The sequence below is a fragment of the Taurulus bubalis genome (genome assembly GCF_910589615.1).
Source record: "Taurulus bubalis genome assembly, chromosome: 20".
NCBI classification, from domain to species: domain Eukaryota; kingdom Metazoa; phylum Chordata; class Actinopteri; order Perciformes; family Cottidae; genus Taurulus; species Taurulus bubalis.
In genome coordinates, this window is record NC_136608.1 from 10,268,763 (window position 1) to 10,390,658 (window position 121,896).

At 40.4% G+C, this 121,896-nt stretch overlaps 7 protein-coding genes across 9 annotated transcripts in view; 2 read left to right on the top strand and 5 right to left on the bottom strand.

The window, feature by feature from the left end:
• The window catches only part of LOC306752521 (proline-rich protein 5-like), a 9,743-nt gene extending 5,433 nt beyond the window's left edge, over nt 1-4,310 (top strand). Inside the window, exons 5-9 of the mRNA XM_079236287.1 lie at nt 59-150; nt 290-430; nt 2,448-2,592; nt 2,787-3,080; nt 3,541-4,310. Of these exons, the coding sequence (XP_079092413.1) occupies nt 59-150; nt 290-430; nt 2,448-2,592; nt 2,787-3,080; nt 3,541-3,911 (1,043 nt within the window). The 3' untranslated portion in view covers nt 3,912-4,310. The remainder of the gene's footprint in view (nt 1-58; nt 151-289; nt 431-2,447; nt 2,593-2,786; nt 3,081-3,540) is intronic.
• A 2,150-nt stretch (nt 4,311-6,460) lies between these two features.
• napepld (N-acyl phosphatidylethanolamine phospholipase D) lies at nt 6,461-11,946 on the bottom strand (the record flags this gene model as incomplete). The annotated part of the gene is made up of 9 exons (XM_079236288.1): nt 6,461-7,654; nt 8,700-8,814; nt 9,043-9,191; nt 9,331-9,496; nt 9,881-9,984; nt 10,130-10,354; nt 11,258-11,398; nt 11,631-11,744; nt 11,887-11,946. 9 exons carry the CDS (start codon nt 11,944-11,946, stop codon nt 7,523-7,525), a joined length of 1,206 nt encoding a protein of 401 aa, XP_079092414.1. The 3' UTR covers nt 6,461-7,522.
• A 3,685-nt stretch (nt 11,947-15,631) lies between these two features.
• Nucleotides 15,632-17,886, bottom strand: yeats4 (YEATS domain containing 4). Its single transcript, XM_079236289.1, has 7 exons — nt 17,740-17,886; nt 17,382-17,501; nt 17,214-17,280; nt 16,927-17,021; nt 16,723-16,812; nt 16,510-16,597; nt 15,632-16,358 (listed from the first exon to the last, which is right to left on the bottom strand). The coding sequence occupies exons 1-7, from the start codon at nt 17,788-17,790 to the stop codon at nt 16,189-16,191; spliced, it is 681 nt and encodes a 226-aa protein (XP_079092415.1). The 5' UTR covers nt 17,791-17,886; the 3' UTR covers nt 15,632-16,188.
• A 3,869-nt stretch (nt 17,887-21,755) lies between these two features.
• On the bottom strand, nt 21,756-35,090 carry cpsf6 (cleavage and polyadenylation specific factor 6). 3 transcript variants are annotated; one of them, XM_079236285.1, is made up of 11 exons: nt 35,021-35,090; nt 33,039-33,248; nt 32,752-32,855; nt 32,347-32,486; nt 31,809-31,982; nt 30,404-30,511; nt 29,095-29,590; nt 28,752-28,867; nt 28,500-28,653; nt 28,042-28,264; nt 21,756-22,428 (listed from the first exon to the last, which is right to left on the bottom strand). In XM_079236285.1, the coding sequence occupies exons 1-10, from the start codon at nt 35,078-35,080 to the stop codon at nt 28,054-28,056; spliced, it is 1,773 nt and encodes a 590-aa protein (XP_079092411.1). In that variant the 5' UTR covers nt 35,081-35,090; the 3' UTR covers nt 21,756-22,428; nt 28,042-28,053. The 3 variants fall into 3 exon arrangements, with proteins under 3 accessions (XP_079092411.1, XP_079092412.1, XP_079092410.1); XM_079236286.1 differs by having other exon boundaries at nt 28,042-28,240; nt 32,341-32,486; XM_079236284.1 differs by having other exon boundaries at nt 32,341-32,486.
• A 2,880-nt stretch (nt 35,091-37,970) lies between these two features.
• On the bottom strand, nt 37,971-111,939 carry cacna2d4a (calcium channel, voltage-dependent, alpha 2/delta subunit 4a; the record flags this gene model as incomplete). The annotated part of the gene is made up of 39 exons (XM_079236069.1): nt 37,971-38,063; nt 38,199-38,284; nt 38,683-38,795; nt 39,574-39,694; nt 40,219-40,239; nt 40,715-40,770; nt 41,469-41,521; nt 41,612-41,687; nt 42,727-42,797; nt 44,089-44,151; nt 44,369-44,413; nt 44,875-44,889; nt 49,041-49,102; nt 91,286-91,354; nt 93,454-93,581; nt 93,933-94,025; nt 94,163-94,256; nt 94,692-94,789; nt 94,906-94,951; nt 95,028-95,095; nt 95,308-95,369; nt 95,599-95,670; nt 95,812-95,898; nt 96,059-96,133; nt 96,282-96,362; nt 96,458-96,535; nt 97,889-98,022; nt 99,036-99,114; nt 99,288-99,401; nt 99,550-99,639; nt 101,172-101,246; nt 102,067-102,217; nt 103,423-103,483; nt 103,887-104,018; nt 104,150-104,312; nt 104,899-104,958; nt 105,492-105,608; nt 107,880-107,961; nt 111,764-111,939. The coding sequence occupies 39 exons, from the start codon at nt 111,937-111,939 to the stop codon at nt 37,971-37,973; spliced, it is 3,360 nt and encodes a 1,119-aa protein (XP_079092195.1).
• On the top strand, nt 70,899-85,234 carry lrtm2a (leucine-rich repeats and transmembrane domains 2a; the record flags this gene model as incomplete). Its single annotated transcript, XM_079236070.1, has 6 exons — nt 70,899-70,977; nt 81,392-81,615; nt 82,300-82,425; nt 82,886-82,974; nt 83,316-83,473; nt 84,702-85,234. 6 exons carry the CDS (start codon nt 70,899-70,901, stop codon nt 85,232-85,234), a joined length of 1,209 nt encoding a protein of 402 aa, XP_079092196.1.
• Nucleotides 111,940-119,346: 7,407 nt separating the features above from the next.
• On the bottom strand, nt 119,347-121,455 carry LOC306752346 (mRNA-decapping enzyme 1B-like; the record flags this gene model as incomplete). Its single annotated transcript, XM_079236097.1, has 4 exons — nt 119,347-119,438; nt 119,551-119,763; nt 119,890-120,119; nt 120,621-121,455. The coding sequence occupies 4 exons, from the start codon at nt 121,453-121,455 to the stop codon at nt 119,361-119,363; spliced, it is 1,356 nt and encodes a 451-aa protein (XP_079092223.1). The 3' UTR covers nt 119,347-119,360.
• Nucleotides 121,456-121,896: the final 441 nt, after the last annotated feature.

Genomic DNA, 121,896 nt, shown 5'->3' on the forward strand with positions numbered 1-121,896 from the left:
TTATATCTTTGACTTTGTGCTGATTGGTTGTTCGTCTTCATGCTTGTGTGTGTTTAAGGTCAGAAGTTGCTGGACTCTCTGGCCGACACATGGGACTTCTTTTTCTGTGATGTTCTGTCCATGGTGCAGGCCATCTTCTATCCTGTACAGGTACACACACACACACACACGCACACACACACACACACACACACACACACACACACACACACACCCACCCACCCACACACACACAACTATACTCACACTCACATGCTTATCTTTCCATTACAAAATGGTGTGTCCTCAGGGAAAGGAGCCATCAGTGCGTCAGTTGGCTCTCCTCCACTTCAGGAACATCATCACCCTCAACCTGAAACTGGACGAGGCTCTGTGTCGACCCCGAGCCAGAGTTCCCCCTTCTATCATACAGATGCTGCTAATACTACAGGTACACACACACACGCACATACACGGCATACACACGGCACACACAGACAAACCTCCTTGGCTTCTGTAGGCTGAGGGAAGAGGGTAAGTGACAACAGATGGAGGATCACAGGGTACAGAGAGTGGCTGACTTTTTTTTCTTGCAAAGGGATCTCACAGGAAGTAATCTCAGATGAGATACAGAGCGCAGTCATCTTCCCATGACCACTCCGTCCCCTCTGCACCCAGCCTGTGTCTGTTTGTGTCACTGTTTTCCTGTGTGAATTAACCATGTTTACATGGTCCTTTAAGACCCTTTTGTTCTCACAAAAACAGGAAAATCAGCAACTCAATCGTCAAAAGAATCAATTAGGATTACTGACCTAATAGTCCATTAACTTCGCTCCCCGTGGGAACAGGAAGAGAGTTGTTGTTGTCTTGTTATCTTGTTATTTAACTGCGATGTTGCTGTACTCTTCATGCAGACAACACGTCATGCATTTTCAAGTTCAGGCTGCTGGTTTCACATGATCCACACCAGTTTTCTTCATCTTCTGCGTCTTCAGTCATTGTCAGTCACATCCATATTTTGTCTTTGAAGGATGCATTCAACATTTTGCCTTTTCTCCTCATCAAGGCAATGTTTTCCAACCTAGAGGCCAAAACCTGCACCTGGGGTTGCAGCATGATTTACAGAGGCAGAAAGGAAGGGGAAAAAAGAAACAAAATTCTGTATTTCTAAAAAAATCTTTTTCTAGTGTATGATATTCACAATATTATTCATAGTTATGTAGATTTAGTTTGAGTAAAACCACCGTAGGGACATTCGACCTGATGTTGTTCAGCGAGTTATTGCAAGTGTTCTCGAGTTTGTCTGGGAGTATGAAGTGTGTGTCTGTTTCTGTGTGGGTCACTTTGGACATCACTGTGGTGACTCATTGACCCAAATCTGCTGCTTCCACGCTCAGAGTGGAGTGTGTGGAAAGGAATACAAGAATAGACAACTGGACATATTTATTTGTCCAGTTTGTGTGGCGCCCACAATGAATATCACTGCACCAGGTAGAGTTGAGGATATAAAAGCAGACAGGAAAGCAGAGCAGCTAAGACAAGTGGTTGGGGTGAAAAAGAGACACTATTGTCTGAATGTTTGCTGTTTTGGAACTTCTGCTTTCATCTGTTTGTAATTTCCTTTTCGTTTCTGTGACGCCAATTCGCCGAAGTCTGGTCTATTGATGTGGTTTGTCTCTGCGCTGTGGTTTAGATGCATGTGCTCAATGATTCAGAGTACTCGCACAGGATTGATGTCTCTGTTGTGATTTGAAGACTCTGGAATGATAATGTCTCTGGGCCCACATGTATCACACCCCTCAGCGGGAAGATTTGATCCCAAGTTTAACAAAATTGTGAAGGCGACTCCAACTATTATGCAAACAAAGAGCCTGAACCTTTCAAATGGAAACGTTGTCATGTATTTTTCTTCATGGCTCTGAGTAGTAGAACAGCACCATATTGATTTCCATTCATTATGAGGGTGATTTATTTGCTACTGATTTACTAAAAGCACGCTGACATCAAGTGCACACTGGGTTTGAGCCTTGCAGCAAAGCTGTAATGCCCGTTTCCTGCCGAGAGTGAAGAAACAAGTTGGGCCCCACATGAAGCCCGTTCATGCTGTTCCAATCAATATCTTTATAACCACAACAAATTAGATGGTAGCGTATTGTGAAAGAAGTCCATCGTAAAGACAAATCCACTCAGAATGATTTTTGCAGTGAGTTACATTATTTAATTTGACATCTGTTGTTCACTGTCCTCGCGTACAATCTGTCTATATTAAACCAGATAGATGAGTTTGTTTTATCTGTCGAAATGAGCAATGCTGTTTATTGTTTTCTTATCCTAGTACGTTTACACATGTTTATACACTCTATATTTTTTTAACAGCTTTTAAAGTTTCCGTTACCACCTGCCAACAAGCAGCAAACTGCCTAACGCAAACTGGTGTGTGTGTGTGTGTCTTTCTCTCTCTGACGCAGGGAGTCCATGAATCTAAAGGTGTAACAGACGACTACCTTCGCCTGGAGTCTCTCATCCAGAAGGTGGTCTCTCCTTACCTCGGCACTCATGGGTTATATTCCAGAGATGGATCTTCCAATTTGCACTGCTCCTCCTGCCTTTTAGGTATGTACATGTGAGTGTGAATGTGTTTACAGACGACGAACACCAGAAGCACTTTTAAAGGTCACCTGTGTGTTCATGCGTTCTCATGCCCTTGCGCTCTGTGGTGTTTTTACGTGTTTTCAATGATAAAGAAATCAAATTTAGAAAATAATCTTTCTTATTTTCTCTCTCGTTCTCTCTTTCTCCCTCTCCAGAAAAGCGTTTGCAGCGCTCCTGTCCCTCCAAACCAGGACACTCCTCCATCGCCAAGAACCCGGTGGTACGCTCTAAGAGCTACAACGTCCCCATGCTGACCCCTGTGGTGGAGCATGACACCGACTCGTCCTCGGGAGGCGGCACAGGTATCAGACGGCACTCCGTCTCTGAGATGACTTCCTGCTTGGAGGAGAGCAGCTCTCTGGCTGAATCCACAACAAACACCAGCAACACTAGCACATCCAGCCTCACCAACCACTCTCCGGCTTTCACGGCCTCCACTGCACTTTCAGGTACGACTATGAACAACCTAACAAATCATTGGCTTCAGCCAATTTCAAGATGGCAAAACGCTATTATTGCTAGAGTGATCCATATTTCAGATTAATATTTAATTAAACAGTTGGTGCTGAATCTCAGACCTTTACATTCAACTTTTTATGACTGTCCAACATTGCACAACCTCATATTTTTAGTCTTAAAATGCCTGTAATCATTTAAATAGTCTCAAAAAGCAGTAAAAACTGTATGGATTGAGGCAAAAACATTTAGAAAAACACAAAATATTTGGAAATTTAGTATGAAAGTATTAAAATCTACCACAAAAATATCTGCCCTGAAGTTACTCCACTGGCCACAGTAACGACTAACAGCAGGCAGCTGATCAATAAGAGACCCAGAGAGTTGTGATCCCATTTAACACACTGATCCTTATTTTGCTTAACTCTAAAACCTTGGTTGGTCTCTGTACAGACACTGTGAGGTCCAGTCGGGACCCGCTCCCCAGAGACGCTGACAGTCCTGCAGGTCCCCACCCTCTCCAGCCTCAGAATCACTCCCCCTGCATCCTCCCGGAGCCCTCCCCGGGCGAGGACACACACTGCACTGGCTCGCTGGTGTCGGACTCCTCCGCATCCTCCAGAGCGCTGGCTCAGGACACGAGCTCCGGTCCCAGTCCTTCGTCCAGTCTGGAGATCATGATGGACCACGCCCCGGAGTCTTTGGACTCGGAGCCGGAGCACGACGGCATCTTTCTGGACTTCTCGCGCCGTTGCTCTGGAGGGTCAAACGCACAGCAGATACCCGCTGATGTAGAGACGTGTGCAAACAACGCGGAGCCATGACGACATTCCTGACACCCAGTGATACTTGGTGCTGTTTTATGAAGACTAGATCATTAGGGATCGAAAATAAATTATTTTTTTAGAAGATGTGGTCACCCATCCAGAAACAAGTCTAACCTTATGCTGATTGGTAAAAATATGAATTTGGCTTCTTTTTTTTTGGTGTGTGTGTGTGTGTGCTCTCAGCTGGAAACATCAACACTGGCTTCTTTGAGAAGAGAGATCTTTTCCCTGTTTTTTCTTTTAAATGATAGTGATGGCAACACATCCCAGGGGAGAGTGCACATGCTGAAGAAATGTTTTATAATTGTCAATTATCTCTGCAATTGGAGGGCTATTGAACAACTGTCAAATTCTACCTTTTTTTTAACACTTTGAATGTAAAATAAACTATGTTGGTTGAAACTCAACTTATTTTATTAATGGATGATAAAAATATGAATTTTAACTCTCGCACTATGTTTACACCTAAACCTGTATCTCTGGTATATTGAGAGAGATGTACATTCAAGAGAAGAAGGCACTAGACATGGTTTCACTGTGTCTCAAATCGTCTGCTTCAAGGCCCCGTCCACAGAAGACCAGAGACAGACTTCACTTTGTTTGGTACATTTACTCGGTACCGTCAAAATAAAAGCTGGTCCCAGTGCTTAGTTTACAGTAACTTCTAAAAACAGCTTTAGACAGGTGGCAGATGTTATCATAGTTGTCTCCAGCGACAGTTTTGGTTTGAATCATCATAAGGTATTTTCTTGAAGCTATTTTTGAAAAGCAAACCCTGTAAATTATGATGAATTTAGTCTTTGCAGCTTGCCAAGCAGTAAACATCCTTCTTCCGAACATTGTTTTAGATGCATTTTAAAAAATGTAAACCTCTCCCTGCCACGCAATGTTTTTAGTCAAACCTAACTGAACTGGTTGTGTTGACAAATGTCTCAGCGAGAAACCAAGGGTCAGCAATAATTTGGACATTTAAAATATATTCCGCCTTTCCCACCACTGATTCTTAGACTCAAGGTATGTTTTAACCAGAGACTAAGATCTTATCTCAGATCCTTTCCACCATGTGTATTGTCTCTGTCATGCAACTACAATATGTCATGGAGCCAATTTAAGGCTTCTAAATAATGAGATCAACGTGGTTTAGCAAATACTCAAATGTGCCATGTCATTCTAAAAATATCATATCGCTGATGATTTTGATTTTCTTTCCTAGATATTAGGATCTATTAAACATTTTAGAAGAACACACTAATAACTGATGTTGCTCAGCATAAGAACATTGTTTGTTTGAAAACAAAAATCCTCAAGTCCATATTTTTATGAGAACTCACTGTCATCTTTTGTCCTTCTCTTTCACAGTGCAAATTGTGTTATGCATGTTATGTTTTATCTTGCATCTAAAAATAGATACCACAGAGATACATTGTAGCAAAAAAGTAAAATGTCAGAATAGTCATTTAAAACCTTGGTGGGAGTTACGAGAGACACCTCTGCGCGCAGGGAGGAAGCGCACATAAACGTAGTACAGAGGAGAAAAGAAATGAGAGCGTATTAAAGAAAATATGTATTCTAAAGAAAAGAACAGGACTGTTGGATCTTCTGGACTTCCTGGACCACATGCTGGGTGAACGTCGATCACCTGAGCAGGTATGTATGAACCCATGAATAACCACTTACTCAGTGTTGATCAGACTGGTGATACGACACACCTGCCTTCATGCATTATGCACACCACGCAATACTATTTAAACACTCGGGCCAAAACAAATGCAGAAGCAAAACAGTGGAACAGTGATCTCATGTAAACCACCACTTAACTGGTAAATATGCTGTTTACCAGTGTGTCCTTTTGTATTCTGCCACTAGGGGGCGCCAAAGCTGGAAGCTGCTGTCTATAATATCATTGCTTTTGAGTTCATTTAATGTTCACCAGTCATATTCAGGAGGTTTTTTTTTAAAAGGGAAAGAAACCATTAAATGCATCAGTAATGAAAACAACCTGTAGTATTTGTATACTGTTCCAATACTGTTAAAATAGTATGTTAACAGTATTTTGTATCCGTTTAAAAAAGTTGCTCTCATGTTATTAGAAGACAAAAAAGTCAGTAAACTGCATTAAAATATATCATGAATTTACATTTAGTTAAAACCTTTAACCAACTTCTGTCCTGACTATAGCTTCCAAATATTGATTCATTATCATAACTTTGTGTGTTTACATCGTATCATTGATGATTAGCAATATTATGTTATACCTTTCTTATGGGAAACTCCACCTTGCTACCTTTGAGGACAACAATGTCCCCTTCCTAAAACTGCTACAAAAGCAAATACCGTGACACAAACCTTCAGTGTAAGAGAGTATTGTGGAACACTTCAATTCCATGGCATATTTAATACTATAATCATTGAAGTCCATCTAACTATGATAAGCCAAAATGTTCTGTCTGTTAGACACGGCCCACAAAACGCTGCTATATTAGAATTTTTTCAGGACTTTTTGACATGCTTATTACTGTTAATAACAAGAAAGAAACACATTTTAAATGCAAGATATATTTAATGGGAGAACCGGTGACATGGATCAAGTCCAAGCCACAGTGTGGCCACAAAGTTAACATAACATTGTGCTGTCAAATGTTCATGTATTCAGCGTTAAGGATAAAACATAAACCAAAAAAAAGTACTAGAAATTATTCTAATTTTGCTCTGTGGAGCAAATACATCCGTTGTCTTACATTCTAAGAAGTGAAAATGATCACACTAAAAAGCAAAGAAAGGAAAAAAGCACTACATTTTCAAGACGTGAAGGTGAACCCAGCTCAACTTCAGTCTGCACCTTACAGCTCTTCAGCAGAACTTTTTATTAAAATACAGTGGGTTGGGAATTCCTTTCAGACAATAGATGACACCTCTGCATCTCATTTAGTTTGGGTTGGCCAGTGTACATTCAGAAAAACAATACCTTTTGTATCGTGGCATCGGCTGGCACCAATCTAAATAACTTTGTGATTGTTGGTTTCCCCTGTTTTATTACACAGCTCGCAGCAGCTTCAAAGACCAGCTGTATGTGTGGACATGAAGCTGCATCTTTTTCCAGTCCAGTTTTATACTGAAGGTTAGTGGTTCAATTCCACATTGTTCCCTGCACCAGTTACTCCATGTGAGTTTCATTTATTCTTGATGCAGAACAGTTTTTTCAGTGGCTGAACACACGTCTCTGTTCTGGTCTGAAAGCTTCCTGAAGCAGTGTGCAGGTCACACAAATCTCTTTTGACATTTTAAGCACACCAAAATTCAAGTTCACTCCATGGAAACAATATTTAGCTGCAGAACAGTCTAAATATGAGATATGTGATATTGGTAGTTAAAACAAAAATTGTGCTCTTTCTGTTACACAGATACAAATCGTATTTGTGACTTGATCTTGTTAAAATGTTTCTCATGAGGAAAGAATTACACATTATTTTTCTTTTATGGTTGAAATACAGCATTGTAGAACATTTTAATTTTCTATTTTCAGTTGAAATAGGTTGCTTCTGAAGGCCGTCAAATATGATAAACAACATGTTCTGCACTTTATTACAGAACATGGAACGCAGAGAGGATCAGTCAAAGACGTCTCCTTCCTGTGATGCGATGAGACGAGACTCCCCGTGATGCAAAGTGAAGAAGGATTCTCGCTTCAGTCCTTTCTGTTCCATGGCCTCTCTGAGACGGACCGGTGGCTCCAGGTAGTACTGGACGAAGAAGGGACAAAAACGTGAAGAGAAAAGGTGAGTGTTTTTGACTGGCTTTTGTCATCTCTAGCTTTTAAACTGTGGCAGCGAACAATATAGTGTCAGAGCGTCTGTTGGGCTGCTGTGATTTATAATAATAATATAATCTGTGGTTATTAAAACCACTTGCTTCAGCTCTATTCTCATCTCTGTTAACATTGTTGGACAGTGAATTAATGTATTAGGATTCTGATCATTTTGGGCTCTTAGGTTTATTTTCTGTGCTTTCATTTTAGATGTGAGTGGGTACGTTTGCTCAAAAGAGTTGTGCTTTGTCTCATTGCCGCTTTTAAAAATCACCACGGTCTATGAACATATGAAGCATACTGGTTTTAAACTGTCGTGGGAAGAATTAATATTTAAGATGTCCATTCTTGGTTAAAAGCTCTGGTCTTGCTGACCACATTCCTCTTTTTGGAGAACACCGTGTGAAATAACTTCTCCGACTGTCGGCTCCATTTCTCACGGGTGTTTATCTCGCTCGAGTCAAGGCCGATACTGATCAGAATACATACATTTCATTGAATGAGTAGCATCACGTGAGATGACTTACAACGCCTGCAATTGGTTGCAGTGTTTCCTGGACCGAGTGCCATAAAAGCCTGAAAAGCGGCGCCTGTTATAAAATAGCGGTGCTCCGTCAAAATGTAATAATTCTCAATTATCTATCAATATTCAGTCGGCCCAGTGTTCGGGTCAGGACCCGGACCGCGGCCCGCCTATTAGTGACCCCTGTTGTAGAATGTCCCAAAAGCGAGCCGATGACTTTAGCTTGAACTGGACATGGCTTCGTCCCAAGGTATCAAATTCCATCATCACCTCTAATTTGTTTAATGAAACTGTTGTTCACAGGCTAGCTGTGTCCTGTGCTAAGCATCTGTTCACACAGGGCTTCCTTAGAAAATCCTCACCTAACGCTTGATACCATTTTTATGTCTTCATTGCACAGTAAGGAGTGGTGTCAAACTATTAATATGAACCTCAACTAATTAGCTGCATATCATACCTCATAGGCAAGAGCAAAGGTTCCCCAGTGAATGGCCAGGGACTGTTTGGCCTGAAGGTCTTGGTGAATCCGAACGGCCTCTTCTGGATCTACATGCTGCCCCTGCATCATATTCCTGAAACAAATGATATATTTCTTTACATTTGTCCATTTAAAATGTATTTTAGTGTATTAATCTATTTCAATCTTTGCCATAGTCTACCTTTACAAAAAGGGTGTCGGGCTTAGATTTTGTTCACATTGTCACAAACATGTAACTTCAATATTACTGAGGTCATATTTAGGTAGAGTTAAACTCGATATAATGGAAGCCAGTACAGCGTGTGTATATTATGTGCAAAACCTGGGCAGGTAAGCGCCAATGGGGATTGCTGCGAGGTCGAATGGTCCGAAGCGCCGTCCAATCTCCTGGAAGGAAGTGCAGTAGCCGGTATCACCAGCAAAGAAAAAACGATGATCCGGACCCAAAATAGACCAGCTGCCCCATAGAGACTGAGAGAAAGAGCATACAATAGAAAGAGTTACGTTTATGTACTTTATATGCTTTCAATTAAAAAAGGTGTCTGGTTACGTCTAATTCGCCTGTGCTTTCATAGCGATTGATTTAGTACAGAACTTAATGAATAACTACCTTGTTATCGTCCAGTGCCGTGCGTTTGCTCCAGTGTTGGGAGGGTGTGCAGACGAAGGTTACGTCATCATGACCCGGGACACAGTTCTCCTCCCACCAGTCCAGCTCCATCACATTCTCACAGCCCATCTTTGCCAGCCAGTCCATCAAACCCAGGGGCACGAACCTGTGGAACGTGCACATTTTATTGGATACAAAATCCCTTTTCATATTTACTATACTATGACTATTTTATGTTTTAATGGCATACTACTATGACTTCTTTAGAGCCAAAACATGATGACTTTTCAGCAAACTATGATGACAATTGAATAATATCTAAACACTATTTCTTGTCAGATTTACAATTGAACTGGATGAATTATAAATACATACTTTTATGTTTTCTTACGATATGCTATACGCTGCGTTTACTTTCTTTATAGCATTCTATACACTGACTTCATACATCTTTATGGCCTATTATACTACAACACTGTTAATTAGGTTGAGAGTGCAAGCTGACTGGATCTCAAAACATTATTGTTGAGAATAGTTGCACATCACTTACCAGCGTAGCTCCCCTCCAAAGCGTGCATTGAGGCTGGCCACGGAGCCAACGTCCAGATGGTCATAATGAGAATGACTGATGACAACAGCATCGATCCTGGGCAGCTGTTGGCAGGAGGGTAAAACTTGAAACCATGGTAATGATGGTAATGATGGCAGCGGCCAAAGAAACAAGGCCGAAGAGAAATATACTATGATCGAGGACTTTAATTAATTATCATAATATGGAAAAAATAAAAAAGTACTACACCTGTTCCACAGTGCAGGGGGGTCCCCTGTACCTTTTGGGCCCCATGAACTGGAACGGTGACGCCCTCTGACTGAATATTGGGTCTGTCAGAATATTCAGCCCGTCCATTTCAACCAGAACTGTGGCGTGACCCAGCCAGGTGACTCTCAGACCCGGGCCAGAGTCAGAGAGGTCCGGGCTCTGGACGAAGTATGGCTCCATCACTGGGAGCTCACTGTCCAGCGCCTCCACGGGAAGAAGAGGAGGAAGGATGGAGGAAAGACAGGAAGAGGAATAGAAAAAACAAACAATCATATTGATTATGAGCAACACAATGTTTCAGTCTTCTGACTTCATCTGATCATACTTTTTAAATAAACTGTAATCCTAGTCACCCTTATAATGTACTCACTGTTCTACGCTATGCAAATGTTAGTGCTGCACTGTTTGCTCTTCTCTAAACACAGGAATTAACATGCTTTGTTGCTGCTTGCAGGATTTGTTTGCAAAATATAAAAAATAGCTCGGTTCAACTTTCTTTTGCGTACCTTAAAGTTTCATCTTATAGTATTTATGGATAGGAAACATCCCAACACACAATATATTACAAAATGTTGCGACCTTACTTTTCATGATTAAACATTTGATCTATGACCTATGGTTGTTCATTTGTACACCCATTCACAGGGGGAAAAATTGTGCAATTAAGGGGTTAAACATGTTTCTGTTGCTGTGTGAGAGCAGTCGCTGAAGCCTGTAAAGCTCTTACTGAGCTCAGCAAGGTTTCAACGAGGAGCTATAAATACTATGTAGGTTTTGAGAGTTGACAAAGGGCAATAATCCTGCTAAGAGAGGTGGGAAACACCGTATATGAACTCTAATACTCATCACTGGAAGCATAATTCAAGTAAAGCCACATATTGGCATGACCACATTTGACACATGGCTTTTATACAGAAAGTATGATTTAAAAAAAAAATGTGAATGGGTAGGTTTACCTCCATATCATCCACTATATACTGTATTAAATTGGTTCAATTTAAATAATCCTCTATTACTGACCCGACAGGGACTTGGATTACTGACATTATGGAACACAGACAAAATTGTAGTAAATGGCTTCAAAAGTTGACTCTTATAATAACACACCTCTTTACTAGTTGGTACATTACTGTGATTTTTATCCAATAAAAAGAATCTGAGCAGGGTGGTGTAGGAAGGGAACCGCCATGTGGGCCAGGGGTTGGTCCAGCGGCCATGTTTGTCCCGACAGGACTTTGTTACTTCCTCCTGGAATCAAAGTAAACCGGGACATTTTAGCCATTTATTTTAGGCTTAAAGACAATGTCAGGTTAAAACACAACACACAGGAAACAGTTAGAGAACTGGGGAGATGGCATGTTGAGGGAAATGGTTTATAGAAATGATGATGATTGGAGGTGAAGGCAGGCAACTTGATGTGTGTGTTTCAAGTACAAGAGGTTTTTGGGGGTCAGGGGAATTGTGGGAAGTGAGGTTTTACCTCCAGCCGGTAGTCCAAGCGGAAACTCTTGCGGGAGGAGCGAGAAGAGCTGCTCTTCCTCGGGGTCTGAGCATCCACGTCTCCACCCTCGGCACCTCTCAGTATCCCAACATCCTTGAGTAAAAGAAACCCATATTAGTATTCAAGTTAGTTTAGAAACATGCATTTCCTTTCACTATAAAATATTATAGTTTACCATATTGTAGAAGTTGGAATATACCACATATTGTTGTGAGTTGACGTGTAGGCTGCTTACCTCCACCAGGGCGTTTCTCTCCTCCAGAGCTGCTCTGCCTGAAGGTGGTGGCTTCTCCATGGGCTCACCAGCACACCTAGCACACACACACAGACACAGACACACAGACACACACACACACACACACACACACACACACACACACACACACACACACACACACGCACAGTAAAATCACAGTTTCTGACGGACTGTTTCTGAATGTCATTTCCCATGCCTTGCTTAAAAGGTGCACCAAAAGCAGCTGAGGAGGGCAGCTTTACAGTCATACAGCAGACATGGCACATTTAACAGCTGAGAGTGAAATCATAGTAGTTTGCATACGAGAAAAAACTGAGATATTCAGACACAATCGACTGTATTCAAATGACACTTCTATTAGGAGGTGAAATAGTGCTGCCACAGAGCACCAAATACGAACACTGAGTCTCAGTATTAACTTTGATCTCATCTTTTAATATCTTGTTGGCAGGAACAACTATGACACAAGTTGCCTAGAGGGTGACATACAAAAACACAAAGAGCTGTTTTTACTCTTGTGTAATACAGATGTAACTGATGATAATGAAGGCCATCCACATGAAAGAAAAGCCAGATTAACTACTATATAAAGTGATTATGCCAGACTGAGATCCAACTGTGCTCCTTAAAATCATATTGATACTTCATTACAGGCCCAGTGCAACAGGCAAAGCTGCTTTAATTCATTTTTTCTTGGGAAATCACTACCTCAAACATGGTGGTGCAACATTAAACGGTGTAGTTTTTAGTTACAGGTCTGGTTTCAGCTGAGCCGACCCAGGACTGGACTGACCGTGACTAAAGGAAATAACCACTGTTAAGATAAGATAAGATAATCCTTTATTAGTCCCGCAGTGGGGAAATAACAGGGAAAGTTGCAAAAAATATGAGTGAATTTGACATTTTGGGAGAAACAACACCTATATTTGCTCAGCACAAACATTGATGGCAGACTGCAAAGCCAACAAGTCTAATCACAGCCCTTCCTTATCCTGCCATTATCCACAGCTATCACAGTGCAGCGCACACCCTCACTAACTACTATCCACTTGTGAATGATTCCTGTGTGCACTTTATAGAGAATGCACCCATGAGGAAAAAACACTCGAGGGTGGCCTTCTCTGCTATCCCATACTGATGGAAGATAATTGCAAGATACAGTTCCTCCGTAGCACGATATTGTTGAGAGGCTAATAGATGGATCCTCGTCTAAGCCCCACAATGCACTGCTCCTCTTTGGGGGAATTCCACACATTAAAAGCTATGGCGTGCTGATGATGCACTCAGCATCGTGAATAGACTTTAAATGCACAGAAACAGACTCGCTGGGACAACAATGGCACTCTGACAACCAAACAAAGATCTATGGAGCCAGCCAGCGTGCCTGATGGGGTCATAGAGCAACACATCCAGCCTGGACGTGAGAGTTTCTCTTCCTGTCTGGAGTCAGGTTAAATTATATCGTTCTATCAAGTTATCAGACGTGGTTACCTCCCAGATATTTGAAGAAAAGCTACAGGATGTAGCCTACACCGTTTGTGCACAACTGATAACCACAGTTGGGTTGGTGTCACTGACACCGAGCACACACATTTATATCATTGCTATTATGATGATCATGCACAATGAACATGAATGAGTCTAGCTGTGAAAATGACTGCCAAACCATTTGATGAGCAGCCTCAACATATTCAGATACCTCCCGTTCAAAATGTGTGACCAGGCATTGACACAGACAGGAAACACAGCAGCAGCAGCAGCAGCAACAACAACAACACTGGCTGCATTATTAACTTCTACCAAATACGAGGAGACAATGAGTGATGCTGCTGCTGAGCCAGATTTTAACAGAAAGCCCAGCAAAATGTGTCCCTTAGGGAGACTAGTTATGGTATGAAGCGGATTAAAATGCGGGCCACCATACACTCACTGTCGAGCAACACGACCATCGTTCCGGAAACAAAAACATCCCAGTTCTTACTATTTTCAGCCAACTTACCTGGAAACTTGAACGCAGCAGAAGAATACCACGGGTTGTTGTCTTTAGCGGGGAGACATATTGTTGCATTCACGTTCGCCACACACAACGTTAATGCGAGCTGGGCAACATTATTAAGAGCTGCACGGTTCCCTGCGCGTTAATAATTCAGTTTGCATTAGTGCGGTGGTTTCTTTTAGTCACCAGCGAGAGGAAACTCAAAGACAACAGGAAACGCTGTTGGCAACGATGTCTTTCAAGAAGGTAAGTCGGAGAGTTTACATGCAGGAGGACGGTGTGAGGAGCATTATAGTCGGCACCAGCTCGGCTTCTCTGACGTAGGAGCAAAACCCTCTGATCACGTGACTGCAGGCTGTTTTATAAATAACTAAAAACGTACTTAAAATAGAAACAAGGAGGGAATTGCTATTTTTAAGAAAATAAATAAATAAAAGTCTTGCTTACAAAATATATCTAAGAAACTAGTGCAGGTAAGTTTACTATTATGCCTGTTATATTATAGTATGCTTATAAACATTTATTGTAAATAATTACCAATATACAATCATTCTAATAATAATAATACATAGAATACCCATATCTATTTAGGCAATAATATCAATTTTCCTTTTAACATATTGATCAGTCAATTATTGTATTGTTTATTATTATACTTTCAACCCAACTAACTAGCTAGATACATGCACATAAATAAAATGTCGTGCCCGTGCTAGCAGCTGTATATTTAACATTTAAAATGTTAAAACTAGATGAAATTGCGATCCCTTTTAATTGAATGCAAGGCAGTTGATTACTTTTGGACCACCAATCATCATCTTCATTGATTTACCTGGAAAAGCCTGGTGCTCAATGTAATAATAATTATATGGCCCATGTTACATTCATTTACTTTTTGTTGTTGCTACAAGTGGACTAATACACACTCTCTGGCACACATTTCTACGAGTAACACGTGGAGACGTCGGCTTACCTTGACTTTCTTCTAATAATCAAGAACACCTGGGGCCAGTTGGACACGCGCACACACACGGCTTTCAGTCGCTCGTTGTATTTACTAAACTTACACCCACGCGCCAGAAACAAATGTAACTGCCTGCACAACGCGGTCTCCATGTTGGCCCCTTGTATTGGACCATATTTGCTTTGGAGTTTTACTAAAGACCAGTCAGAGAACACAAAGCAGGCTTTGTGTTCAGCCGAGGAAAAGTTGATCAGCGTCCGGATAACTAAAGTTTGAGCTTCCTGCACGATGCGTTCAAGGACTCTCGGAAATCTTAAACTTCATGTCGAGGCTTTAATAAAACTCGTCCCTTAACTTTTAGACGCAAACACATTTAGATGGGTTCCTCTTTCTTTTTTTTAAATCATAACGCTTCTTCTCAAATCTGGAAATGTTTAAAACAGTTTTTATACATTTATTCTGGAGGTAGTCAATAGAATAGGCACCCATGTAATATGTATTTGAGCCTAAGTTTATGGTGATGCTTTAACAGTCTTTGCACAGAGAAACATTTTAAATAAATTTCACCAAATCTTGCGTAGTACTGGCAATACAGTAAATCTCCGTATGGATTATAGGAGTTACTTAAATCTTCATTAGTGTGGGTGCAAACTGCATGACTATAAAACAACTGGTTGCATTGCAACGCCTGTATTACATCGTGTTTTATGAATCAACCTTTATCAAACCCGAATGGTTACAACAGAAGAGACATTTACAGGCAATCCTGAAAACATGTTAACTTTATATAGAAAACTGAAAAATCAGTCAAAAATAAAAAACACAACAAATGAGCTATTCTTATTCAAAACAGTTCACACAAATGTGGATTTCTCATCAGGTTGGTGTGAATACCTTCGGGATACTTAGTGGCGTTGGCTGATTGACCTCACAGTGATGCATGGAAACAACTTCAAAACAGGATCAATTACATAGAGATGACTGGATAGGGTTAATGTTGGAAAACATTTAACAAAATTACATATATTTTGACATTCTTTACCGACAGGTTAAAAAAGGTGAAAGGTGAATAACGTCCTTGTGTCAGCCACAAGCAAGCCTGACAACACAGTTCTGTTTTTTCAGTATTGCAGTTAAAACATGTGATGGTAAATTGTGGGGGAAATCATACTTATGTCTTCTCTGGGCTTTGTGATATAGAGTGCTTGTGTAAAAGTTTTAAAAAAAGAAATAAAAACAAAAGTGTAATCATAAAGTATGTCACAACAATTGCTTTTTTGTTGTTGATTTTTTTTTTTACTTGTGTGCGTTTGTCCATGTCTCAGTGCTCCTTGTGGTCTCCGTCCTCCTCCAGTTTCCTGATCTCTCCCTTAAGGCTGTTGATGTTTTCTCTGCTGGCTTTTAGTTTGTCTTTCAGCTCTGTGATCTCCTGGCTGGTTCTCTTCTTTGCTGCCTCCATTTTCTCCTTGGTCCTCTGTTCCAGCTCAATGACTGCAAAGACATGATGACAATAACTCAAACTATGTCAATGCGGCTCTTCTGTACAGATACATACAATATTTTTCCCCTTATGCAGAGCACAAGGTTAATGTAAAACAAAAGTGGGGTATACTAGTCTGTATATGTGTTTCTGTGTACATACATTCTGTCTCATGCTTGTATGCACCCAGGGTGAGTTGTCTTGAAGTCGTCAGTAACTGCTGCATCATGGCCGTAGGGTCCTGGAAGATCTGAAACATTATAAAGAAAACTGAGTCAGGTGCATCACTCAAAGTTCCACATGTACAGCCAAACCTCCCTGACTTATTTAATCAAAATACTGATGCGATATGACCATGTCAGTTTGTCAGTTTACCATTTCATCATAGAATTCAGAGACAACCGTCTTCTTCGGCATTGCACTGGAGTCTGACTGGAACAGCTTCAACAGATGGTACAGAGTCACCTGAAACACACACAAATATAAGCATACTTACATGGAGGTACAGTGCCCACTAAATACTAATTATCATTATGTGTTGAGTATTTAGTATAAATAAAATATCAGTTAGGCTCTCACAGGTCTCTCATTGGGGTCAATGAAGAAGATCTTGATGATGATCTCAAACTCCCCCCAACCCGTCTCTGTAATCTCATATGGAGGCTTGGTCACCACTGGAAGGAAGAGAAACACAGTGAGCCACTACATGCTTATATGAAGTACCACTGTATCAATCCCCATCAACAAATTACTCTTGTTAAACATCACATTTCCCTTTGAACATAAATAAATACAATCCACAGGAGGCAATGCATCCCGACAACAAAACGGACCCATGCAGATTCCTTGTCCCGTAGTCTACTCACCTCTCAGAGGGTTCCCATAGCTCTCATGAAGCTTGAACTGGATCTTCTTCACGTAAGCAGACATATCCTGGGAGAACAATATTACGTATTTATGTATACAATGAAGAAGAATAAATGGCAGTATTTCATATGCTTTGCAAAAGCCTTGATGCGTCTTGGAAGGCTGACCTCATTTCTGTAAGGCTTCACATAGACAGACCACTGATGTGTGTGTCCATCCTCCTCTCTCTTCTTCCCAAAGTAACGGGCAACGTTACCAAACACAATGGGCTTCACGATGGTTATTCCCTGCAGATTAAAGGGAAAGCATACGTATCACATGACCGTGCTCCTGTTCAAATACTCTCAATTACAAAATAATAGAAAACAACAGGACAGAGAAGCGGTGTAGGTATCGTTACATCAAGTATAACTAGTGATATTATTCACTGACACGAACATTTTCGTTGCTTAATTAATAAACTACTGCAGTATTACAATGAGCGGATATTTTCAACAACACAACACTGCTCCAGTGTAACGTTACCTTAACTCGCCCCCCGGAATCTGGACCAAATTCAGTCATCTTTTTAAACATAGTACGGTCGAGAGAGTGAAGTTGATCCCGTCGCACACTCTAAAGGACTCTTCCGGTTCCACAGCATGTATCCTCGTGGAATAAACCTGCCATTCAAGCATTAAAAGTATGCTTTATACAGCCAGCCTTCTCATTTCAAACATACAGCCAAACAACAGCCGGAAGTGATTAGTGTAACGTCGTAAAATGCACGGAGTGAAACACGGACACGTTAAAGGTGCCGGCGTATCTAACGCGCAACTAACAAGAAGAGTAGAATGATGTAATACGTTTGTGTAATAATTTGTATAATAATTTCACACTGAAACCGCCTTATTCGCTTTTCTTAAGTATGTCAACATTGCAAAATAAATGACTGTACTGATCCCGCGTATGCAATAGTTAATTGTACTTTTAGATGAGATATTCCTTTATTAGTCCCGCAGTGGGGAAATTTCAGGATTACAGCAGCAAACAGGATAAAGAGCACACAAGACACATAGTAAAAAATCAAAACAAGTGATATAAATAATAAACGGTCGAAAACAGTAAAATCTACAATACTGAATTATATACACTAGCGTTCAAAAGTGTGGGGTCACCCAGACACATTTTCAGTTTCTTCGCAATTTCTCGCATGGACAAGAATAGACTGGCGAGTTTCACATGAAAGTTCTCTTTTTCTGGCCATTTTGAGAGTATAATTAGGGTGAGCAGACGTCCCCTTTTTCCCGGACATGTCCTCTTTTCGAGACCGAAAAAAAGCGTCCGGCAGGAATTCCAAAAACGTCCGGGATTTTGCTACGTCCGGGAAACTAGTTATTACCTATGTAGATATTTAATTAAAAACCAGACGTTTCCACCACCTAGAATAGTCATTTACCACATTAACAATGTATAGTGTATTTCTGATTAATTGAATGTTATCTTCATTGATAAAAAACAGTGCTTTTCTTTGAAAAATAAGGACATTTCTGAGTGACCCCAAACTTTTGAACGGTAGTGTATATACACACAGAATAAAATGTAACCATTATTACTTAAGATCCCCGTTTAGATCAATCATGTGTTTACAACAATGCTTGAAAACACCAGTTCAACCCTACTGTCTTTTTAATGATCAGTTGAGGTTGAAACACAGCTTTCCTTGTTCAATTTGAGCCATACGTGACTGTACTAGACGTGTCCCTAGTAATTAATTAGATTTATACTTAATATACACTGTTATATCATAATAAATGTAGTCCCAATAATGTAGTCATTTAATGACATGACCCATAAACAGGTAAGACTGCTGATTTTCTTTTTTTTTTAACTAGACTAAAACATCCGTTTGCTTGTTTGTTTTTGCACCTTCATTAAACCTAAACATAAATACATAAACATTAGCGTGAATACATTTTAAAAGTATTCTACTTGGATAATAAAAGATAATTTGTCAACCAAATCTCTTTGACATTAGTAGGCTTGAAGTAATTGATAAAGTCCATCTTTAGCTGATGCTCCCTCCAGACTAATTACATGCATCATGTACAAAGTAAAACCACAAAACAAAACTCAATTTAGAAATGTTTTATTTATTTTTGTAGGTGCATTGACCACTTGATGACTTTTAGCTTCCATGGGCCTTCCCCTGACAGGGAGTGTGTAGTAAAAATAAAACATTGCTGGCAGTAGTACAGGATGACAACAGTCCCCACTGTAAATAATCTAGAGGTGACTTTTAATCTAGAAACCCAGGTTACATTATTAATAGGAACTACATTTTCTATGTAGCTCTGCTCTTCCCTGGGCAAGTCTGAAAAACTACTCTGATCAATTACATTTACTGGCAGAATGCCTCAATTGTAACTGGTTATACAATACAGTTATGTTTTTCCGTCATGTTACACCTTTGGTGGGTTTCAGTTTGGGTCAAACACAGATGAATTTCTTCAAACATTTACATTATCTGTTACAATGAAAAAGTAGCTGAAGCTCAGGTAGTAAAAATATATAAATATAGTGAAAATATATCCTACCATTCCATTTTTCAAGTAAAATACTGAAGAAAAAAATATATACTTTCCTCTTGTGAAAGGTAAAGTCCTGGTCTGTCTTGATGCAGCAGAATCGGCCAGACTTTAACTGGACTGGACCGTTTGGTCTTCTGCAGTGACGGAGACCTGAAAACACTTACCCCCAGCGCTGTGGACAGAAGTCAGCACAGGGCAAGAATACAAAAAGACGCCGGGGCATTGTTGCATTGTTACTGAAAGCCCGGCACAGACATGTTCTTATCCTCGCTGATTAGACCTCAGATTAGGAAGACATTGAGTGGCACTGTGCTGGCAGTTTGTTCAGATCACAAAAGTCAATGTACCTCAAAGACTCAAAGTGCTACGGCATGAAGCCTTTAAAGATGCAACTGAAGAGGCAAAGAGGTGTCACTCTGGCATGTTTTGAACACATTTAACACAGTCAAAAAATCCCATCCCTTTCATAAGTGCAAAATGTTCCATCTTTTCACAGTTTTTTGTACAAAAACCCAATTTACAATGCTTCATTACTCTTTTACAGAGCTTACAAAGTTATGGGAGCAACTGGATTAATATCCTTGAATATATAACACTATACGTTTAAAATAACACACAACAGGAGCATCTGTAGGGTTTTAAAAATTGTTTGGATACCTTCAGTCTGATTAACATCTTTTCAAAGTTCAGAGCGATTTCTGGAGCCATTACGGCGACTGGATGGCGGATAGCAATCTTTACAAACACACTTTTGAACAGGTCATATTTTAGAAGATGGTTATGGATTTTGAACGAGGTGATGAAAAAAAGAAAAAGAAAACCAATCCACTTACATGTAAACAAATAACCTCCAATAAAATCACAAGAGGAACTTGGACAATGAAGAGTTAATGTGGCCCATATAAACACGAGTCGTGTTTGCTAACCTGTTATTATCAGTGATCAACAATGTTAATTTGAATTTCATTTGTTCCATATTCAAACACCAATATCAAAGCGCTTTAAAAAACACTTTCACGTATTTACGGAGATTTAATCATTGGTCTGGCCTTATGATCAAAGGTCAAATATTAGGACATTTAATGTATTTTGTAATAGAAAATATCAATCAGAGATTGTAATAAACAGACATGTAAGTGCTTATTTACCAAAACGATCATATGAAATACTCAAAACTAAAAGCTCTGTATCCCAAAGTGTTGAAAATCAGTCTGTTAAAAAAAAAGAAAAAAGCAGCAAGACATGAACATGACAGTCGGTGGAATAAAAGACTTAAACTTAAAAGCCTTGCATATGATGACAAAGCTAATGTTATGGTGCACATCACATATTAAACAAATTGCATATGAAGAACCAGTTTCACTGAATTTGTTCCGTATGTTGTGTTGAAATATTGTATCTATGGTGGACAGAATAAAAGTGTTTAACACGAACATACAGAAACAGGTTAGGTGCGGCACACAGGAGCAAAAAATAAAAAAGTCAATAATTTTCTTTAAATGGCAAATTACCAAACGGGATGAATTTAAAATATAAATGATGACCAATTCCATGCAAGTTTGAACTACAATGGCTCCTTGAATTAACATGAATGACGAAATATAAGAATGAATAGATTTCACATTAACAAAACAAAGACAAACACTTTGGATTGGAAGGGTTCTTGGTCATAGCTATTCAGTGCGTTACACACAAGAGAAACCTCTCTGAACAGTATTGTGGATTCTTTTGGCTTTTCTATAAAGCAACTCAAAATATCTGCATGTACATGTTGACCTTCAACCTGTTCAAGGTTGACATATCCTTTCATCAATGCACATTGCAAAAAAGTACATTCCATTAAATTGTCTTACCGTGTAAACGTTTGATCCATTTGAATAAAACACAAAATAACAAAAATACTATTTTTTTTAACCATAAAGCTGCTCGCTGATACAGCAAACAAATAAACAAACTCTTAATGCACACAAATTCGATATGAAAAACAATCTAAAATACACATTTAATATAAATGAGCCAAACGTAGAGGAATTCACCAAATGCATCGAGTACCTCAGTAAACATTTTTTATTACAACACCATCTAGTTTTTAATCAAAAGCAGAGACATTTACAAACATTCTAACAAAAGGAAGAAATGAGAATGAGGGGCGGGGAGAACACATCAAACATGTACCCTATAAAAACTGATCTCTAAACTGAATGTACACAGTACAGCGAGCCAAGGAAAAATAAAAAACAAATAGGATGTAATGTTTGTGTCTTCCAATTAGGGAGTGTGTGGGCCATTTTATTGTTTCTTTGCAAAAAAAAAAAAAAAGCATCACACGTAGTCATCGTCATGTCAAATAAAACATCATAAAAATAAAAGAACTGCTTGGAAAGTTTCTTTTCTTTCATCTTTAGTTACCATGAGTATAGATGTTGGGATAACATAGCCTTACACAGGTCACGGTCTTCCATCCACTGCTCTTATTTCAGGCAGACAGGATGAACAGACAGAGAGAAGGATGGGTGGAGACCAAGAAAGGAGAGGAGAGATGGAGGAAGAGGTGGTGATCCTGTCCGGTCATGCAGGGTGGGGAGGTGGTGGCACACTGAAAGTCTTCCTCCCTTTTCTTCCATCCATCCTTGATCCTCGTTAGCTGAAAGGTGTCAAAACGAAGGGTGGAGTTTGGTTTGGAGGCAGTGAACACTCTCTCCCCTCCCTCATCATTAAACCTCTAGACTACAGACACAGTGCACACCAGGGCCGGGCTCAATTCACCATCACTTTGAGTCACAGGGACGGAGTTCTTCCAAAATCCACTTACTGAACATTTTAGGGGGTCTGTGGTCAGGAAGACTTAAAAAAGTTGCAGAAAATGTGGCATCTAAATGGCAGAATAATATCCTGTGAGGACTTCAGTTTCTCTGAATGCTCAGGTGACTGAATTGCACCCAACCCTGGCACAGACACGCACATCGTCATGCAAACTTGAACAGGAAATATCCAAGAAGCAAATGTATCGGCATGTACACACACACACACAACAGAAAAATAATACAATATGCAGTTGAATATTTGCCAAAATGCACTTTACTGTTTTTAAAACATGGATTTGAAATAGTTTAAATGTGTGGAGAAATTCTTGCATCGATGCTTGCACGTTACACAAGCTTTTGAACGACAATAATTGACATCCATGTAAAGATATATAAAATATAGTTTATCTAAAGACTTGGGACAGTGAATTTTGACCTTTTTGTGACACGGTTGTCACAGAACAGTGTATGCTAAATTTAAAATTGAGGGATGGACATGAGAAAGATTGTATTCAAATCGTATGGGTAAAGATATTCTGGGAATCTTCTAAATGTGTAAAACTGACTTGAGCCTCAAACAGTGTGCACCTGGCTTTGGATCAGTTCTGCACAATGTAGTATATTTTTTGTTTTGTGTAGTTTGCAATAAATTTCTTGGTAAATTGATCATTTATTTCCCAATGACCAGTGTTTTTTTTTTTTCCTTCTTAAAATATTTGCTTCCTCCACTTTGATAAAAATCTACAATCCACTATATATTTATAGTTCATTGATAGTGTTATTTTAATCGCTGGACTAAAAATAAATTAATAAATGATGAAATTGTTTACTTTTATTTTTTACATTTTCTTTACAACCAACTAGTAATGGTAAGCTTTAGGTACAGACATAAAAACTAAACACTGTGACATGTTACATAGAAACAGTGCATACTTGGTTGGGACACAACCAGTTTTTCAGGAAATTCAGCAATATAGGAGTTAAAGACAAAGGACAAAAAAGCCATAGATCAAAATATGAAACTACAAAGAGGCATCTGATTCAGTTTGCTACAACTGCCCAGTTATATATGTTTTAATATAATATTAGTTTTATCCATTTAACAGGAAATAACTGTCAATGTAATGTAGTACATCTCTTTATGGACTAGTAAACATTATGCCAGCAATTAAGCTGCACTATTTTGAATTTAGAAAGACAAAGTCCAGCATGCAAGGGACGGGAAACTGGAGGCAGCTTGTTTATCTTTACTATAAATGACAGCAGCAGTGAACAATAAGACTGTCAACAATGGCCCACTAACCGGATTACATTTTACCCAAATTAAAGCACCTCTTAACAGAAGCATTACATTTATCAGATGAAACAACAGTTCTGATACAGAAAGTCATTTCAAATTGGCTAGGTATTCTAATTATTCAAAATCTGACTAATTAAGCCTTGGTGATGCAAGGTTTTGATTTACAGGGTGAATTACATCTGGTATCTGCACCAAAAAGGCCTCACTTACAGGCATGTCAAATGAGTACAGATGATTTCACACGACTCAGAGATTCAAATGCATATTAAACTTGATACGTTTTTGCTCTAGAAAGGTTTTGACATGGAGCAAGGCTACAGACAAAAACAGTTAAACCGACAATAACAATATTGTATACAACACAGTAGTCAAACTCAAGGGTACTCCTAGTCACACTATCATTTATAAGGGACTTTAACATCCAGTACAAGTAGGTAGGGGCAGAGCTGAACTTTTGTCAGTGAAATTACAGATCAAATATCAGACTAACAAATCATTTGCCATAATACAAAATATGCTTTTGAACCTATGTTCATTATAGAATATCCTAGTTTATAGAAAATATTAAAATATGTAGCAGCGTCTCTGCTATTACAGTCAACCAGGGTCAACCAGTCCATGAACCCTCAGACCTTTAACTTAGTTATCGGTTACAAAACACTCCAAACAGCCTAAAATGTGATATTTACCATTTAAATATTCAGATTTTACAGATTACATTCTGATTACATGTACAGAAAAATGTATAGATGGCTTCTGGTATTTTTAAAAAGCAGACTTGCTGAATAATAACCTAAGAACTAAACACAACTAAAGCGTTCCAATGGCCAAATTAAGAGAGTAAATTGTAATTTTTGTATTTTATACAAACGTAGCCCAATCTCAAAATCATGTGTATTCAGGTATAATTTATATATCCTCCATGTCATTTAAATTGGCATGAATGCTTTTTAACATGCACATACAACTGTTTGACCCTGGTTCAACATGAGCCTGTTTGAAAAGGACCCGTGACCCTGAGCATGCACCTACAGACAGACTGAAGAGATAGCATAAAAAGTCATTTCAGCCCGTTGCAAACAGTGTACATTTCCCCCATGGCAAGATGAACAGATAAGAGCTTTAAAGCATGTCTGTGGACACAACAAGTAGCCATACTACCATCAGGATTATAAGCATTAATTCTCTTTCCCCCCCTAATGATCATGCTCCAAAGTATCAGATTGAATGCAAACATTTAGTTGAAAATATACTCAACAAATGCATTTTTGGCATTTACAAATTACCAAAAGTTATAAGGCCCTGTGCCCACTGGGGATCTCTTATCGAACAGAAAACAACATGTAATGCGTTCAATGTGATAATTGCAGTGATTGCTGTTGCAATGCTACTATTGCAAAATATTTTTACATTTAACTGTTGCTACTGAAAATGTACATATGCTATGATTTAAGTTGACACAATTTGGGAAAATATATACTCTCTTTAATTAAAAGAGTAATGTTTCGGTAAGAGTTTCCCAGTGGACATAAAGTCTTACTTCAGTAAAAACTGGTTGTAATATGGACAATTAGGTGTAACATATCAATTCTTTTGGTCTGCGTTTTGCCTTTTTTCACCCCCACAAGCAAACCACCCCAGTTAATATTTCTAAATGTGAGAGAAATGTATGAAATAGTGCATTTATAAAATATGTGTGTATAGTCTTTATATTTAGACAACATGGTCTCAAGAGTGAATGTAGGTCATGTTTGAAAGCCAATGTCAAATTATGGGAAATATTATTTGGGGTGATGCCCAACTGTACAAGGATGCTTCAGGTCCATGTAACCTAGACTGCTCTAGAAGAACTGGTTTATACACAACCCCACAAACAGCTTAGGTGCTTTGGCAGTGAAGGACATGAGAACGACACAAAAATTCGATCAAACCAGATATTTCAACTGCAGTTCCAAGACTTTACACAAGTTATGTTTAACACGCGAGTAACGCATGGAACCCTAACACCACGCCGGACAATTAGCCTCACAAGATATTTACCTCAAACCATTTGCAATATGGTATTGATATTTGTTGTGCACAAGCTGGTGTTATATAGTTTCAACTACAACTCATCCATAACATGACTCAAGCCAGCAAAAAACATAACACGCTATGAGCCAAAAATATTTTCATGATCTCCTGCCAACCTATGATGACATATATCATCAAAATCAAGACTGCAGCCTAAGTGGGAATCATCTGTACATACAAGTCACATAAAAAAGATATAAATGTATACTATGTATCAGTCAATGTCAAATAACATTTAGCAGTCATGAATTTGCAAAAAGATTGTTGTAAACCTTCAATATTATTTTCAAGTTCTTACAAATACAATTCAGATTTTCTTCAGTTTAACTGAATCAGGTAACTCAACTAGAGAAACTGTAATAATGGCGACAGCCAAAAAACTTGGGCTCTGAAAACATCTTTCTGGTTCGAGCTTTTCATTTATTATTCAATGTGTACATGTAAATTACTCTTGCCAAGCATATCTTTAAGATACTGCAATTAATAATGCACTGATCCTGGATGTAAACCAATTCTGACAATCAGCATATTACAAATAATTTCAATGATCAATTCAAGCAGAACATCAAATTTGTTTTTCCTTCATAACATTATGTGTATTAAGGGCATTACGATCTTTGTTGTCAGAACAAAAAAGGTATTAATGTTTGTTTTTTTCCTACTTCACCTCAACCTATTAAATTGAGGTACAATGGTTCAAAAGTGAGTAATACTCGGCTACAAAACATTCAATTTGACAAAAATAAAATGTCAGGCAAAATACTGTCACGCAAATATGGCACAATAACATTGTCAAGATACGTGTCCAAAAATCAGCAGTTATAAACACTGTTTGATGAATCAATGTTCATCTCCTCATGACAATTATATTTATATATATATATATTCAATGTTTCAACTGAATTGGTAATACGTATACAACATGACTGAATGGAACATTTACAAAAGTGTAGATTAATCTATCGACAAGTTGAACACTGTCATTTTAGTTTTTTTCTAAAAATACAATCCAATTTGAAAAGACCACACAAAATGCTCTCTGTTATTTAGAATTGTAAAAAATTATTGGGGAATACTTTGACTATTATTACAAGCACACTGACAAACCAAGCCACAATACACTTCAATTAAACTCACATATAATGAAATGGCAATTAAGTATTGAATCTTCATATTCAAGGCAGGAAAAACAATTTTTGGTCCACTTACCATAGCTGGTGGTAAAAAACAAAATGTTGATAAATGTCACTTTTTATGAGCCAAACCGATGTTTAGATTAGCAAAAGCTCATCGAATGAGTCTCTGAACAGCAAGCGATAGGGTTTTCTAGCCATGGCAGCTGTAACTGAATTAATAATGATTTTCTTATTTTATTTGGCAGAATACAAAAAGTGACTGACACATTTTGCACATTGCCAGCCTCAGAGGCATGTAGACCAAAAAGTTAACAATACATCCACATAATCAATTGCCAGTAATTATCAGTGTAACCACAGCATTGATACAACTCTTACAAAGCCCTTTGTGCAATGTAGCACAGTAAATACAGCAAGGGTGTTACACATATTGTCTGGAAGACCAGACACAACTGTGGTGACTAATTATGTCGTTTTAAGAAAAGCAGACTTACCTTATACCTACCTGAAACCAAAGGACTGAATTTCAGAATGTTTTCCATTGCTTACCTCGTCTCTCTTGGTCTACTTCCTCATATATTCATAGAGGAGTATTTAAGTTCATTCTCGACTGTAAATTATTATTTCAAGTTTTTAAAATGTTCAAACGCCTTTTATGGCCTTGGACTGACTGCATTTATGAGGACAATGGCACCATTTCCTTAATAATTTGGTACCCTGGGAGTTTACACATGATACCTTCTGTAGATTACTTTTTGGCCAAATAGGTTATTGACACAGCAAATCCTAAACTAAAGTGAAGCCTTTGATCCAATGAAGAGAGGAGGTGAGCACTCAAAGCAAACGCATCTTCTGCCTCGATCCAGGTCTAAAAGGTGTCGTGATGAAGAAGACAGAAGAGAGCTTATGGTAGAAGTAAATAACACCGGAAATGTGGTACCCACCTCCCTTCTCGCCTAGCGATGTCGGTACTCCCTTTCCCTCTCTCTCTCACGGTCTCGGTCCCGGTCCCGCTCACGATGGCGGTCCCGCTCGCGGCTGCGTTCTCGGTAATAGTCCTCATGCCTGTCACGACTGCGGGACTTGTGACGTCGGCTCTTTTCTCTGGAGCGACTGTGGTCCCGTTCCCTGGAACGTTCTCGCCTGGCATGGACAAGCATCATTGGACTGTGTACAAGGGGTTCAAAGTTTCAAATACCAAATGTTCCAGGGCCAATTCCCAATTGGAAGAAATTAATACAGTCAGAATTACAGTACATACAGCACAATAGTCCACACCTCAAATCTGGCTAATGCTACATCAAAAATATTCTCAAGATAAGCAATCTGACAAGTAGTTCTAGTGTCTTTAAAAAAAAAAACATGTCACATTAAATGGCTACGGCACAAAATTGATTCTTACCTGGAAGCGGAACCGTAGCTTTTTGATTCAATGCCGTGGAGACAGTCCTGCAGGGAACTGATGAGGACCTTACAGCGGTCATCGGCTGACACTTTGGACTGCTTAATCAGACTGATAGCTGTCACCAAGGTCTCTATAGCACTGCCATAGTCAGCTAAAGGGAACACAGGGTTGCATTACGTTTTAACAGGCTCTCAGTGTTTGTCTTGTTGGCATTAAATGTGTGCACACCAACATTCTGATGTGAGTTACCTGCACTGGCATCAGACACTGCTCTAGATATGGCGCTGGAGGAGATGGCTCTGTTCCTGTTCATGATCTCCTCAAACTCTGCCTCGCTCAGAGGGGTCCGTGACGCCTCCATCTCACTAGAAATACACACAAACATTAAAAAGGTCAACCCATGTGTTAAATTACAAAAGACACTTATCTTTGCAAACAATGTAAATGAGCTTTAGCAACAAAAGTTGAAGTGTAAATCAGCAATTTACTTTGCAAGACTAGAATTTATGCAAATGAGCAACCCTTTGTGCAAATTCCATTATATGAATTACTATGTTCAATTTTTTTTCCCCCCTACACCACCCATTCTTACCGGCCTCCAGGACCGTAGTCTCTTTCATATGGCGGTGGGCGTCCGTATGGGTCGTTTGGTCCAGGGGGGCCTCGGTTGTCATTGGGTGGCATGTTGTTGTTGCCAGGCGGGGGGAAGAATGCAGGATTGACATGGGGTGCTGGTGGTGGTCCACCTGGCGGGGGACCTGGCATGTGTGGAGGTGGAGCCAAAGCCATGGGGGGCCCAATGGGGCCTGGGGGACGTAGTGGGAAGGGCCCCGGGGGTGGCGGGCCCTGCTGAGGGGGTGGGGGACCAGGAGGAGGGCCGTAACCTGGAGGAGGGGGGCCTGGGGGCAGGGGTCCCATTGGAGGCTGGCCAAACTGACCAGGGAATAGAACAGGGGGAGGAGGCCTATCGCCTCGATTTGGAGGACCAGAAAGGGGAGGGGGGAGGCCCTGGCCAGGAAGTGGAGGTCCTGGTGGACCCGGGGGACCAGGTGGACCAAGAGGGGGACGTGGAGGACCCTGCATTCCACCTAAAAGAAAACACAAGGGACAAAACAGAAGAGCATGAGACAAAGTAAGATCTAGTGAACACTTTATCTTTTGTTTCTGTTATAGCAGGTAGAGTTCTCCCCAACAGTAACCCAAACCCTGCCTTTTATACTGGTACTACTGGTTTAAAACTTGAAAAATGCATATTTCTAATTGTAATATCCTGTAGTAGACAGTATTTTACATGATTTTCTTCAAAAAAGACAGTTCAAAGCAAGGACAATAACACAGACAGAAAAGGAGCAAGCCATGGCTATAGGGAACAACAAATGTCAAAAGGGGCACAGAATTAAAAAAAATGCTGCTAATGAAACCAGGAGGTAACAAAACAGATGATACACTCGAAGCAAATTGTTTCAAGCTAGCTTTTTTAAACCAGAGGCTCTGCATTCAATGTTCTTTTCCCTAAACACTTAATTGAGAGAGAGTGTTCCTATAAACCCCTCCCAAGACTTGTTTGCTCTCTAATGCAGGATGACCGTCGAAAACTTGTTTTTGTAGTTTATGGTGATGCTTTTTAAAACCAATTGTGATTTTTTGATCTGAAGTAACTGAGCTCAAAAGAACAAAGCACATAACTACGAAAGGTTTGCATCTCTAAAATAGTGTAGTTTGTACACCGTTATCCCGGCCCTATGTACAGCTATTAGTATTTTGTGGAAACTGTATATTAAGGGATTAAGAGAGTAAGCAATTCAGCTGTTTTAATGGTATAACTCCCACCAATAAACAGCCGAGGGTTTAGGATAAAAAGGTGATCGATAAATTCAATCAGATCAATCGAGGCGTTTCACCTCTGCCACGCCAGTTCCCGTTCCTGCCCCCCGGCGGGAAGGGATTGAAATTCATATCCATCAGAGGGCCATCTTGGTGCCTAATCAGATCTGGTCTCATGCCCGGGCCTAATGGGGAAGAAAGCAAACCAATCACAACTCTTCCCTTCATATACGCCCCCCCTACTAACTGAAGGCCTGTCACAGCTCAGCAGCACGGGGCATCAGCCACTAAATGGAAAGAGGTGTGAAGAAAAAAAAAATGGGATGGAGAAGAAAAGATGGGAAAAAATGGGAAAGAAAAAAGAGAAGAGCTAGCAGCTGTGTGTGAGGCGGCCAATCCAAGATTTGCAAGGAATTTAAGGTTGGTAGCTTGCCACGTGAAGCTTTGAGTAAACTGCTTCTCAAGCAATAGTGTTCGAGATTGTCAGTAAGTAGAAAACTGTAGCCAGGAAAGGATTATTTGTTCAACTGCAGGTCAAGATGGCCAAGGAAAGAACAAACCAAATGGGGAGGGAGACATGCAAAGAAAAAGCCCTGCCAAGGGAGATTTAATGGTTGAAAGATTGCCGACAAGAAACACACATTACAAGGACTAGTCTCGGTTCCATGCGGTTGGGAGTAGGAGCAAAGCCTGGACTGCGCTTACAGAGCAGCACTGCCAGACAGCAGATTTTTACTTCATCTCATTCTCGTTATGTTTTAATTTGTCACACTATGGTGATTATTTCAATCTGTTGCCATGTTATATTGTAAAAAAAAAACCTTTTAAAATCACCATATGAATGACAAACGCTTGAAAAGTAAAATTAATAAAATATGAATTATCTTTTAACAGCACCAGGTCTAAATCAAGAATCAATGCACTGACCCAACCATGCTCTACAGGTGATAGAGCACAACCACCGCTAGCAGTTATTCCCAAAAAACTGATCCATACACATCACAGATCTGTGACTCATGATGTGTATATATTTCCAATACATCTATCCATGAATTTACTTCAACTGGAAATTAATTGTATCCGTTTTAACGAGAGTTCAGCAGGTTCTCCTGTAGGCGTGATCACGACACAATTATCTTTTCTACCACGAACTCACCGTGTTTGCTATCCGAAGACCAAAGTAACATTTGAAATGTTAGGTAAAAATAATTGTTGAAATACCTTATTTTGTTGACAGCTAGCGATTTGGTCTAATAACATATACCTCCAACAACTACAAATCATTAAAGTAAAGTCAAAAAGGGTTTGGTATTCTTTAGATATGTATAGTTTAAAATTAGACCTGCTATAGCATAAACTGTTCTTAATTACTTACAAGCACCAACCCTTTCATTTGATTTCTGCAGTATTTAAATATTATCTTTCAACAGAGAGTGGCTTTATCCCAACCATAGTGGCATAAACACTTGTTCCCAAACTAACCAGGGAAGTGTGGTGGAGGTCCTCCAGGCCCAACGGGACCGGGGAAGCGGTCTCCACCGGGAACGGGTGGGCCAGGGAACCTGCCTCTACCTCGACCCATGGGGAAACCCCCACGAAGACCAGCACCAGGTGGACCAGCTTTACCTTCCCCAGACATCTGCCCTGACTGGGTACCTGAGAAGTATAAAAAGACTAAATAATTTGTAACTCAGTTTTCAATTTCATACACAATAGAAAATATATTTGCACATTTAAACACGATGGGATCAATAATTGAATATGTGTGATAAGTGTATATAGATACATATATATCTATATATACACATATATATACACTTGTCACACATATCTATCTAAGTCTATATCTATATATACAGTATATGTACTATGCACATGAATTTTATTTATTTTAGCATTTACAAATATGTTTTACATTACCTTTTGCAACTAGCAAGGTAACAAGCATGCAAGCTAAATTAATTGAATGCTTGTAAAAATTTACTGATCCCAAACGTGTATCTATCCTACTTACTCTTACGTGACTGCATCTCGAACTGGCTGAGGGACTGCTTGTTGCACGGCGTGACGATGGGATTCTGACCATGGAGCTCCCTCTTCGACAGCAGCTCCATTAATTTCCTCGATGATGCTTCGGAGCCCACACACACCAGCGCAAACCTGTAAGATGAATGCAGAGAATAAACACAATCAGATTCATGCAAATAATAATAATATAAATTCTTGTGACAAATCAGTACTGCACTGCAGCCGATCCAAAAAGACCTGTATCAACAGTGATACTGTCTAAAACAACATTTTAAATGGAAATACACAATTCAATTCAACTCACTATTTTCAATATATACCAAGGAGTAATCATCTTTATCTATAACAGGCTACAATTTAGTTTAATCATGTCAAAAACAGGTAACAATGACCTCACCCTTTTGACTGGCCATTGGCTCTGTTTTCAAAGAACTTGATCTCCAGCACATCTGTGATGCCTACCGAACGGATAGCTTCCGTCAGGTCCTCGTCTGTCGTCCACTGCGTAACAGGAGAAGGCATCGTCAGTATATTTGCATCGTACCTTTGGCACCAGAATACCTTGTTTAGAGGACCGTCTTAAATGTCATTACTTTGAAGAAAATGGTGCTACTATTGATTCATGCTCTTAAACGTTTTCCTTTATGTGCCTAAATATCCTGAGCAAAATGATCAGGTACCCACCCATGTGAGGTTTCCTATGTACAGGGCAATCCTTTTGCCTGTGTAGGTGTAGACCACGTTGGGTGGGGCACTCTTTCCTCCCTCTGAGCCACCTGCTGTAGGCAGCGTGTCCAGGTAGTCGCGGTCTTCTGGAGCATCACCATTGTTTGCTGATGGGGATATTACATCATCGTACAGGTCGATCTGGTCGTGGACTGGGTAGTCAGATTCCTGTTGAGCATGACAGTAACAGTTCAGTCAATCATGAGGGACACTTTCAGAACCCTGCATATATAATCAGCACGTATAAAATGTAATAGTTTGTCCCTGGAGCTGCTAAATACACTCAAAGCCAATACATTCGTCTGCCTGCTTCATAAGAAATTTGAATGAATTTCCCAAGTCTGCTGCCATAGATTTTGCTACGTGTACTGTAAAAACAAAGAAAACATGATGATACTTGTACTATTTTGACTACTGTTGTCTTTAATTGTCCTTTTTATATGTATCTTGTTTCATGTATATGCATATACGCATGAAGAGCAACATGCAACCAGAGTCAAATTCCATGCATGTGTAAACACACATGGCCAATAAAGCTGATTCTGAACACTGATTTTTTTCAGTACATCCATTACAGTGTACGGATATATTTTTGACTTTTAGTTTTATTATTTTATTTTATTGCAGGTGACAGGAAATCCTGATGATGACTTGTCTTATGTGCAATAAATGCCTATGTGTACAGCTTATAGAAATAAAGGCAATCATTGTTTCTTACCAATACAAGTATTGGTGTATGTGAAGTTTACTGTTCATACAAAAAAAATCTTAAATGATCGACTTTGTCAAAAGTACTTGTTTACATTGTGTACAGCGTTAATCCCCATAAACTGGTAGGAACCTCCTACTGCTAAACTGTTCGGTAAACCTGTTTTTAAAGATATTATTCTGATTAACTTAAATCATGGCAAGCTAAATCTGTGTCAGTGTAACTATTTAAAAAGGCACCAAAGAGCTCTTAAGTGCTTCAACAAGCGAATACCTCCGTCATATTGTTTGTGCATGTTACCAGACATGCAAACAAAAATTTGCATGTGATTGACGTCAACTGAATAGTCATCAAACAGGTTATTGGAGAAACGAGAGATTGTGTAAATGTATTTATAGTAATGCTGAAGCTGATGATTGCTTAGGTCATGTCAGGGCATACGCTGCTTATAGGTAGGCGCATGTTTTATAGACCCTTTTCTGTCCATAAACAGACGTCCTACTACACTTTGGGGAGACTATGTTGGTGCAGATAACGTAGCCTCGTAATGGTTATTATTATGGTCAAATTATCTGCGTCACAGAGCTGTATAATTGGGGAAAGGGGCGTGTGTGAAGAAAGAAAACATCTACTCGCAACGTTACACGCGAACGTCACATTAAGCTAACAGTCAGAAGCTAACAATCCATATCGATACATTTATTAAAACACGTTTCTAATTCATACAATAAAACGTTTCCTACATAATTATAATCAATTTAGGGACACGTAAGAGTTTGCTTAAATTAACTGAAAACACAAGAGACTTCAACATAAACTTAGTAAACATAATTGTCTTAAAGCAGCTACCGCGAGCTAGCTAGCGAAACTACGTTTGTTATGCTCGATAACCCGCCACAGGCCTCAAACGGTGAGCGCTGAACAATACAAGCTGTTGCTTTTTGCTTTCACCTACACACACGTTTCAATGTGCACCATGCAGGGCCATTGCTGCTTGCATCATGCGCAGTCTTAAATGTCGACAAAACCGCTAACGCAACATTTTGAGCCGAATAATAGCCCCGAGGATGCGGGTTTGCATCATGGTGAACGGGGGCCTGCGCGCGAGGGAAACTCATCGGCCCAGTAAAACACACCGTTCTCCGAAAAAATACGAACAGTGGTGAACGTAAAGATACAGGGAAATAACACCATTCGTCGAAGTGCGGTGAATTAATAGCGGATTTATTACCTGGTTGAATTCCTCCTCTACGTCGGCGTAGATATCGATGTGATCCACACCGTCCGCCATTTCCTCTGACCCGTCGCTGTCTCCGCCCGGCGGTGCAGAGCGACGCTGAGCCGCAAAACAATGAGACAGAGAGGGGCAACTAGCGCCTCTGCTGGTCAACTTCAGTCATTACCTCCTGTAGACCATACGATACAAGTCCAACAAGCGCTGGTGTTTATTGTAGAGGAATTAACAGGCAATTTTGCCAAGAAAAAAAGAAAATATAGGATAAAATATAATTTACTTTCTAGTGTTTTTTAAATACAAAGTTAAACATGGGATTTATCTCAAATATGACCGAATGAGTAGACCTGACATGTCAACATGTTGACTCTGTTTCTCATATCTTAGACATAACACGTTATGACATTTTCACTTGACCATGAAAGTGTTTTTCTTTTCCTAACATACATATGTTTGTCTATTGTTTACATGCATTGTGCTGACATCCTGTCAAGGAGCCAAGATGAAGGAAGCGTCCCTGAATACATACATCTGAGCATCTAAGCTGTAGTTTCTATACTGGATGATGCTCCCGATGAGTTATTTGTCTTTTATAGTGTACAGCGGCATCCGCAAAGGAAATAAAATAACTTGATGTTTGAGTGCAATCCGAGTGCATTGTTGTTCACAATTTCAGTGGAAGGAAATAAAATCAAGGCATGAAGTAATACTGGATTCAGATTGTATGACACAAGTTCAGATGAATAACTTATAATTAATTCATCACCAATTCATAATCATTATTAATAATAAGTTAAGATGAATAACCACACTACATACAGCTTTTCTGTGAAGCATAACACAGCAACAGTGTATCATGATGATATTTTGCAGTTGCAAAGATTTCAAACCTTTGCATTATTCCTGTTATTGGTGCCATAAACATAAATTCAAGCACTTTATGTTGCACAGAAATTCAATTATCAATTGAATTCTAATTAGAATAAATTATTGAAAAATTGAGGGTTTGAGGGTTTATTGTTAATTGCCAGATGTTATTGGGCTTTAATCCACTTCTTTAATAAATTCAAGATCAAAGATTCAAGGAAATCAGAAATTAGATCACCTTGATTTATGATACATTTATAATATACATCTCTTTGTGAGTGTTAGTAATTCCTTAACTAGCCTATTTTGTTGTTAGTATATTTTTGTGTGCAATTAAATGAATCACTGACAAACAAAACAGAACACTCACTGACAACAAATACAGTACAAAAACCATATGGATAATTTAATTCAGTTGCTCAAATCATGGCTTCAGTCAGTCAACATACAACTTGGTCACATGTCACCCATACAATATAAAGAATATTGTACAGTGGAAATTACGAACAAAAATTAGACAAATTAATAGACTTACTCAGGTAATCTCAGCAAGACACAACATACTGTAATGATGCACACTCACAAACAAAATGCATCTGAGACCGATGACATAAACAGGCAAATCCTCTGGCAATGTTCATCATAGAAAGCTCAACGTAAAGACATGCTTTGTAGAGTGATTCAGAAATACTATTTAAAAAAAGCTACAGGGACACTCACAGCCCAAAATACAATGACATGTTGAAGTTCAAAATATGAAACACAAGCAAATACAAAAATACCAGATTCAATTATATATACGCACTATTAACTTACATGGCAATTATGGGAAAGTTTTCTGTTTTTTTTTCAAATGACAAACTTGAGTGAGCACTTCCCTTTTTTCTTTCATCATGAATTTATAAAATGTGTTATTTATGCCAAATAATAACTAGCAGTTACATAACCGTGGGGCCCATGTAATCACAGTCGAGGAAATTCATAGTCACCGCAATACAAATGAATTTCAGAAAAAAAAGGTTTTGGTACTGCATCTTTAGTGGGGTATTATTTTGTACTAGATTTTCTTTTAAACCATGTAATTACATTTTTTAAATCAACAAAAATAAATCTTATCAAAACAGTTTGACCCCATCGTTGTGTTATCCAATTGGATTGTAGATCTACATCCTGTGAGAGTCCCAGTTTCCACAGTGATGTCCAGCCAAGCATAATGACATACAGTATGTACACACACAGAAAGACACAGCTGATAAAGACAGAAAGGCAGAAAAAAGATATGTCATGAAACAAATATTTTGGGATGCAATCCAAGTAAAAACTAAAAAAAAAAGATTTCTTCTGATTTTATGATTATCTTTAATAAATTTTTTATCAACTCCACTGCCAGTGTTTTCTTGCCACCGAGACATCGCCCTTTGAGATTTGCAGAAGATTCAGATAAACATATATTGCAAACAGCCTTGGAAAACACGACTTTCAGCAGCAAAAATGATATTACACAACAATGTTGATCATATATTGCTGCAGCCCTCCTCTCATTCAATGTTTAAAAAAGCATGTACGATAGACAGTATATGAAGCACTCAGGGTGACAAAGTATTGCATGCTTGCAGCTGCATATATAATATGCATGTGTGTTTGCAATTTTAAGTTCCGTGGGATTTGGGAAATGATAAACACATTTCCCCCCCTGGACTTTTTATATGCATCTGGTGACTCATACACCTCTTTTATAAATGCACGTCATAGCCACCACCCGCATCTCTTTAGTCCCTTTTCATTTTGAGATACAAAGTGGTGTATGAGAAAGCAAGTAATGGAACAATATCCATGGCAACAACAGCCCATTAACTTGCCTTCTTTGCAGTTTTTTGTTCAAATATAATAATTGCCAGGAGTTAGCAAACACCTGCTCAAAAAAACGACATCATAGGTCCATTCTTGGAGACTCGCCATGAGAAAATGAGCAAAATGTGCAACATTAGTTTTTTTTAAATCCACTGTCCAAACACATCTCTTGATTCATTTCAATCTTCTCCTTTATATGCAAATGGATAAATAGCAAAGTTGTCCATCGTCAGGAGACCAGAGTCGAGAAGGAGAGGCAGGTGAAAAAGAGAACGGCAGAGAGAGATATAACAGAAGCTCCTCCACAGTCATTGGCGTTCTCCTATACAGGGAAAAAACAGAAAGTACGACAGCGGGTATTGAAGCTAGGATTGTATGACCTGGATCGTGTATATTGTTTGTGGCACAGAACCAGTAAGACAGTGAAAACATTCAAGGTGGACCATTAGAAGCTGACCTGGGCATGGTAGGCGTGGCAGGACTCGGGGCGTCGCCGAATCTTCTGGGACCTCATCCTGTCACACTTCACTGAAGCATTATGTGCTGCGGCGTCAAGGTGCAACAACACAAACTGGCTTCTCTTTAATTCTCATTCAATTATCAACACACTGAAAATGACATATTTCACAAATCAGAATTGTGGGGTGAGCGTGGGTCAAAACACCATTATAGAGTTCAGTGGTGGGAAGCTGGTAGAGCTTGGATCCCGGACTCGCTGCAACATGAGCAACTCCTGCTGGTCGGTGTGTGTCTGTCCTCTCCAGAGCAACTTGGACCGCAGTACAAAGGGAACTCATTTGGGAGAGAGTTGAAAAGGTCAGCAAACCGATTATGCAGACCAAACAACATGCAATTTCGAATGTGAGTGAAGGAGAGATAATTAGAACTAATTCATAGTAATTAATAACTCAATGAACTCACAAAATATCAAAGGATATATCTGACTTCCTCGGGCGCCATGGTGATGGGTGCGTACTGTCTGGAGCAGTCACAGTCCGCCTGCACCACCAACATCAACAGGTTGCTCTCCGGTATCTGATGCACCACAAACATCCTGACACACACACAAACACACGCAATATTAAACATGTGCATAGAGAAAGAAAACCTTCCATCTATTGTATTTAACACTTTGCCAAATTATAATTTTATGCAAAACTGCAAATGTTAATAATAATACTAAATCATTTAGAGGCGTTTTTTCAATGAAAAATACTTAGTTGCACCCACTGCGAAGTTTGGCTGAACTGGGTAATAAACATTTTGAAATCCCATAATCGCTCCCAGCAGTGTTGCTGCTGGCAGTGTTTATGCTGCTTTTGGCCTCATGAGGGCGTTCACACTCAACGTATAACCACAAACCTGCTGAAATATTATAGTAACCCCATTGTTTCTCCCCCCTTTCTTTGTGTTCTCACACACACACACACACACACACACACATGCTAAGACGCATCCCTCTCTTTCATCGCTTGTCTTACACTGATTTTCCAATTATTTTTCTGTCACCCTCCCTCCCCCATCACTGTTTTTTCATTTACATCTCTTCATACTTTCTCTCAGTTTTCCAGTCTTTCTCTCTCTCTTGCTCCATGGATGCATCTCGGTTTTTCAATAACCACATGCACTCATGTCTAATTCGGTTTCTTTCTACTTATTTCCCCCTTCCCGATACTCTTGTATATACACACACACTGCTCTCAGTGTGCAGAGCAGAGCAAAGCCGTAGAAAATGGATTTGGGGAGAACAATTTAATATGACTGGTCTAGGGGTAAGAGGGGACTGCATTGCAGATTTGTGTGTGCATACGCGTGCATGAGAGTGTGCTTACTTCTGGCAGCGTCCACACTTAATGATGCTGTTGGTCTCTTTGACTGACGGCTCGTAGACGAAGCTGGGGTACTCGGTGTCACATGGCTGCAGGTTGTCCCCTCTTTTCTTATGAGCTGAAGCTAATAGAGAAATAGATACGGGTCATGTTTCCAGGTCGGACATTAGAATAAGTGTACAGTATGTGTGACGTTTTGTTGATGACTGACAGGCTCAGTCTGTGGCAGGGAAATGCTGGGTGCTATTTAAATGCTTCATACTTGAGCCATTTATTGCTCTTTCTACCATGACTAGAGGTACTCTACTTTGCTGTGTACGCCAAACAACATTGAATTTGGTGAAATGATGGGTTTGAAAACCAGGAAGAAGAGCCATGATGGCTTGCTTTCATTTTCACGTCTGGTTGTGAGCTATCCGTTTGCCTTTCTCAGAATTACATTAGTTTCAGTGCTTTGGTCTTGTTTTGCAGAACTCGCCAGTTGTGCCTGTTCCTACTGAAAGCTACTTACACAATCAGAGACACCACATTTGTATTTAGTTTGAAGTACACATACAAAAACACATCACCACACACAAAATGCAAAAAAAGTATTATTTCTCACAGACGATAGATCTTCCTAAAAAACATTTAAAGACAGATACTCACACACGCTGAAAGATGGCTTAGCTGAATGAAGGGATGATGATGACGTGGAGTGGGAGGTAGAGTGGATGATTGACAGGTGGAGTAATGAAAAAGGGAGAGTGTGATTGATGGAAAGACAGAGGTAGATGAGAGGTGAGAGGATCTGAGGATATGATGTTCGATAATTACTTTGTTATTAATGTTGCACATAATTTACAGTAAACACGCCTGGTATTGGATTGACACAACAACCGTGTGTCACTAGTCTAATGATTAAAACATGTAACGATCCCATAAGAATTTACGTGCTATCGATGTACATAATATATTATATCTAAAGAATTGACTCAACGATACATATTTCTTATATCTGCTCTGAAGGATGGGATGATTTGCAAAATATACATGATTTATAATAGTGACATGACATTTCTTAGCTCACATAAAGGGACATTTGTCACAAAGACGGATAGAGTTTGAATTTCAGAGGCAAACATTTTTTTCTTGTAGAGCTCACCATCAGCGAAATGCTCCGTGTGCCAGAAGCCACAGATATTAAACTCCAGGAGAAACCTTGTGAAGAAAAGAGTAGAGGAGAGTGGACAGACAGAGGGACTCAATTAGCCGGCCATCATTATAGACCAAAGCAGATTGCAAGCAGATTGCATTCAGTGTTCAAAAACTGGGCCAGGACCCAAAGTTGTGTCATGGGAATATGAAAATGGGTCCTCAAATTATTCAGCAGTAATTAGTAGCAGTTTTTTTGATAACTTGATAAGCATTACCAAGTCACTACAGTAAAAACTGAAATGTTTTCAGTCCCAGCACATGATTTCTCATTAAACAGACAATTATTGTTTTTACTATAGTTTTTTCTTTTCACAGATTAAGATAACAAGCTCTAATGAGTGAGCTTTAGAGATGCTGGTTGGTGGATTTTGCGAGCTTGGGACAGAGCCAGGTAAACTGCTTCCCTGAGTTAGCGCTCTTTGTGCTAAGCTAGCTGACTGTTGGCGGGCGCTTCATATGTACCACGCAGACATGAGAGTGGTATTGATCTTCTTATCTAACTCTTGGCAAGAAAGCAAATAAACATAGTTCTCAAAATGTTAAACTATTCCAATAATAATGTTGTAATGTTAACCAATAAAAAAAAAAGCTTTTACATAAAATTGTAATAATCATAATTTACTGAATAGTGATACATAATAGCAAATGTTGAACGTTATTTTGGACACACTGACATTCAGGTTGCCCCTAGAAGTACTTACAGTAGGAAGTTGGAGAGGAACCACTTGAGGGCTGAAGCCAAACCATAGAACGGCTGAAGAGAAAAACAGATTATAGTTACTGCAGAATTGACTGGACCCTTATGGCAATAATACTGTATTCAGAGTGAGTACATGGTGCATACACTGAGAAGTGGACGGGCGCTGCTGACAGAGTGCAGGTTCATCTTACACATGGCCTGGTAGTCGAACAAGGACACCCTGAGAAAACACACACACACACAAAGACACACACAGACACAAAAACACGTGGTGTTGGTCTTCAGGCAGTATTGTGTTGACTTCTATTGATTCCTTGACCTCCTGCAGATTATTACACACCGTGTTGTGTCGCTGAGCTTAACCTTTGCAGAAACCCTGACCCCTTACCTTAGAAAAGAAAGAAACCTGAGGAAAAATATCATCCTAGGGCTAGAATTACTTCCTTTTTTAAAAAGAGGATTGACCCGGTGTCTTGACCTTTTCTTGTTATTCTTCATTGTGTATATGTGGTCATCACGCAGGTAAAAGCACAAGAACACGTTTGCAGATATAAGTGCAAGTATGAGTGCACAGCCACTGAAGTTCTTGCATGCTCTAAACCATTTATGTAATATCTTGTGTCAAATGAAACATGACAAAATATTGAAGCTGTATAAAAATAGCACATCGCTTATGAGATTTCAAACATAAAAGACGGGAAAAAAGTAAGAGGGGAGAAAAAAAATCCAGGGCATAGTCACAGAAGCTGAAATGGGAGCAAAAGAGAAAAGCAGGGACATATACAAAGATGGGTGAATTAGCTACCCTCAGCACGGAGAGAGTACAACACAGGGCAGAGACGATACCATTATGCAGCAATAAAAACAAAGCGTTTGAGTCCCTATAATTACAGTAAAGCATGCCCTCCAGGCTTTGGGTTGCATATGTATACTAATGCATGGCTTATAAGAACAAAAAGGCAAATGGAAGATATTTACAAGCCACTCTTCTGGTTAAGACAAGCCTCCACAGCACCACTTCTGTTTGTGAAACAGCATGAGGGTGACATGTAATCAAATGCATGAGCCACATTCAAATGCATAATATGGCACTTTGCTATGCAATGTGGGGGCACTGTTACTTCTTGCCTTATTGATTTGGAGAAGTTTACACCACGTCAGGACTCGGTAACCTTTGCTAACAGACAGACCAACCAGACAGAGAGGCAGACACACAACTATCTCATCAAACAGTCAGCAGTGACAAGCAGCCCCCTTACCTTTTGAACATGCCCATTCTGATAAGTGTTGTCATCACTGATCCGTCAATCTCACCAAAAAATCTTCCCGCCTATTAGAAAAGAAAAAGGGCAAAAAGGAAAAAGCACTGTGTGAAACCCTCTGAGTGGCTTAACACATTAAACTCATGCCATGATAGACTGACAGAGGGAAAATCAACTCCCTTTGTTGATGTTCATCCTCTCTATTTTAACCTCAATGTGAACTGTAGCATCAATTATTAATGTGTGTTGGTTAAAAAGCAATGCATCTCATCACACATGATTTCATTGTCGCGTCTCCTTCACATGCACTCTGGCCTGCAGGGATCTTTTTAAAGGAATAGTTTGATATTTTTGTGAAATACGCGTATTTACTCTTTATGCAGGAACTTAGATAAGATGATTTCATGTACGTGAGGTTTGATATTTTTTAAAAACTCTTCCTGTGTTTTAGGTAATACGAGTCTAATGGGGACAACAATTTTTGAAACTGGTCCAGTTTGGCGAGAGTGCTCCAGATGGCAGCCGCTAAACGGGATGCGATTTAATCACTCTAGGCAATCAGGCACCGTTAATGTCAACTAAGTATGCTTGTTTTTGCCACTGACAGGCTCATATTGTTATTTTAAGTGTCTGACCAAATTCACAAAACGACCCTCCAGAGAAATAAAACGGTTTTATTGACCTTTCGCTCGATCTGGTCTTCTTGTTAATGTCAAACCAAGTTTTGCTCTGAGAAGTCTCGTGAAAGCTTGCTTGTCTAAATCATCATCAATATTCAGCCATGATGTTGAAAATCTTTACACTAAGCGATGCTTTCTTTACTCCAACTCGGACTCACGTTTTCATTGTTGTCTTCCGGCATCAAGTCACAAGAGACAATACCAAACAGCGAAAGGTAATAATAAAATCTAGCCAGAATCTGAGCCAGTCAGTGGCAAAAACAAGCACTTTTATTGGATATAGATTAGCGGTGGGCGATTGCCTAGAGTTATTACATCGCAGCCCGTTTAATGGCTGCTGGATGCAGCGCTCTCGCTCAATACTGGACCAATTTCAAAAATTGTTGTCCCCATTAGTCGCTTAGACACAAAAAATAATGTAAAAATAGGGTCCTAGATGAACAAAAGCCCTAAGTGACCCTTTACCAAAAGGTTCACAGAATGAGAAGTAGGACTCTTAACTGAATCACAAGGAACATTTAAGTGATTGAATTTCTAGGTAACAGGCACAGAATGTTTTGGATATTCTGAGTGTTTCTTTTCTTGTTGACTGGCGTAAGAGCACTCAAATAATCAACTCAAACCCTAGAAAGTCTATGAAGCTCATTTTCTGTGTGTATGTGTGTGTGTGTGAACTCACATCTTTACGCTGTTTGGAAATTAGGACGAAGCCATTATTATCAATGACGTAGCATGCAAGATCCTGAGATGAGAGACAGAGACAGAGAAAGCACTTATAATATAGGAAGGGATCTTCCTATAATACCAATAACAAAGATAACACAGTGCAAAATAATTCATATAATTAAAGTTATGATGGGACTTAAAATGAATGCTATTCGAGTCGATGTCTTACTTTTGTGGCTACATACAATAGCGCAATATATAAATATATCAGACAGACGGCAATATATACTCACAAAGCTGTCACACCGAAGAGGACAAATCCCGTCTGTATCAGAGCACTGGAGGACAGACAGGCAGACAGAGATAAAGGAAAATATAATGATAATATATAATCCAAAATATAAAGATGAAAAATAAAGGTGACGGGAAGTGTAATATGTGTTATTATCGAATGAGTATGTCTATAAAGGAGGGCATGTTTGTGTATGCGAGTCGATGATTCGAACACATTTTCTGTCCGTCTTCTCTGCGGAGGTGTTATGCTTGAACATGTGTCAGTGTCGACGCGTGCTGTGTGTGAAACAAAGTGTCAGTGCTGGTGAGAAAGCGTTAATTCATGTGCGATGTCTACCTGTGATCGGCTTCTGAGTGTCTTGTTTGCGAGACGTCTGACTAAGTGTGTAATGTGGTTTAACTGGAGTGTGAAGCTGACTTCACAGAGCTCAGCAGGTGCTGAAGATGTTAAAAATAGGTCGAGTGTTGTTTTGAAAAATGAGGAGGGGGACTTATGCATACTTACATCTGTGTCATTTGGCTGAGAAGACACGAAAAGAGGAACAAAGAGAGAGAACATGAAGAAGAGAGAAACATTACTTCAGTTAATGATGTGTAGGCCGATGCACTGACTAGACTGTCTCGCTCTGTTGCTGTTAGAATGCCACACGTCATCTCAGAGCACAAAAGACTGCAAATATGTTTTTTTTTCCCAAGAATGACAATTTTTGTAGATTTAAATACGGTTTTAACTGATTTTTAAGCAGAAATGTAACAAATCAATGAACATTTGAATCAAAGTTGCAATTATGTGTTTAATGCTTCTTCCATAATAATAAAGACAGGATTTGTGTATCAGCTTTTCAGTGAACAGCGGACGTTCTCTATCAGCACTGTCGGTAACACTTTCCCTCATCAGTGGAAGGGTCATGAGTCAGAATGTCAATAGCCGTCCTTGTGACTTCATGGTCACATCTTGTGTCCAGTGTTTGGGTGGATTAGCGTCTGTGGACAATATGTCTTTAGAATCCTGGACAGGCTATATAGAGCGTGTCGAAGTGCGAATGAGACAATCTATCATCCTTTTCAATCCTATTACAGCAAAGTGTCAGTCTTTCTCTCTGTCTCCTGAAATAAACTGCACTTCATTGAGTGGACTGACAGAAATGATGCTCCTTCCACACGTGCTGATGGCACATGGTACATGAGAGACAAAATGTATAGAACACTATTGACGCTAGATATTGGAAGTCTCATGAAGGGTCCAAAATGGAAAAGGTTCATCCTCAGGGGAGCATGAATGTGCAGAGTAGAATTGATTGGAACACTTGTTACATTATCATGCATGCATACAAATAGTATTTACCCTTTTCAGGTCAGGTCATCACAAAAACTTAATTCTATTCTCAATTGCATTGCCAGATGGACTGATAACTGTCCTCGCCAACCGCAATCCTCCCAATTAAAATCAAAACTGCCAATTTGTTCATCATAGCTTGGACCCCATCTTGGTGTAAATGTATCTCCTCTATTAGCAACACTTCTGTGTCTCATCCAGCCTCTTTACCTCCAACATCAGAGCCAGCTTTCTGAATAACGGGCAGCATGTAAGAGGCTGTTACCGTGTTTGTAAATGTGGAAGCTCCAGGAGGAGTCCAGGTGATGTGAGAGCATCAATTATCTCTCTTTCCCTAAACCTCAATCGAACAACTTCTCGCCGTGACTGATGATCCTGCTGTCAACTCACGTACACACTTGAACTATTACATACTGAGGTTTGCTGTGCCACATTTTACAAATTGTATAAAAGAACAGAGCTGCTCCATTTCTGACGATTCTTTTAAAATAAAACCATCAAATATGAATGATTACCAAAGTCAATTTGTGTCTGTGATTGCATTAATTACAGCGCTTACTGATATACTTTCATTTCATATTTACAAAAGTAGTGCAGTGATGTCACACACACAGAATGAAAGTAACGACTATTGGATTAGAGAGAAGAGAAGACCAGCTGAGTCTCGTCCACGAGATAAAGTGCTTGCCAAGATGTGAATGGCAAAAAAATCTATCATCTTTTGATTCTCATTACCATCACAGCACCGTCTCCCACTGTATCTCCACTCCATCCTTACACTGTGGGATTCACACGGTATATTTTAATGTGATGCAGCTTTGCAGATTGAACCAGTTGGGAACATGTTATTTTTTTTCTTCTGTCGTATTTCTACTTGTTCTTTCTCTTTTGCTGTCTGTCGCCCTTTCAAAACATATACAACTCTTAAACACCACGGATTTAGACACACACGCACACACACACACACACACACACACACACACACACACACACACACACACACCCACACACCGAGACAGTATACAAGACAGAATGTGCTGTGCAGAGATGTCAGAATATTTTCCTGCTAATAGTCTGACTCATTCCTAGATGTAAGCTCATGCTTTATTCCTACACCCACTAATTCATAATTCATCAACTAATGCCATCTTATTTTAAGGTACTCAAGCCTATACTGAAGCTATAACATCGGGGTTTCCGTCTTATGCAACTCTTCCCTGAGCTCATTTCAAGTTAGTTCATTGTGATTGAAATATTTCTATTACTAACACCTAACGATGGGATAGTGTGAAAAACAGAGTTAATGAATATGTATTTATAGATGCATTTATCATTCCAGATACATAAACACGATAAACAAAATAAAATGCTTGTAACACCTTTACTGCAACGCAATACATAGGTAAAATGAAGGAATGTTCAAAGATTAAATGTAATCTAAGACATTTTCTCACTCCAGATGAACATCGTGAAATGTTTTTGATACACCTATATATGACAACATGCAACGTTTTGTAAAATAAACACCTATATGCGTATTTTGGATGTTTTATTTCTCCCAATCACACTTACAGCAATGCCTGTGTCTTAACCCAGTGGGACAATATGACACCCTCTTTGCCAGAAGTATGTTTATGTGGATGGTTGGTTGCCATGTGACCAGTTATTGTACTTCCTCAATATGTCATACAGGATTTACTGTAGGCACAGTATCTTCACCCCCGAGGGAGCTCGACACTTAAAATAGATAACCGACAGAATTTCACAGACACAAATACACACATACTGCACACCCGTGCATGGAGGGACTACATGAACATACACCGTCAGGAAAAGCACAGACTGTGAGTGCATGCACACACAAACCCTTATTAATTAAAGATGCTTGATAGGGAATACGTGACAGGAAGATGATTATGTAACCTATCTGAGAAGAGGGAGGGAAGGAGATGAAAGGGAACGAACTGAGAAGAAGGAGGGAACATTGAGAATTTGGGCAGTAGAAGAGGAAGTCAAAGTTGCACATGGGAATGGGAGTTATACCTTCAGCATAAAGCATAACTCGGGTGGATAACAAGGCCACTGCAAATACTGATAATGCTGCTAATGAGCTCCTAGTTGATGATTATGGACATAACAACACACTTGTGCACAGATGGTCGTGCATATGGTCCCCGTCAACATGACGTGCATTAACATCAGCGGACGCATAAACATGTATGGTACTCTCTTCTTCACACCTCCACAAACACACACAGAAACACGCACACTTGGGAGTTGCTGAGCCTAGCCATGGTAGCTATCCATCATTTAATGGCTAGCCAGCAGCCCTAATGCTCTTTTAACTGCTGTCATTTCCAGCCATGGGAGCAGAGGAGGGGAACAGCCAAGCTATCAAACACCTGCTACAGCAAAGATGTTACGCCAAATTAGGCAGGTTGTCCCGTATAAAATATTTTCTTGAAGGTGTGAAAGAACGAAGGATACCAAGCTCCTCCACTGAAAGTAGTAATGATGGAAGTATCCAAGCAGCAGAGTTAATCAGCTGAAAGCAATTCTATTAATGACTTTTATACTTTCAAAATAATATTTCTGGCAGGGTTAGACCTCCTTTAACAGCGGTTGCAGTGATATGGGAAACTATCCATTAAGCTTTGAATCAAACAAAGTTGAAATGCTTTAATTACTAACTAATGAAGCAGAAAAATAACCTGTAATCATCACTGACTCCTTGTCATACAGTAATAAATGATGTCAGAACGGCCCCTTGGTCCAAAGGGATATTCCTGAACACAGGATGGAGGCCACGGATTAAACCTACATAAAGGCGGGAGTCATTATTTCGGGAAGATGATGTTATCCCTCAATAAGTAAAAAACAGCATGATTGTTTTGTTTCTATTCCACAAGCACTGTTCAATAAAACAGCTATAACCATAAATTAAAAAATACTTCTCTCATTAGTGCCAGTGTAGTGCTGCAGTTAACTTGTTTTATGGTGGGCATTAAAAAGTAAAAACAACAATGAATCTCACATGTAAAAAAACTAAAGCAATAGTACTATATTCACAGGGTTTAATTCCCAAACAATGCAGCGGTACCTGACATTAACGATTCATGATTTTGTTTTTCAGATGGTGGCATCCATTAAATGCCACTGTTTTGAAAGCAAGACGTTGTAAAAAGCTGACAACAAAGCTATAAGTCAGCTGGTTGTTTATCGAGGGTTTGATTTAAATAATATGAAGGACTCATTAAGTGAAATAGAGATTCACACACAAAAAACACCGCAATAGAAGGGAATACTTGCATCACATTGAGCCTGTGCATACGTACCTGTGATGCAATAGCCCAGAATTTAGACTCCATCACATCCAGAGTCATCTGGACACCGATGGCTGCAGAGAGAGAGAGAGAGAGAGAGAGAGAGAGAGAGAGAGAGAGAGAGAAAGGTAAATTAAGTACAATAAAATAAGTCCGTACATAAAATAAAGTCAAATGAATGAGTTGGAAGAGAGAAGGAGCAGGTGGAAGAGAAAAGAAAGTGGAATGGCAAAGAAGCAGATTTGGGAGGAGAGGAAGAAGTAGAAGCTAGAGATGAAGATGTAGATCAGGGCTTTGAGTCCCAAAGTGCCCCTCTCTGGGAAAGGCAGCCCATGCTGATAGTGTCATGGTAACGACATGGTGGCATGAAGAAAACGATGTACACCACCTGTGGCTGCACTTCATGATCTTTCCAGTATTATTATCTCAACGTTGTATTGCTCTCTCTACCTTTGAATCCATTCTCCGTTCTTGGGATTGCAGGTTTGTATGGTTTCAAGATGAACAGCTGATAGATTTACATCACCTCTCTTGACGAGGAGTAAAGGTTGACACATTAAGACCTCCAGATTTTTTATTAGTGTAAAATTTACACTTCTAGATAGTTAAACTTTTTTGGCAAAAGTTTGAATCTAAAAAAATCCCCCTCACCATATTTTTTCCTGCTTTTTGCAGCTGTAATATTCTATAACGTGTCATATTTGTAGATATAAAAAGTAATATTCCTAATGCTACAATCCCTTCTCTCTGATGTGAGGAGTGTACATCAGAGAGCACTGTGTGGTACATTGTGTGATACCAGTTTTGATATTGCAGTATTGTTACTGGTACTAGTAGAAATATATACATAGTATTAGCAACAGCATTGGTGCTCATAGAGGCCACGGCTGTGATAACATTTTCAGTTCAAGTAGTAATACAGCCATTACTTATAATAGTAGGCTGTAAATGGAGGAGGGAACTTTAATTCCAGCAGTTTTGAAGAAAGAACACTTAATGAGCCGGTTAATGTCCCAGGGTGGGAGACCATATCTCTTTCTCGGCTCTCAGGCTGGAGGAGAGGAGGACCTGCTGTACAGATCAGCTCTGCCTTCAGAACTCAACTTATGAAAATCCTTTTTACAGTAACTGGCCTCTCTGAGCCGCAGTGCCGCTGTGTGAACCGACTATTCTTAGACAGTGTATGTGTGTGTGTGCATGCGTAACACAGCACTCTCAGTCACAAAACATTAAGCAAAGAGTTAGTGTGTGTTTGTACATGTATCCCACACACACATAAACACACACGGCGGAGGAGTGATTGCTTGTGTCAGCTTTGGGCTGTACGTCCATCAGCATTTTGGTCAGTGTGGTAATGCGAAAAGAAACTGTAATTGTATAAGAAGATATGACACTTCATATTAGCATCAAAGACTCAGCGGGGTTTTTCCCAACGTGCCTTTTACAGCCACACGGGGAAAGCCTCTGCGGTGCTCACAATACACAAAACACATACAGGTATAAACACAAATGCAATGCACACACACCCACCTACCCACACTCCTCCCACATAGAGGTAAACAACCTGTAGATAGCATGCCCTAATACCCAACCACACACACACGCACATCGTGTACTGTCATCATTCTGTAAGCAGAATGATGATTGGAGAGTACCATATTTATTTTATTAAAACTTATTTTTCTTCGATCCTAATCCATCACAGTGAACATCAAGACTGCTATAGTTCTTGTTAGGTAACAAGAAAACCAATGGCTGCCGTAGAAAAAGTACATCATGAATATAATAATAAGACATTTTATTTGTATAGCGTTCCTAAAGGTTCTCAAAGGTAAAAACAGAAACATATGGAACTATATCGCTTTACTTTGAAAACGGCCAGCAAAAATGTAAGATATATATATATATTGTTTGTTGCTAAAGAGATACACTCCTATTATATTACTGGCCTTTCATCTCAGCCCATAGGCTGAAAAGTTCAACACAACTCACTCAATTATGCGTGTAAAATGCTATTAGGCAATGAATTATGGATCGCTGAGGACAAGAATAAACCATGAGCTGTATGTACTCTTGTGGATCAGTCTGGATATCATAAGGAAAAGGCTCTGACGTTTTCTGCCTGAGGGTGTGTGTTTCAGGTTGTGACTGTCTGCATGCTTGTTTGGTTTGTGGGTGTGCGACATGGATCCCATCCAATCTCTTGAAAATCAGTCGTGATGCTGAATCCGGTTGTAATCAGCCTGTAATCAGTCATGTACAGAGAAAAGTTTGTTTAGCTGATTGGGGAGTTGTTTATCTATTCATGCAGCTCATGTGACTCCAGGACGGCTGATCAGTCTTTTTACAATAATGATAATGTATGAATGCTCTTTCAATTGTATCAAAATCACACCTGACTTTCCAGGTGGTATTCTACATGACGATTTGTGAATATCCTGAACACTGTCTCCGACACATCTCTTCTCCTTAATAGTGCTATTGACCTTGAAGTTGTGCCCCTCCACCATAATCTCAGATAAAGTGTTGGGAGGCCAAGGGCAGCAGTAATCTGGCTTCTCTCCCTCTCTGAGTTGGAGGCTGATAGGCCAAAAACTAATTAAAATCATCACACTGATCCCTTCGTGTGTGTGTGCTGTAATAGATGTTTTTTCCTCCATTATGTGTGAGCAAGCATTTTCCAATGTGTGTTAAGTTTGCATACAAATGTGTACACAAGAATATGCATGACCTCGAATGCATGCAATTGAGTGTTTGTGCTCATGAGCTTGAAAGTGTGTGTGTGTGTGTGCAAAAGCCTCACAGTCTGAGTTTGCAATTAGTGTGAGCTGTCAATCACAGTGGAGTGAGCTTTCAACAGGAAATAATTTAATGAAGAAACAAAAAAAAATTGTAAGCCACCAAGAGCCAGAGTTAATTGTTTATTACACTAACGAGATAGCGGGATGAGAGACATGCGGATGGGAACTGTAAACGAAATGTCTGACAAAGAACAGGGGGGAACAAGGGTAAACAGCCTCCAGACTAAACATCCTACTGCATTGTTGTTATCTCTCTCTCTCTCTCTCTCTCTCTCTCTCTGTCTGTCTGTCTGTCTGTCTGTCTGTCTGTCTGTCTGTCTGTCTGTCTGTCCATACCTATAAACTGGCGCCTGCATGTGTTCACACATTTTTTACATTGTTTAGTGTGTTCGGCTGTTTGTTTGTGTGTGTGTGTGTGTGTACGATTGTGAAAGGGAAACAGAAAAGAGTGAAATGACCTTGTCACACGTGGCCTTATTTTCAGTGTCCCCTCTGTGCCCAGAGACTTAGTCATTGTGCCAGTTTAATTTATTGACTCTGTTTGTGTGTGTGTGTGTGTGTGTGTGTGTGTGTTACAATATATTTAGCCTCCACTGCAGGGTCTTACTAAGGGAGCGATCAACACTCTGCTCTTTCGTCATTTAACACAAGCTGACCTCTTGTGACACCTCTGCACTATACACACACACACACACACACACACACACACACACACACACACACACACACACACACACACACACACACACACACACACACACCACTCACTGCTGGGTAGCAGTACGCTATAGTAATGGATGTATGAAGCAGATATAACAACCACTAAAGGGAAAATAAGTAAGAGAGAGAGGAGTCCAAGACCAAAGGAGTGAAGGACACACTCATAAACAGACACACAGACACACAAACACACTTACACACTATAGAGCAAAAACAAAAAAGAGTGTGGGCGGCAGGAAAGACACACAAACACATACAGAGAGAAAGGTAATCAATAACACACAGACTTTGTAATCAACGTAACAGATTAATTGATGTAATGGAGTCAGGCGGAGAGACAGAATGATGGAGGGATGGATGAAGTGGGACACGAGGGAGGACAGGAAAAGGATAAGAAAAGAGGCAGAGCTGATGAAAGAGGATGAATTGATTTGTAATAATGTTATGAGGTGGAAACCCTTTTCATTTCAACCAAACGTGGCTATCAATAATACAACGAGCAAGCTCACATGGTTGTGTGTGAGCGTGCATGAGAGCATGTGTGTGTGTGTTTCTCATTCTTTCACGTACATGTGTGTCGATGTATGTGTGTGTTAGAGGGAGGCGTGGTAAGGAAACTAAAGAGTTAGATGTGTGTGTGTTATAAGAATGTGTAAGCACTCGCTCTTAATTAAAAATTCACACCTCCTTTAAGAATATAATTCAGTTTTTTCATTATTTTTGTAGATTTCATTATTCCTTTTGGTAATAACACCACTTCACCCTGAGACCCCTCTCCACGAGGAGCCTGTTTTACTCCCTGACCAACCCGAGCATCCCTGAAGATACATCACTGCACCGAGATGAAAACCACTGGCGGTCGGGGAAGAAACAGGATCCTCACGGGGTATTAAGTGACTCTTTCATTTCTGATTGTTACAGACACTTTACTTCCATTAAGTGCTGTATATAATCTGGCCTTTGATTATTTTCTTTCCTCATCCAACTACAGGATATGAATGAAGTGCGATCTTCCATGCAAACTTAATCCTTTAGTGGTTAGTTACAAATTGTGTAATTATGTAACAAGAGACATATTGTACAATGCGGATACTGAAGTGAAGTCTTTCAAACCTTGTCTTTGAAACACAATCTCTTCGCATCGCATTCTGGACCATTGGATCTTCTTCCAATGTTTGAATGATGAATGTCTGTGCACAACTATTTAGAAGCAAACACTTTTGTCGTGAAAGCCTTGCAAACTTTCCACTTGTGTGTGTTTAATATTAGCAAAAGTAACTAAATGACCAAATCTATATTTAAGGTATTTCGTGCCTTAAATTTCATGTCTTAAAAGTGTGCGTTTTGTCTTTTTGAAGCGACTGTGGACAACAAGATTACTGTTTATCTGAACACATGTCAAAGGCTCATCATCTCTCTGTATATTTTCTTCTTTCTTGTACTCACATATGCACACACACAGTCAGTGTCGAAAACACACAAATGCACACACATCAACACTGACAAAGACACAATGTCAACACAAACATGCCCAGAGATTATAGCTCTCTCGCTTAGAAATGTCACTTGTTTTCTCTCGTCTCCCTCACAAACACACAAGCACATAATTATAGCTTTTATCCACAATTGCTAAACATTCATCAGGAAGATGGAATCGAGGCAGTTCAGAACATTTGTTGTCCTTTTTCTCTTTCTTGTTGTTGTCCTTCCCACTCTCTTTCTTTCTATCCTCTTTTTTATGTGACCGTCATGTGACCGGCAAAAGGGGATGTTTTTAGATGATATAAAAAGTATAACATTGGAACTAAAACACGCACCGTTCCTCCTGCAGATCTTAAAATTGTTTTTTGGCTAATCAGTAGACTCAATTCAGCAATTATACTCTGATTCACGACTAAAGTGATATTTTTGACAGGAAATTGTCTTGTATTGTGGCTGGTAATTCAATGAGCTCTATACTGTGTCTCTCTATATATAATCTATTTCACATAAGTAGATATAAGTTTTAGTTCTTCATCCGAACTGGCCTCTGTACGCCTGTTCTGGTTTTGTTGGCAAAAGGTATGTATACAGTTATAAGCCACTCTTGATGAGGACTTCCTTTATCTGACTAATATCTCCTATCCAACATTCTTTTTCAAGACCCTGACACAAATGAAACTCAAACACAGAATCGTGGAACCTTTCAACTCAAACTCCAAAATGATTGTTGGTGTTTCGCAAAAGAAGAGCAGGGCTATGTTCAACAACGCCTGAGGTAATCTCATGACTTTGTGATGGGGAGTGCTCAATAAACTGATGTTGCTGGGCAACAAACACTGCTCCAGCCAGTAAAAAGAGGGAAATTCAGTTGAGTACAATGAGCAGTTTGAATGGAAATCCTTGACGTATGACACACACCTGCTCACATGCAACGTCCACTGATGCACCAGCACATACATAAACACACAAACATGTACAATCAGACAACAATTCAAATGCACAGACATAAATGTTTGGTGGTACACAAATAAATACTTTCAGGAAAGTACTCATTTAACTATTATAACAAGCAATCGATTAAACCTCACCTCTGACCTTAAACTAAAGTCTAGCTGTTTTTTGTGACAACTTTCAAGAGAGAGGGACAAGAACACATGCACACACGCACACACACACACACACACACACACACACACACACACACACACACACACACACACACACACACCTCTGTGCTGAAGCTCACTAACCTCAGAGGAGTCGCCAGAGGCTGCACTGCGTTACCAAAGCAACAGGCAGAGACCTGGGATTGGATGAAAGAATGATGACTCAACCTCCCTCCCTCGTCCTCCTCGTACTCCTCCTTCTGTCTGTCTGTCTGTTTGTCTGTCTCTCCCTCTCCCTCTCTCTCTCTCTCTCTCTCTCTCCCTGTCTTTAGAGGTGTCTCTCACTTTCTCATGCGCAACTTTTTGAACGTGAAGGATGCAGGCGGAGGGGCATGGACGGGCCGAGCCACATGGTATATTTATATCAAAAGAATGGAAAAGGTGGCACGTCGTCTTGGACTAACTAACTTTGAATTATAACCGACACTGAATGAGTCTGCAAATGTGTGCTTAAAGTGTTCTCTGTGGAGCAAATACCAAACACTGAACTATAAAAAACGTTGAAGAGGACATAAGTAATACTGCTGTGTTAATGGTTTTTTCTTTTGATCATTATGAAAGCCATTGACACAGCTAAAAGGTGGACAGAGGATCCTGCCACCTTGTTTGACTGTCTCAAAGGTGACAGAACCGAAGTGACAGGGTGTTAAATGGGTAGCCTGTTTCTTTAAAATGGAAATAAATGCTGTTGACATTGTGTGTGTGTGTGTGTGTGTGTGTGTGTGTATGTGTGTGTGTGTGTGTGTGTGTGTGTGTACCTTCTAAGTCAGCAGAGCCTACCTTAAGTTAACCTAGTTTTACAGTCTTCTTGAGCGGGCCTGTTGGAGGCACGCTCACTAAATCATTCATAGTGGAGAGACAGGGAGAAACATGTTCCTGTATGTGTGTGTGTGAGAAAGAGTGACTGCAAACTGCCATGCTCTTTCCCCTGTTCTGAATGTTTACATGCTAGCTTGTGCTCATAACAGGGCTATTTCGTCACACATCAAAAGGAAATTAATGTGGCGTCATTTTGAGGCACTAATTTGGTGTGAAATTCAATTACCTACTTTTATAATGTGAAAGGGGATCAACATGCACTGTGTGTGTGTATGTATGTATATATGTATGTGTGTGTGTGTGTGTGTGTGTGTGTGTGTGTGTGTGTGTGTGTGTGTGTGTGTGTGTGTGTGTGTGATCTTTCCTTAACCTCACTTGTGCACTTTCATAATTGCAAAACTAAAGTATCTACATTTTAAAGTTCAACATTCTGGGTTCATATCTCTTCCTAATACTTTCATGCAGAATCTCCGGCTACAATGTGAGTTGCACCGGCACGGTGGCCCCAAATATGAACTTGTTGTGCTGATGTGCACAGTCAGCTGTTGTTTGACAAAAAATAGTTCCGACATGTACTGTAACCCCCACTAAAAACAACAGGAAGAAAAACACTTTTCATGTTTCTGTATGTGTGCAGGTTAAACAAACAATATGCAAAGTGTTCAATCTTATTTAACCTGCATTAATTCATTTGTATGTACATGTATATATGTATGTGTATACATACATATATATATATATATATATATATATATATATATATATATATATATATATATACGGTATATATATTTACCTCGCACTTCCTATGACTTCCCTTTCTCCAGTCTTTTGTTCTGTCTCTCTAATAAGACAGATGGTGCTCGCTCACCTCTCCCCTACTTATCTCTCAACTATCCCTCTCTCTTTTTCACTTGATTCCTCTTTTGCTCTCTTGTTGCTTGTTTCTCTCTTCCACTCTTTTACGTTGTACTCCCTGTACTTTTCTGCTCTCTTGTCCTCTCTTTTTTCACCCCTTCTCTTCCCTCTCTTTTTCCCTCCCCCACTCTCGTCTCCCGTCTGCCCCACGCCACTCTGTCTCTCCCTCTTCCTCTCCTCTAGGAAATCCCTCTTCACCATCTGTCTAGCTGTGATGAATTCAGAGCCTTTCAGAACAAATCAACTTGGCCAAATTAATGAGACTCTCAGAGGGGATAAACTTTGTGTAAGTGTTCGTGTGTGTGTGTGTGTGTGTGTGTGTGTGTGTGTGTGTGTGTGTGTGTGTGTGTGTGTGCGTGTGCACCTAAAATACATCATAATCCGTTGGCTGTACCACTTAATTTATCCTGCAGTGACAGATAGCGTGTTACAGGGAAATACAACAGATAAGGCTGGCTGCACACATTGAGTTTCTTAAACTACTACAGACCCCAGATGGGCCCGTTTTTCGGTCAGACTGTTTTTTATTATGAGGGTGAGACACTATGTTCACTTTCAGCCACATTTTTACAAAAACTAGGATGTAAGGCATCTGCCAACTACTTTTTCTGGGTATCAAATAATGATTTTGATGACTAATGTCTAATTACATCAAGCAAAGGTCAGACTGCATGGGGCCACCTCTGGCTACTGGCTATGCTTGAAGCGTTCTGATTGCTAGAAGCACCGATGCTGCTTCAGGGAGCACTCAGGTAATATGGGTTAAAAAAAACGTATGTGATTATTACAATAACATAAATAGAACATACAGCTCAAAAGTAAGGCTGTAAATAAGGTGTAACATGGTATTTTGTGAATAACTGGAAACCAAAAAGGGAAATAATGTAGCATTTGTTGTGTGTGTGTGTGTGTGTGTGTGTGTGTGTGTGTGTGTGTGTGTGTGTGTGTGTGTGTGTGTGTGTATGTGTGACTGCGTGTAAGTGTGAGTTAAGATGGATGGTGCCTTGAAGTCACTTGCTCCACGCAGGAACTAGTGGTTGTAGCGCCAAACGTGCCTGGCCAGACCGAGTGTTAATACGAAGACTAGAGCCAATTCATCTTCACTGACATTCACCCAATAGCACAGTAAATTACCGAGCGAGGGTGGGGGTGTTAAAAGATAGAAAGAAAAAGAGAGAGATATAGAGACGAGGGAGGAGACAGTAGAGGAGAGAAAGAGAGAGGGATGAGGGCTGCTGCAAAAAGGGGAGAGACGATACGCATCCATATAGTTCACACAGCAACTTGTAATGAGTGCAACAGAGTTTAAATTTATATATCATCAATATTAGAGGCAACGAACAAGGAGTGCAGGGATTTAATCATGCCTCCTGGATAATAAATTAACCAATATTCTTGTGGCTGCATGGGGAATGAATACATCTAATAGAGAAATGCTGCGGGGTGAGACTACAATAGCCAGGCAGAAAGGTTAAAAAATACACGTTCTTGCTCCAAACCACGGCCAGTAATCATTTTTCATAACACGTATTTTCTGCATCATTGATGGAACAGAAGCGGCCATTAAAGTCGCCTTAGCAGGAGGTGCTGGCATTAACAAGGGATCCTCACGCCAGTAGGCCTTTTTGCCAGACAGTAAACAGCCCAAAAAAGTGGACACATCACTGGGAGGACCAAATAAATCAAGCTCATCTCGCGTTCTTATCTTGTGTTCAAAACCTCTTTTCCTCTCGATCAGTGAGCAAAGTCTCGAAGGAGCTGCCTAAGGAGCTTAGGCCGGTCACAGTCTTTACATTGATACATGATTTCAACTAACTTTTCAGCCAATCAGCACATTATTTCCAGCGTTTTGTGCTGTTTACTTGAGCATTTCTGGTTAACGCAACGCTAGAATATCACTGTAATTCCAGCTTGATCAGAGGTTTAATATGCGCTCACCGCAAGGGACACAGAGTGCAGTGCAGAGGCAAAGATTGTCATTGATTTACATTATTCTAGTCAAAACTAAAGGCAGAGGCTAATTACAGATAGAAGGTGGTGATCAAGAAGGGCTCGGGGCTCAAGAAACATTTTGCAGATGAATGTCCTTTTCATCCATTGGGGATTGCTTTCAGGTTACATCACAGACAGCTGTCATTTCATCTGTTGCAGACTGAAAGGTCAACGGAAATCAAAGTCAAAGTTGAATCAGATCGAATTTTGGGTGGAGCAGAAGGACATGAAATCCCAAGTGCTGCCGCTCTCTCCATAGGGGAGCAGTGGCTCATTTAGATGCAACTATATTCTCAGGATAAGTCAGAGAGTGTGTTCTGTAATACATAAGCAAGTCTGTAATTTTATACAAAACGTTATAAAATTGCTTAAAAGGTGATTTTGAGATTTAAAAGAGAGACCTGGTCACATCTTTTGGGGTCACTACATTACCCAGAACCATTATTTGAATTACAAATAGTGTATTTTTCAATGTAATAACTTAATACTGTAATATGTAATTGCAGAATACTTATGGTAATGAGATAAATGGGCCAGAAACATGTTTTCCAAAATAACTACGCACCATATTCTCTGAATGACAGCATCGGTGCACTTCCCCACCAAGCTGCAGTGGAATAAAGTGCTGCAGGGACAACGTATTTTACCCTGAAGTAAGCATCGCTCTGGATCCCTCGTCAAAAAGCCAATGCGATTTTATATTGTATCAGAACATCAGCCCTGCGGCAAACAAATATTTATGATGCTCACACATTTTGTTCAGAAAGATCATCTTCACTAAAGAACACCACCTTTATGATTTTTGAAGAGAGTTCGGCAGAAGTAAAACGCTAACGTTATAAACAAATATGTATAAACGTATATATCTAAGAAGTTAAATGAATATTTTCAACAGTCTAGGCCCTTCAGCATTTTTTCTATATTTGATCCAAAGTGTCCTTGAGCTTGGCACCAAATTCGGAGCAGCTGAAAGGTTGCGTCACTGTCGCTCACCTTTGTCACTGACCCCTGCACTCCTGAGAGGAGGGGGCAGGACTAATTAGAGGACTAATTACCCCTTTGGGATGAAACACACAAACACAGCCAACACCTTGCTGCTAAAAAAGCAGATGTTCTTTCTGATACAAACTGTCCTTCAACACTAATAGAAGAAAACAAAATCTAACTTTTATGTGGAACGCCATATTGCACCTTGACCGCTATTCCAGTCACTCTAGCCAATCATCTTTCATAACATCCACTGAAGAGTGTGTCCTATATAGCCAGGAGCACTGGCAGCAGCTACTGGCAGCTAAAATAGCCAGGAAGTACATTCAAGACAAATGAAGCCAGCACGAGTGCCCACGTTTGGACAGGAAAAGCAGAGGACTCATGTCCAGGTTGTATTTGTGTGTGTTTGTGTGTTTGTGTGTGTGTGTGTGTGTGTGTGTGTGTGTGTGTGTGTGTGTGTGTGTGTGTGTGTGTGTGTGTGTGTGTGTGTGTGTTGGGCAGCTGACCAGTCTTGTGTTTTAATTGGCCTGAGCAAAGCCAAGGAGCTGGTGACAGACAGTGATGTGTGCAAACTCAGGAAGTTGTACAGGTAGGTGCTGCTGGAATCCATATTGTGACATATTGTTACAGTTATCTTGGTACATATCTTTTTTTATACATGACAGCATAACATTTCCTGTCTTATACTGATTCAATGCTTCTTTATTTGTCCTGATTAATTACAATATGATCAGTTAGAAATGCTGGACTCTGGGCTTTTGTTTGGTTGAACTGACAGTTAGATCACACTGTTTCTGTGCAATACAAGTTGAGTTATTGAAAATCTAATGTATGAGTACATTTAAATTGGTAAGGCGCATAATGTAAAAAAGAATCAGCTTACAAAGTTGATATGGTGTCATTGTTTGCAAATAATTATTTATTTACATATTCAGAAATGGAGCAGCATTGAGATATATTTGTGTTTATGGCCATTTGATGAGTGTCAGTCCAATACTCACGATCTTTATAGTTCAGTTTTGGTCTCCACCAACTACTTAGGCAAGTATTTAGAGATAAATATAGTAGAGCTAAATACCTGGCACTGAAAAACAAACAATAAAAGACGCAAAAATGGTCCGTAGACTTGAGGGGTCATCAGAGTAACTTTGGAGCACCTGTTTTTTTAATGAGGTACTTGATCCACATACTGAAGGTCCTGCCTTAAAACTATTAGTCGATCATGCTTATTTATGTATTACTTATTGAATGAAAGTTTCACTGCAAGAATGCAATGCCACATGATACGGTCAGCTAGAGAGAAGACGTATCACTCTGTTGGACTTATTGAACTACAAAAGCACTCATGGCAATTCAGAGGTGTTACAGAGGAGAGTTTCCTACCTTGAAAGCTGCAGAGATAACAGAAAAGTGTAATGTTGACCTTAAGCTACTCCTGCAATTCACGATAATTAGCGACAGCCGATATGATCTTCCACTGGCAACGCTGGTCATTTTAACCTGTAAAAGTGACTTTCAGCTCAGTCTAAAAATGAGAAGCTGCTAACGTTGCTGATTTGAAGATTGCTCTTTGCTAATAATAAGAAAGAAAGAGGAGAGCTAGCAGATTTGAGAGTACATTTGTTAGCGTCGGAGATTCCATGTATTTTGCCAACCTGGGTGTCAGACCTCAAAGTCACTCCCACCAATGCACCCAGATTGTTCACATTCACACACTCTCTTATGCATGGGAAAGGCTGCACCATTGAGCCAAATGATTCACATGCTCATTAAGAGCACAATGTGTGTGAGTGTTTGTGTGTGTGTCAACTATGATTCAGTCCATGTAAGGAACCAGCCAAGTAATTATAGGCTGTGTGCAAACAAACACACAATCCCCCCCACCAGTTGATATCCCCACTCCACACCCCTTTACTCCTCCACCCGCCCTCTTTCTGTCTGTCTGTCTCGAAAATTATCACTGGTGTCCTCCGAAGAAAACATTTGTGCTTTCTCACAATGACTTCCACAAATTAACACACACACACACACACACACACACACACACACACACACACACACACACACACACACACACACACACACACACACACACACACTTGGAGGACATTGCACTGATTCACATTTATTTATTGAGGATTTATCCTAAACCTATTCCAACATTTACCCATAAAATCTGTTTTACCTGGTGAGGACCAGCGTTTTGTCCCTAGACACACACACACACACACACACACACACACACACACACACACACACACACACACACACACACACGGCTAGCCGTTACGAGAGCTGCCACAGGGAATATAATGAAAATGAAAGCAGAGAAAGGGAGACGTGATGAGAAAAAAAGGGAAAAATCGAGGGAGGAGAAAAGCCCATGTGGCAGAGGGAGATTCTCATCTTCACTGAAATCAGCTGATCCCTTCTTCCCTCCCTCTATTTCTTTCTTACATTTCTTTTTCTGTCTCTCCCCTTTCCATCCCCTCAATCCTTCCCTATTCTCTACCTCCCTCCTACCTTTGTCCATTTTTGACCAACCTCTTCTCCAAGTCTTTCGCCCCCTCCCTCCCTCTCTCTCCTTCTCTCTCTTTACTATTTCCTTCCCCTCCCCTCCCTCCAACTCCTACTCCCTCTTTTTTTCTCCCTCTCCCTGGCATTCACTCTTTTGTATTATCACTCTGTATTCCACCTCCCTCATCCTCTCCCTGTCACAGTGGGAGAGCTGCAGGCAGACAGAGGCAGCATACACTAATGTTACTATATTTGACAAGCAACACACACACACATATTCTCCTGCCACATGCACGACTGCACACACATAGGGGAAAGAAGAGGGGGAGGTGGGGGCACAAATACACACGGAAGTGTAAATGCGCGGATGCATACACACACACACACACACACACACACACACACACACACACACACACACACACACACACACACACACACACACTCTGACGCGTGCTGAGTGCAGGAATCACAAACATAGCGACACACAGAGGGGCAAGCGCATGACGCCAGCAACCTAACGCTGTTGTCTCTCTCTCTTTCTCTCCCTCTCTCTCTCCCCCCCTCTCTCTCTCTCACACACACACAAGCTCGTCTCTCTTTTTCACACACACTCACGCCTCTCAGACGCACACGGCAGTGCTCAAGACAGCGAACAGGACGGCGCTGGACATATCCTTCGTATAGGAAATAGATCAGAAGAAAAGGATTAACTATCTCCATCCCTCTCTCTCTACAGACCTCATCCTCTCTTCTCTCCTTTTGTGTCTCTAAGCCTCTCTTCACCTCATTTTTTTTCCTACACAATCCCTCCTTTTTCACAATTTATTGCTGTGTTGAATGGAAGCTGGGGGGATTGTCTCTATACAGAAATGAGGATTATTCTTGCATTATTCACTTGACCGGGATCTTGAATGTATGGATTTATTTAATTGAAGGAGCAACAGTTTTTCTTTTTGAGATTTTTTAAAACCTTTTAAAATTTTATTTTTGGGATATTTTTTGCGAGGATGGCTGATGGCAGAAAGCTTTAAGGCAGGTGCTGTCTGAGATTTGGTCAAAAGGTAAGTCTGCTTGTGGTGTCAGTTCTCTTCTCCTAACTCATACACACGCACAGACTTCATTTCAACTGATCCTCGGCTTTTTCGCAACTGGAATTAAAGATGTACTATGTCACACAAAGTACTGCAGACGAGGACAGACGTGTCTTTTTTTTCTGCAAACAAATGGACAATTTTGATGGGGCCAAAGGTGCCTGTGTGAGGAGGTGGATGCTGAAAATGTCAGCCCTTACTTAACCTGTTTCCTGGATACACACAACATGCACATTAACCGGAATGTTTGGGCTGTGGTTTTTGGGGCAAAGCTTGTGGGAAATAGGAGAAGGTGAGAGTATGGGAGTGTTTAGCTATCTATAATTTACAGCTAAACATGAAAGAAGTACATATAAAGAGAGGCAGCAGTAAACTACTCAGGTGACACACTCACGGGTAAAATAAACAATATGATATGCTGTAAATATACTAATGATATTTGAAATCAACATGCAGTATGAGGGAGTATGGGACACAATAGGTACACTTGTAATTATTCTCATGCCACAAGCAACTTAATTGTAAAACGTGTGGTCTTCGTCTGCTGATAACAAAACATTTGATCTGTTGAGATGTAGCTTATCTAAGGTTACTAAACTGCAAATACACTGGAATATTTGTTTTGCATGGCTAATACAATATACCAGATGTACCACCCTTCAGTGCTTTAAAATTGCATGAGGTACTCAAACATGGCGGCCAATGTATTCCAGTGAAATTTCATGAAAGCCCAATGTGACTCACAGCGAAATTTGCCAAAAATAGTTGGGGTCTCCTTCTGGTTATATGCCAAAACATGTGCCTTAAAGTCTTTATCTAGCTCTCTTTAGCTGAATGAACATGAAACATATTTTTACACATATATTCTTTCCATGTATGCAGCCTAAAAGTTTATATATTAGGAATCAAAAAAGTTCAATCCAAAAGTTATTTTGTAATGGTCATGAAAGTGTCTTTTAAGTCCAAGGTGTCATGTGACCTGCAGGTCAGACTTTGGCCACTATACCACTATATCAGAGTGCTACTGTATCTCTTGGGTGTGACGTCAGTGTGGATCTGTGTTACGATACTAGATGTCTTCTGTTACACTTTTCCTACGGCACAATAAATATCCTATCATTTGCACCTTTTTTCCTAATGGGCTTGACATAGACAACTTTAGAGACAAACTTATTGAACTCAAAGAAAGCTACCATTAATCGTGATGAATCTACAGTGTACATACAGAGCAGTAATTGCTTTATTTGGCTGCCTGCAGTCGAGTCGTGCTTCTTGTTTCTCTGACCTTCACAGTATATCATCTCAATTGAGCTGAAACCCTCAATAGGTTCTATTGCCTGGTGTCCTGTTGATCTTGTGTAGTGTGCCACTGTTTTTTGTTTTTTTGTACCTGCTGTAAAACAATTTGTAGGCTCTAACCTTGTTTTAAAACGGCGTGATATAAGAGTGATTAACGTTCAAGAGCTGCAGTGTGATTATATGATGATGCAGTGGGTGTGAGGCACTCCACCCTGATATCCTCTCTCGTGCCTCTCTACATTAGCTACCAGTTAATGGGAATTGTCTGAATGTCCTCTAAGTAATGAAGACGCAACATAAAGCTGCAGAAAACAATGATCACTGACTAACTCCACGGTTAGTGCTGTAATTTGACATGCTTACTAAATACATGGCTAACACCTCAGTCTGAAAGCTCCTGCAAAACTGCTCATCCGATCATTTCCTACACACGTGTGGCAACAGTCTGGGTGATATTATTCATGTGAATAAATAACAAATCACATATCCCAAGTACTGTATTTTTGTTGAGTTGATGTTAAAAAAAAGTGTACTTTGCTGCAGCACTCAATGTAAATAAGTGTGGGACTAGCCTAGAAAGTGCAATATGTAGATTTAGGTAAACTATAGTAATATTAATAATAAACAATACAAATAATTATTTCAAATAAGCATGATAATATTGTCCAGAAACACAACATGTGTGTTTGTGGACACATGCAGACTCTTACAACGTGTGTGTGTGTGTGCGTATGTACAGTATGTGTCTGCATACCCACATGCATGTGTAATTATACATCTGTACATATTTTCGCCCCATGTGACTGTCAACACACGTGTGGCTCTATTCGTCAAGTTATCGGCTGGTGCTTGGGTGTGTGTGTGTGTGTGTATGTGTGTGTGTGTGTGTGTGTGTGTGTACTATGTTGTGTATCCAGGTAATGTGTGTTGTGTTGCCACAATCTCTCAATCCACTCTCCTGTGTAAGAAAGCTATTAAAAATTGATTTAGACGAGATTGGTTGCCTCTCTCTGCCTTTGTTAGCACTCTGCGCTGTTACACACACACACACACACACACACACACACACACACACACACACACACACACACACGTTCCCAAATTGTATTTAGTCTCAATTACATTTGTTGAGGTCAGTGTAGAAGGGGCGTGCAAATAAAACAAACCAAAGACTTTCATCAAGAATACTGCTGTCGTTTGTGAAACGAAACGTCTACATTGACATATGTTAACATGTATTGTTTTATACACAACTTAAGTTAAAACACAAACATATGTATTCTGAGCCAAACCATGATTTTTTAATACATCTTTTGTTTTGTCTCAATTCACAACTTTAATCACGTGTTTAAAACTGAGACTATCTGGGAGAAAACAATACATTCCCCAATAAGTGTAATGGGAATGCAGTTTAGTTGTGTGGAAACTTCATTTTTAGGTGACAGGACAGCTATTGCATGGTGTGGTTTGTGTTGTCAAATAATCATTGACATTGATAAATTCCTTAAACCGGGCTTGAATCAAACACCAGCAAAATGCTAATGTGTGTCAGTACACGTGTGTTTGTGTGTGTGTGTGTGTCTGTGTTTTTGTAAAGCGGGAGGAAAGGGTAGAGTTGAAGTTGATTGGGCTGTGTGTTTATAGCTGTGATGTCACTCATTGAGGGGCCACACACGCACATTCAAACACTCTGTCTCTCACGTGCACGCATGCATGTGCACTCGCACACGCACGCACGCACACACACACACACACACACACACACACACACACTCATACACACACACACACACACACACACACACACACACACACACACACACACACACACACACACACACACACACACACCTGCCTTCACACATGGATAGACGTCCTCTTGAGTGCAGGTGGATTTCAATTTGGTGGCAAATTGGAGAAAATTCCGGCCATATTGATTAAAAACTATTAGTCAAGCCAAGTGGGGCATGTCACAAGAATGATGAAATACTCAAGTTCAAGTGGGCACATCGGGCAAAGATGTGCACACGCTAGCACACACAGGATTTAAGCTCCTCTGTCGAGGTGATTCAAGTAGATGCCTGTTGTAGCACCAACACTTTCCCTGTGTCATAGGTGGATGAGACATGATGGGAAGGTTTAACAGGAGGAGCTAGCTACTGTAGCTTAGTGAGAATTATAAACCACATTGGTAGGACTTTATAATAAGAACACACTATCTAGCATTAGTCTTAATCATGAATTGCAGCATTTATATCATTTACTAACACTTTACAAATTATCTTATTAATCAGCTATGAGTCCTTAATACTCCATCCGTCTCTTCCTGCATCATAATCCTGGAGGACTAAACACAAGCAGCCCAAGTTGACCAATCCCAGTTGGTGGTCTCTACTACACCCGAGGTGTGCGGTTCAATTTTTGGGGAAATGCATGCCGGAGGCTCTGCACATCACGAAGCCTCTGAAGCACCCCGTGGAGTATAAATCCGGCTTACGTGCGGACAGGAAACAGTTAGTGGAATAAACAGAGGAAAAAATAGGATGGAAAGAGGAGCGGGAAAAGGAGCCCAGAGGAGGGGAGGAGGTGTTATTTGATTCCCCAACATGCAGGCCACTTTGGCAACCAAGTATTTACATGTGTGTGTGTGTGAATGTTTGCATGCGTGGATTTTGGCTGCCCCCGTATCCAGGTCAAATTGGTAAAAGAAGCTTTCTGAGAATACCCTGATAGACAGGCTTACCACCACACCACCAGTTTAACATGATGGGAACTGATGGGCGAACAGTAACATGAGGCTGCAGAGGTGACCTTCTGCAACACCTCCAATACATCATTTATAGGACACTTGCAGCATGATTGCGCATGGTAGGGGTACCAAAATGGTACAGAAAAATAGGAGCAATAAAAAATAAGATGTGAATGAGCTATAAACCAGATATACGCTCCGTTCACCATTTTGTATCAATGCAGACATTTGATACGGCTGAATGATTTTACTTTCTGCTTGTAAATTAACTCACTGCTTCTCAGCCCAATTGTTTTCTTCTTCTTCGTCAAAAAAAGAAATAAACAAACACAAAACCATGAATCATTTGAAAAATGGCCAACATGCAAAACAAGGCAACACTTACAGTCCCAAGGCTGAAAAATGAATTAAAGATTGATTTCACACAGCATCAAATTGAAGTAGACATGTTTTATTCAATGAACAACTACGACAAAGAAGAAAATAGCATCCATCTCAATGTGTGAAGATTTGATGTTTGATGTTCCACAGCGTATGAGTAAAATTGATGGGAATCAGCAGGTGTAATTACACTGTAACGTTCTGTTAATATTACATAAATAGACTATATGTTTTAAACAAAAAACGCTCCACAGCGGTACTATTTTAGTCTTGAAATAAATTCACACCACCAAGCAAACGGGGAAAAAAGGAAAGTGTGTAAGAAAAGCAAAGCAGAGAGAGAAATCTTCCCAAATTCCTTGAGTTCCTTTCAATTCTCATCTGCGCTTTGGAATTCTTCAAATGACGCTCATGCGCTCATTTAAAAAGAACAACACAAATTTCCCAGTAGAGCCTGGCTAATGTGACTTTAATCACATGCAGGAAATCCATCTGCAGAATATCCTCGGTACAAGCCTCTGTTCCTCCGTCAAGGGGAGGAACGAGCCAGAGCGGGAAAGATGGAATGAGAGAGAGAGGGGAAGGAGAGGGAAGGGGCTGGTGAATGCTGAAAGATGAAGGTCATAAAGAAAGTGAAAAGAGTGAAAGGCGGAGGGAGAGATGACAGAGACGGAGAAGAGGAAGTGAGGAGGCACAAGATGCCGAGGGACTGAGACAGAGGGGGAGAGAGCTGAGAGATTAGACAGGTGCTTTATATTTTGTTCAGTGTCTCGCAGGTACTAATAGCAATAATGATACCGCAACTATCACCACTGGGGAGCACATATGCCACTAAACACTCGAGAGGATCGAGAGGAGAATTTTAATGCGCTCCCTGTTTACCGAAGGCACTTATTTCTACATCGCCTACTTTTTCCCTGTCTCTTTTCTACACCTCCTCTTCTTTCATAACCATCTCTCTTATTTTGCCCTTGTCCCCTCTCCCATTCATACATAACCAGCTGTAAGTAACTCACAGGCACTCTGAGCAGATTGATGGGTGTTACATTTGAAAGTGACTGCAGTTACTGTCTGTTTATCTGCTCCCTATTTGCATAGAGAGTTTAATTTACTGTATATCTACCTGACTGTCTATCTTCATTATATCTACCTGGCTGTCTATCCCCCACACACACTTTATCCTCCCACATCTCAAGATAATTTGTACTTAACATGCTAAGGCAGTGCAGGTGCTAATTTACATAATCACTGTGAACACACACACAGATGAGCATCAACACACGCACAAATGCACATTCACCAACTTTATGGCAAAATGAGCCGTGTAGGAAAAAAAAGCCTGCTTGTGTTTCTGAGTTTCCCCCACAAACAGCTACCCACTGAACAACAGCCTAATCAGATTAGTGCGATATTTCACACTCTGCTGATTGGGTTTTGATGATACTTTGGGAAAAGATGCATCACAGCAGCACTCCGGCGTTTTCAAAATTACACTGATTGGCCCAGGGGGCGCGAGTCAACAGCGAGCATCAGTCATGTGGCACTGAGGTTCCAACAAGCGTTCTCCCGTGGCAATTTCCCACTCGTCAAACCTATTTTCCCTGTAATGACTCAACGGTGACAAGAAGACTCATCTTTTTCAAAGCATGCGGGATATGTTTCATTACACTGCTGTAATTGGACTGGGACTTTTTTGCATCAAAAGAATAGTCCATCTATCAAACTGATAGCAAATTCACAACCAATCAGCCACCATGTTAGAACAGAAAACAAAAAGACAACTGCGAACAATATAATAACCATACAACTAACTATATTATGCACAATTGTAACACAACTTGTTTCTTTTGTACCACAGTTTTCCATGACATTTATATTAGTGTTTTTTTGCAGGTTTGTGTACTCTATACAGAATCTCAGAATCTAGATGTACTCTCAAGGTGACATGTCCCTTGCTGTTTACTCAGGTTTCTGTTTAGTTGCTGTGTTACCTTTATTTATTCAGCAAAGAGTTTAGAGAGTGTCAGCAGCACTCTACCATCTCCTGCCTTGCCCAAGTGTAGTGTGGCAGAATCATACACACAAACAGATGCAATGGTGTTGTGCGTTAGCCTTCCTATTCATTCTTTCCCTTCCTTTTCACTCCATGTTCTGGTTTTGTTCCGTCCATATGTCTCTGTGTTTCAAGTTTATGACTTGATCCCTCTCTCTTTACCTACCCTTTCTCTCCCTCCTCCTCCCTCTTCCTCCCCTCTCACAGTCATTCCTGCTTTGTCCCCCTGAGTGTCAGTCTCTGTGCCAGACAGTAGCAGTAGGGGGTCTGTCTGAGGGCTGAGGGAAAGGCAAACTGATTGTGTAAACTGCCAAAGACACACACATCTAGTATTTATGCCGATGGAATACCGGGGGGGGGGGGGGGGGGGTTGTTTGTGATGCTTGAGCGCAAGCACGTACGCGCACATACATCCGCAGGCAAGGGAGGAAAGGTGCAAACCCCCCGCATTTGCCCCAAAATATACTTTTTTAATGTATGCAAGGAAGCCTTCTGGCAAACATGAGCGTGCACGCACACACAGCGTCCTGCTGCTTTAGCCTTCATTGCTGCTGGCGTGTATGTGTGTGTGTGTGTGTGTGTGTGTGTGTGTGTGTGTGTGTGTGTGTGTGTGTGTGTGTGTGTGTGAGAGAGAGTGTAGCCCTGTGCAACAACAATTTGATGTGATATTGCCAAAGAAGTAGGATTTGCAAAAGTATGAAGGTGCAAGTAGGAAAAAAATGCTCTATTTCCTTCAGGCTAAATCTATTCTCACTAAATTGTTTTCTCTCTCCCTACAGGTGTTTTGTCGGAGCATTTCTCAGTTGGCGCCCTAGTGGAGGCCGCAGGCATGGCGGCTTGACGCCCTCCATAGCCCCGCCCCTCAGACAGAGGAAGGCTGCAGAGTGTCATGCCCCCCCACACCCACCCCCCTGGGGGCATCGGCCTGCCCCCACCCAGCTCTGCCACCCACCACCTGGCCAGACCTGGTGAGTCGACATAAGCAGATTGAAAAGATGAGAGAGATGAGGAGACGAGTGACAAAGAGGAGGCAACAAAACACTCTGTTCTTACTCCCCTCTGCTCTATTTTATTCCCATCTTTTGTACTTTTAACTACACATGAAATGGAACACTGTCGGTTTTTACAGCAGCTAATGTTATCATGCCCACACACACACACACACACACACACACACACACACACACACACACACACACACACACACACACACACACACACACACACACACACACACACACACAGGGTGAGGGCATTGAGCTTGCTGTGGCCACGTGCCAAGACCTCCAGTGAAATGCCACATTACTGTATGTATTAATACAGCCAGCAGCCTGTGGAAACCAAACAATGTGGGGAGAGAATGATGGGGGGAGAGACCTGCAGGTTATTTGTCTGCCTTTTCGCTCTCTTCCTTCCATTTTACCTTCTTTGCTTCCCTTTTCTTTCCTGTTCCTTCTCCTGTCCTTTCTACAACCGCACATTCATCTCACTTCCCTTTTCTTTCCCTTTTTCACCCGACTCGTTTCCCACCTTCCCCTCATTATCTGTCCACTCTTTCTCCACAAATGTATTACACTTTCCCCATCTTGTACCACGGGTATAACAAAAATCCGTCGGAAGCCGGGTGGCATAGCAACAGATACGACAGCTGAGTGTGTGTGTGTGTGTGTGTGTGTGTGCGTGCATGTCTGTGTGTTGTGGATTAGACATTAGAGTGGATGGATCCTGTTCTCTGAGACATTCCAGATACTTCCTCAGCTAATAGGCATACATGAAAAGCTCCTTTCTGCATTCTTTCTCTCTCTTGTTATACATCTAATATAACACAAGCGTACACACATGAACACATGTTGCGAACCCTGCAGGAAATAAATGGCTTTCCAAAAACAGAGACCATAAAAACAGGGATCTTTGTCTTCCTGTTGGGGAGGTATTGTTGCTCCAGAGGTGTCAACGCCCCCACAAACTACTGAGTAACACCGGAGACACTAAAAAGGGCAACACTGTGTGTCAGACCCTCCTTACACCCACCACCTTATACCTCTTCCTTTCTCTCTTCACTTGTCCTCTACCTTCCCTCCATCCTTCCATCACTCTGCAATTCAGATCAATATAACCACAATACCTGTCTCAGTTTCCCTCACTCTGTGCATTTCATTAAGCTGTATCAACATAAATATTGTATTAACAGTATTGCTAAAGCCTTTTAGGAATATGAATTGTCAACATTCTCTGTTGCTCATCAAAAATGTTTAATCTCTTCCATGCATTTGCATTTTTTGGCATGCATGTAACTATATCTCCCTGTCAGTCTAGATAAATATAATTTTTTGACACAAAGTGTGCATAATCAATACTGCTGAGCATTGTCACCACAGGTGTTTTCTCTGCCTCTCTCCTTTGCTTTTTCACTGTCTCTGTATTTTTCTCACAAAGCTGGGAAGCTCTCTGATCTCTGCTATTACTCTTCAAAGTCACCGTCACACACACACACACACACACACACACACACACACACACACACACACACACACACACACACACACACACACACACACACAAACTGAATCACTGGAAGATGCATATCGGAGTAGAAAGGGGCATCCCATCAAATCAGAACCGATGAATATGTCAGATTAATAAAGTACAGAGAATGAGTTCCAATCATCAAGGATGCATTTCCCTCGTATGCTGATGAAGTTCATTTAGAAATGGAATTTGACAGGCAGAGAGGACATAAAAGATGTTTTCCATTCAGTATTTTGTTTCACGAAAATCAAAGGTGCGCTTTCATCAGCAAGGCTGAAGCAAAAGCTTTCTGTATGATCGAAAATAGAAAAGAAAATAGAGGAAGAGGTGTTTTTTTTCCCCAGTGTCAGCTAGTGTTGGCCATTTGTTCAACTAATGGCCATAAAACTATGATGAAATGTTGTAACCTACATGAGAGAGAAAGTGATGTTATATTTCTGAAAGGTTGTGGAGGATGCTTTATGGGTGTTTCCATAGAGTGTTCAAAGCCCATTTGAAAATATTGTTCAAAAGCTTTCTGTTTTAAATCCATCCTTTATTTTACTTGAAATAAGAGAAGATCATTTATTTAATATTAGAGTATGTATTATTTATAATTAATCCAGTTCAATTGGAAATCTGTAATAATGAATATTGTTTAGATGTTATACAATTGAATTTTCTTTATTTAATTTGACAGTCAGTTGTTGATACAGACATTAATACAACTGTTGGCTACTTTAATACATATGGCACAACATCACATAGCGCAAGTTGGAAATGATTGCGATGTTCTGGACCTTTGCATGAGGAAATTCTCTCTAACTGGACCTCACTGAATTTTAGTTGAATACCCCTGGTTTATACTATGGAAAAATGTGCATGTTCTTTGGAAAAATGTAAAAAAAAGGAAAGAGCGATGGGAGATGTTGATACTTTAGATCTAATACAAACTTTTGGGTTTTCAGGTTGTGAAAAGCCAAAAATCATCAAATGGTTAGACAGGCTTAAAAGTGACATAACACCACAGAACAAGACAATAAGAGCTTTAAAAAAAAAAAAGTGCAAAGTAGAGGGCGAGGATATGAAACAAAGTGACAGAGAGAGTGAAACAGAGGAAGCGGGAAAAAAAAGAGTGAAACAGTGGGGAGCGGAGAGGAGGAGGAAGAGAGATGCAAGATTAAAAAGGCGCAGTGAAAAAGAGAAGACAGTGATGAAAAAGAAAGGATGAAGGAGGGGAGGCGAGAGAGGAGAACAGAGAGGTCTATGAGCGACACATAGACCATATGGTGCCTCTAGGGCCCAGGATCCCAGCCGACTGTCTCATCTAAAACAACACACACACACACACACACACACACACACACACACACACACACACGCACACACACACGCACACACACACACACACACACATTTGCATACAAGCAGCCATGAATTCATTCCTATTCAGACATAAACACACACCGTAGCTTATCTGGTCGCACTGTGCGCGTTTATGCGCCTTGTTGGAGACCCAAACAAAGCCGGCAGATTAACTGACCACATACTCAACAGAGAAGGTGACAGAGATGGGGGGGGTGAAAGGAGGGAGGATTTGGCTTTGAATAGAGACCCTAATGCACTGGCTGAGGGGAAAATATTTGGAGTGGATTGGAGCCATAATACGGTGACTTAGGCTGTAGCATTATGCCTTGAGCACAGCTCTAATACAATGCAGTGACTGAGAGAGTACAGCACAGTGTTAGAAAGAGACAGACAGTCAAAACTAAACTTTGTCTGCCTGCAGCAGCTGCCAGGCTGTTAAATTGGTTGGATGCATTCCCTGTTTCACCAGTTTAATTTGAACTCTTTAAATCTTTGGTCATTGGTGAGAGGGGACCAACAACCCAAAGTCATCACCAAGTGGTTAGTTGCTGGTGGAACTTTTCAACCCTGCTGGGATGTTGGGTTTTGGCATGAAGCCACAGCAGTGTGACAAAATGTGTGTGTGTGTGTCTGTGTGTGTGTGTGTGTGTGTGTGTGTGTGTGTGTGTGTGTGTGTGCGTGTGTGTATGAAGCATTAGCTTTGGAGTGCAGCCTGATCCCTTCGTGTTACATGAGACTCGGAGTTAAATAGAAACTGGAATGACAGCTTGTTGGCAAACTATCCAAAGCATCTGGCAAATCCAAGAAATTAATCAATAGCCATTTTAATGTAATTGAAAGTTATATAGAGAAGTAGGGATCACAGGTACTCACATTCATTCCAGAGTCAACATTGAGGGGCAACTTGGATTGTACTTAAATTATTCTCCTACAATGGTTTATATTGCACTGATCTTTGTAGGAACACAGACATAGTATCTTCTATCAGGGCATTATGGCTTTGACCTCTGACCCCTTTAGTGGCAGCTTATAATAAGAATTAACTTAGTTTGTTGTTGTAATAATTTGACACCAGCTTGGCTAGCAGCATCATGTAGGAATTGGAAGATTGCTCGGGCCGAGGTGACCTTGAACTAGCTCCAGCTGGACACAACGCATGCAGAAACATGCATGTGTGCAAGCAGGTGTGCTTTCTCCTCTTGACCACAGTTTAGTTTGGTGCAGGTGCAACAGGAATGTGCCAGATGAAACACACACATACATGGTGGAACTGGCCCACTTTCAAAGGACATTGGCAGGGATAAATCTGGATAATCCTCTGCACCACAAACAGCACCACTCACCAAACGACACTGATATAGTATTACACTGTAAGCAAGTCCATAGATCCAGCATGAGGCTGATTAGCTAGCAGGGCTCATTTCTGAGAAGAAATAGTGCTTGACTTACCAAGTAATCACAGAAAATGGCTGGCTAATAGTCCTGGATAATGTCGCCATTTGAGATGTGCTCGATTTGTTTTAGTGAACACTTCACACACCTTTGAAAATGTATCCAATTAGCAAGATCAGAGATATATCTATCTATATATCTATGGCAAATAAAAAAAAGCAAAAAACTACAATACTGTGTGTATGTATGTGTGCATGCGCTTTGGATCAATACCATCTGTCTATCTATCCCTTCTTAAGAATGAGTGGGCATACATTGCGACTTGTCACACATCCAATGCAAAATCTACTCTATTCTAGTCGCACTGATGCGGATGTGACATCAAAAGACAAGCATCCTTCATTTTCTCTCTCAATTCTGCATGAATTCAGCCTTGGACTGGGGCCCAGTTGAGTGGTCAGAAAGCAACGCCAGAAAATTTCCTTCCAATTATGCTTCCCTGATAATTTGTTTTCCATCACCTCTTTCTCCTTTGTTTGTCCCTTTATCTCCCCCTCTCTCTGTCTTACCTGTCACTCCCGCTAATTAATAGCCACTATCTCAAAAACAATGTCATTGCATGTCAAACTCTCCCATGGGCCATGCCTCTTTGTGTGTGTGTGTGTGTGTGTGTGTGTGTGTGTGTGTGTGTGTGTGTGTGTGTGTGTGTGTGTGTGTGTGTGTGTGTGTGTGTGTGTGTGTGTGTCACAACAAATTGATACAGATAGCATGAATTACGGAGGCAGATCAGCCTACATTTCACCCACTCACACCTCCAAGTCAAAATAATGATCCTGTCTTGCCGATGCGGAGAAATGAACAGGGGAGACAAAGAGAGAGAGATAGTAGGTGGGAGCAAAATGGAGGTTGAGAGAGTAAACAGAGGGGGGAGAAAGAAATAGACAGAAATAGACAGATAGAACATACATGGAAGTAATCCCATCAGGGTTAAAAAATGAAGTATAAAAAACAAGATTTTGAAGGACTACGACAATCTCTCCTCTTCTCTGCTCATCACACTGTCAGCAGGAGTGCAGCCTAAACCCCGACACCCTGTTCCTGCTTATCCTCAACTGCTGTACGCATGTGCCAGTGCGAGTGTGTGACCATGACTTTCTGTGTGTGAGTAAGCGATTAAGTGCCCGAGAGTCAGGCAGAAAGGTTGTGTGCGTGAGAGAAAAGAGGTAATGTGGGTTAAACGACGGGATTTGATGTGAACCTCAAACTTCTCTCCCGATGCCTTCTGTCTGAAATAATACGGTGGTACTGCTGCAACAGTGATGTTGTATGCGTGTGAGTTTTGTGTATTCTTTTAAACCTCCATTAGCCATTCATTTAGTGAGATTGTGTAAAAAGAGATCCAAACACACACAAACACTCCGGCTGGCTATTTTCCATCCGCCAACTAAATGAGGTCTCGGGTTACGGTGGAGATCAGACCTGTAACAGCCTCGGACAAATTACACCAGACACCGTTGCTGTAGAAGCACAGGCTACACAGCTCGATGACGTATTACAGATGGGAGATTACACATCAGATATGACAAATTATCATTTGTAAGATACTTCTCCGCAGAGCTGTCTAAAAGTCAGGAAATAGTGAGAACTGTTGACTGACTGCATGTTTTTTATGCTACACAACAATTCCCACTGTGGACCCTCAGGAGTTGTTCTCCACATGTGAGTGAAGGCATGCAGGTAACTTAGCTCACAGGAGTCAAATCTAAACGTTTTGGATCAGAGGAGCATGTGAAACATGAAAGAGTTAAGAAACAAAGGCCAGTGAGGCGTTGCTTCAAGGACAGCTGGTCGTTCTAGTAATAAGATAGCAGAGAGTCTGTCGCCTGCATGGAAAACAGCTTGGCCCCTGGTAACATGCAACTGTGCTCAGTTACGAAGGTGCCTGTGGGGATGACATCATAGATGGGCTCAGTGTCACCCAGGGGCCCCTGCATATAAACTTACAGACAGCTGAGGCCCCAGAGTTGTTAAGCAGTGTTGTCTAGGAGACACTGTCAAACATCACCACATTTACAAGAGTAATATGACTCTTCATATGACTCTTCTTATACCGCTATATATATATATATATATATATATATATATATATATATATATGAAGGTGAAAAACATAGTGATAGTAAACATTTTTTTAAATGGAGGTGTTTTTGTAGATTTGTGTCAATAATCTTGCAAATTTGTCTCTATAATTTGTGTCTATAATCCTGCAAATTTGTACAGAGAGAAATGAAAGTAGAGAAGACACCCACGTGACTAAACACAGCCTAACAAACAACTAAAATGAGCATGCAAGCATACTCCAACAGTACTAATAATGAAGTACATACTTCATTATCCCAATTCAAAGATGACCTCTGACCTGTGTCTATGCACCCTTTTACAAATTCACTCAGCCACAGACTGTAGATGGGTGTGTCAGTTAACATGCAAGCTAAAAGAAAGGTGGGCTATTGTAAAGGGGTAGAAAGAGCCTCCAACCTGGCAATAAGAGAAACCAATCTTAAATAATAGCTCCAATCATAATTGACTTGATTAATGTGCAATTTGTATCATTTGATAGTAAAACAAATGGGGTTGTAACAACATTTCTTTATCAAGATAAATACAAGGAAATGATACTTTTCCTTTAAAATAATATACTGTATCTAATCTGAAATGTAGTTCTAAGCCAACTGATTATCAGTGCTGCTTGATCTTGGATTGTGCATTTCTCACAACTGTCTCTTGTGAAAACTAGTTGGGTGTGTAGTACGTCGACTGGGCAATATTGCTCTAAGAGTTGCCTCAGAAGTCCAGCTCCATTCAAGATTGTTTTGCATTTTAATGTCGTGTCTCAGTTTGTTTCCCAAAATGTCAGCACTTTTACAGTGTGTTTGTGGATTCTTAGAAAACCCTCAGTCTGAAGTCTGTTTGGACTGAATTAAACCGAACCGAACCACTTAAACTTGTTTGGACTGAACCTCCCTCTCTTCCTCTGACTGTGGCTAAATGTTTTCTTTCTGCTTTGGCTGTGTGGAGCGCAACAGCAGAGAGGATTTAGAGCAGCTAAAATAAGCCAAAACAACAACTACCTCCTCCACGAGAGCAGCAAAAAACCACTCATGAATGTTGGAAGATAGGCTTCAGCACTGAGGGGGTGGGAGGGGGAGTTACAATGTACAGTAGGAGAGGGAGATAAGGGGTTGCAGTGAGGAGAGATGGAGAGACGGAAGAATGAGGGGATAGAAAGAAAACCTTTGCAAAACAAAGCCCACATAGAACGATGACAGAGATGAAAGGTGCATAAAGATGACCACAATCTGAAATGTGACATGATATCAGTTTCTCTCTCTCTCCATCACTATTTCACTCTCTGCCTGTAACGGTGCTTCTACCTCTGAGCTACAGCGTCCTCACAAATCTCCTGCATGACTGCACCTTTCCAAACCTGTCCTGGAGACATTCGCAACTACGATGCAGCAAAATCCTTCCAGATTCCTCTTGGGCTGCTGCAGTGAAGGATTGGCCCTCTGAAGCATTACCACGAGCACTGGACGCTTCAGGATACTTCAAAATCTCTCTTTTCATCCATTTATAAAGTGGCGTTAATTTTTCCCAGGGATTAGGATTATACTGCCGAATGGAGCAGAGAGGATAATGGATACTGGAACAGCAGAGAGGTCACACGCTGATCTCTATTACAAGGCCACAGTCAGCCCATTCTGAACCTTTTTGGTTCAGATTACAAAATGGGGCAGTGTACTGGTTGAGGAGGTCATGTTCTACTGTCTGGGGGAAAATATATGATATTTCTAGATCATTGCCAGTGTGCATTCACAGAACTTTACAATGTAGTTTCCAAAGGTGTCAATAAAGTGTTCTGCAATAAAATGTGGGAACTTTAAGATATATATATATATATATATATATATATATATATATATATATATATATATATATATATATATATATATATATATGTGTCTGAATATTAATTCTGCACTCAGCTATTTAGTATTTAATGTTAAAAAATATAATTACCCTGGAGAGTTGTTGTGCATATACAAAAACTTAATACAAATTAAGTATACATTGAACTGCAAGCTTTCCAATTATATCATTTAAAATCTTAATAGCGATTGTTGAGAAATGTCAACCCCACCAATTTTCCATTTTGGGAGATGCACATCTTCACTTTCCTGACAGATTAGAAGATTGATACCACTCTCATGTCTGTCAGCAGTCGGTTAGCTTAGCATAAAGACTGGAAACTGGAGGAAACAGCTAGCCTGACTCTGCCCAAGGTTTAAAAAAAAAAAAAAAACTTAAAGAATCCCTTAAATTCACCAGTTAAAATGTCTTATCTTGTTTCTACACAAAAAAACTAATTATAAAAGAGCATATGGCGTGAGAGTTATTTCCTGTCATCTGCTGTTACCGTGGGGTTGCTAGGCGACCAACAGTCTCGCTGTTCTTTCCTCGCCTCTGGTCTTTACGCTGAGCTAAATCATCCAGCTGTGGAAGAGCTGCATATTTCCCAAAATGTATTTTTCAAAATATCAAACTGTCCCTTTAACAATATTTTGATGGGCTTGAGAGGTGATGCATAATTCATCTTCCCTTTCTGGATGCATTACCCATCCTTTATCTTTAATTAAGTTCACTGTCTATCCAGTGGTGTAATTTCCTATTTATGACCAGTTTAAAGGGAATGAAACATGATTTTAATGGGACTTATAAAGCATCCTCTCAACTCTCTTTCTCACTGCGCCATTTTAAGTTTCATATTTTATCAGTGGTGAGAAGAAAAGTCAAGTTACTCTGGAAGACTCAGATGACTTTCATTACGCAACATAATGTTCATCAGGTGTTTGTTTTACACACAATGTGGAGTGGCCAGGAAAGGGCTATTTCACAGAGTTTCATCACTCTCAGAGACCAGACAGGCGATACAGCGAGAGGCATCTTGAATGTGAGCGAGAGGAAGGAGAGAGAAAATGAGAAAGAAAGCAAATTTAGAGAGAAACAGATGGACTAACAGAAAGCGAAAATATAACCATGCGGCGCGCATCTGAGACAAAAGGCAATGGCACGCTGAGATATAGATGCTAATAATATGCAGATGATGCAAGTGATGAAATCTGCTGGTGAAGCAGAGTCTTGTCAGGAAGTAAAAGTGCTGTGTCTGTGTCTGGAGTTTAGACAGAGTAGTTTTCTTAATATCACGCTTTGTTGGTGCTTTGCTCACACCCTTGCACGAAAATATGCCCACACACACACACACACACGCTTACACATACACAGAGAGATAAAGCGTAAGTCGTGCTGATAAGCCATTGGACGGAAACAAAGTCAGCCACTGTAACGAGACTCTGAGGGAATACAGAGCAGTGCCAAGAGACTCGAGGTGAAGGAGAATGAGAAAGATAAAGAGACTTCAGCGGGCGAGAGAGAATTGGAGTGGAGTGGAGAGAGAGACAGATGGATGCAAAGACAGGCAGACAGAGAAATAAATTAATATGAAAAGGAATGAATGAAAAGGCCTTGGCTGATGAATGCAAATAAAGATGGAAAAGGAGCAAAACTTGATGGACACAAAACACTTTAAACAGAATGAAAGAGGAGAAGAGAGAAATAAACAGATTATGAGTGGAAATGATGAAATGATGATAGTCTGCAGGAAAACAATCAGTCCAAAATAAAATAAAACAGAAGGGATTTCCCTCACAAGTGTCACTCAGACTGCTGTGAGACGCACACAAACAAACACAGTGAAAGCCTCTGTGAAAGGGATGCTTCTACCTTCTAATGTTTTCTCTTCGACTAACATGCATCCGACAAAAGGTTCTGCAAATGACTGACAGCTAGGTGGACCACGTGTCCGAATAAACTGATTATTAAAAATAATTTCCACTTAAAAGCGCTCCATCTTTAAAGTCATTCCTCTTCATGTGTTCACACGTTTCTCCCACTTTCTCTGCAGCCCTTCATCCTCCTGATTAGTTCCCATGCTGCAAAGATAATTCACTGTATAAAAAATAATTACGTTTTGTCTCTTTGCTCCTCTTTCTCAAGTCTTCCTCTGTGTCCTCTGTCTCCTGGCGACGCTGTTGCCGCCAGCCTCCTCCTGCCCTCCTCCCTGTCTCTGCGACAGTCTGGTGGTGGACTGCGGGGGCCGGGGTCTCTCCTCGCTGCCCCCACTTCACCTCCTGCCTCCGGGGAGCCGCTCCCTCCTGCTCGCCAACAACAAGCTCGCCTCGCTGGGAGCCTCTGCCCTCGCTAACCTCTCCTCGCTGGAGGTCTGCAGCACATTTTTTATTGTTTGTCAGTGGATTTTTTCTTTTGCCGAGCAGTTGAAAATGTTGTTTGTGTTGTAGGGTTAGTTGTTGACCGTGGCATGCGCAGTGTTTTCTGCACTGACCTCGAACACTGAATATACCTCAGGACAATGAGTGATACTATCTGGCGAGGCTCACATTGAGCAAACTGCAGACAACCTCTGTTCTCAGTCTGAAAAGTTAAGAAAAGCTGACATCTTCAAAGTTTTGCAGGGCTACTCCTCATTAGCATATTGTGTGCAAAGCACAGCCAAGTTGGGATTTCAAATATAGGGGCTAAAAATGATCGATAGTCACTGCACCTGCAAAAAAGCCAATTTATGTCCACACTGCTGAGTGTCAATCTGCTGTAAAAAAGATTTTCATTCCGACAGCTTGTTGCATGGATGATCTATGGAGATTTTTACACTTAACCTATCATTAAACTTGATGTGAATTACTCTGAATGGGAGCGCCGGCTTAAGGCACAAAATGTTTTAAAGTTTTAAGTTAACGTTAAAGTTTTGTAGTTGTGGTTCATAATTTCTCTCGGAACTGGTTACTGAATTTCACTTTCCATTTAAATGAAAAGCATCAGCAACGTGGTGTCTACAATGCAAATGTGTATGTAAATGAAAATGTATTTTTTATGTGTGTGCATTTTAGGAACTGGATCTCTCCAATAACTACCTGGATAATCTACCTGCTGGATTATTCAGAGACATGTCCAACCTGACGAGACTGACTCTCCACAACAACTCACTCACTGTAATGGACAGAGATCTCTTCCAGGTACAACACCACACGTGGCACAGGCTTGACATATACCATCAGATCAGCCAGTCCACCAAAATACTAAAATATCTGGAAAGAGAAAGAAGCTGACACCACTACTGATACACTGTTTCAACTCCTGACTCAGGCTCGGCTGGCTCTGTTTAGGAGTAGAGCCAACCGAAGCAGATATACATGTCTGGGTTCCCGGCCAGGTTGTAAATTTGAAATAAATCGTTTGCTCAACACTTTCATCAACTTTTATTTGAACCATGGCAGTCTGCAGGATGAGCTTGTGTCAAGACTTCACCCGGGACCCTAAATCAAACAAGATAAGCCCATCGAGCGATGCTAGCTCCCTTGGCAACAGTGAAATAAGCCAATAATACTAATATGAGCTGAGGGAAATGTACAGTGCAGTGCCGTACTGTATGAGCAGAGATGGCTAAACAGAGAACTGGTTTTGATGTTTCTACAGGGTTTGGGGGGTCTTCAGAGTCTAGATCTGTCCCTGAATGGCCTGTCCTCTGTTCCTCTGGGGATACTGGATAGGCTGCAGAGCCTCAGGTAAACATCAACACACACTCTGTCCTCTGACATGTTTAAATCAATGAGCGCTGACAATGTACAGTTTATCCACATTTGGCAAATGTATGCAAAATCACATCAAAATGATCAAATTGATGTTCAGCTTTACGGTACTTCAGACAAAGCTTTTCATGCATGCCATTTTTAATTACAACTTGTTAATTTGAATATGATATCATCAATATACAATTAAGAAATTCAAGAGAGTTGTACACTATGTTGAGTGGTCGCCTGGTATTTAAATCAGTGCCACAAGGGTGCATTTATCTAATTTGTTGCAGTTAAACAAGTTAATTAATGTTATTTTTATTATTTCATAGGTGGCTGTCTCTGGCGGGAAACCGGCTTCATGGTTTGGAGAGGGCAGCGTTTGAGCCACTTGCTAACCTACAACACCTGGAACTGGGACACAACCCCTGGGAGTGTGACTGCAACCTCCGCGATTTCAAACACTGGATGGAGTGGCTGCTCTACAGAGGTACGATGTTTGATTTATGTTACAGGAGCTTTGAAAGGGTGCATTGAGAATACGAGAAGTGGGCAGAAACTAGAGGATTCTAGTGTTCACCACAGATAGCGAGGTGTGTGCCTCTGTGTGCCTGTGCTTCTAGCAACACCATATACTGCATCGGTGAGTGAAGGCGCATTGTCACGCTCATTGTGTGTGTTATCCACGTTTCTCTGCGGGCTGTTAATACATCAGATAAACACAGCTGCTCTCCGCTCTCTCATCGTGTTTAAAAATCTACATTCACCTCAGCGCCTTGGGCCCCAGCTGCCCCGCTAATGAAGCGTCTCTTTTCGGCTCCGTTCTCCTCCTTGCTCCATTCCACTCTGTCCTGCTTCGCTGCGCCCTGCTCTCCGACTCAGTCCGGCAAAAGTCAAACGGAGGCCGACACGTGGCAGATATGATTAAATAATCACCAGAGCAGCGAAGAAAATTACAAGTAGACACTGGGTAGTTGAACATGAAAGCATGACAGTAGCTGTTAGAAGGGTAGTTGATGCACAATATGTGTTATAGAAAGTAAGACAAAGCACCAAACAAGTGTGAAATGCTCGCTGGCAGCAGCCTGTGTTGACTTCTATCTCCTGCAAACCACTTCAGGCACACGCGTCTGGGATATCTGGAGGTATTTGGAGAGCGAGCTCTGTTTGCAAAGGAGGATTCTTTTGTAGCACGTGGAGATAAAAGCATCTGGGGCCTAAATATCACTTTCCTCATTCTGTCTTTCGCCTTTATGTCATTGTTTACGTTGCTTTATGTATCTGAGGTTGCAGATCAACACACAACGTCGAGACAAATAATACACGTGAAGACAAATTCAGCATGTGATGGCAACAAAGTAGATCCCCTCACCATCCTGCCGCCTGTGGGAATTAGTGACTCAGATATTTCTCTCTTCCACACACAGCTCTGCTAAAGCTAGGCATGTCATCTCATGAATTATTGAAGGATTTAGTTGAGGTTATCTCTAACTTAGTGTAGAGGGCACAGCAAACTGTGTGTGTGTGTGTGTGTGTGTGTGTGTGTGTGTGTGTGTGTGTGAGAGAGAGTGAAGTGATGTATGACTCACCCTTGTGTTGCCACAACCACCCAACTCTATCTTTTCTCCTCTCTCAGTTAATTGGTACTGCTTTACAGGCATAAGGCATTTATAAATGACCCTCTCTTCTATCTCTGCACCTCTTTCTCTCTCCTTCAGGGGGGAAGGTGGACGCGGTCGAGTGCACGCTACCGAAGGATCTGCGTGGGCGAGACATCCGCGGCGTACCGGTGGAAATGTTCAACTACTGCCTCCAACTTGAAGATGAGAATGGGGGAGCGGGAGGTGACGGTTCCCGTTCCGGACAAGGAAGCGTTCCTCCCTGCAGCAGGAACGCTCTTAACCCCAGTGGGGCAACACCAATCTCTGACAACAGCAACACTGGTGATGGAGGAGGAGGAGGAGGAGGGGGCGGAGGAGGAGGAGGAGGAGGCGGAGATTCCCCGTCGGATTGTGTCCGCGCCCGTTACCGACCCGTGAGCGTGCGCCGCGCCATCGGCACCGTGGTGATTGCCGGCGTGGTGTGCGGCATCGTCTGCATCATGATGGTTGCAGCCGCGGCTTACGGCTGCATCTACGCCTCGCTGATGGCCAAGTACCAGAGAGAGCTGAAGAAGAGGCAGCCGCTGATGGGAGACGGAGAGGCAGACGGGGAGGACAGGGAGGAGAAACAGATCTCCTCCGTTGCCTAGAGGAGTGAGGGGACGGGGGACGGTTGACATGTCAAAGGGTGAAAGTCGGAAAGGGTGAACATTTAAAAGGGCTCAAAGAGGACAGAGATTGAAGAGCTTGTTTAATGCACGCATACAGTTATGGTAACCTATCTCTTAATCGAACTCTCAAACTGACACCGTTCTCCCATTTTATCCTCTTTCTATTTTTAACCTCCCTCTCTCTCACACTTCACATACATCTTATCTGTTACCTGATTTTCCCTTCCATTTGGAGCCATTCTCGCTGCAGTATTTGTTACCAATCATCCCTCCAACTCGCCTACCAACCACCTACTGCTGCTCTTGGCTGCTGCTCAATTTACCATTATATTGGCTGAGAGAAACCGATTTAGTAATCTCTGTAGTATGGAACATATCATTTAAGCTGTTACAAGATGTTTGCGGTGTACGGTCAGTAAGTATTTGTAAAACTGGATCGAATTTTTCAGGGATTTGCTGTATGTATAGTGTCAATTGGACCAATATTCATAATAATGAGAAGAAGTTGTAGTATTAGGTAGTGCCCAGCTCTTGTTTTGTCTGTATCTTTCTCCAAAAAACCAGGACCCCCAACACAGATCCCTTCACCCTCGTCTGGTCTACTGCTCCTCTGATGTTCCCTTCATCCTCCCAGTCCCAAAGAAACAGCCAGTATTGGAGAGCTTGGGGGAAATAAAAGAAACTTAATGGATAAACACAAAGAGATATAATTTATATGGTCAATGCCTCGCTCGCGTTTTGTTGCAGAGAGTATGCTGAGGAAATAAAACACTCTCCTGAGGCTGGTGTCCCTTCAGACTCTTTCGGGATGTTTAACAGGAAACCATTTAGATTGACTAAATAATCATTCATGGATGACTGGACATTCCAAATGCATTACAATACATACGATTAGATATTTGGAAACTATTTCAGAAAACCCTGTCTCCTGTCAAGGACTACAAAACGTCATCTAAGGACTAAAAACGTCAGACTCCAGCACTTTATTTCCCTTATCAGATCCCCTCTGGCCTCCCTCTCCTCTCTTTCTCTCTAAAATGGACGATTTGCCCAGAGGGATTAGAACGTACAAGGGATTAAACAAAAAGACGCTGCTATTTTCCCTCCTTCTCCCCATCCCTTTATCTCTCCTCCCACCTGACCATCCAGTGCTATTTCTGGAAAGTATTTCACACTTTTTTAAAAGACTCCCACCTCCTTTCATCTATTCCTTCTCCCCTATTGTTGTCCTTATGTTTTTCCTCAAAGGTCAGCAATATGCAATGGCTGCTGTGTCACCATAACATGAAAATGATGTCATCGCCAAAGAGTCCGTCGGTTATAAACTTAGTAATCATCACATATTTGAGAGGAGTCTGTTTGATTGTCACTCCCTCATTCACAAAAAAGGTTAGTTAGTTTGCTTTGCATGGTGTTTGCTTCAGTATCCTCATTCATGCACAAATATATATGTGTGTATATATATATATATATATATATATATATATATATATATCTATATATATATATATATATATATATATATATATGTAAACACTGATAAACAGTTTCAAGAATCTGGCTTTCATTGCATATTGCTCCCCTACAGAAGAACTATTGTCCCCTCTCAATTTATAATTGGCTGGAAATAAACCTATATTTATAGTGTGTTATCTTATACATGGGTATGATGCAGATACATATTATTATATTAGTGGTGTGTTGGCCCATCGATTCTCAAGATGTTTTTGACGTAACTGTTTACGGTTTTCTGTATCGATTCATGATGTATGTCTTTTGTTGTGTTAATGCCTTCTCTGTTTAGTTTTAGTTTTAAATATCTGTGTAATGTTTGTTCATTTGTTGTGTTTATTGATTTGTGTTCAGTAACCTGTAAAGTTTCTGCAAGAGGCATAGAAAGAGTTTGGCTATTGAGAGTGAAAACGTCTTCATACCGCCTCGTTTATGAAATTCATCAGGGAGTCCTTTATGAGACAGATAACCTTATTTTTTCAAGTCGATTTCCAATTTATTCTCCAACACACTTAATCTCCAACAAATAATATTTAATAATGCAACTACTTTAAAATAACATTCAGAATTAGCATCAGGCTGAACATTTGCATCGACAAGATGCTGGACTACAACATTTTTCAATTGTCTTTTTTTATTTTATTTCTACAACAACCCAACATGATAAGTAATTTAGTCATGCTGCCATTGTGATATGACAACTGGAAAAAGCGTTATGTTCCTGGTTAAATATTAAAACTGTCAAGTCAAATGCCTTATGAGATGGGACATGAGATCGAAGAAACCCATATTGAAGACAAACCCCGACTACATCTATAAACATTACAACACGTCTTGCAGCTGCATATGAAAATATTTGTTGGAGACTGAGCTGGTCTGAAGTCCAGATGCACATAAACCTGGAGAATTATTTGATCCTGAATTGCTAATGAAGTCTGAACGCACTTTCGCAACAATGGTCACCTCCCTGATGTAAAGAGATGATGAAAAGACGCTCAGGTAAAATTAATTTAGCTGGAGATTTTAATTAATAATCGGCATCTGCAGGAAAATGTAGTGAAGGGATTTCAAAGTGTAAATATAGCCATGAATCACAGAGACTCTGGGGCAGTGACTGAAGGAAAAGGAAATGGCTAAACTCTGTCTATGAATGTAGAACCATTGTCCTCTCACCCCTGGTCTGCAGGTCTTGTGCTGTTGGTAGCTAAGTACCTTAGCTAGCAGAAACCTGTTCCTATAGCCTGTGTGTGTCAAGAAGAATAAATTATAGTTTGTTATGTAAAACTGCAGCAGCCATGATAACTTAGGGCCTCAAAGACTACGGTGTATTGCCCGGAAATCTATGGTGTGTTGTGTTACTAATAATGATTGTGATTACGACAGTGACGATATGATGGTTTCCCGGTCAATATGCATTGTTTGAATAAAAACATATCACACTAGTCAAATGTATATCCAGACCAATATCCAGTCAAATGTATATGCAGACCCCTGACAAGCAACTAGCTATTCTTTCAATAGTATCGTTAGCACAAAATAAAGCAGATATTAAGAAAGAATGTGTAGATACAAAAGATACCTTTACTGACCAAGTCATGCATATTTTATATTAATTATAGTAGCCTAACATTATTTGTGAATATTATTTGTCAAATAATGTCATTAATTGGGGTCTTTCTCCTCCAAAGTGGAGACAAGGAAAGTATTTACAGTGCACAAATATTATTTTTATTCTATTTTTGGGTAAAAGAGAAAAAATATGACGTTAGGTGCTGAGGTGAATTAAATACACAGCGCCAAATTAAAGCATAAATCAGTCATGATAGCGGCTCCTCTGTATACTGTACCTAATCTCATTTTCTCTGTCTTTTGCCCTCTAACTCCTCTCACCTTTCTCTATTTCTCATCTTCTTTCTCCTTCCCCTCTCACTTATCTTGTCTTAATTTATCTTTGTCGCCTATTCTCCCATCATTTTTATAGTCCTTTCACCTTTTTTTTCTCTCTTCTCTGCCCTCTTTATCCTTTGCTCTGTCTAGTCTATTGTGTCTCCCCCCCCATCCTTTTCTCCCTCATTTTTATCCTTATTCGCCACTTCTTCTCCTCCTCCTCCTCCATGTCAAATATTTCTCTCGATCCTTTATTCTTTCCCTGCTCACTCTCTTTTCTATTTTACCGACTTATCTCTCTTTCTCCCTCTCTTTCTTACAGCCTGCTTCTCTGTCAATAGGAGCGTATTAGGTTTATTTACATACAGCCTGTCACTTCTGCAGAAGAGATGTACTAATCCATCGCTGAGCCTTCGAGGAGTATAAACACAGTGTTTTTGTAGTCACTGTTGACTGATTTTGGATCAGCCTCTGAAATACCAAATCCTTGGCCTCCATCACCTGCCACCAAATCCTTTTGAAAGCAGACACAAAGTGCACAGACCGGATTCTGTTCAGATAAACACTGACACTCAGTGGTCACACATGGTATCACAACCTTTTTAGACTATGAAGCTACTGCCTTTACAGTGGTCCATATTTGCTTGTAACAGCGATGTTTATACGTGTGTTTTTGTGTTTGTGTTCAGTATTTACAGAGCATTTCCTGATTTTACAGTAAAGATCTCATGCCAAAGGTGTGTTTTTATCCCTGTGACGAGGCATGCTTTTGAGTAGCGTGGCCCTCGATGAGGAAAGCCACCCTTGCCTACGCGGACGCAGCGAGACACACGATGAAAAGAGGAAGTGAGCGGAGAAAGGAATAAGCGAAGAAAGAAAGACAAGACATGGAAAAGAGAGTGCCAAGGCGAAAAGAGACAAGGAGAAAAAAGCACAGGGAAGGGAGACCGGTCTGACAGCTCAGCAAGAGAGAAGCTAAGAAAAGAGAGATGTGTGTGAGGGTTTAACAGGGAAAGGAAGAGTGTCAAAGGGTGAGACACAATGACATGTGTGTACATGAGTGTGTACTTTGTGTGAGAGTATTAAAGAAAGTGAGAGAGAGCAAGTCCATGAAACATTGATACTGTCTTTCTCGCTGTGTTCTTGTTGATGTGAAGCAGCTGGTAGAACATCCAGTGAATAAAAACAAACTATGACCTCCATCATAAGACAATCTATCATCAACATACACAAAAAATAGTTCACCTTCAATAAATACAACTAATCAGAAATCTTCTTGACAGTATTCTTAATACTGTGCACTTACCTTCATGTAAATGCTGTATTGTATGTAGATGTATTAGTTATTTCTGTCTGCTCTACGTCACTGATAATTTACAATAAGTACAGTAGGCCATGGCAGCGCTCTGGATTCAAACTACTGTGACGTCAAACAAGCAGAGGGAGATGGAATAAAGCAACACGGAGAAGAGAAAAAAGAGAAAAACATCAAGAATGAGAGGCAGAGAGATTAAGAGAGACAGAAAAACATCTATTTTGAACTCTTGCTCTCACTTCTCCCTGCTCTTTCTGATCTCCAGTTCCAAGTAAAACACAATTTTCACACCTGAGACAATTTCCATGAAAGCTGTGAAATACAGATAAGCGCTTGTGTTTGTGTGTGAGTGTGTTTAAATTCGTATGGAGTGTTTTTCTGTCTGTCTGTCAGCATAATAAGTTACCAAATGCATACACGCACACACACACACCACACACCACACGCACACACACACACACACACACACACACACACACACACACACACACACACACACATACGCTCTGAGGATGCAGCTCCAGAGAGTGTTACTCGAATAATTACGACTAAGGAGCGTGTCAGACACAGATGGGTTTACCGGGACAGAATCCACAGAAACACAAACACCAACAAGCAGTGAAAAAATAGACAAAATGTTTCTGTGTAAAATAAACACTCAAGCACAGACACGCTCGGATACAGCTCCATAAACCTTTTTCCTTCTGGACCCATCTGAAACATCTTTAAGAAAAGACACCACACCTCAGTGAAATTAGGGATTAGGAGCTACTGAAGGAAACAATACTCTACAAGCCTCCCAGGTACGTGATAACAATTAGAGTTGCACTGGTACATCAGCAGGCCGATATTATTGGGTAAATGATGAGATATGAGTAAATGCCAAACTGTGAATGAAACAAGCCACGCTCTGTTTGTTATCTGTTAGAACAAAACCAAGACCAAAGACCATCCATCACTGCATTCAACAGCCAATAAGCACGGCACTGACAAATCAGCTCATCAATACTAACATGCTGATTGGAAAGCGATGCTACAAGCAATCCCCATCCAGTCAGCAAGTTCATTGTCACTCACTCAGCAGCCAGTTTGACCATGTAAAACGGCAAAAGACGGACAGGGTGAAGAGAGAAAGATCTCCGAATGAAGAGGCAGAAGATGCTTTAAGCATGAACGGGCAGGACGCTTTGCAAGAGAAAACAAAAGTTCAGAAAGAGAGAAAATTGCAGGCGCATGTGTGGCAAAGAGGAGATGCAAAATGTGTGTAAAAGACAGAAAAAGAGAATGTGTATCGAAAACAAATATTGTCATCCTACCTCCTGCGATGGCAGTTTTTTTTCCCACCGTTACAGTGACAGCAGTGGTGGCGATGACTATCCTTCCTGCTGGTGGAGCAACGCACGCAATTAGCAAGATTTACAGAACGTCATCAATACATGCATGTGGAAAGAAGGGTGCATGCACATCCTAAACGGATACAAATTCCTTCCAAACATGTGCACGTGCACGAGTATATGCATGCACAGGAGCTGAAAAGGAATATGTCCCCAAAAAGATGTATTTTCTCATGTAATGAATATATGATTCGTAACATTTACTGTTATGGTTACAGCTGAATTGTGAGTACAAATATGCTAAATTGTGTTGGGAAATATGTGGGTGACAGATTGAGTTGGACTCAGTAGGTAATATTTAATAAAGTCATGCATTCATCTGCTGTGTGTCTATTCACAGCCGTCATGCCAGCTGATGCCGACTGTCAGGCAGAATCCAGACAGATTAACGTTTTAAATACCACAGATGATACACTCATATCAAAGGTAATCTATGTGTGTGTGTGTGTACTGTGTCTTTCCCTATGTTTATATTTCTGTTTATATTTATATGATATAAAATGCCTTAATGATAATCCCACATTCTGGACATTTTGCAATTTGGATGAAAATGGGATTTCTTTGTTGTTGTTTTTTTTACCATTGAATATTGTAGCATTATGTCGTAACAGAATGACAGAGGGAATATAGTCACAAAAAAACATCCCAAAAAGCATTCATCAAAGACAGAGAGCTATCGACTCGGGCGAATGAAAATGTAGCAGAAAGCGTATCGTTTTCCTGAGAGAGGAGAGGAGGTTCCCATACTTTAATTGCATGCTCATTCCTCAAGAGATAAAGACAGAGGGAGGAGAAGGAAAGAGACAGAAGAAAAAAAGAGAAACAGAGCAACAACAAAAAAAGAGAAAAGAAAACAGAGAATGGTGTAGAAACGGAAAACAGAGACCACAGCATGTGTCATGCTTTTCATTTAGGGGTGAGGACGAAGAGAACTAGGATGAATGAAACGAGGAGGCATGCCAAGTATAAGTCAAAGTTTTCCTCTACCCTCCTCCTCTTCCGCCTCCATTCGTTTTCTCCCTCCCTCCTCCGCTTCAAGCTCCACCTCCTTTGCACTCAAGGTGTCGCTATAGTCAGGCTCATAGTCCCTGAATGTATCTGAACACAACAAACTATATCTAACATCAACCTAAAACAAGACAATTTGTGTTAATTTGTACTTTAATGCCAAGGTTTAAAATGATGGCGGTGTTATGTTATATATAAATGTGTCATTATATTAATGTCACATGGAACATTTATTGGAATCTTAATATAAGACATAAAAATGTAACTTCACACTTTCTAAAGTGTGAACATCTTCTGCTATCAGTATCTTTGAAAATTCTCTGTAAATTCAGGAACAGAAGAGTAGCTGCTGTACGTGAGGTTTTCATGCTGGGTGAAATAATAATCAGCCTAAAAATAACTCAAACTACATTCAATTTGAACCTTTGAGTGAGTCAGTAAGTGTATTCTGTCATGAGCAAGGGCAGCATTATCAGCCTCATACTTGCTGAATATTTGAACAAAATCACATTTAAGTCTGCACTATTCAGCAAAGATTCAATTTAAATTCCTGTCCTTTGTTGCTGCCTCAAGCAGTTCTTTAAAAGCACTTTAAAAATGCATTTCATTCAAGCAGAGGTCAATAAGAAAATGAAATGCAGAGGTGCAAGCTCAAAATACCCTCTTTTTAGTGGCTTTCATTTCTAGACTACATATACAGATTGAGTTAAGTGTAAATATGATGAGTGTAGCTGTGGATTTTCCTTTAAAAAAAAAAGCAAATTCCCAGAATATGAACGACAGAATAAACCAAAATAGAACAGCCATCAAGACTAAACACTTCATGGTCGATGGGCTACTTTTTTTCAAACTTTCCAAACCTGTGTTGGATACAAACTTCATGAATACACAACAAAGTAAACACAGAGGAGTAATTGCAGCCTGCCGGCCAGATACATAAGCCTGTCACTGAGGGATACTTGGCTCAACCTGCTGAGCTTGGCGGAGAAAATTAGAAATAAAAAAAGCACAGAAAGTGTGTTGTCGGTCCATGTGTGTGTGTGTGTGTGTACGTGTTTGCTCAGTAAAAGTATCTCCACTACCTTTAGTCTCCTGTCTGGGCGTGTAGTAGAGAAACTCTCCAGCTGGGTAGTCGGACGCTCTGCGGTACCACACTGGGAAATGGTCCAACGTGAACATATTCTCCTTGTCTACGGAGGTCAGGAAAGACCTGGGGAGAGGTACTAAAATAAGCTTAAAGAAAAACATAGTCTCTGCTGACTAATTATGATGACAAAAGAAAAGATTGAAAAGGAGGATAGGATAAAAAGAACAGAAATATGTGAGCATAGTTGAGGAAAGAAAAAAGAGGAGAGCATCATTTTGCACTCATTACCTGCTGCACTTTTATGGATCGCCAGAGGGTGAACTCTCATCTTACTGTCATCAAAACTGCAATTCAGATCTTTAACTACTATGACTATCATATACACCGTTTTAAACTATGCAACCTCAGTATTAAACCTTTTGGTTGTGAACTCATTGGGTGTGATGATATCAAATGGACGTTTTTCTGACTCACTTGGCAACTCTTTTCTCAATACCAGCGTATCTCTGGAACCTCATCAGGCCGGAACGGGTCCCCAAGAATGCAGTTTCTACCCCGTCATCCATACTGAAAGAGAGAAAGAAAAAAAGAAAAAGGTGGAGCAGATAGAGGGGTAAATATTTGTAAAATATTAGTATAATAAAGTGAGTGATCATGTAAAAAGTCTGTGTCTTTATTCAAAATGCATGTGTGTTAATATTAACCCAGAAGTGTTGAGCATGAGAGCGGTCCAGTAGGCTTCCATAGGAGCTGTGACCACAGCATCAAATAAAGTTTGTTGCAACAACTGCACATCACCTGTCGAGAGAAATTAAACAAAAGAGAAAATACTAATGACACAAAGGACTGAGGCCAAAACTGAGGAAGACAGAAGACAGAAAACAAATATGTCGCACTGGATGAGGCCAACAGCTTTGAAGATTACAATCACAGTGTATCCCAATGTTATTGTTCCTGAATCTGCAGTTTGTGTACAGACAAATAATTGCATTTAACCACACTATTTGGACTTTTGCAACTTTCATGAATACACTGTACACCCCAAAAATCATTTGGACAATATTCCTGATGTGATTAATTTCCCAAAAGATGAGAAACTCATATGGATGTAGTGTATAAGTAAACTTCATGCTGTGTGAGTGTGTTTTTTCCTCTTCCGAATTGTAGAGTCGAAGTGTGTTTTATTTGTACTAAATAAAAAAATAATGTGCTGAAATTAAAGAGTTCACTTACACTCCAGATCTGGTTCTTTGCCAGTGAGGTATCGCACCACAGCCTGCAACTGGGTCAGCTTACGATGGGCCGGGTCAATATCTGTCTCACAGTACGTCCTACAAGCACACACATGACAAAAATGTACTGTAGTCATACTGTCATGAAGAGTTACAACCACTTAAACTGGTTGGATCCCATAATATCTACGCTCTGCTCGTTATGCAGTACTCACCATTCACTGGCTATGGTCAGGTCTGGAGCCAGTAAGTCATGGAGACCTGAAGAAAAAAAGACACAGAGAGTAAGAACAAAATACAAAATACAGAGAAGCTAACACAGAAAAGAAAGACTTACCCTCCTCAACAGAGACGTTTCCAATGAAGATGTACTGTCCATATCCTCTAGTCAGCACTATACCCAGACTGTCAAATACAGAGAAGTTAGTGTTATTGGCAGAATGAATCATGTTCATAATAACTGTTATTTTCTCTAAAACGCATTTGTTGCCACAGAACATCAGTATTATTGTTATTTGAATTATTTAATACGGGTAGACAGGTGTTGCTTTGCTGGATATTGCGGGTATCTCAAGACCTGACACTTTAAGTAATCCTATTAAAGCAATCAGACAAACCTGAATGGTGTCTCGTTGATGACGGTGTAGAAGTAATCATTCTTCAGGAACATCACTCTTCTCTGTGAGAGACAAAGAGTGGTAAAAGAGTGCATACAAATAACAGTGAATGCAGAGAGGGAGAAAGACAGCATGTACTTAAAAGACAAGAAATACAAGAGTAAAACGTGTCACCTTAAAGGGGACAAAACTTGAATAATACAAAAAAAGAAAGAAAATGAATCCCTAAAAGGTGAAAGAGAGGCTCCTCTTGATACACACAGGCACACTCACAAGAACAAATGTACTCACTCCTTTATCTAAAGACGCTCTCACGTCTAACACCATTGTCCCGGTTTCTCCTTTAACCATGGCGGTCCTCAGCTGAAGCATAAACATTGCATACTTAGCTTAACTTGTTTCAACTTTTCTGATTGAACAACACAACTCACACAGATATACAGGACAGCTGAAACAGAGAATCGAAAAAAGACAGAAATGTGCGTGTGAATGCGTGTTGCTCACTTTCTCCTCAGTGTCTTCCCATTCCACCTCTGCCAGATCAACACTGTTATAGTTGGGTTTTGGCTTTATCACCTTCCCCTCTTTATACTGTCACAAACACACAAACAAAAAACACCTAAATACTGTAGAAACCTATCCCATGTTATCATGCTTGGTAAATTGCAATAAATCTGTCATGCAGGGTTATAAGATTTCTGCAGTTTCTCAGGTGCATTCATTTCCTTCACAATACGATATTTGTCTGTACCAGAGGTCGCAGGTCAGGGTGAGATAAGATGTAGCCGTTGTTGGTGATGAGGTAAGCGTAACCATGGACACCCAGCTGAAGGGAGAGAAAGACCAACAACACAGATTATTAACATGTAATAATTAACACGATATTATGACTGCAATGTCACAGAAGAATCGATCCAGAGTGTGTACACAGTATTTCATCCTTGTTTGTGACACATATATTGTGGATAGTTTACCTTGTATCTTGGAGCTAATCTCATCAATTCTTTCAAGGCCACATCAGTTCCTACTACTCCCAGCAGAATCCCATGTGACAACTACAGGAGACACACAGCCGGTTCATACATGCACAATTTCAGGTGACATCTGTTGGGGCTAATTGTATTAATAGTGATTAAAAAGTCATACTTACAGTCTCTTTTTTCTTGCTGAACACAGGCATGGCCACAGAGGTCATGAGGAGCAGGCTTTGGGCCTGACTGTTGAATAGCTGTGGTACACAAATACACACGAACAGCCACAATGAATTACTTTGACTTGTTCTTGTTGACGAGCTTGATTCATTTGCTAAACAATGAGAAAACAACTGTAAATCTAAATTAAGTTTGTGGACCTAATTCCTTTTGCCCAAAGGCAGAAATTAACTGAAACATTAGCGGTTAAATCTGTCGGAACCAAAGGGCAAAACTAAGCTAATGTACGGAGGGAAAGCACTGAGAAACAAATCAAATGTTCCCTCAATATGCTCCTGTAAAATGAGTAGTAGTAAAAATTAAAAGGTTAAATAGTGAAGACAAGTTTTAAAACTAAGCTAGGCTAGCTAACTAGAGGATAAGCTAAGCTAGCATTCTCATGTGAAGCAACGGAGGACAGTTACATTAAAAAGAAACTAATTACTTGACACAGATAGAAACTGTAAAAGCTAAGACAGACATTACAGATACTAAATACTGGATTATATTCATTTCAATAAGGATAACTTGAAGAAAACTAAGTTTAGCGAGGCTACATTAAAGCTCTGTGTATGTTTACCTCTTTTGTAGTTGGTAACTGAAGGTGAAGATGAAGGAAAGACAACAACAAGCATGAAATGGCAATGACCAGATATGACACATATGGCACAGATGAACACAGACACTGAAATAACAGGGGACATATAAAATACAGGGAGATGAGAAGTAGCTAAAGATGCTGTTAAATTTTATTTTTTTATAATGTATATTAATTTCTGCTCGAGCAGGGGCTGGCTTTTTGCTGGCAGTGTTGCTAAATATTTGTTGGAGAATTGTTAATAAAATTACAATGTAGCTAAAAGTGCACCAAGGTGATCCCGTATGAATGTTGGCACATATGTTTGTAAAATTTAAAAGAAAGTCACAGATGTAGCTTCCTGAGCGTTTTCACAGAAAACTAAATGGTACTTTGATAAACCGATGGCAAACTGCGACAACTTCGCAAATTATCTTTAACAATGACAAATGTGTAATTAATGGCACATTTCAAAGGGATTTGTCTTTTGCTGTTAACTATTGCACTTATTAATTAAGGTCCCATGGTAGAAACAATGTCACCACCACAACTTCTGCATGAGAAATTGCAACGACCTATCATTTGTCTCTCGCCAATAATTACAGTAAATATGTTTTTAATATAATATCCCATGAGAGACATCCGAAGGGGATTGACTTTGCCTCTCACTAGAAACTGTATATTGGATCACTACCAACAGTAATAGCACAGATACCCTGAATGAGTCTGACCTTGTGATTACATAAGCCAGATAATATTGAAGCAAGATAATAGTGTGTGTTGCCCAGCAAACACACGGAAGAAGCAGACTGACCACACTGTCCATGTAGGCCTCAGTCCAGATGATGTCGTGATCGTGGTTGATGACCATTGGTCGGCTGAGAACATGCAGGTACTCCATAACGTTTTCCTGGACGTCAGCCAGTGTGGAGACGTGTGTGTAGTAACCTGCAGGACACAAAAATACATGTACACACATACAATACATCACATAACTCAGATGGAAAAACTAGGATCCCTACATCTTAGCAAAGAAATTCATATTATTATTTTTATCTTTCGGCTTCTCGCCTTTGGGTATTAATCATTTAGAGCAACAAACTCATTGATCCGACTTCAGAAAACATTGTAGTCTCAAAAAAACATTGAGCTGTTTTAAATGGAAGAAAAAAAACGCTTGAATCTCCCATCAATACAAATGTGCTTTTGACATTTTTTTTAAGCTTGGCTTAGTCTAAGGTTTATGGCATTTCTACAACTGAGAGACAATGACGTCAATGGGATACCTGCAGTGAAGCTGTTCAGTGACAACAGGCTCCTGAAGCACTGCCTGGTATGAATGTGTGCAACCGTTTTCCCCTTTTGTAATGTCTCCACAATAGTGTCGCTGTGGATATAATTCATTAGACCTGCTCACTCAACTAAAACTGTACGCAGGCTTTTGCAGTAGTGTAACGATAAGCATGTCTATTTATGACAGACATTTTGTTGTTGGCAGAGGCAACTGCCAGTGTACGCAACAGAAGGGAGTGCACCTGTTACCTATTACACACAGTCACACGCGCACATATGATATTTTTTGGCCAGGGTTGTCTTTATGGTGTATCTGTGCTGATAATCAGGTATTTAGTCAGAGATTATTGATGTGCACAAAGCAGGATGAGGTGATTATTTTCAGGTCTGAGCTGCTGCATGACCCCATGTAATTCACAAGAGGGCAGCACCTGATACCCAGTCCCACACAGCACCACCTGAGAACAACACAGAAAGCCAACAGACCTCCTATAACATGAAGAGTCACTGTTTTATTTCATACTAAGCAATTCATTGCAGTGTTTTTCAAATATAGAACTCTATTCCTTGTTGCTGAAATTACCCAAACTTTTTGTGTCAGAACCATGGATTCAACCGGACAATTTACATCACAAAGCAGGTTATTGACTGATTGACCCTCATTTTACCCTTGTTGTTGCAGGCAATCCATTTAACATTTTCAGCAAATGTCATCTCCCGTCCAATCAGATAGGTGAAAACTCGAACCTGGGAAGACAATAAAGTAAATAGTGAGCTGGGATAAACTGCATTTATGTATTACTCCAAACTGCTTTAAATAAATACTGTCAGTGGTTTGTGTTTGTGTGCTGACAGTGCATTACACTGGTGCTTGTCGTTGATTAGTTGGTTATTCTTGTGTGCGTGTTTGTGGCTCATACCCGTCGTTCTGGCCAGTTGAACTCTTCAAAAACACTCTGGAAGTCCTCCATGGCTCCGTCTGTTATCAGCATGATGGCCTGGTTACACAGGCTGCCCTGGCCCAGCGCTGCAGCCTAAACACACACACACACACTTTACGAGCCCGTGAATTGTGCAGTGCAGATATAGAAACTCAAAAGATTGTAAACTGGAATTTTTGTTGCTATAAAGCTGTGTACTGTGATCTAGTAGTTGTTGTGATTGTTGGGAAGGGGCACAAACCTCATTGAGGATCTTGAAAGACTCCTTCATTGCATTTTTTACTTTGCCCTCTCCTTTGACATGAAGCTCATCAACCAATAACTTGAAATGCTGCGAGATAGACACACAACATATAAACACAGAAATTGTCACTTAGCCATGGATGTTATCATTTTGGTAAATGCTGGTCACCGTAGAAAAAAATAGGAGAGAGAGATCATGAGGGAGTGAGTAAAAGAGTACAGAGAAAGGATTATCCCCGGCTCACTGGCACACTGACCAATTATGGCAAAATCCCTAAAACACAGAGAAGTAATAAGGATTAATCAACACTTGCATGCATACATAACACACACACACACACACACACACACACACACACACACACACACGCACACGCACACACACACACACACTGTTGTGGAAGCCTTTGTAGGATTGTATATCCTAATTGTAAATTATTGCTGTGATTATTATTGTATACTGTGAATGATACCCAAATGTAACACATATCTTACATAATATATATATTTATTCTATATTTTATTTATTTTACCCCATAAAAGGTATTCTGTAATAATCATCAAATGACCAAGACATGAGACAATTTACTTAAATATGTATAACCCAATAATGTCCTCACTTTGAGACCTTTGTTGAGCCCCTGGTATTCCTTTTCTTTCCCCAATCACTGATTTAAATGCCCGACATTTGACAAAACTAAAAACAAAAACTACTACTACTACTACTACTACTACTACAAAAATACACATTGGGCAGTGGGACAGTTTGGGGAAAACTCATTCTGACTTAATGTGGGAGTAAACACGGTAAATAGTGAGTGGTCCTGTAAATGTGTGTGTACCAACATGAATTTATACATAAGTGTGTCAGCCAACATCTGTAAGCCCATTCTGTTACAGCCTGCCTCTAGGCATTAAACCAATCAAATCTCCTGTTGACAGGTCATGTGACCTACTTAAAACCGTCAGCGGCCTTGTGACCTCACCTGATCTGCGATGATGTGGAGGGGAGTGAAAGTAGGGCATACATCCAACACATAACGCACATTCACACAGAGAGAGCTAGGCAGACTGAGAAGGTGTTGGTATATGAACAGATGAGGGGCGGAAAGAAAACAAAGGAGCAGTGAAACAATCGGATATTAATGTTGTTATACGCCTACTTTTGTGTATTTAAAAAAGAGAGAGTGAGATGTTGAGAATGAAAAGTGCAAAAGCACAAAACTGCCATGGCTTTGTGAAGGAGATGATGAAGAGGAGAATGAAATGAAGACAAAGAAGAAAGCAGAAAGGAGAGGAAGAAATATATGTATTCTTAAAACCCACATGAACATGAACTGTTTCTGAGGGTTTCATCACTAAATCCTCTGACAAACAGGTTACACACATTCACTGTAATGTTTTATCTGTGAAGTGAAGACAGCATAATGCATTTAGAGGATAAGTGAGATAACAGACTACAATTAATAGGTTAGGAGAGTCAAGTGACTCAAGAGTTTAAGTGACTCAATTAGCTGTCTAGCTTGTGTCACCACTATGTTTGTGTGTGTGTGTGTGTGTGTGTGTGTGTGTGTGTGTGTGTGTGTGTGTGTGTGTGTGTGTGTGTGTGTGCGACGTTACCTCTCTGTTATCCAGATCAGCTTGTACTAGTGTTCCTTTGAAGCAGGGTTCAACGTAGCGAACATAATCACTGTACTAGAGAGAAAAAAACAAATATGTTACTCAACATTGAAACAACAAACAGTGATCCAAAAGTCATCATTAACCATGATGACTTTTGGATCAGGTGATGAAAACACTTGACTACCTTCAAAGCAATCCCTTAATCAATCCCTACATATCAAAATATCCCTTAACTACATTACACTTATTTATTTTTGTTATGTTAATAATATGAATGTAATACTACCACTGAATGTTACCACTAGTATGACTCAATTCAAGTTCAAAGTTAAATTACATACATGTGGGATTTATTAAATCCTTTTTATTATAAAATAAAACTCAAGCACTCATTTTACTGCATGGTCAGTTCATTGAAAGAGTCTAGCTAAATTCTGTGTAAAAACAGCTTAAGGGCAACGGATTTGCAGGAGGCATATGATTACACACACAGTAATACCAGGATAAACCATGCTTATTACACCGATTTGTAGTTGTAGTGCTGCACGCAGCCAAAATCCTGCAAAACCTAAACACAAAATGAATTTTGAGGCTTTGATGTTACTGAAAGTAAATGCCTGCTGCAGATTTATGTTTGATGTGTGTATTTGTGCCTGTTTGCATGTGTGTGTCTACTTCTGTGTATTGTTCCTGGTCTCTGTACTGCACATGAGCGTTAGCTTATCTGGGTGTAAATATCAACGTCACGCTCATTGGACACTGACAGCCTCTGGTGAGACTTTGCATGCGTGTGTGTGTGTGTGTTTGTGTTTGTGGGTGTGTGTGTGTGTGTGTGTGTGTGTGTGTGTGTGTGTGTGTGTGTGTGTGTGTGTGTGTGTGTGTGTGTACTTACAGCTATGATGTTAACAAAGTCATTTTCCCCTAGTGTGTCCAGGATTGTATTGATGGTGTGTTTGGCTATGGTCAATCTGAGTCCCTTCATGCTGCCACTGACGTCCACCACAATTACCACATCTTTAGGAGAAGTGGCAGCCTGGATATACCTAGAAAGAGACAGAACATATGTTATCTTAATTGTAACACAAACCAATTAACACTCAGGGAGGAACAGAGACTGTTATTTACCAGTAATCTACAGACAGACAGGCGGAGTTGAAGCCTTATCCTTTTATGTCTGAGTTCCTGGAACTTGATGTACTGTTACCAAACAGTAATCTCTTCTTGTTCTAACCGTTATTCTACTCGATGGATCTTTTACAGGGAAGACGATTTGACATGTACCAGTATGAAGGGCACAGGTGTAGATATCAAAATGAATGATGGGTGTCAGATTCCTGGTGTTATGCATGCAGGCTCATTTCCACGAAGCCACTTGATTCCAACGGAGCCATCGTTAATTTAATTAGGAACACCTGTGCTTATCCTCGTATGACAAGTCAAACCGTCTGCTGCGAATAGGGCCTGTTGTCGAGATGGTCATTAGACTCTACGGGTGCCGATGTATAAGCACGCCTTGTCCCGTTGCTCATGGATGTCTTTCGGGTAACAGGAGTAACAGAGCTACTTTCAATATGTATAAGAAGAGCTTACTATCGCCTCACAACTTTTAACATTTGTATGTTAAATGGGGAAAGACACTGATTCAGGAGGCTGAATAGCTGCTGTAGTCTGAAAGACGACCAAATAGTCGCTGACATGGGCAGACTGGTGGCAGCTTGACATCCTGAAAAAACTACAAGTGATGTAATGCCCTTCTTGTGCTCTTCTCCCTGCTCTCCCTGCGTTTCTGAGCTGATGATTAGTGGGAGGCCCTGCCCTCCATATTTAAGGGAGGCTGGAGGAGAAGGCAGCCTTCTGCAAGTCGTGTAGTTTTCCTTTTCTCTTTGTTTTTGTGTTCATTTCTTTTGAGGATGAAGGTCTGATTGGCTTTGTTTGTAGTTCATTCACTGTTTTGATAGTTTAGGGCCGGAGCTCTGGGTGTTATGGCCCAGTGTTGCTGCTCCAGACACCCGTCATCCTTTTGTTCTTAGTATGCAGGCCACCAGACTCTCATATTTTTGGTTAATTCATGGCATTATTTATAAATAAAACCTTTTTGCCTGATAAACTAACTCTCAGGTATAGTGTTTGGGTGTATCAGCGCCCATCACTGAGGTTTGAGCAGAGTTGTTATGGTTCTTCTGCCATTCATCAGAGAAGCCCTATCCTGCACGTACAAACAAAACAGAGAGCTAAAAAACGTCCTTACCAGTTTCTGTTTCTGCAATCAAAGGTAACAACACCATTTTCATCTGGAATCCACTGGATCCCTGGAGACAGAGAAGAAAAATGGAGATTTAGTAAAGGCAGATGCTCACAAGTGCTGCTTGGCTGCCTGGTTGGGTTGACGGATGGACAAATGAATGAACGGATAGATAGTGACAGATTGTCAAATAATGAGGGATGAGTAAAACAAGCTGTGTCACAAATTCTCTGCTAATTACTCACACACACACACACACAGGAGAGAATAAACCAGCAGCCATATTGTAGGGGAGACTGAGTCATCACGTTTGACAGACAGCTTCCTGCATGGTCAGTTGCTGTGTAAGTATACTGTTTGGCTTGCGTGAGCTGAACATTCATCTGCAGCTCTGCTCATGTTGTCTTACCACTGTGACGAGACAAGAGAAACGTGCAACCGAAGACACTTTGGGAAGCATGCGTATGTACCTGGGTACAACCTGAAGAAGCCTGCAGCACTGCCAAAGTACTGCCAGGTCAGAGTTGGATCTTTCTGGAAGTTATCAATGAACACGTCATTCAGAGCCTCAGACATATAGGCTCCATTCAGAATATCTGGATCTACAGAGAGAGAGAGAGAGAGAGAGAGAGAGAGAATTATGTTGATATTGTACTGCCAATTAGCTTCATGTGCGTGTGTGTGTGTGTGTGTGTGTGTGTGTGTGTGTGTGTGTGTGTTCACACTTCTGTACCTCTGTTGTAAACATTAGTAGGGACTTGTATGTTACTCAGTTGTGTGTTGACTGGCAGCTTATTGAAGTGTTCATTCTTCTCCAGAGCAAATTCTCCTCCCAGCGACACTGTATTCCCATCCTCATCCACCTTGTTGATCAGCATGGAGTTAAAGTATTCAAACTAGGTAGAAGAGTAAAGGATGAGGCAATTATAGATTATTTCATGATGAAATATTGAAGACGTTTGTAAAGATTCTACAGAAGTATATTTGTTTGTGTGGTCGGTCTGTAAAAACCTCAGTGAACTTTGCATAATTGCTATGAATAGAAGTCTTGTATGCTTATGTTCAACACAAACAAATATGTTCCACAAGCAGAACATTTTTAATATAGTTTTTGCTATGATGGTATTAGTACAGTACTGTAGACACAACCAAATAGGGCTACCAATAAATAATAAATAGTATATATTGGAGATATATCAGTGGTTAAATAATTGTCTGTGTTTGACTACGCATACAAAAGATAAGATAAGACATTCCTTTATTATTTCCGCAGTGGGGAAATTGCAGGATTACAGCAGCAGACAGGTAAAGTGCACACAAGAGACACATAGACAATATAAATAAACAGTAAAACAGTAATAAAAACAGTAAAGAATCCACAATAGCAATATGACATATACAGAGAGAATAAAATGTATTTAAAAATATACATTATATAGGCATTGTATATAAAAGTATAGGCTCAAACTTATTGTCACATACCGTTAGTGTTTCATTGTACTCGTGGTAAAGGTCAGCATCCTCTGCTGCTTCTGCCAACCTCTGTGATGAAACACACCAGGTTAAGGATTCACCCGGAGCAAACAAGTAAGAGTAAGCACGCACATCCAAACCAAAGAGGGCAGGTGCTGAGCCGTAAGTGGGCTGATCATGAAATAAACAAATAATTAGCTCGCACACTGCAGCGCGCCAATGTCTACTTATTTTTTTACACCTCTGTGAGGTTTCGAGCAGTTGGAGTAGACATACATGTAAGGGATGTATAAACATACACATAGTGTACATAGTTCTGCATTCATAAAGTACCACATGTAATGGTGTAAGTAATACTCCAGAAAACAAAACAATAAATCTATCCAAAAAATATATACCATCAGGCTTGTAGGCTGTAATCAAGTACGGGAAAATAAAGTGGTGCTTATAAACTCTACTCAGGAGAAACTCTCCCCAGTCCAAGCTTTTACAAACTAAACCTGCAACATTTGTATTTATTTAAAAAAAGCTGGTGTCTGCATACGAGCAGAAATTCTTACCTTTGAGTGTGTGTTTGCTTTTACAGAATGCATCAGTATTACCTTCACAGATTTCATCTTTCTCCCAAGCATCTCCTCCATCTCCTCAGCAAACTTTTTTACGAGCTCCTCTCCGCCCACTTCTTCCATCTTCACCACTGCCTCGATATCCTTGTATTTCTTTTTAAAAACAGACACAGTTGGCTCATTAATAGCAGTGTCAGGTGAGCTCATTAAAAGAATAAAACAAAAGAGTGTCAGGATTATATTATATTGCTCTCATTTGACTACCATCTGATGTATTTTTACATATAAAGGTCTCGTACGTTATCTTGGTCAATAGACAGTGGAAAACCACAGAGACAGACAGAGACACAGATAATCATGGAAGTGAGCCTGGTATTATATAATTATACACATGCACACCACACATTCACAGTACAGATGATCTGACTTCATCCACTCCCCAGACCCCGTCTCTAATCTGCAATATGACAGAGTGACGGCACAAGAAAACCATCCACCGCACACTGCGCCTCCTGACTGACATCTGTGCATGTTCTAATGTATTATTCTGGCTGCTAGTGGCTGGTGGGTTTGTTCACTGAGCTATTGAATTAAAGCAGTTACATAAATGTAATCTAATGGACTTTGTGCCGTTGTTGCCTGTGGACTGAAAGGTTAATTTCCGGCACTGATGATAAAAGCATCATGGTGATGAAAGATGACGTATTTACAGTAAAACGTTTTTTTCCCAGGAGATGGACAGTGGATTTGTTTTCTATTATAGGAAGATAATTACCCTTCCTGAACAATGTGGTGTAGGTTATCAACATTTGTTGAGACAATAGGCTTGTTAATGGGAAATCCCCAAAAAAGGACTCTGTGGAAATGGGAAAGACGCTTTTGGTCGCCTGTTGACGTAAAAAATAACTTCTGACAATTTAGAATAATGCAAACTATATGCCCTTATTTGTCATTCAAAGTAAGCTTTTTACTATTTTCATTTTTTATAGATGATGCTTTTCAATTTCCATTACAGGGGAGAACCAGCCAGACTGAATTAGACAGATAAGAGAGACAAACAGATATGAATGTGATAAGGGATGATAAAGAGCTCTATTAAAGCCTTCTGCAAATAACCAATAAAACCCTTTTCCAACAACATTAAGCTCCAACAATTTCTGTACTATCTTCAAATATAAACTCAAACACTCATTACTTCATTCAGTTTACTCAGGGAAGAAGAAAGAGTCATTAAATGTTCCACAGATAACGAGAAAGCCATCGATTAGACAGAGGTGGGTGATTAATGGCTTTTTGTTGCCAAGCATAAAGTCATGCATGAGGCGCTTTTTACACATGACTGACCAAATAAAAGGATGAAGTGAGCAACTAAGAGACATGCACCTACATTAAATACACTCACTGTATCACTGTATTACTGATAGTGACTACAGCAAATAGCATTATTGCTACTACTGTGACAAATGCAGCTCCTACTACACCGCCATCACTTTACTGTCTCTGGGGATCAAATTAGTCAGTCCTTTAAATCTTGTGTGGTTCTCACTCTGTAAAATTGTTTATACCAACTGAACATTGATGTTATCTGAGTGTAATCCAGAACAAACAACATACTACTACTGCTGTGTTTATTTTGGAAGAAATATGTGGAAGCTGGTTATTTGCACAGCTAGATTGAGGGATGTTTTGTGCTGTAGAACCGAAACATCCGTGGTGAAACACAAATAAAGTCACATATATGCTGTAGAGGGAGATGGTCAGTAGTAGCATGTATCACAGTGTGATGGCAGATGGTGAGTGGGCCTGCTAGGTATTCTACAGGGTGGCATGCTGAGGAAGACCGTACATCCTAATTACTAAAGACACACACACGCACGCACACGCACACACACACGCACACGCACGCACACACAAGCATAACCTCTTTCTTCTTCAGTCTCTAAGGGAAGTCACACAAATATGAATAAAAGTCAAATTCAATGAGCTACAGAATATCGGCATGACATTTAATGTTTCGTACTGTTAAAGCACAATAATGTTTTTTAAAGTCGACATCGTGTGAGTTTATTTATGTGCTTCTGAATTAAGTGTGTCATGACATTGGTCTCTGGGCCATATACAGATGTTGTACAGCAAATGTATGCCAGTCAGCCGTGCTCCCATTGGACGATGGAGCAGAGGGGAGGGGGAGGAGCTACAGAGCCCGCCCATCTCAATCTGATCTGATGATGTCATCTGCTCCATATTTACCATTAAGTACATTTAAGTCTCTGTATTTAAGTCCTTGTCTTTGTATTTTCTAAAGGCCAGCAGCCAAATTGTAAATAAGCAACCTCCCCTATACATTTCTCTGGTATGGCCATATACTGTGTGTGTGTGTCTTTGTGTGTGTGTTTGTGTTTCTTAATGTGCGTAATTTCTTACCTTCTGTAGCAATTTAGCTCCAGAGTATCTGGTGGACAGGGCAGCTATCTCTTTGCCAAAAGACACCGCCCACTGCTGCACCCTGGACACGGAGAAAACATGATCAGTGACAGATAATCAATGCTGTTATCAATATCTATGAAAACAATGCAATAAACAAAAAGGCATGGCAGGTTTATTTGTATAGTACATTAATTAATGTGGCCATACGGTCCAATGAGTCAAAGGGACTCTTCATATCATGACAGCCCAAAAGAGTTGCTTATTAGAAAGACGTCTCAATTAAATAACTGACATTTTAGCAAATAAACATGTTTATTACCGAACAAAATTATGACTTTGTCACATTGGATATTATGAATATGTAAAATGCATTACAATAAACTGAACAAAAGCACTAAGTAAATGTCACAATTGACTCCATTAGCAATAACTCATTGTGTTTAATCTCTGAAACACAAATCACGTTTGAACTTATTTCACTGCTACAAGCAGGAAAGTACTTTCCTTGAACTTAACACAGTGCTTTGAGAAAAGCTAATTAGAGAAAGAGATAAGGCCAGCTTCTAAATCACCCTCTTTCCAAATCATTTCACGTGTGTCTCGTCTGAAGAATAAGCCGAATAAAACAAGGTCCATTGTGAGAGTGACCCTGAAAGTATGCAGTCAATTATGAAAAGAGGTTTATGGTGCTCACCAAAAACAGATTAAAACAGATTACCGTTAAGGTAAAAGCTGACAGTCGTCTAGGTCAAGAGGTTACTCTGTGCTCTATAACATGAAGTAATTCTACAAATCCTTCATGCGAATGCAGCCAAGGAGAGCTAATAGCGGTTAGAGAGTAGACAGGATGTGACAGATGGCTCAACCTATGGGGAGCCAGCCAGCTCGCTGCAGGTTAGCAGGCATTGCCACGTTTATAACCTGCTAACCTCAGTACTTCAAATATTGTTTTGACTTGTTGATATGATTTATTTGTTAATATGAGTTAATTTTAAAACGTGAGGATTAAAAATGTAAAGTGTAAATCTTATCCGATTATTTTTATTTTTGTTCAGATATCAAAAACGCTATTGACAGTTGCCTTGAATGAATCAGATCACTGTAACTGTTTTAAGGTAGTTGAAATGTTTGCTGCACACTCCCTGTCGTGCCTCTGAGACCGAATGCTGAGCTAGAATACCACTGAGGCCAATCAAGGTCAGATTAAGACAGAGCTTTAGGCTCATCACGCACCAAATACAACACGGTAAGTAACTTTCTATGGTTATGGTAAAGGGGCAACTGCTCACTATGAAACTTGAACAAAATTACAAAATCTCAACCACAAGCATTTCTGAGGGTATCTCGGGGTTGTCACAGTCAGAAATAACTTGCTCATCTCCTAAATGGTTGCTTTTATGTGTCATTGCTATTGATGTCTTTCTAACAGTTATCTGTTTTCCTCCTGCCTGCGGAGCGATGTTCCCTCAGAGGCTAAAGACTTGACCTTTTTGACCTGAAATGCTCTGGTCATATCCCGCTAACTTCCAGAGCCAGAGGGGACCTGCTGCCAAATCTTCCCCAAGCAGAGTAAAGCATTTTGGGCTCAGTGACGTTCGTTGGCTTTCTGAACTCTGCTGACCCCGGAGCTTTAATATCCCCTGTGACACCAGGCCGCCTAGTGACAGCGCGTGCTCGCTGGGCTGTAGAAGGGCAGGACTCACACATACACAATATATGCTGACACTGGACAATCAACCATTGCTTTCATGGCTTTCAGTGCAATTAACAAAATGCTGTGTATTTCTGTGTTTCTCTGAGTTTCTCTGTCTCTCTCAACCCCTTCCACTTTAACACACACACGCACACGCACACACAGTTAATAGGCTATGGTGGACTGACAGCACTGTATCGATTTGTTAGTGTTTTTTAGTCAGCAGAAGGTTTGAAAGCTGTTCAGGGAAAGAAGCTTCGTCTGTTTATTGTGGAACAAACAAACGCAGCGTTTCATTCCCAAAAGAAAGAAATGAGAGGGAGAAACTCACCACTCATTTTACAAAGTGAACGCTGGTGTGAAAATAAAACACATTAGGCATTATGAGTTGATGCAAGCCCCTTGTTTAGAAGCCATCTTTGTAGTTGGGAAAGTAAATGTTTTTTTATGAGCACAGTTTTTCCAACAATAGTAGACATAGTTTTAGGAATTCATAGTACCATTCATTTAAACAAGCACATCGAAGAGGGGATGTAAAAAAGATGGAAAGGAGTTGCAAATAAATACAAATCAAAAAAATTGTATAAATTAATAAATTTATCGTTGTCAGTTTTACAATAAAAACCTTTTGTCAATAAAGCTCTGAATGAAAAAATATGTAATGCAATGTTAAATGCAGCCCTACATACTGTAAGCTTTGAATGCACAATTGATAAATAGACATAAGAACTGGACACAGTTTACAGCCATGCATGTGAGGGGGTCTTTAAAGTTAAGGTGGGTAATGTATTTTAGAAAAAAAATGAATTGTCAAAGATTTTGAAATCACAACTGCAATCAAAACATCAAATGCTCTGACAATTATTTATGTTTTATCTAGTATCTGTGGCTGTTGAAGGACTGTAATAACCCCGTCCAATCAGCTACAGTCTACCTGCCTGTCTACCTGCATCCACTCTGCCCATGCACTCATTGGGCATCACTGGAGTCTTGACAGCTGTGAGCACTAACAACAGCCATGTTCCTTGTTTGCGTTCATAATGATAATTTAGGAGTCACTTTGGCGGGAGGCCTGAAGGAACGTGCTGTCAGGGTTTCTGACTTGGCGACTCTCTTGCTAGATTTAGCAGCTTTTGGAAATCGTGCTGCTTTCTACTTTCATTGGAAAATAATTGGCAACAGTGAGCTGGATTTGTAGGTTGGATCATTTATTCAATCTGAGCTTAAAGTTAGGCATGATCACAATGACAGTATTAACATGCTGATGTTAATCAGGTTACCAAGTTCCTATGGCAAAATACACATTAGTCTTGAATAGTAAAAATGGTATAGCTAAGCAAACCATAAATAATAAATAGAAACATAATCACCACCATATCTATATTATTTGTATTCATTGGTTTATTTGATCAATATCTGTGCACAGTCCGATTCATACGTCATCTTCAACATACTTGGCTGTAGCTGAGTGAGAGGGTGCAGGACAGTTTGGCAGTTAGCTACACCCCATCCCACAGGTGCCCATATGGCCCATATGTATCTGTGTGGAGTCATCAGCAAAAATAGAAAGAACATGTGTGGCTTCAAAAAAGGACAACGTTACACGTGGACTTGGCAGGGTGTTCACGTGTAAATGAGCTGGTAAAAATGTTGATGTAACGTCTTAATAAAGAACACGGTTTGGGGCCATCTTACTTGTATTTACCGCTAAATGGCAGCACATTGTGTCTCGTTGTGAGGAGGCAATCTTAGTAGCCTCCACCGGGAAATACAATCATAGCAACTTTTTTGAGAAGGCTGGGTAAGTGAAGTCAGTCACGTCAAGATCCCTGGTAGATACAAATCTACGAGATCTAATATTTGAATGAATAAATGACGTTTTAGGGATTAAAACGAATGAAATATACATGTGCCTCTCACAAAACCTGCACAATCTATGTAGGTATGATCTATGTATGTATGTCAATGTAAATGCTCTCTCTATGGATCATTATCCGCCTTCTTCTCTCTCTCTCTCTCTCTCTCTCTCTCTCTCTATAGATAGATAGATAGATATCTATATATATATCTATATAGATATATATATATAGCAATATACATTGACATCCAAACTTGATCCGACAGAAATGGTTTAGTTCCTGGGGGTGAAACACCAAGTGTGAGTGTTCTCTAGTGCAACTGTACTCACGTTTCGGGTGAGAGCTTCATCTGGCCCTCGACCATCAGGCACAGCGAGCTGGAGTGGATAATCCACAGCAGCAGCATCAGCCTCCCTCTGCGCGGCCCACTCCTGTCCGATTTACTGGCATTCCCAGCATTTCCCCAGATCCAGCGATTCATCCCTGCAGCTGCCACGATCCGCATCAGTCCAGCAATTGTTGCACGCTGGCTCCAAGAGAAACAATATTAAATCAGGACAGCGCAAAGTGAGATTAGAAGTGCTTAGGTCACAGTGCACTCACAAAAAGAGGGAAGTTGTTTGCTTTATAGTTAATGATGTGGTTGTGGGTTTTTGGAGCTAAGTGTTGAAAAAACAACACTAAGAGCGGTGGGAGTCAACCAAAACAGTAAAGTTGCAGCCTATTAAAATTGTAATAAAAGAAGCTAAAAAGCTCCATAGAGCTGAGCAGAACTGGGTGGGTGATCATTCTCTGTGAGTTTGTCACCATGAGCAACCAATATATATAATACATTGTTAATATGAAGTAGTGACTATAGCCACTTTAAATGTGGTCATCGTATTGTATCACAAGCACAAAGCCTACTTCAGAATTTGCAGATCAAATCCACAACTTGCTCGGACCTAAAAAGAATAAGACTATTGGTCAACTTGCCTGGTAAAGTAATTGTTACCGAAATATAAAGATCCAATCCACAATTTTCTCAAACACATTCATGCATAGTTAAGATCTTGAAACCCTCCAGAGACTTGAAGAGAGGCAGACCTGGCAACTGAGCAGCCTAAAATGTACAAGGATCCTTAGTGACACATGGAGAATCTGTGACCGTCCGAGGCCTGTTCAGGAAAAGCAAAGGATCCAGAAAGCTCACATGAGACATCCAACGACAGAGAACGCATGTCATCCTAAAAGCAGTCACAGATTTAAGGCTCAATTTGGCTTCGAAGAAGGATACTGAGAATCCACAGTCTGTGAGTGGAAAGATTTGAGAGCTGCTTTTCCTGTGAGCCAAAAGATTGAAACAATCCCATGTGCTGTCCAGAAACGCAGCATGCTAATTTAAAAGCAGCACGAGCTGGAGCCAAAAAGTGGTTTGCAGGAAGACTAAAATATGTCCACAAATCAATATAGATGCAATTTTACTGAAGATTACTCACTATGTTATGTGGTCAAAGCTTTACAACCATTGCCTTTGAGACATGTATGTCTGGAGAGAAAGTTCCAATGTGACTGATAACAAATAAAAAGTGTCTGGTTGATGATTTGATGTCAGCTCCACTGGTTCCCACAGCGCACAATAGAGTCTAGAAAGCTCCTGTCTCCAATGTCAAAGGTCACGTCTGCACACCAGGAGTCACAAAGGAGTCCCGCCATATTCCTACAACTCCCTCTCCACACCTTGTAATCCGATTTCAAGCGCTCCCATCATCTACTGCTCTCCTCCATGCTTCCTCTCTTCGATCTAAAGGATGCTGGGGGGGAAAAAGGGAGAGGGATGAAAGACTTGGGTCGTCCCGGTAAACTTTAGTCTTTGCCCACGCTCAAATCCTTGCTACCAGAAAGCAAGGTTTTCCCAAACAGGACATGCACACATATTCCCAAAAGTCAGGTGTTTCTGCCGTCCTTTCCAGAAGGAATCCTTTCTGCTGACCTCACATCCCGGTGGATTTAGACCGAAACCACGCAGCACAGGGACACGAATACTCTACGCGTGAGATGGAGTGAATGATAGATGGAGGGATAGTGGGACTTCCTCTCTCTCTCTCTCTCCAGTGTATCTCTTCCTGCTCTGCGGGACCAGTTTATACCATAATCCAGGCAGGATTAAACCCCTCCTCCCTCCATCCCTCCTTTACTCTCTCCATCCCTCTCACTCTCTCTCTCTCTCTCTCTCTCTCTCTCTCTCTCTCACACACACACACACACACACACACACACACACACACACACACACATTAAAACAAACACTACCTCCCTCTCTTGCCCTCATCTTTTCTCTAATGCTCTTTGACCTGATGCCATTCTAGTCCTGCTAGTTGTGTTTCTCTTCCTCTTTTTCCCCCTTAATCTTTCTCGACAGGCATTCTGCTATCCCTCCCCATTCTTCTTCTCCATTTCTCTCTGAGTTCTTTGCTTGATCTTTCCCTGCGTGTCCGTTTTTACTGAGAAAGAGAATGAATGGAAAAAAAGGTGGCAGTGGTAAGAATGAACTGAGGTCATCTGTCATGGGGGAAAGAAGGGGAGAAAGAAAGAGAGAAGATGGGGAGAGTAGAAGAAAAGAAAAAAGAACAAAGAAATGGGAGCAAATGGGAATATATCAGGAAGAAGCGAGGGAAAGGAGAGTCTGGTGGGACGGCTGTAGTTGCATCAGAAGGGAGTCACAATTTGTGGAGGAAGATGCACTTGACTGACCCAATCTTATAACATACACACAGAGAGACACCTAGTGGACTCTTATTGCCTCACACGTATGTCACACACACACACTCTCACACACACACACACACACACACACACACACACACACACACACACACACACACACACAAGGTGCTGCAACATCCATCTATCAACTCTGTAAATCTGTAAATCAAACAGTCTCTAAGTTACAGTAGGTTTAGAAATCTGCAGCTGATTGAAGACAACTGCAATCTCACATTCATCTCATAATCTATTTAAATTACCCCAGGAGTAATTCATGTTTAAAAGCCTGGTTTATCTTTATTTTGTCGCTGCTTTGTCGGAGTGAACTGTGTGGCTACCGACTACGGACACTTTGCTCATGAATGAGAGCCCCAGCAGAGGCATGACGCTGAAATGACGTCGAGAGCTCAAATGGGCTGTCAGCTGCTGGGACCATTAAGCAACATTTAACTCAATACCAGGGACACACACACACACACACACACACACACACACACACACATACACACACACACACACACACACACACACACACACACACACACACACACACAGTAAAACATCTGCTCATGCTGTTATGGAAATAAAATGCAGTAAAACACACATGTAGAAAGAGTCAGATTAATAACATGAATGTTTAAGACACTGACTGAAATGTAGTGTCAGGAACACACACACACACACACACACACACACACACACACACACACACACACACACACACACACACACACACACACAAACAGATGCATGCACATACTACTTATCTACAGTATAACAGCTGTTGGACTCCTCCTCCCCCACTGACCCAGATCACTGACTGGATGAGTCCCCCCCCCTCTAACATAGATGAACGATAACCTCTGGATGTTTCTATCAGCAGAAGGAGTTTAATGCCAAACTTACTCTGAAAGCAAAGCAACAAATAAAGACTTGGGTTTAAATAAATCAGAATTATCTCCCGAGCCTGGTCCAGTTGCTGCTTTGTAAAAATCCTTCGCATTAAACGAACAATTGTAAGCAACTTTACGGTCCAGAAAGTGATCGTTTTTATTCAGCAGTGGTGTAAGAGCATATCGTTTAACATAATAGTTTTGCAGAAAGTATCTCTAAAACCGGCAAACAAAATGTAAATCATAATCAATACCAAAACTGAGGTGGAATTATGTTTATTCTATTTCCATTCATTCATCTATCCAGTTAAGTCATGTCTTTGGTTTTCCCAGAATTCCAGGCTTTTCTTTAATTATATTTTACTTCACATTTAGGATTTTTCCAATTTAATACCTTTTAATAGTTGGCCCTTTTTTGTTTTTGGACTCCTTTTATCTTATTTATTTCTCTTTTTCATCACTTCAACAACACATATCTATATGAATACATAAAACTGTGATCCTCAAACACCATCAATCACCACTGTAGGATAGAATAACAACAAAAACTCACTCACCTGTGCCCTTGCTAATTATGGTGCCAACTTGTCTTGTCTGAGTGTAGGAGACTGAAGAATGATTCCTAAAATTCAGTTTGAACTCAGGACAACTCTTTAGCGTTAAAAGCCATGAAAAGATATAGAGGATAAAAAATAACAATATTTGTTTGTTTTCGTCACCTCTTTAGCATCAAAAGTAAAAACGGTTAATGCAGATGACATCCTCCATTTGAGAATACAGTGGCAACAAAAGTGGTTTGGACTCCCTGAACAAACTGAAGACCCCGCCTCCCTGGGCATTGGCGGACGCGCGGACGCACGGACGCGCGCGCGCACGCGCACGCACGCACACACACACACACACACACACACACACACACACACACACACACACACACACACACACACACACACACACACACACACACACAAACACACACACACCAAAGTCATTGATTAGTCTAAGCCAGGGCTAATAGTCAGCCCTTAGTTTTAGCTCCATCAGCTAAACCAGTGGTCTGAAACCTGTGTGTGTTTTCCTGAGGTTTTGGTTTTAAATGTCCTAATAATTGAATTTAACTATACTTTTCAGCTTTTTTTTTGGTACTGTAGCTAATTCCGGTCTGCTTCTTTAAATACTGATGTTAATTACCATGTGTGGTTGGTTGGGGAGAGGAAGCAGGAAGGAAGAAGGGAGAGGCAGCCAAATTCCCCTGGTGCAAGAATAAAAAGTGGGCAGCGTTTCCAGTCAGTGTTTGGGGTTCCCAGCTGTTATTTGTGAGCCATCAACAGCCCTGATAACAACAGTTAGTACTAATGGACTGAATTGTCACACGACGATATCGAAAATATTATGAAACACTAAAAGTCAGTGAGGGCAGAGCTGATTTAAATCTCTTCACTGTATTCCGTTAGCCATACGCAGTCTGTTTAGCTAAAGAATAAAACTCTATGGCATGGGGAGAGTGAGTGACAGGTCATTATCCCCATTGTCCCGAGACTCCATGGTCGCCAGCTGATGACTTCATCTGAGGATAAATCAGTCAATCAGGCTGTCAATGAATCAGTTATTCATCATTTGTTGTCAGTTCATTTCCTCAGAGACAAGCAGTGTCATTGCTGCACACCAAATAAAACACAACGCTGCAGTGATGTTGAATGTTTTAAGTGCGTGCTATTTGACACCGAAACTGTTAAACTTTCCTTTGAGGTCTTCCAACTAAAAAGCTGAGGTTAAACATATGTAACAGATGAGAAAACAATCTCCATAAGGTCTCCACCACAAAATCCATTTAGTAGCTGCTTCATCTGCTTATGATTTGATCAAAAGCTCCACAACAGCCACTGAATGTACCTCATAGTGAGCTCGTCTTCGAGCTTAACAGCTGCTTCGTTCAGTCAAATCAACTCCATTGTGTCAGCAACTCTGCTTTATTGGCTTCTACTGTGTGCTCGGCTAGGCGCGACAAACACAGAGAGCAATTTAATATCGGAAAAAAATTATGTTGTATAAGGTCTATTAGAGTTAATTGGGCAAGGTCCCTCAATACTGCTCGTTGTGTAAAAAAACCCAGTTGATTAATCACTGCAGACATTATGTCACACTATTGATTGTGGCAAAAGAAGGCAACGATGTGACATTAAAGAAATAATTAGCGCATCTATTATTGAGTATTACTTGAGGCTGGATCAATCTTGAATAATAATAATAATAATCATAATACCAGTCAGCCATGCAGATCCATTGACACAACAAAAAAAGACGATAAGCAACAACAAAAAGAGTTTAAGAACATTTAATATCCAATTAAAATATATTCCAGTTTATGTAAAACATTCCCGAAAAAAAGAAATAAAAATGTTAAAAATGTTTTAATTGGCATTCCAATGCCTCATGTAATTCTAAATGACAATGGTAAAAAAAAAAACTTTATTGATGAATAAAAGAAACAAAACAGGATCTGACAAATAACTGGATACATGTCATATAAGAATGAATTTGTACTTTTGTTAGCTGTACATTTATTTGTAATGTAATGTGCTGGTTATTTGTATTTTGACAACAATTCATTTTGCTTGAGTACAAAAATAGGGAAAAAATATTCTCTTTCTTTTCTCAAATGTATCTTTTTTTTTGCTGTTGCTTTTGTGTACTCTCTGGTAGCTACTGTATAGTCTGGCTATATACGAGTTTAGCACAGGAGCTAAACCCAAACTGAAAACCCTCACCCCAATCAAATTTTAAAAAATGTATTGACTTTAACTTCTCAGTGTATGAATCATACCAGTATTTTGGAAGTGCTTTTTCGATCATATTTTCTTTTATATTTGCTTTGAACAAGCCTGTGGATTCAAAACAATTATTATCGTATATATATATATATATATATATATATATATATATATATATATATATATATCTTAATACCTTCTCTGCTGCTTTTTATGGCTTTAAATCCATTTTACCCATTGTTCGTTCAACAGGACTTACCATCAATGTATCAGGCAAAGTGTTCGATGAATAAACGTTGTATAGTCCCTGGGAGGCGGGGGGAGGGGATTCCTGCGAGATGTTGTTTGGCAGAGAAAATGTTCAAGAACTGTGGAATGAATGCAAAATCACAACAACTGGAGTGATATTTCAGTGTGTTAAAAGATTGTCAGTGGTTTTTCTGTGGTGATGAAATCCCCTATGTTAAACTGAAATAAAAAATCCTGACTGGATTGTCTAATCTTTAAAACTCTGCCACTAAGTAAACACACAGGTAACCCTCTGAACTAGCTCTCTGTGAGGTAGGGCAAGTTAACAAGCTCCTAAACGTTCCTTGTTACTTTGAGTTCGATGGATACCATGTCCTTTTTAAGTCTTCATTAACTGTAACTAAAATATCAATACAGATATTCATCCCAGCTAAAGCGTGCTGGAGAAGGAGGAAAAAAAATACTCAAAATAACAAGGTATCATTTATAAAAACTTTAAAAGAATTTGGATAGTAATATAATATAGCTTAATGTTTTCTTTTAGAAATCAAACTAGTAGGAACTTAATTTAAAACAATTGTAAATTAAGATCCAACAAATTCTTTTGACAATAAAAATACTTACTTTTCCAAATGTACAGAACACAAAACATGTTTAACATGTTTTACATTTAATTTCAAAAGTGGAGTCAGTTTGAGCATATCCTTCAGCCCTTGTTTTTAGCCTGGGAAGGCTTGTTTATCAGAGCGCAGAAGACTGGCTGGTGTTAGAAGACTGACGGCGTAAAGATTACACAAAACAAAACAAATTAAAATAAAATTCTGCTACATTTGGTGAAGAAAATAGTGCAGGGAACTACTAAATCCAAACACCTTGGAAAACAGCGAGTTTGCATTATAGGCTACATTTTCCCTTCACTACAGGTGATGTCACGACTGTATAGTTATGTCATATTTGTGCCAAAAATTGTTGTCTTTTCAAAGCAGTCACAGGATGAAAAGTAATGTTTGTTTTTGTTGTTTGAATGGAAACAGACATTAATATTTTTTTTTATAAGAAATAGCTTATTTTTTTGTTGCGACTAGAGAGACTTGATTCTAAGGGAAGAGATTCAGGTTAACTGGCTGCACAGTGCAGAGGAGATGCAGTAAGTGTGTGTTGTTATTGGATCTGCATGAGGAAGTGCTACATCCATGTTCGATGTAGAAGAATGAGCCCCACTGCTCTGGAGAGGGAGCATATGTATAGACAGAAGGTGTGAAGAGTCATCAGTACTTGCTGCTGGAGTCATTAGTAAAGCGGCTGATGTAGGCTTCATAGATGCTGTCCAGGAACGAGCCGTCACTCTGAAACACACAAGCAAGGTCACCATACTGTATGTCTGTGTGCATTCTCACACATACTCTGCTTTTCCTTAATGGACAAAGTGAAATGAAGTGTCAGTAATATTGTTTTTACATGGATCATGTGCAGCAGTGTGGCTTGAAGCTGGCTTCTGGACAGGACTCTGATCTCCTCCTGCAGCGGGGGTCTGGACAGGGTTGAGGGCGCAGGGCAGCTCTCCTGGGTAACCGCTGACAACGTGGCACTGGACTTGGCCTGAGTGAACACACTGGGAGAGAGGAGCATGTTGGGGGCCACAGTGGCTGGTATCCGCTGGGGGCAGATGACCTGGATGGACAGCGATACTTATTAATACTCCTTAACAGTAATCATTTACAGCCATCTAAATTAAGAATTAAAAAAAAAAGGTCAACACGTAAAAGACAAACACGATCACTACTCCATAGTGCTTACCTGAAACTGCAGCGCAGCCTTCTGACCGGCGGTGGCTGTGGTCTGGTTTGAGACCGGTCCTACAACTGAGCCTGCACCTTGACTTTGATTGGGTCCCAAGAATCGAGGAGCCAGTCCGGGACAGAGTCGAGGGGGATCATGGGAAGTCAGGCTTTGCTCTTGCTGGACCAGCTGGAGCTTTTGCAGGAGCTCATGAGGCGACACCACACTTGACATCTGGGAAGACAGACCTGACGGGAGAGCATGATTAGATAATTAGAATTGAACATGCATCTTGGCCAAAGCATTTTAGAGTTTAAATAGAGAAAAAAAAAAAGATAAAGACACAGTCTGGAGATAGGCCTGTCGCAATAATTGCCTGATTGCGATTATTTTAGTGTCACAGACGCATCTTTAAGAATAATAAATGAAAGGCTTTGTGCAAAAGTAGGTTGGAATCTGTGAAGGTTGACTCATCTTAGTTTATATACAAAAACAGAATTCCACAAAGAGTGTGTGTTAATTATTTTAAGGACACTGATTTCATACTTTGTAAAGGTTAAAGGACTTGGTCAATGGTCCCCTGAGATTGCAGCAAATCTGATAAAGCAGAGAAAATATCAATGAAAATGAGTTTCTACTTAAATATGTATTTATTACTTAATATTTATATTATATTTACTTTATTGTATACAATGTGAAACATGTATGTGGGTACATGTATTCAGTACATGGTCATACTGCTTATTCACAGCATAATGACAGGATAAAAGATGTCCCACCTGTTCCCTGTATAGTTAAAGCTGACTGGCTGTTGTGCGCCTCCGTTTGAAGTTTAGCGAGGCTGAAAAACAGCTGCTGGCTTTGTTGCGCTTGAAGGTGGGAACATGACACAGAATCCACCAGTACGGGCTGAGAGGAGAGATGGGGGTTCTGCTGCAGAGGAGGCAGGTTAGCGGAGGGAGGAGGTGGCTGGATTTGGAAAAGTCTCTTGATTGGGTCAGCCTGGAGCTGTTGCTGCTGTTGCTGCTGTTGCTGCTGCTGCTGCTGCTGATGATGATGAAGGTGGTGCTGCTGCTGATGAAGATGATGGTACAGGTGGTGATGGTGGTGGTGGTGCTCCAGCGGCACCCCGTTGTCACACAGCCTGTTCTCGGGGGACTCAGACACGGTCTGGAGAACGCCGCCGACCACCCCGGCTCCTCTCTGTCCCTGCATGAGTTTCTGGATGGCCGGGCAGTGCTGCTGCTGGTGCTGCTGGTTTTGCTGTTGCTGGTGCTGCTGCTGATGATGATGCTGCTGCTGCTGGTTCTGCTGCTGCTGCTGCTGATGATGATGATGCTGCTGCTGGTGGGCGGCAGTGGGACTCGGCAGCAAGCCCACAACAGCATTTCCACCACGTTCCCCGACTGTCTGTCCTCCAATCAGAGCCCTGAGCCCTCCATCTGAACACGCAACCATGGCGACGTTGCCTCCCTTGGAGGTCACACTTCTGGTAGAGTTCACCGTGTCGTCGTATTTCAGTGAACGGGCAACAGGTGGCCGCGCGACTCGTCCCGTTGATGGCCCCGTCTCAGGGGCAGCCATAGGAGAGACTGGGTCAGGTTTGGATGAGTGTTGGTGTTGAGATTGAGAGCCAAAAAGAGTGGCCAGAGAGAGAGGCTTGGGTTTAGCACGTTCACTGTCCTGGATGAGACAAATGGAGGGAAGGATAAGAGAGGGAGGGAGAGTTGTAAGCAAAGAGGAAACTACTGCAACTAACTGTGGTGCGGTTACTTCTGAAGTATTTTTAACAAAGCAGGCCGACTACAAAAGGTCATTAACACTTCCTGTTATTGGGCGTGAAAACCATTTAACTTAAACAATTTAACTTCAGCTGATACCTTTCTTTGGTTCTCTGTGGATTTAAAAGCCTCTCTAGCAACCCTAGAATGAGATAGGAAGTGGATGAGAATGTTTTACCTGTGTGTTCGGTTTAACAGGTATTGGTTTGATGAGGTTGGGGTTTCCATGAAGAACAGTGCTGCT

What these genes read in the sequence shown, in the direction of transcription:
- cpsf6 (XM_079236284.1), bottom strand. Translation starts at nt 35,080, where the DNA reads ATGGCGGACGGTGTGGATCACATCGATATCTACGCCGACGTAGAGGAG. An exon ending in ACCTCCACCACACTTCCCTG is followed by an intron (nt 30,512 to 31,808) that starts GTTAGTTTGGGA and finishes CTTCCCCATTAG; the next exon opens with GCCCGGGCATGAGACCAGAT. An exon ending in AGTGTCTGATGCCAGTGCAG is followed by an intron (nt 28,654 to 28,751) that starts GTAACTCACATC and finishes TGTTCCCTTTAG; the next exon opens with CTGACTATGGCAGTGCTATA.
- yeats4 (XM_079236289.1), bottom strand. Translation starts at nt 17,790, where the DNA reads ATGTTTAAAAAGATGACTGAATTTGGTCCAGATTCCGGGGGGCGAGTT. An exon ending in ATTCCGGGGGGCGAGTTAAG is followed by an intron (nt 17,502 to 17,739) that starts GTAACGTTACAC and finishes TTTAATCTGCAG; the next exon opens with GGAATAACCATCGTGAAGCC. An exon ending in CTATGGGAACCCTCTGAGAG is followed by an intron (nt 17,022 to 17,213) that starts GTGAGTAGACTA and finishes TCTTCCTTCCAG; the next exon opens with TGGTGACCAAGCCTCCATAT.